Genomic DNA, 103,260 nt, shown 5'->3' with positions numbered 1-103,260 from the left:
GATCTGGCGACAAGTGGCTAATCTTCCTTTGCCATCGTAACTATTGGCCAATGTACAATCGCTTGAAAAAAGTGGATGAACTACAAGCACATATATCCTACCAAAGGGACAATAAAAACGGTTAAATCGTATGTTTCACCGAGACATAGCTGAACGACGACATGACTAACATACAGCTGGCGGGTTATACACTGTATCGGCAGGATAGAACAGCAGCCTCTGGTAAGACAAGGGGTGGCAGGTCTATGTATATTTGTAAAAACAACAGCTGGTTAACAATATCTAAGGAAGTCTCAAGGTTTTGCTAGCCTGAGATAGAGTATCTCATGACAAGCTGTAGACCACACTATCTACCGAGAGAGTTTTCATCAATATTCTTCGTAGCTGTCTATTTACCACCACAAACCGATGCTGGCACTAAGACTGCACTCAATGAGCTGTATACGGCCATAAGCAAAAAGGAAAATGCTAATCCAGAGTTGGCACTCCTAGTGGCCGGGGATTTTAATACAGGGTAACATAAATCCGTTTAACCTAATTTCTACGAGCATGTTAAATGTGCAACCAGAGGGAAAATAAACTCTAGACCACCTTTACTCAACACACAGAGACGCGTGCAAAGCTCTCCCTCGCCCTCCATTTGGCAAATCTGACCATAATTCTATCCTCCTGATTCCTGCTCTCAAGCTAAAATTACAGCAGGAAGCACCAATGACTCTGTCTATAAAAAAGTGGTCAGATGAAGCAGCTAAGCTAGAGGACTGTTTTGCTAGCACAAACTGGAATATGTTTCAGGATTCTTCCGATGGCATTGAGGAGTGTAATATTTGTGTTGTGGAGAAATGACCAGGCAGGAGACGGGAGTACAGTTAGTTTTCGTTTAGTCAAAACCCCTCGTGCTCTACAGTTCCCGGCACCCCAGTGCGCATGTGCATTTCCTATTAGGTGTAGTAACGTAACACTGCCACAATGCATTACTGCTTAGTAACAGCACAGTAACTAATATAAACAGATGTAGATCCCACATACTACAAGGAGTATATCACATCAGTCACTGACTTCATCAATAAGTACATCGATGGCGTCGTCCCCACAATGACTGAACGTACATACCCCAACCAGAAGCCATGGATTATAGGCAACATCGCACTGAGCTAAAGGGTAAAGCTGCCGCTTTCAAGGAGCGGGACTCTGACCCGGAAACTTCTAAGAAATTCCACTATGCCCTCTGACGAACCATCAAACAGCAAAGCGTCAATACAGGACTAAGATTGAATTGTACTACACCGGCAAGGCAGGGCTTGCAGCCAAGAGCTGCCAAGTGACACAAGCCTACCAGACAAGCTAAATTTGAGGCAAGTGACACTGAAACATGCATGAGAGCATCAGCTGTTCCGGACGACTGTGTGATCACACTCTCCGCAGCTGGTGTGAGTAAGACCTTTATACAGCTCAACATTCACAAGGCCGCAGGGCCAGACGGATTACCAGGATGTGTGCTCCAACTGGCAGGTGACCAACTGGCAGGTGTCTTCACTGACATTTTCAATATGTCCCTGAGTCTGTAATACCAACATGTTCCAAGCAGACTGCAATAGTCACTGTGCCCAAGAACACAAAGGTAACCTGCCTAAATGACTACAGACCCGTAGCACTCAGGTCCGTAGCCATGAAGTGCTTTGAACGGCTGGTAATGGCTCACATCAATACCATTATCCCAGAAACCCTAGACACACTCCAATTTGCATACCGCCCAAACAAATCCACACATGATGCAATCTCTATTGCACTCCTCACTGCCCTTTCCCACATGGACAAAATGAACACTCATGTGAGAATGCTATTCATTGACTACAGCTCAGCGTTCAACACCATAGTACCCTCAAAGTTCATTACCAAGCTATGGATCCTGGGACTAAACACCTCCCTCTGCAACTGGATCCTGGACTTCCTGACGGGCCGCCCCCAGGTGGTAAGGGTAGGTAACAACACATCCGCCACGCTGATCCTCAACATGGGGGCCCCTCAGGGGTGTGTGCTTAGTGCCCTCCTGTACTCCCTGTTCACTCATGACTGCACAGCCAGGCACGACTCCAACACGATCATTAAGTTTGCAGATGACACAACAGTGGTAGGCCTGATCACTGACAACAACGAGACAGCCTATAGGACCGTGTGGTGCAAGGACAACAAACTCTCCCTCAACGTGATCAAGACAAAGAAGATGATTGTGGACTACAGGAAAAGGAGGACCGAGCACACCCCCATTCTCATCGACAGGGCTGTAGAGGAGCAGGTTGAGAGCTTCAAGTTCCTTTGCTTTCAAATCACCAACAAACTAACATGGTCCAAGCACACCAAGACAGTCGTGAAGAGGGCACAACAAAACCTAATACCCCTCAGGAGACTTGGCATGGGTCCTCAGATCCTCAAAATGTTCTGCAGCTGCACCATCGAGAGCATCCTTACGGGTTGCATCACTGCCTGGTAAGGCAACTGCTCGTCCTCCGTCCGCAAGGCACTACAAAGGGTAGTGTGTACGGCCCAGTACATGACTGGGCCAAGCTTCCTGCCATCCAGGACGTCTATACCAGGCAGTGTCAGGGGAAGGCCCTAAAAATTGTCATAGACTCCAGCCACTCTAGTCATAGACTGGTCTCTCTGCTACCTCATGGCAAGCTGTACCGGAGCACCAAGTCTAGGTCCAAGACACTTCTTAACAGCTTCTACACCCAAGCTATAAGACTCCTAAACATCGAATCAAATGGCTGCCCAGACTATTTGGATTGCTCTTTTACGCTGCTGCTACTCTCTGTTAATATCTATGCATAGTCACTTTAATAACTCTACATACATGTACATATTACCTCAATTAACTCGACTAATCGGTGCCCCCGCACATTGACTCTGTACCGGTACCCCCTGCATATAGCCTCGCTATTGTTATTTTACTGCTGCTCTTTAATTATTTGTTACTTTTATTTATATATTTTTTTAGGTATTTTTCTTAAAACTGCATTGTTGGTTAAGGGCTTGTAAGTAAGCATTTCACTGTAAGGTCTACCTACACCTATTGTATTCGGCGCATGTGACAAATAAAGTTTGATTTGATTTGATTTGCCTCCATTCAGCCACAAGAGCATTAGTGAGGTCGGGCACTGATGTTGGGCGATTAGGCCTGGCTTGCAGTCGACCATCCAATTCATCCCAAAGGTGTTCGATGGGGTTGAGGTCAGGGTTCTATGCAGGCCAGTCAAGTTCTTCCACACCAATCTTGACAAACCATTTCTGTATGGACCTTGTTTTGTGCACGGGGGCATTGTCATGCTGAAACACGAAAGGCCTTGCACAAAGTAGAAACACAGAATCGTTGAGAATGTCATTGTATGCTGTAGCGTTAAGATTAGTTAGCACGAACCATGAAAAACAGCCCAAGACCATTATTCCTCCCCCAACAAACTTTAAAGTTGGCACTATGCATTGGGGAAGGTAGCGTTCTCCTGGCATCCTCCAAACCCAGACTCGTCCGTCGGACTGCCAGATGGTAAAGAGTGATTCATCACTCCGGAGAAAACATTTCCACTGCTCCAGAGTCCAATGGCGGCGAGCTTTACACCACCAGCAGACACTTTGCATTGCGCATCGTGATCTTAGGCTTTTGTGCTCTGTTCAGCCATGGAAACCCATTTCATGAAGCTCCTGATGAACAGTTCTTGTGCTGATGTTGCTTCCAGTTTGGAACTCGGTAGTGAGTGTTGCAACCAAGGACAGGCGATTTTTACGCGCTACGTGCTTCAGCGCGCTCCCGTTCTGTGAGCTTGTGTGGCCTACCACTTGGCGGCTGAGACGTTATTGCTCCTAGATGTTTCCTCTTCACAATAACAGCACTTACAGGTGACTGGGTCAGCTCTAGCAGGGCAGAAATGTTATGTACTGACTTGTTGGAAAAGTGGCATCCTATGACAGGCCACATTGTAAGTCACTGAGATCTTCAGTACAGGCCATTCTACTGCCAATGTTTGTTGCATTGCTGTGTTCTCAGTTTTTTACACCTGTCAGCAACAGGTGTGGCTGAAAGAGCTGAATCCACTCATTTGAAGAAATATCCACATACTTTTGAACCATGGGATGGCAGCGTAGCCTAGTGGTTAGAGCATTGGACTAGTAACCAGAAGGTTGCAAGTTCAAACCCCCAAGCTGACAAGGTACAAATATGTCATTCTGCCCCTGAACAGGCAGTTAACCCGCTGTTCCTAGGCTGTCATTGAAAAAAAGAATTTGTTCTTAACTGACTTGCCTAGTTAAATAAAGATAAAATAAATGTAGTGTATCTGTCCTCTGACTACTGCATGGTGCTACCTTACAGAGTGTTGTTAGGTCTACTATAGACCTAAACAGTGATTAAATAAATTATTTGGTTTCATGTATATAGTTTTATCAAAAAATTATTACTTTTGTTTCACTATTTTAATTTTTATGAAATTATCTGAGGAGGATGGTCCTCCCCTTTCTCTTCTGAGGAGCCTCCACTGTTTGATAGTTATCAGGCCTTGTTACATAGCTATGAACACCACCATAGTAAGGACTCAGGCCACCAACACTTACAGTATAGGGGCATAAACAGTAAAATGCAGAAAAACACACACTCAGAAGCGAGCAGGTGACCAGCTGGTTTAGCGCCATTCTTTCAGCTGTGTTAATTAAAGACCACCCCACCCGAAACACACACACACAGAGGAGCAAAATAGTCTTTCTGCACATAAGCAGGATGTTGGTGTAAAATAAAGATAGAAAGAAACACAGTAGGGAACAATAGTTCTCACAGTACTGCTACTACCGCTGCTGCTGCTGTTGCAGTCTCAAGCAGTTTGAAATTTGACCCAAGTATGTTATTTGGGAAGAGAGGTGGTCGGTGAGTGACAAGAAGAGTCGATTTTCCCAGGCCCTTTCAAGCACTTCCCATACACACACACACACACACACACACACACACACACACACACACACACACACACACACACACACACACAAACACACACACACACACGTGCACACACACACACACGCACACACACACACACACATGGAAGTGGCAGAAGTAGGAAGTTAACTGCCTCTCCCAGCATTAAAACAGAGCCTGTTTGTCTCAGCTTCCTGACGAAGAGAGGGAGGAAGAGGCGGATGAAGAGTGAAGGAAAGAGAGAAGAGAGAAGGCAAATCAACACTCCTCAAAAGTACCCATACCACAAACTCACCCCTCACCCACACACACTCTTATACAAACAAACATACACACACACACACAGATGCAATTGGCATACCCCACATCAAAAACTTCCCACTTCCAAACACATGCAGCTGCTAATGGGTTAGTGGCACGAACAGGGGTTTTGTGATACACATAAACACACAAACACACATTATTATCATCTATTTATAGAGTATTCAAAACAGGAAGGACTTCCTCTCTATTTAGGAAAAGCAAACAGCTGGGAAAGATTTCTCACACAAACATTCCTGTACACACGCAGACATACACACACATGTAAAGATATGTCTACCAGTGTTGAAACACAGGCACAAATGCCCTCTGTTTATCCCTCATTCTTCTCATCACCCTCTCGTCTCTACTCTACAGTGCATTCGGAAAGTTTTCAGACCTCTTGACTTTTTCCACATTTTGTTATGTTACAGCCTAATTCAAAAATTTATGAAAAGTATTTATTTATCTCATCAATCTGTACACAATACCCAATAATGACAAGCGGAAACATAAGTATTCAGGTCCTTTGCTATGAGACTCAAAATTGAGCTCAGGTGCATCCTGTTTCCATTGATCATCCTTGAGATGTTTCTACAACTTGATTAGGAATCCACTTGTGGTAAATTCAATTGATTGAACATGATCTGAAAAGACACACACCTGTCTATATAAGGTCCCACAGTTCACAGAGCATGTCTGAGCATAAACCAAGCCATGAGGTCGAAGGAATTGTCCGTAGAGCTCCAAGACAGGATTGTGTTGAGGCACAGATCTGAGGAAGGTTACCAAAACATTTCTGCAGCATTGAAGGTCCCCAAGAACACAATGGCGATTTTTAAATGGAAGAAGTTTGGAACCACCAAGACTCTTCCTAGAACTGGCTGCCCGGCCAAACTGAGCAAACGGGGGCAAAAGGCCTTGTTCAGGGAGGTGACCATGAACCCGATGATCACTCTGACAGAGCCCCAGAGTTCTTCTGTGGAGATGGGAGAAACTTCCAGAAGGACAACCATCTCTGCAGCACTCCACCAATCAGGCCTTTATGGTCGAGCGGCCAGACGGAAGACAATCCTCAGTAAAAGGCACATGACAGCCTGCTTGGAGTTTGCTAAAAGGCACCTAAAAGACTCTCAGAACATGAGGAACAAGATTTTCTGGTCTGATGAAACCAAGATGGAACTTTTTGGCCTGAATGTACAGCGTCACGTCTGGAGGAAACCTGGCACCATCCCTACTATGAAGCATGATGGTGGCAGCATCATGCTTTGGGGATGTTTTTCAGTGGCAGAGAGATCCTAGATGAAAACCTGCTCCAGAGCGCTCAGGACCTCAGACTGAGGTCTTCCACCAGGACAACGACTCTAAGCACAAAGCCAAGACAATGAAGGAGTGGCTTCGGGACAAGTCTCTGAATGTCCTTAAGTGGCCCAGCCAGAGCTCGGACTTGAATCTGATAAAACATCTCTGGAAAGACTTGAATATAGCTGTGCAGCGACGCTCCCCATCCAACCGGACAGAGCTTGAGAGGATCTGCAGAGAAGAATGGGAGAAACTCCCCGAATACAGGTATGCCAAGCTTGTAGTGTCAAACCCAAGAAAAATCGAGGCTGTAATCGCTGCCAAAGGTGCGTCAACAAAGTACTGAGAAAAGGGTCTGAATACTTATTTAAATGTGATATTTCAGTTGTTTTTTTATTGATACATTTGTAAAAAAAAAAAAAACTTTTATGGAGTATTGTGTGTATGTAGATTGATGAGGGAAAAAACAATTTAATACATTTTAAATAAGGCTGTAATGTAACAAAATGGGTGTGTGTGTGTGTGTGTGTGTGTGTGTGTGTGTGTGTGTGTGTGTGTGTGTGTGTGTGTGTGTGTGTGTGTGTGTGTGTGTGTGTGTGTGTGTGTGTGTGTGTGTGTGTGTGTGTGTGTGTGTGTGTGGTAGGCTACTGCCTACAGATGGTCTGGTCAAGTCGAGACCGATAGTTTCCTGTTGGTGAGACTGAACAATCGTGGGAAAGTCAGAAAGAAATGGGCTTCATCTTAACAGTATAAAGGGGCTTCCTCTCCTTTATATGCTCTGGTGTGAAAGAACTGAGCAGGTAAAAGCAAACAAGCACCTGGTAAGCATCCACCATATTGCTTATCACCGGTCCGGTGTTTTCAGAACAATGTACGTGAAGGACATGGGAAAAGGTGTACATGACATCCCAATACTCCAAAGGCTGTCTCCTCTCCCTTCAACTGCATCAATGATATGAAAGACCAGGATTGGTGAATGACAGGTAGACATCATCCATATTCGTGTTGGCTACTGCTTATGAAGAAGAGATGAGAGAGGAGGGCACTTGCCAGGGTGAACTGGCAAACTGTGGTCCTTGTCCTTCCTCTGTTAAAACCACAAATTCCCACTTTTTACAAAACCTTATCACTCCAAGAATATGACAATGTTGCACTTGAGAACATGCTCTATCAGTTCAACAGCTACATCCGGTGGAGGAACCTGGAACGTCACCCCACTAACATTCTGGATGTAGCTACCACTAGTACGCTCTTTCATTTTATGGGAAAATACACAAATTTGCTTCTAACACGGTAACGATATTACACTTTATTAACTGTCTAAGGTCAGTTTTGCGCGTTCCACCTTTATACCAGGAGTGGGAAGGGAAGCTGGTCCTAGATCTGTCCACGCAGTCCGCTCGTCACTAGTTACCACACCCACAAAGTCATAATTATGGCTAAACCCCACCTATTTCTACAAGGTAACTCTGATTTTAAACCTAACCCTAACCTTAATCCACAATTTAACCACACAGATAATCTTATCCCTAACCCCAACTTTAAATTAAGACCAAAAAGCACATTTTTGTTTTCATGAATTTTTACGATATAGACCATTTTGATTTTGTGTCTGCGGTAACTAGTAACAACCGCAGACGGTCATAAAGCATACATTTTTCTAGCATGGAAGCCATGGAAGGAGAAAGGTCGATATAAATTTGCATACCAACTTTTGATTGGCTATAATTCTTCAGACGTTTGCATGGTTCAAGATACAACGATGTAATTGGTCGACTATGTCGCGCCAAATGTCACATGGTCCTGGTTTTCGCGCGAAAAATGCACTTTCTTTCCCACAGCGTGCGTTGTACAGTCAAAAGGAGACGGGAGTGACTTTAGAACTATTTCATATATTAATATTTTAGTTTTAATCCAGTGAAAATATGGATCTTGTACAGCCGACTCAGGAGAATGCGGGACAGATGGTGAAGGACGAGTTGGCAGAGAAATGCCAGAAGCTTTTCCAGGCTTTCTTAGAAGAGTAAGTGAAATAATGACATGATGATGTTATTGTTCTTGGTACATTGTTAGCTAGCTAGCTAATAGCTATTGGATAGCTATCAAACTGTAACATATAGCTAAACGTCAATGTTATGGCTGGATTTACTTTATTAATAGTGTGCTAACTAACTATTTTAATCGTATTTTACCAAGTTTTTGGAACTGTTGAAATCTAGCTAGCTGGCTAGCTTACAAGCTAGTTGGAGTTGGCTAACACGATGTGCATGTCTAACATATCCAGTCTAGCTTCATACAAGTCTTCTATAACCACAGTTATACATCAGTTATACACAAAATGGGATGCATACAACTAATAAAAATGTTGTATTTCTGTGTGTGTAGGTACCAGACAGCAGACGGTGAGGTGAAGTATGTCCGTGATGCTGAGGAGCTGATCAGGCCAGAGAGAAACACTCTGCTGGTCTCCTTCACTGATCTGGAAGGATTTAATCAGGAACTGGCAACCACCATCCAGGAGGAGTTCTACAGGTAGCTACAGATCTAGAATCATATTTAAATCCCTCAATCCATCAGAGGGGCACAACACTCCATAAAACTCTTAACAGAACACTTAGAACTGGAGGTCGACCGATTATGATTTTTCAACACGATAACCGATTATTGAAGGACCAAAAAAAGACAAGTATTGCACGATTTTTATATATATATTTGTAATAATGACAATTACAACAATACTGCATGAACACTTTTATTTTATCTTAATATAAAACATAAATAAAATAAAATGTGTCTCAAATAAATAATGAAACATGTTCAATTTGGTTTAAATAATGCAAAAACAGTGTTGGAGAAGAAAGTAAATGTGCAATATGTGCCATGTAAAAAAGCTAATGTTTAAGTTCTTTACTCAGAACATGAGAACATATGAAAGCTGGTGATTCCTTTTAGCATGAGTCTTTAGGTTGTAGTTATTATAGGAATTATAGGACTATTTCTCTATACCATTTGTATTTAATTTACCTTTGACTATTGGATGTTCTTATAGGCACTATAGTATTGCTAGCCTAATCTCGGGAGTTAATAAGCTTGAAGTCATAAACAGCGCTGTGCTTCAAGCATTGCAAGGAGCTGTTGGCAAACGCAGGAAAGTGCGTTTGATGAGCCTGCTGCTGCCTACCACCGCTCAGTCAGACTGCTCTATCAATATCAAATCATAGACTTAACTCTAATATAATAAACACACAGAAATACGAGCCATAGGTCATTAATATGGTCAAATCCAGCAACTATCATTTCAAAAAGAAAACGTTTATTCTCAGTGAAATACGGAAATACGAGCCATAGGTCATTAATATGGTATAAAACGTTTATTCTCTCAGTGAAATACTGAACCGTTACGTATTTTATCGAACAGGTGGCATCCCTAAGTCTAAATATTGCTGTTACATTGCACAACCTTCAATGTTATGTCATAATCATGTAAAATTCTGGCAAATTAAGTACTGTCTTTGTTAGGGAGAAATGGTCTTAACACAGTTCGCAACAAGCCAGGTAGCCCAAACTGCTGCATATACCCTGACTGCTTGCACAGAACACAAGAGAAGTGACACAATTTCCTTTAGTTAATATTGCCTGCTAACATGAATTTATTTTAACTAAATATGCAGGTTTAAGAAAAGATACTTGTGTATTGATTTTAAGAAAGGTATTGATGTTTATGGTTAGGTACATTGGTGCAACGACAGTGCTTTTTTCGCAAGTGCGCTTGTTAAGTCATCACCCGTTTGGCAAAGTAGGCTGTGATTCGATGATAAATTAACAGGCACCGCATTGATTATATGCAACGCAGGACAAGCTAGATAAACTAGTAATGTCATCAACCATGTGTAGTAAACTAGGGATTATGTTATGATTGATTGTTTTTCATACGATAAGCTTAATGCTAGCTAGCAACTTACCTTGGCTCCTTGCTGCACTCGCGTAACAGGTGGTCAGCCTGCCACGCAGTCTCCTCATGGAGTGCAATGTAATCGGCCATAATCGGTGTCCAAAAATGACGATTACCAATTGTTATGAAAACTTGAAATCGGCCCCAATTAATCGACCATGTCGATTTGTCGACTTCTACTTAGAACCTTTGTGTGTTCATGTTATTGATCTTAGCGTTACTATGTCCAGCTAACAAGCTCTCTATTCTTCTTTCTGCTTCTACCTCTCCTCCACTTCAGAGTGTATCCCTTCCTTTGTCGTGCAGTGAGGAACTTTGCTAGGGATCATGGGAATGTCCCAGTGAATAAGGAGTTCTACTTGGCCATTCAGGACCTGCCCACCAGACACAAGTAAGAGACACATACCTGAAGACAAATGTTTCAAGTCACACAAATGGTGTTCTGTTCTCTAAGATGTTTTGTGTGTGACCTGACAGTGTTTGTTTTGTGTTATAGGATCCGTGAGCTGTCCTCCCTGCGTATCGGCTCTCTGGTGCGGATCAGTGCACAGGTAGTGAGGACGCACCCCGTACACCCAGAACTGGTGAGTCACATACCCACAGCTTGTGAGTGAGGCCAAATAATGCTTCCTAAAAACTCTTGAGATGTTTGACATCTGTGTCTGATCCTCTCTGTTTTGCCTCCATCAGGTGAGCGGGACGTTCCTGTGTCTGGACTGCCAGGGGGTGTGTCTGGACGTGCCCCAGCAGTTCAAGTACGCCCCGCCCACCGTCTGCAGGAACCCCATCTGCAGCAACCGCGCTCGCTTCCACCTGGACACACACCGCTCCAAGTTCATCGACTTCCAGAAGGTAGATGTTTACATTTTTGGTCATTTTGTAGATGCTCTTATCCAGAGCGACTTACAGCAATTAGGGTTAAGTGCCATGCTCAAGTGAACAACGGCAGATTTTTCACCTAGTCGGCTCGGAGATTCTGTCAGATATCACCTCAACAACTTGGTCCCTTCAGAATAGTAGGAAGGCACGCGTGTGATTGTTTGTGTGTCAGTAATGTTACGTGTGTGTGTGTCTAAGTCTGAAACTTGTGTGTGTTATGCATGTGTATGTCTAACCTCTGTGTGTGTGTGTAGGTGCGTATCCAGGAGACCCAGGCAGAGCTGCCCAGAGGGTCCATCCCCCGCTCTCTAGAGGTGATTCTGAGGGCTGAGGCTGTGGAGACGGCCCAGGCCGGAGACCGCTGTGATATCACTGGCTCACTGATAGTGGTTCCCGACGTCTCCCAGCTCAGCACCGCAGGTATGTACACACACACACACACACACACTGGTATGACACGTACACAGGTCATACAGACACACAACAAGACTCATTTCCCATCTCTCTAGGTGTGCGAGCAGAGACCAGTTCCCGTGTAGGAGGGAGACAGGGTTATGAGAACGAGGGCCTTCGCGGTCTTAAAGCCCTGGGTGTCAGAGAGCTGTCCTACAGACTGGCCTTCCTCGCCTGCCATGTGGCTCCTACCAACCCCAGGGTACGACACACACACTCACCCAAACATCGAGACACACACACAAACTCTCATACTACTTCAGGCTACAAACTAGTATACATGTAATGCATGCATGTATAACATTTGTTTGAAGGGAGTTGTAATCGTGTGTGTGTGTAGTTTGGAGGGAAGGAGCTGCGTGATGAGGATCAGACAGCAGAGAGCATCAAGAGCCAGATGTCAGTTCAAGAGTGGGAGAAGGTGTTTGAGATGAGCCAAGACAAGAACCTCTACCACAACCTCGGCACCAGTCTGTTCCCAACTATACACGGTCAGTATACACTGTTACTACTACTATACTACTACACCACTACCATATTACTACAACAACCTCAGCACCAGCATGTTCCCAACTATACGCAGTCAGTACTACACTGTTACTACTACTATACTACTACACCACTACCATAGTACTACAACAACCTCAGCACCGGCATGTTCCCAACTATACGCGGTCAGTACTACACTGTTACTACTACTATACTACTACACCACTACCATATTACTACAACAACCTCAGCACCAGCATGTTCCCAACTATACACGGTCAGTACTACACTGTTACTACTACTATACAACTACACCACTACCATATTACTACAACAACCTCAGCACCAGCATGTACTACACTGTTACTACTACTATTCCCAACTATACGCGGTCAGTACTACACTGTTACTACTACTATACAACTACACCACTACCATATTACTACAACAACCTCAGCACCAGCATGTTCCCAACTATACATGGTCAGTACTACACTGTTACTACTACTATACTACTACACCACTACCATATTACTACAACAACCTCAGCACCAGCATGTTCCCAACTATACGCGGTCAGTACTACACTGTTACTACTACTATACAACTACACCACTACCATATTACTACAACAACCTCAGCACCAGCATGTTCCCAACTATACGCGGTCAGTACTACACTGTTACTACTACTATACTACTACACCACTACCATATTACTACAACAACCTCAGCACCAGCCTGTTCCCAACTAAACATGGTCAGTACTACACTGTTACTACTACCATGTTATTACCACAGCCTTTGCATGTGGTATTCTGTGTGTGTGTGCAATGTGTGTATAATGTGTGTTTGTGTAGGTAACGATGAGGTGAAGCGTGGTATCCTGTTGATGTTGTTTGGGGGTGTTCCTAAGACCACCATGGAGGGAACGTCTCTCAGAGGAGATGTCAACGTCTGCATTGTCGGAGATCCCTCTACTGCCAAGAGCCAGTTCCTCAAGTAAGACCTCTACACCCTGCACACTATACACTCCACACTGTCTACCTAAATGTACAGTGCCTTGACTTAGGCTATTCCACATTTTGTCAATTAGTTTAATATTGTGGAGTAACTGCAATGTTGTTGATCCATCCTCAATTTTCTCCTATCACAGCCATTAAACTGTTTTAAAGCCACCATTGGTCTCATGGTGAAATCCCTGAGCGGTTTCTTTCCTCTCCAGCAACTGAGTTAGGAAGGACACCTGTAGTGACTAGGTGTATTAATACACCATCCAAAGTGTAATTAATAACTTCACCATGCTCAAAGAGATATTCAATGCCTGCTTTTTTATTTTGATCCATCTACCAATAGGTGTCCTTCTTTGCGAGGCATTGGAAAACCTCCCTGGTCTTTGTGGCTGAATCTGTGTTGAAATTAAATTCTTGGCTGAGGGACCTTACAGATAATTGTATGTGTGTGGTACAGAGAGGAGGTAGTCATTCAAACGTCATATTAAGCACTAGTTTTGCACTAGTTTTTTGAGTCCATGCAACTTATTATGTGACTTACTCCTGAACTTTGTTTAGTCTTGCCACAGCAAAGGGGTTGAATACTTACTGACTTACTGACTCAAGACATTTTGGGGAAAAACACAATTCCGCTTTGACAGTATGGGTATTGTGTGTAGGCCAGTGACCAAATATCTCAAGTTAAAACATTTCAAATTCAGACTGTAACACAGCAATATGTGTGAATACTTTCTGAAGGCACTGTATGAGACTCCTCTGTCAAAAATCATTCCTCAAGTGAATCCCTCCACCCTTTAGTCTCTGCACTTATGCCTCTACTCACAATACCCATCTACCCTCACAAAACCACCGATACATCCCCATTATATCCACACTACACCCGTGCACTCAGCCTCCTAGCCTTACACACTGTCCCCTATACCCACACTACACCTGTACACTCTCAGCCTCCTAGCCTTACACACTGTCCCCTATACCCACACTACACCTGTACACTCTCAGCCTCCTAGCCTTACACACTGTCCCCTATACCCACACTACACCTGTACACTCTCAGCCTCCTAGCCTTACACCTCCCCCTATACCCACACTACACCTGTCCCCTATACCCACACTACACCTGTACACTCTCAGCCTCCTAGCCTTACACCTCCCCCTATACCCACACTACACCTGTACACTCTCAGCCTCCTAGCCTTACACCTCCCCCTATACCCACACTACACCTGTACACACTGTCCCCTATACCCACACTACACCTGTACACTCTCAGCCTCCTAGCCTTACACACTGTCCCCTATACCCACACTACACTCTCAGCCTCCTAGCCTTACCCACTGTCCCCTATACCCTCACTACACCTGTACACTGTCCCCTATACCCACACTACACCTGTACACTCTCAGCCTCCTAGCCTTACACCTCCCCCTATACCCACACTACACCTGTACACTGTCTCCTAGCCTTACACACTGTCCCTATACCCACACTACACCTGTACACTCTGTCTCAGGCATGTCCCCTATACCCACACTACACCTGGAGGTCCCCTATCCCCACACTACAGTTCAGTCCCAGGGCTGTGTATACCAGTCAGGGAAGGCCAGCAGTGCAGCAGGTTTAACCGGCCTCCAGCTGTGGTTCAGCCTCCTAGCCTTACACACTGTCCCCTATACCCACACTACACCTGTACACTCTCAGCCTCCTAGAGTCACATGAGTTCTGTCCCCTATACCCACATCGAGGCACTGTCCCCTATACCCACACTACACCTGGCCTCCTAGCCTCATATACTCACATACACCTGTACACTCAGCCTCCTCGCTGACAACGTGAGTGTGTCAGCCTCCTAGCCTTACACAGTCCCCTATACCCACACTACACCTGAGGATGATGCGTGTTTGTTTGTTTGTGTGTGTGTTTTGTGCTTAAAGCGGTGTGTATTTCTCTTTATCGTACACTCTCAGCCTCCTAGGGCCTCCTAGTGTGTTGTCACTACACCGATGAGCCTTTGATAAGATGGAGACCAGAGACCAGGTGGCCATCCACGAGGCCATGGAGCAACAGACTATCTCCATCACTAAAGCTGGAGTCAAGGTACACACACACACAACATCACTAAAGCTGGGGTCAAGCTACACACACACAACATCACTAAAGCTGGGGTCAAGGTACACACACACACAACATCACTAAAGCTGGAGTCAAGCCTCCTAGCCTTACACCTCCCCCTATACCCACACACACCTGTACACTCTCAGCCTCCACACACACACACACAACATCACTAAAGCTGGGGTCAAGGTACACACACACACACACACACACACACAACATCACCAAAGCTGGGGTCAAGGTACACACACACACACACAACAACACTAAAGCTGGAGTCAAGGTACACACTGTCCCCTATACCCTCACACAACATCTCAATCACCTAAAGCTGGAGTCAAGTCCCCTATACCCACACACACCATCTCCATCACTAAAGCTGGAGTCAAGGTACACACACACACATCTCCATCACTAAAGCTGGAGTCAAGGTACACACACACATCGAACACACACCATCTCCATCACTAAAGCTGGAGTCAAGGTGGCCATCCACAGGCCATGGACACCATCTCCATCACTAAAGCTGGAGTCAAGGTACACACACACACCATCACTAAAGCTGGAGTCAAGGTACACACACACTAACACACACCATCACTAAAGCTGGAGTCAAGGTACACACACACTAACACACACCATCTCCATCACTAAAGCTGGAGTCAAGGTACACACACACCATCTCCATCACTAAAGCTGGAGTCAAGGTACACACACACCATCTCCATCACTAAAGCTGGAGTCAAGGTACACACACACTAACACACACCATCTCCATCACTAAAGCTAGAGTCAAGGTACACACACACTAACACACACCATCTCCATGACTAAAGTTGGAGTCAAGGTACACACACACTAACACACACCATCTCCATCACTAAAGCTGGAGTCAAGGTACACACACACCATCTCCATCACTAAAGCTGGAGTCAAGGTACACACAACACACCATCTCCATCACTAAAGCTGGAGTCAAGGTATACACACACACACACACAACATCACTAACACACACCATCTCCATCACTAAAGCTGGAGTCAAGGTACACACACACTCAACACACACCATCTCCATCACTAAAGCTGGAGTCAAGGTACACACACACCATCTCCATCACTAAAGCTGGAGTCAAGGTACACACTAACACACACCATCTCCATCACTAAAGCTAGAGTCAAGGTACACACACACTAACACACACCATCTCCATCACTAAAGCTGGAGTCAAGGTACACACACACCATCTCCATCACTAAAGCTGGAGTCAAGGTACACACTAACACACACCATCTCCATCACTAAAGCTAGAGTCAAGGTACACACACACACAACATCACTAAACACTAACACACACCATCTCCATCACTAAAGCTAGAGTCAAGGTACACACTAACACACACCATCTCCATCACACACTAACACACACCATCTCCATCACTAAAGCTGGAGTCAAGGTACACACTAACACACACCATCTCCATCACTAAAGCTAGAGTCAAGGTACACACACACTAACACACACCATCTCCATCACTAAAGTTAAAGCTAGAGTCAAGGTACACACTAACACACACCATTTCCATCACTAAAGCTAGAGTCAAGGTACACACACACATGCAGCGCCATCAGTAAAGCAGAATGGAACACACACTCTAACCCTCCCTCTCCTCCAGGCCACTCTGAATGCCCGTACGTCCATCCTGGCGGCTGCTAACCCAGTCGGTGGTCGCTACGACCGCAGCAAGAGTCTGAAACAGAACGTCAACCTATCAGCTCCCATCATGAGCCGCTTCGACCTCTTCTTCATCCTAGTGGACGACTGCAATGAGGTGAGTGTGTAAGAGAGAAAGAAAATGTGTAAATGAAAGATGCAACAAACTATGCCATAGTGAGGCGTGTAGTGTGTGTGTGTGTGTAATAATGGAATTATATGTGTGTAGGTGACAGACTATGCCATAGTGAGGCGTGTGTGTGTGTGTGTGTGTAATAATGGAATTATATGTGTGTAGGTGACAGACTATGCCATAGTGAGGCGTGTAGTGTGTGTGTGTGTGTAATAATGGAATTATATGTGTGTAGGTGACAGACTATGCCATAGCCAGACGTATTGTGGATCTGCACTCTCGCATTGAGAACTCAGTAGACAGACTCTACTCTCTGGATGAGATCAGAAGATACCTGCTCTTCGCCCGGCAGTTCAAACCCAAGGTCAGAGCTATGTGTGTGTGTGTGTGTTTCAAGGGTTCCGTGTCTTTGTGTTTCTGTGCTGTGCTGTGAGTCCAGTGGACCAGTACTAACATGTCTGTTAATTTGTGTTTGTGCGTAGATCTCTGGTGAGTCAGAGGAGTTCATCGTGGAGCAGTACAAACGGCTGCGTCAGCGCGATGGCTCTGGGGGCGTGGCCACATCTGCCTGGCGAATCACAGTGAGGCAGCTGGAGAGCATGATCCGCCTTTCTGAGGGCATGGCCCGCATGCACTGCTGTGATGAGGTGAGAGGTCAAACAAATTACACACAACTTATACACACACAACTCTATCACAACTGACTCTGCTCCCAAAACGTGTTTGGAGTTTGGCTCTGTCCTGAAGGATTGATCAAATCTGTTGGTCTGTCTTAGATTGTGTGCTGGTGAAGTGTGTAGGATGTTCTGTCATACGGTGTGTGCGACCCTGCAGGTCCAGCCAAAGCATGTCAAGGAGGCATTCCGCCTGCTCAATAAATCCATCATCAGAGTGGAGACACCTGACATCAACCTGGACCAGGACCAGAACCAGGAGATGGAGGCGGAAGAGGAGGGAGAGAACGGTACACACGTGCTGCTATTTCTACTGCTGCTGCTACTACTATTACTGCTGCTACTACTACTGCTGCTGCTACTGCTGCTGCTGCTACTACTGCACCACCACCACCGCCGCTGCTGCCCACCACCACCACCCCACCACCACCACCACCACCACCACCGCCGCCGCCGCCACCACCACCACCGCCGCCCCGCCACCACCACCGCCGCCCCGCCACCACCACCACCACCACCGCCGCCGCCGCCACCACCACTGCACCACTACCGCTGCACCACTACTACCACCACCACTGCTGCTGCTACCACCACACTACTACCACCGCTGCTACCACTACCACCGCCGCCGCCGCTACGCTACAACTGCTACCGCTACCACCGCCGCTGCTACCGCCGCCGCCACCACCGCCGCTGCTACTACCGCCGCTGCTGCTACCGCTACTACGCCGCCTGCTGCTGCCGCTGCTAGCTAGCTGCCGCGCTGCCACTACCGCTACCACCACCACCACCACCGCAGCTGCTAGCCACTACCGCCGCCGCCGCTGCTACTGCTGCTGCTACCGCCGCTGCTGCTACTACTACCGCCGCCGCCGCTGCTACCACTACCACCGCCGCTGCTGCTACCACACCACCACCGCCGCCGCTACCACCGCTGCCACTACCGCCGCTACCACCACCACGCGCCGCCACTGCACTACCACCACCACTACCGCCGCCGCCACCACCACCACCGCGCGCACTACGCACTACTACCACCGCCGCTGCGCGCTGCTGCCACCACCACCACCACCAGCTACTACCACGCTACTACTGCTACTGCTACTACGCTGCACCACTGCTGCTACTACCACCGCTACACTACACGCCGCCGCTACAACAGCCGCTGCAGCTACTACTACCACTGCTGCTACTACTACTACTGCTGCTACTACTGCTGCTACTACTACTGCGCTGCTACTACCACCGCTGCCGCTACTACTACTGCTGCTGCTACTGCTGCTGCTACTACTACTGCTGCTGCTACTACTGCTGCTGCTACTGCTGCTACTACTACTACTGCTGCTGCTACTACTACTGCTGCTGCTGCTGCTGCTGCTACTACTACTGCTGCTGCTGCTACTGCTACTACTACTGCTACTACTACTACTGCTGCTGCTGCTACTACTGCTGCTGCTACTACTGCTGCTGCTACTACTACTACTGCTGCTGCTGCTGCTGCTACTACTGCTGCTGCTGCTACTACTGCTGCTGCTACTACTGCTGCTACTACAGCTTTATTTTAGTTATTTCTATGTCATACAACAGGTGTGGTTCTTTCCTATCTCTTCAGGTCATGACGTTCCCAACGGAGTGAATGACCAGGATAACGGGCAGGTGAACGGCCACACCCACGGAGTTACCAGCCAAACCAACGGTGTGAATGGTCATGCTGACAGCAGCTCCAAGCCCTCGCTGCGTCTCACCTTCCCAGAGTACCGCCGCATCTCCAACCTGCTGGTGCTGCACCTCCGCAGGGCCGAGGAGGGTAAGACACACACACACACACTACACTCTACATGTGCAAAGTGTGTATTGCAGTGGTTAACTGTTGTTTACCTGTGTGTGCAGCTGAAGAGGAGGAGGAGTTGAAGAAGAGTGCAGTGATCAACTGGTATCTGAAGGAGATGGAGTCAGAGATTGACTCAGAAGAGGAACTCATCAACAGAAAGAGCCTCATAGAGAAGGTCCTGCATAGACTAGTGCACTATGTAAGTACACACACTCCATTACACCATTGAGTCGGAGTAATAACACCTTTACAAACCTTACTAACTCTCTCTCGCCATCTCTAGGATCATATCCTGATTGAGCTGTCTCAGGGAGGGCTGAAAGGGTCAGAGACAGAGACACAGGAAGAAGTTCTAGTCGTTAACCCCAACTACACTCTGGAGGACTAGATCTCATCCCTCCTTTCTCCCCTCTAACTCCCTCCTCTTTCTATGGGTTTATGTCAGACTCCAATTCAAGACTCTTGAGGCTGTTTTTATTGAACATTGATCTGTGTAATGACATTTTAAACTTGTGGTAAGGTTTCATTTCATTCCTGCTTTGTAGACTTTTTCACAACTCTAGCCTGTTTAAAAAATGTTTATTTGTATTATTGTAGCCAGGTGAGTGATGTAAATATGTTGCCCTGATTTCTCCAGAGCGTTTGCTGGCTTATGGCTGTTGAAGTTTGTGCGTGTCCTCAGTTAACTTAATGTTAATCCACTGACTGTACCTCCCATGTTACATGTATGCATACAACAAAATACACACAAATGAAAGTCTACCTTTGATGCATATGTTTTATATAAAAATACAAATAAGTGAGAAAACAAAGAGAAGAAAAATAAAATGTTTGATACTGTTAATGCCCTCCCTGTGGCCAGTGGTGTTTCACTGACCTCGTTAGATATGTCTCTGCATCTTAGCTGCTGTGTGAATGGCTGTACTGTGTTTATACTACGCTGGTCTCGTCATTTAATAAAGGACTGTCTTCTCCATGTGATTCACACACACACCTGTCTGTTTCTCAACTGATGTTTACACACACTAAAACAATAAGAACTAAGGGGTCCTTGATAATCTACAGTAAACATTTAACTATATTAACCTGAGTGGAATGAGATCCCATTTATACCAAGTTGGAGTTAATATGATTGACATGAATGAATATAGCCAAACTAGTCATCTGTTATTTTGTTCTAGCTAGTTACTGTGCATTTGTGTTTTTCCCCTTTCTGTTGTTTTCTAAGAATAAAAGGTGTTTTCCGCCACTCGTTTAACGGAAGTTCAGTTTCACAGAGAAAATGTGTGCTGTCTGTGGTCAGAGACTAAAACCAAGCACATCAGCACTTAACTCTTTAGTGAACTGCATTGCTGGCTAAGGGCTTGTAAGTAAACATTTCACAGTAAGCGCATGTGACAAATACAGTTTGATTTGGTTATTCCATTAATACATTGTCTTGTTTTTTGGGGTATCTTTCTCTGTTTCTGTCTTTTGTAGATGTATTTGTGCTTCTTTCTGCTCTCTCCCGTTCTCTGTTTCTTTCCATCTCTATCTTCATCTCTCCACTTCTCTCTCACTCCCTCTCAACTAAACCCAACAGAATACCTCTGGACTCAGATCAGCAGCAGAGACAGGAGGATCATGGTTGTTCCCAAAGTGAGTTCAGCTGATTGGGTGATTCAAAATATGAGCATCATGTAGTAGCCTAAACCTATTGATGTTACATTGAACTGGGTGAATGGAATATGAATGAAAGTCATCCAATATGCTGTAATAGAACTAAGGCCATGCTCATTAAAAAGAAATTGTCCTCCCTCATCTTAAATGGCACCAACCGCCATTGTTGCTGAATCAATTATGGTGTTTCTCCAGCTGCTCTAGTATTTGAGGTCCTCTACAGTCACTAATCTTCCTCACCCTCATCTTCACAACATATGTATGTGTGGGGTTTGTGTTGGTCTCATTGTATGTCACAATACACATATACACACAGCCTCTTAACAAACGGGGCCACCGCTAAACACACACAAGACAGTAAAACTCAGGTATAGTATTACCTGGTTGTTGATCTGTATCTGGTAGAAGAAGCAGCTTGATGCAATAGTGACTCTGGTTCTAGGTCTGGTGGGTGTGTTTATCAGGTCTTTGGGTCTCGTCCCACCTTATAGTAACTGTCCCAGCAGTTACAGTGGCTTGCGAAAGTATTCACCCCCCTTGGCATTTTTCCTATTTTGTTGCCTTACAACCTGAAATTAAAATGGATTTTTGGGGGGTTTGTATCATTTGATTAACACAACATGCCTACCACTTTGAAGATGCAAAAATATATACTATAAAATAGGGTAAACACATGAAAGGAAGGAAGATACACATACAACACACATTCATCACTCACATCTCTCTGGGCTCCCAAGGGCATGCAGTGCCACAGCACAGACCCAGAGCAGTGTGAACACTGGACATAGCACAATGGCAAACCTGTGAGGGAGAGAAACCCAGACGCACACACACACACATAGATATAACACTGTTAATAGAGAAATGACCACTTCAGCAGACTCCCTCAGACCGATGAGTTTATATGGTCATGGACACCTACAGTACATCAGGGATGGGCAACATTACGAGGCACATCAGGACGTCAAAATTCAACAGAGGGCCACACATTTCTTAGTTTGGAGTAGCTGCGTTTCCAGATTTACTGGAAAATGACTTGCCATGGCTAATGATAGAGATTTCTGCGCATGTGTAGGATTCTTTTTAATCTAGCTGCTACCCATTCCACTGCCTACGTAGCTTCTCTGCCACTTCCTCCTCCTTGACATGGAGGGGAAACTTCATGTTGTACACTGAATACCGAAAGGTTGCTGGATCAAATCCCTGAACTAACAAGGTAAAAATCTGTCATTCTACCCCTGAGCAAGGCAGTGAACCCACTGTTCCCCGGTAGGTCATCATTGTAAATATAAATGTGTTCTAAGCTGACTTGCCTAGTTAAACCTAGGTAAAAAATAATAATAATGTAAATACCAATTTTTTATGGTCGACATGTTCAGACTATGCAAACAAAGTAGCAGGTCAAGCGTTCTTTTTCAGGAACACTGGCTAATGCCTATGGTGTGGCAGCAACTATAAAGATTAGCCTACATCATCACACAAAAGAGTGATTGTTTTTGCTCCAATGCAAGTTGTAGGGACTGCGTCCATTACACCAGAGAGAGGTTGTATAACCCAATCACTTGGATATGCACAGCATAGAGTCATTGGGATTGCTCAGCCCACCTCCCGTGGAACCTGCCCTGGCTGAGCACCTCGAAACGAAGGCTTTGAGCTCATCTTCCTTTGCTCCCAAGTTCGCTCATCCCAATGACACTGCGTCTGAGTGTGAGAGGATCTACCAATCTGCAGCTCAGGCAGGGCCCTCTGTAAACGCAGTTTCCCTCCTCTCAGTCTACATGGCGGTGCAGGCTAAGGAGCTGTGCGACTCCCTGGCGAACCGTGGCACTGTTAACTGGGAGAAGTTTATGGAGCTAAGTCTCTTGCCGACCATACCACCTTCAAGTGGAACCGCTGAGACTTCTGGGAGGGTCATGGCGCAAGCGACCGTAGGCCAGAGAGTCCTCTTGTTGAAAAATGCAAAGGTGTCTGAGAGGGTGAAGGGAAATATCCTGAATGGACAGATCAATCCCACCAGACTGTTTGGGGCAGGTCAACACCACTGTTCCCCAAGTTCAGTTCTCAGATAAAAGGTTCCCATCACATCCAGGCCCATGGGCCGAGGGGGATGGTTCAGAATGTCCCTACGCAAAACAATCAACCTTTTTAGGGTATCCTTGTCCGGCCACCAGGCCTGGCAGGCACCCTGTCCCTTCCATGAGACAGATTGCCTACATGCAGTCGCCCCAATGGGACATGCTCCTCATGTCTTAGCAGGATCAGAGGGTGACAGGTGTCCCTGCAGGGTCAGACAGCCAGGGAAGACCAGTCTACGGCACTCAGGTGATTTTTGCAGTATATTATAACAATCAGTGAATGGCTGCAAAGTTCCATCTTGAGTTGATGGGTAGGCTACAGCCTAGATTGGGAATAATGGTAATTTCAATTATTGAACCTTTGATGGTATTCATTGCTAATATAATATATTAATGTACACCATGGTAATTCTTTGTCATGCCTCATCTGAGCAAGATCATATGGTGACAGGGGTCTCATCAGGTTCAGGTAGTCAGGGAAGATCAGTCTGTGTCAGGGAAGATCAGTCTGTGTCAGGGAAGATCAGTCTGTGTCAGGGAAGATCAGTCTGTGTCAGGGAAGATCAGTCTGTGTCAGGGAAAATCAGTCTGTAACAGTGCAGAAGTTAACTTTTGCCAAAAAAACACTTTTCTCTCAGTGCCGGCAACGCTGGACAAACAAGAAACTTCAAATATGTAAACTATTTTAAGGCAGTCTAACAACCTCTAAAGTTGAACTCCAAACTTTATCAAGGGTCGATAGAGGCTTTTCCCAATGACACAAAACATGTAAAACAAAAATGTGATGACGCTATTAATTAATGATGATGAATGGATACAGATATGTTAGAATGCCCAGTCATGTTCATATCATCTCAGACATACTGTAAAAGTACTGCAGTTTAAGACCATCCATAGAAATTCCTATATGCCAGTGAAACTGAATACCATGCACTCGGAAATTGTATTATTCTGCTAGAGTGTGAAAAGCACAAAAGGTGACATGTTTTCATATGTTATGGTCTTGTGAAGGCTGGCTGAATTATGGCAAATAGTATGTTATTTTATCTCAGCATGTCTACAGATTCAACCTTCTCCCTGTTTTTGTTTGCTTGAAAATGTTGATACTGGAGACTGTTATCAGAAGAAACTGTGAAACCAAGCATTTCGAGTGGCTAAGAAATGCTTTGCATTAATTGGAAGGTTGGTTAACCTCCCACAATGTATGGAAGAAATGTCAAGTTATGTACAGTATCACTAGATTTGATTAAGGGTATACTGTGCAACTTTCATAAGGTCTGGATGCCTTATATGGAAAACTGTATGACAAAAGGTGTCTGTATTTAAAACATGCCTACGTCAGGGGAGATACCTATTTAGGCAAGCCCTAGTTGCTAGGCTTCTCAGTCCTGGCCCTGGAGGTCCCCCCCCCCCCCCCCACACACACACACACTGGCCTGCCCCCCCCCCCCCCTATCAAGCACATCTACAACCAGGGGCGGTCAATTACCAGAAATCATCCCTGGCATCACTAACACACTGGCCCATTTTTCCCCTCGAGGCCCCCATTATTATCCAGATCATGATACATTTGTGCAAAACTCCCATGTTAAACAGGCCCACTGGGTTCAAAATGGACCAGCCCATCTGGCCTTGAATCGAGCCCTTTGCTTTCACCTATCCAACCATGTCAGGTCAGTGACATGTGGCTAATTCCAGGAAGGGATGAACAAGGATGCAAAGGGGCCTTAAAGGGGAATTCAGTCAGATATGAACAATGCAGTTAAGTCAGTTAAGAACAAATTCTGATTTACAATGACATCCTACCCCAGACAGGACTGGGCACCACCATATGGGACTTCCAATCACCGCTGGTTGTGATACAGCCTGGAATGTAGTGATGCCTCTGTAGTGCCTTAGACCCCTGCATCACTCAGGAGCCCCAAGTAGGATTATAGGCTTAGTATACAATATACTTGGTTTGGTTATGAAAAACACTGAACATGAGTTGTTCACTCAGTTTTTATACTTCCAAGCAGGCAAAAACTACTTTAGATTGAATTTGCAGTGGTTAAAAAAGAAGTTCCCTGACCGGGAATCGAACCCGGGCCGCGGCGGTGAGAGCGCCGAATCCTAACCACTAGACCACCAGGGAAACCGCTTCTCTATCGAAAAGTGACGCTATTGGTCGTGTGGCGACTTCTTTGAACCTACTCCGATTGGACAGTAACTAGATGAAAGTAAAACTTCATATTTGCGAGGGAGAAGGGGAACGCATAGCGACCACTGAATTATTTCATCAACTTGGCGAGCGAATAAGCTTTTAGTCGTACCGGTAAGTAATTTTGCTATGCTATCAACTCGTCATTTAGTGTCAAGATATCATGATGACCAATTTGGAAAAACATGCTCACTGCTAGTTGAATCTAAAGTAGCTAACGGTAGCTAGCTAGCGAGCTAGGCTGCTACCAAAGACAGTGAAGTATCAAGCTAAAACTGCTTCTCCAATAGAAATCCCCGATCTCACTTTGAGGCTCGCTCAGCTCATGCGTTGTATCACGTCATCGTCGTCTCGCGCCGAACTGCGCATGTGCATGCTGTCAACTCAAAGACACTCCTTCGATATAAAGTTGTTTTTGACGAACATGAAAGCGTGTCAGTTTGTCACTTTCACGAGGTTGAAGTAATGATATGTTCCACTACTTAAGATATTGGCTCGAATCTAGGTTGTGCCTTTTGAGTTCGAGAAAATTAATAACTAAGGAAGAACGTTTCACTTCTGCCATTGACTTCTCTAACCCCTAAACCCTGGCCTGGTCTGTTTTTTCTGTTTCGAAATCGTTCCCGGAAGTCTCGCGATGTTGCGCCTCTGGGTTTAGAAACTCTGTCCTGCTACAGATGCTCGCACGAAGCATTATAGAAGACGGGAAGCTACTGTGAAAATCTAGGCACCAAGCTACCAACTACTTCACATTGGAAGAAGTGACGCTACAGTAAATCTACCCATAACAAAAACTTTAGAAAAAGTAGTTCCCTACATCCAAACTACTTCGTAATAAATTATCAGATCTAAATCTGAGATGTCAACATTCTGTATATGTATGGCCTGATTAATATATTTCAATTGACTGATTTCCTTATGTGAACTGTAATTCAGTAAAATCATTGAAATTGTTGCATGTTGCATTTATCTGTTTGTTCAGTATATTATATGTGCCGAGGTAAAAGTGGGGTTGGTACTCAGTAGGGGCTGTATTTCTTGGGGGACTGAGGAATAAGGAGTGTTGCTGGACTTTTACTCCCCAATGCAATACACTGTATATAAATGACATCATCGCATAGAGAACAAAACAGTATTTGTGCCAAGGTAAAAGTGGGGTTGGAGGGTACTCAGTAATTCCAATAACATATATTTGTTTCTTATTAAAGTCTATTTCTTTAAATATAGCCTACACAATAGTTTTCAACATGCCAGTATTTGTGTAAACGTTCTAAGGTAATGCTTGTATAAATAATAAAATATAAAAAATTAAAGTAGGCCTACATAAAATTATCCACGTATTGTTTACCAAAGTGGTTGCAATTCTTTGAACAGTTGTACTGCACTAGAGTGCAACTTTTTCTTTGATATTCCAAAAACCTAGCATGCCTTTGCAGGGGGATTCTGAAAAGAGAAATCGGTGATTGAGCTGCCAGGCCACAATAATATCCTGCAGCTAGGAGAATGGTAATTCAATCATCCACAAATAGGTTAGCATAACTTGCATCAGTCATTGCATTTTGAACTTAACCCATTCTTGAAATATTGAAAAACATCTTAGGAACATGGCAGTTTTGTTAATTCAGTTACGAAGATGACTCAGGTCACATCAGCATCGTTTGGCTTGGCCATTGACAGGCATCTGTGGCATTATATGTTTTATATCATGAACACACTCTCCCTTTTCTCTTTCGGTCTCTAAGGTCCATCATGCAGATGCTGAGAGAGAAGAAGACTTTGTTAACGGAGATCCTGTCTGCGGACTCCAGCTACATCCTTCAGCATGTGCAGCAGGAGGAAATAGTGACTAATCGTGACTACAACAACCTAAACATCCCCAATCAGTCCGATGAGAAGACTGTCGTCAACCTGCTGGATAAAGTGATGAATAAAGGAGACACAAAAAGCTATGAACTCGTGAACCTGCTGCAGAAACCACATATTATAAAAAACTACCCTAGACTGGAGGAAATATTCAACAACCACACAGAACCCAGTGACCACACCTTCAACCCAGCCCCAACAATCCCAATTCCCTGTACAGGTACCACACACACTGACTACTAGTACTACCAGCTTTGCACCACGACTCTGTCATTGTTTACTGACACAACCACCAGACAACACATATAACACACTACATGACAAGACTCATTTACAGATCAATCAACTGACATCAGTGCTACTGTTCTACTGTATTAGATAGCTGTTATCGGGTATCTAACTGTGTTTTCTGTGTTTTGTAGATAATTCTGACCTGGAAACAGTGGTCACAGGTGGCGATGAGGTGATAACCCCTCTATCTACATTTAAAGTGTTTATTAACTACATATATTAAACCTCATATATTTCAGAGAAAATACACAAGTCAACAATATACAATAATACACAGACACAAAACTTAACCTGTCTTCTCATTGCAACACAACTCTCCTTCAACTTTCCTATTTATTTCCTTATTTTCCTATTTATTTCCTTATTTATTTTTTACACTGTCAGTTTGATGTGAAATATCTTTGTGTATAAATGACCCCTGGTTTCCTCTGTTTCCAGGTCAGTCTGTATGAGATGACCAGTGTACCCCGTGGTCTCTGTTTGATCATCAACAACGAGATATTTGAAAAACTGAGTGAAAGAACAGGATCAAACAAGGATGCTGGTATGTCAACGTTTTATCCTCAAAAACATCTCAAGTCTCATTTCTCTATTACAGCATCTGACCAGCTTGCTCTTTTGCTGATTCGGTTGATTATCATGATGTGACATGATAGAATGAAAAGAGAGAAGTGAGAGGTCTTGTTGTTAAGTGTCTTGTCTTCTCCTACAGTGGATCTGGCCAACATATTCAGCCGGATGAAGTTCAGGGTGGTGATGTGCAAGGACAAGACTGCAGTGGAGATTCCCAGAGTGCTGAAGGTCTTCTCTGAGCTGAAGCAGTTATCTGACCTCCAACAGTACAATGCGAAGGAGTGGGTCGGTGGTCAGTTCACTGATCTAAAGGATCTTCCTAAGCATGGCGATGCCTTCGTCTGCTGCATTCTGAGTCACGGAAAGAAGGAGGGCGTCTGTGGTACAGATGGAACAGTCGTCCCCACCATTGATATCCTCTCACCTTTCAACGGCACAAACTGTAGCATGCTTGTTGAAAAGCCCAAGCTGTTCTTCATCCAAGCCTGTCGAGGGAAGGACGTTCAGAAGGGCGTGCCGGTGAACAAGAAGCCTAAAGTTGAAGGGATGGACATGGAACTGGACACAGACGACGGCCAAGTCCAAGACTACACCCTTCCACTATACTCCGACTACCTGGTTTTCATGGCCAACGTAGATCAGTATATCTCCATCAGGAGCCCAACCTCTGGGTCCTGGTTCATCCAGTCTCTGTGTGGCCAGCTTGAGAAAAGCTGCACCAGGTAACATCAGCTTGGAATTCAATGCACATCATGTTCATGTCCTCAATTAGTTTGTGTTCTCTGTTGAATGGTTGTGTTGACTTGTGTGTTCATCTCAATTTATGGTGTGTCTCCTGTCTCTGCAGAGGGAAAAACATATATGAGATCCTTACAGGGGTCAAAGCTGCGGTGAGCAAGAAAAAAGGTGACCTTCGTATTAAAGATGCTTACGGTGGTTATGGCTACGAGGTGGTCAAGCAATCACCAGATTCTAGAGACACCCTGACCAAGATGCTCATCTTTCCTGCTGAGACCACGCATTCTTCCTGATGATCTCTTGATGTTACCATGGTACCCTTCATCATCAGTGGTCCATATGCTCTTTCAAGTTCAGTTTTTTAATTTTTTTTTAAATTTACCTTTACTTAACCAGGCAAGTCAGTTAAGAACACATTCTTATTTTCAATGACGGCCTGGGAACAGTGGGTTAACTGCCTGTTCAGGGGCAGAACGACAGATTTGTACCTTGTCAGCTCGGGGGTTTGAACTCGCAACCTTCCGGTTGCTAGTACAACGCTCCATCCACTAGGCTAACCTTTGATATGAAAGGTTGAATAGGCCATAATCATGACACTATCAAGTTCCTGTGGTGGCATTCTTATTCTGTTTTACATTTACCTGGTACATTTATTACATTTTTACATTAATTGTTGTTCAATTTTACAGGACTTGGACAAAAATAAATTTTATATTAATGATACAGAATTTCACCAGCTTATATACCAAAAGTCCTGTGGCACTGCTGCAGCTCAACCAAGAGAGCCAGGTGACATTGACTTTTTAACCAAACTATTAGTTTGATATGTGAAGATACTCCGAATCAGCATTCTATGTAAAGTTTCATAGCAAGAACAACTGGTTATTGATATCTTGGCACACTGTTTCAGCTTTACTTTCCTTTTTTTTTAAATGTGATTTCATCTATTTTATTTAGAATCTTTTATACAATCATGTTTTCTTACATGCCTTTCCTGCCATCTTAAAATATGTTATACTTCAAAATAAATATTTTATCAACAGTTGGATTGCGGAAGTGTTTTTACCTCACGCTCCTCAGAATTAGAGTGACATCCTGTTGAATATAAAACGTGAAACATGGCTAATAGAAACAGACCCATTTTACAGACCAGATCTCCAGAACCAGCGGTGGTAAAATACACATTTATAACAGCGCTGTTGCATAGACAAAGTAAACATTCCTCAATTGCTACCATTTAATGGAAAAATACATTAACCTCATGAGCTTGAAACATCTAGGAAAACAGACATTCCAACCAAGGTTACAACACACTCTAATGGGAGATGGACCAAGGTACAGGAAGCTGTGGTAGGGTCTCTGAGAGTGACAGCTTACTTACGTTAAATAAGCAGGCGAGAATTCACTGTTAAATCATAACAGCCTATCTGAAGTTTCTCAGTCCGGATATGGAAGATGTTTCAGAGGTAGGGAAGGAAGAGTTTCTTGGTGAGGATGTGCTTGGGCTCGTTTGGAGTCTCCTGTCATCTGCTGACCTCAAGATTCACACACATCAGCTTCTGATAGAACAGACTGGACGAGCTACAGAGTACACTGGAGGAATGTCAATATGTACATTACCTGTATGCTGCCGGACAGTGTGGGCCAGCTGTGTGTCACACTGCTCCAGTGTCCTCTGTAACTCGTCCAGTCTGTCCTCTGTCAGAAGCCCCTGCCTCCTCAACTCACACAGCACCTCCAGGGCCGGCGGGAGAGAGAGAAAAAGAGAGAGAGATCATGTATGTGTGTGTGTGATATACTTCTTACAGTGACAAGATCCAGTCGTCCTCTGAGGAGTTTGCCGCTCAGCAGAAACTTAATCTTAGTGACATTCTCGAGTTACATCTTCTGAGATCCTATACAGCATCATCTCTCTCACTCTCGCAATTGAATTGAGTTGAATTGAGAGAGAGTGAAAGAAAAAAAGAAAGATGTAAAGCAACCAGGGAATTACCAGAATTACCATCTATTCAGTGTTGCCTCTCTATGTGGTCCATTGTTGTGACAATGCAGTTACACACATACACACACAGCTCTGCTCACCTGTGAGAGAGCGAGGCTTGCATCAGTCTGAGTGTGGTCCATTCACTCCGGCTGCCGTCTCCAGGAGGCGGAGCAGGTCTAGTCGACCAACGATATCGAGGAGCTGGTACAGGAAGTAGTGGTCCTCCAGTAGGCTATATCGTAAAAATTCATTAAAACAAAATGTGCTTTTTGGTGTTCTTTTAAGGTTAGGGTTAGGTATAATGTTAGCAGAGTGGTTAAGGTTAGGGTTAGGTTTTAAGAAGATAAATTGTAGAAATAGGCAAAGTTTATGACTTTGTGGCTGTGTTAACTAGTGGCGACGGCCTTTCCCCTGCAGCCTCAGAAACAAGATACACCCATCCTGCACCTGAAGCCAGACCATTAAGGATTAGACGGGCTGCTTCAGATTCTCTACCCTTTTCCATGGTGAGTGCACTTGCTCATTCCCCCTCACTAATATAAAAGGAATGGACTGATATGCAAATATGTTCCCCTTTGTGCTTTACATCTCCAGCAGAATAATACCATTTCTGAGTGCATGATATTCAGTTTTCCTGGCATATAGTACATTCTATGGATGGTATTCAGTGGTGGAAAAAGTACCCAATTGTCATAATTGATTAAAAGTACAGATACCTTAATAGAAAATGAATCAAGTAAAAGTGAGTCAACCAGTAAAGTACTGCTTGAGTAAAAGTCTAAATGTATTTGGTTTTAAATATACTTAAGTATCTGTAAAAGTGTAAATAATTTAATATTCCTTATATTAAGCAAACCAGCCGCCACAATTCTCTTCTTTTTTTTTTATTGACGGCTAGCCAGGTGCACACTCCAACACAGACATCATTTTTAATAATGTTTAATAATTCCGCCAGATCAGATGCAATAGGGAAGACCAGGAATGTTCTCTTGATAAGTCTGTGAATTTAACCAATTTCCTGTCCTGCTAAGCATTTAAAATGTAATGAGTACTTTAGGATGTCAGAAAAGACTGTAACATAACAAAATGTGGAAAAAGTCAAGGGATCTGAATACTTCCCGAATGTACTGTATCTGTATCCATTTATCATCATCAATAGCGTCTCACAGGTCTTCCTCACATTTTTTAAACATGTTTTGTGTCATCGGGAAAAGCCTCTATTGACCCTTGATAAAGTTTGGAAATCAACTAGAGAGGTCGTCAGACTGCCTTAGAATAGTTTACATCTTTGAAGTTTCTTGTTTGTCCAGCATTGACGGCACAGAGAGAAAAAAAAGTGTTTTCTTGGAAAAAGTTCTGCACTGTCACAGACTGATCTTCCCTGACACAGACTGATCTTCACTGTCACAGACTGATCTTCCCTGACACAGACTGATCTTCCCTGACACAGACTGATCTTCCCTGACACAGACTGATCTTCCCTGACACAGACTGATCTTCACTGACACAGACTGATCTTCCCTGACACAGACTGATCTTCCCTGACACAGACTGATCTTCCCTGACACAGACTGATCTTCCCTGTCACAGACTGATCTTCCCTGACACAGACTGATCTTCCCTGACACAGACTGATCTTCCCTGTTACAGACTGATCTTCCCTGACACAGACTGATCTTCCCTGACACAGACTGATCTTCCCTGACACAGACTGATCTTCCCTGACACAGACTGATCTTCCCTGACTGCCTGAACCTGATGAGAACCCTGTCACCATATGATCTTGCTCAGATGAGGCATGACAAAGAATTACCATGGTGTACATTAATATATTAGCAATGAATACCATCAATGGTTCAATAATTGAAATTACCATTAGTCCCAATCCCAGAATGTAGCCTACTGTCACGATCGTCGTAAGGAGCGGACCAAAATGCAGCGTGGTATGTGTTCATGATGATTTTTTAATTAAAGAAAGCACTGAGCAGCACTGAATACAAACTATACAAACCAATAAACGAATAACGACCGTGACGCTATAATGAGAACTATGCTGACACAAGCAACTACCATAAACAATCACCCACAAACAAACAGTGAAACCCAGGCTACCTAAGTATGATTCTCAATCAGAGACAACTAATGACACCTGCCTCTGATTGAGAACCATACGAGGCCAAACATAGAAATCCCAAAATCATAGAAAAACAAACATAGACTGTCCACCCCAACTCACGCCATGACCATACTAAATAATGACAAAACAAAGGAAATAAAGGTCAGAATGTGACACCTACCCATCAACTCAAGATGGAACTTTGCAGCCATTCACTGATTGTTATAATATACTTCAAAAATCATCTGAGCTTCGTAGTCTGGTCTAGCCTGGCTGTCTGACCCTGCAGGGACACCTGTCACCCTCTGATCCTGCTAAGACATGATGATTATAGTGTTGTGTACTGACTGTGCACCTTGACAGTGAAGCCTGTAGAGCTGTTTATACTGAGTCAGTGTGAAAAGTAGGACATTAGCTAGGGAAACTGACAGATTAATAATTTTACATTACTATACTGACTAATAAAACTAACATTGCACCAAAAACACGTCAGAATATCGATCTTCAATCGCTTGGTTGGTTTCATCATTTGATTCAGGTCTAATGTGATTGAGAAAAAATCATATCTAAAGTTCATGAGCTAGCTTGCTAACATTGACCAACTTTTGACAAGCTGCAGCTAATGATACATCATCAAATTACTTTTGTTTAAGCATGAAAAAACAAAGGCTACAAAACATTTCCATACACAAAGCTGTTTGACAGATAGTTAGAGGCTAGCTAGAGCTGATCTGGCTGTGATAGCTAACTAGCTGTTGGTACAGTAGTTCATTTACTTCAGTCGAGAGGGGTTGAAACATTAGCTAATGTAACATGTCAGTTACCACTAGCTCAGCACTGGGAATACATACAGCAGTTACCTTGCCAGCTAGATCAGTCAACTAAAGAGTAGCCAGTTTCTGCTCTGCTTGCTTTTACAACGCGGAGAAAAAGCACAACACAGACAGCAGCTGCTTCTGTTCGTCTCTCCCGTGCTGATCCTATAAGCCAGCCTTTCAGAAGCTTTGCCTTCACACAGCATGTCAGCACGCTCTGTAGCATCCATGCAGTCCAAAATCTTGCCTGTCCTAAATCCATCTGGCTGAAACCATAAAACCTCCTACCCGACGGCTCTGGGGCGTCTGCATGGTCCTAAAGCACCACGGTGCCCGTTTTGTATTACAGTGCAATTATTGAATGTGGGGGTGTCCCCAGTGAAAGTTGCGCCCCTGTTGCTAATACCTAACCTATCATCCAATACTTCCATACATAAAGGAATGTGTTGGGGGACGTTAGGATTCGATGCTATTAATCTCTTCCATGTGGTCCCTGTCATTTCCTGTTGAGCACGTCTCTGAACAGGAAGCACAGAACAGCCAACTGAAAAGAGACCAACTGATCAAATGAACAGTTAGTTTGAGAGACACCGATACTTGATTCAGTAATTATGTTCGCACCCACAAGAGTTTATTTTAATCAACTCTCCTCAGTCCATGATGAGCACGAGCTCAGCCTCAAGAAGTGATATCTGGCTGGATCACTATAGGGCCCAGTATTTCCTGACCAGACTGATGTATGTCACTGCTTCATTCAACAGATCCCATCTATCCAGATTTTCCAGACTTGTCTGGGGTCTTACCATTTTATGTGTTGATGAAATAGCTTGCCTATCTCTTTAAAAGTCCATGGTAGAATTATAGAGATATACAATTATGTTCTATTTCTATGTGTAGAATTCCCCAGTTAAAATATGCCCCACATGATGTGTACGTTCTGTATATAAAAAACAGTTGTGTCATCCTGGATATTTATAATCTTATCAAATGTGATTTGAACTGTTTTGACTTGCACACAGATTCAATTACACACGTGGCAATAAAATATTTTATTTGATATGAAAATCAATATAGATGTGTCCATATTTTTCTCATTAGCATGCTCCTATAGTCTTTGGCAACTGTCCTCCAAGCTAGCACCAAACATTCCATGGTAATCACATTCTAATTAGTAATCTCAGTGGAAGCAAGTTGGCACCAAAGGTTTCAGACATACATCTCAAAACGAGTCTAGAGATGCCCCTAAACTGTTATAGAATTAGCTCACCACACCCATCAACCACTATAAAATTGACCTTAGATCAGCACTTAGAGGCAGTCTACCTGCACTTCCCTCATTACTCAACTCAAGGGTGTTAGCTAAGTAAGTACACCCTTTGAGGCATGTTCCCTTTTAATTTAGCTCAACAATCAATCATTTAATCTCAATATAAAGTGGCTTCCTTTCTTCTCATCATGTAGAAAAGACCATCAATGTTAATGCTTTGATGTGTACATTTTGGACTGTTCTCAGCAGTCACAGTGGCGATGGTTCCAATCGTTTTTCCCATAGGGGATTTTAGAATCCATACGGGTTGTTTCATGTAGGCTTACCATGGTGTGATGTTTTGATAACCATGTAAATCTCTCTCGGACAAGGTGACTTTTATCAATATATTCATCTTTATTTACTCTCAGATTCGAAAATTCTAATTAGCATCAAAGCAGACCATGTAAAACTACAAATCGCTGTAAGTTCCTGCACGTCATCTCTAGCTGACACCTTTGCTAACAGGTATTGTGTCAATTGAAAAACGTTTACAGAATTGTCCATTTAAAGAAATGTAGCCAATTTATTCATTACAACATTTAGCTAACATTAGATAGTTAATCCAGAGATTCTTACCTTTGCCTTGAATTTGGCAGTTTCGTCCAGATCATCATGGCATTTGTAGTTCTTTATTATAGCCACAATAGCAGCTAATTGTCATTTCATTTTTTTTTTTGTGTGTGTGTGTGTGGGGGGGTAAATACAGGCGAATAAATAAATAAATAGACAAAAGTCACCTTGTCCTAAAGAGATTTACACAAAATGTCATGCCAGGGTAAGCCTACAAGAAACACAGCCCGTAGTAAGAATTTAAGTGTTTCTAAAATCCCCTGTGGGAAAAATGAACGGTGGAAAAATTATTGGAACCATTTCCTTGTTTGACCGCTAGGTTTCATGGGTATTATGACTCATACTGTGGTACTCTATAGCCACGGAAAGTAGGGGTGCTGCACCCCCTGAGGAATCCGAATGTAACAATAGAAATTCTCACCAAAGTAGTCCACTGTGCATTTACTAGTCCTGTATGAGCCGATATAGCAGGTCTGTAGCGCCACTACCCACCTGCCGGTGGAAAAAGCACTGCTCCACGACCCACAAACAGTTTCCTGCGGCTATGGTTCTCAGTGTTCTACTCTAATATTTGGGGTTGGCAGCAGTTTGCCATGTGATCAATTGGAATGTTCTGTTCTGAGGGTTCTAAACACACATTTGAGCCTGGTATGTTCAAACCAGTACATAACAATACAGCTAACAGAATTTCACAATACTATATTAGGTATACTCCTATATGTGTTAACAAGTACATCAGAAACAGACATTGCATTTACATAAAAGCATATCTTAAAGATGGCATCACTATGGCTGCGTTTAGACAGGCAGCCAATTCTGATCTTTTTTCCACTAATCAGATCTTTTTCAGAGCTGATCTGATTGGTCAACAATTAGTGAAAAGAATATTGGGCTGCCTGTCTAAACGCAGCCTAAGGTGACACTCGTTACCAAAAAGTGCATAAAAATCAAGCCAATCAGCACTGAGCTTTCGCTCATGACTACCCAATTACAAATGTAACAATCATAGAAAAGCATCAGACATACAGAGTAAAAAAAATAAAAAATCCTTCCTCTGTGTCTCAGAGGAATACTGATATTGGGGGGTGTATTTATTAGTGCAAACCATAGTTAAACATTTCGCATTGGAAAATGTTTTGCAACAAAAACAAGTTCCTAGTGAACAATTTCAGGAATATTCCTCCCCGTTTGGTTCCTGTTGCTTTTGTTTGCCTCCGTTTGGCTCCTAGTGAATACACCTCAGGGTTGCCTTCAGCAGGCACAAACCTACTGGACAAGTTCAGAAAGTATCTTACTGCTCCCAGCTCATAACACACATTTTTACTTTATGAACAAAAAATATCAAATTAAAAAAATCTTCATATAAAGATAGTTAGATTAAAGTTACAGCTTTGTATTCAGTGTGTCTATCCGTGGTGGAAAAAGTACCCAGTTGTCATACTTTGGTAAAAGTCAAGATCCTGTACCTTAATAGCAAATGACTCAAGTGAAAGTCACCCAGTAAAATACTACTTGATTAAAAGTGTAAAATGCACAAAGCATTTGTGTTTAGTGAGTCCGCCATATCAGAGGCAGTAGGGATGACCACGTGTTCTCTTTATAAGTGTGTGAATTGTAACATTTTCCTGTCCTGCTAAACATTCGAAATGTAACAAGTACTCTTATGTGTCAGGGAAAATGTACGGGAGTAAAACATATATTTTCATTAGGAGTGTAGCGGAGTAAAAGTGAATGTTGTCAAAAATAGAAATAGTAAAGTACAGATACAGATACCCAAAAAACTACTTAGGTAGTACTTCAAAGTATTTTTACTTAGTTATTTTACACTGGTGTCTATACTGATATATTACTACATATGTCTTTGCAAGCAGATGCATTTTAGCAGAAGAGTAGACTCCATGAAAATTGCTAAATATGTGTGTTAGCGAAGTCAAATCCATAGAATTAGAATTAGTAGAAAGAACGTTCCCATTCAAAACAACGTTCTGTGGTAGGTACACCAGTATTTCCATTCTACTCATTCTAATTCTATAGTGAGTGCAGTTGCACTCTGGTGAGCCGAGTCTGCCTGTCCCAGGGGGGGAGGGGATGGGAAGGAACGTTGTTTCCGGGGATTCATCTGTTGGCTGCACCAATAAGCTGCAGCAGGCACAGGAAGATCTGGACGATGTCGATGTAGATGGAGAGCGCTGCGAACACATACTCCTCTGGACTGATAGAGTTCTTCCCCTTGCCGATCAACAACTGTGTGTGGTACGCCAGAAACTACACACAGAAATACACCAGCAAGATATCAGAAAATATATGAGCAATATATCAGTAATGTACCAGCAATAAGTCAATACAGACAAGAAAACAGTACATAGATAACACTAGCAACACAACTACAAAATGTGTCCGAATAACATCACTACAAAGCACAATATATTATACATATATGTTGTAGGAAGAAACTCATTTATACAGTTAAAGTGGTTCTGTCTGTACTACATCTACTTGTGTATTGTACTCACCAGTGTGTAGACTATTGCGCCAACGGCCGCGTACACCATGTGAAGCCAAGGAATCTGGCCAGGAGGAGACAACACCATTAGAAAACACCGAACCATTACTGTAATACAATAGACATGGAAAACAAACAAGACTAGGTATGGCTAACGGTGTGTGTGTGTTAGTGATGCCTGGGTTATATCCGAGGGGCGGACAGGTTTAGGGTAATTAAATATTGTGTGGATGAAGGGCAAGGGGGGTGGCGGGCGGTTGAATAAATACAAAACAATACCTTTAAAAAAATCCATGACTGTATCATTCTTGTGCAATTTATTTCTATTGTCTACAATAAGGTTTTTCATTCATTATTTTAGGCTATCTGGCATTAGTGCATAAGCCTAAGCTTTAGGGTCCAAATGTATGTGCCTACACGCTAATCACCAAATGTATGTGCCTACACGCTAATCACCAAATGTATGTGCCGACACGCTAATCACCAAATGTATGTGCCTACACGCTAATCACCAAATGTATGTGCCTACACGCTAATCACCAAATGTATGTGCCTACACGCTAATCACCAAATATATGTGCCTACACGCTAATCACCAAATGTATGTGCCTACATGCTAATCACCAAATGTATGTGCCTACACGCTAATCACCAAATGTATGTGCCTACACGCTAATCACCAAATATATGTGCCGACACGCTAATCACCAAATGTATGTGCCGACACGCTAATCACCAAATGTATGTGCCAACACGCTAATCACCAAATGTATGTGCCTACACGCTAATCACCAAATATATGTGCCTACACGTTAATCACCAAATATATGTGCCGACACGCTAATCACCAAATATATGTGCCAACACGCTAATCACCAAATATATGTGCCGACACGCTAATCACCAAATGCTTTTGGGAACGGGCACAAAAAGTTCATGTCAATCCACGGAGGCAAAAAGTACAATGCAAGTTTAATTCAATAAGAGAAAAGCTGCAAAAGGACCGTAGAAAATAAAGAAAAGGGAGAGCCAGAAAAGTCATATTTGGGAAAGATTTGAAGTTACTTGCCACTTCAACAAATACTTCCCAAACATTACTTTTCTATGTAATATGTGATGATTCTGAGGTGCTACACAAATCACAAAACGGGGACTTCAAACAGGTCTATGGCACGTCAAGGGAACTGTAGTCCACTGTTCAGATGGGTTAAATGGAAACTGAAATTAGGACACTGACTGTAGGTCTATAACCTCTCACAGTCTTGCAGTAAAATTATACACCAAACTGGCCAGATCTCCATTGAAAAATAAACTCTGGGTCTCAATGGGCTTTTCCTGGTTAAATAAAGGTCAAATAAAAAAAACTGTAGGCAACATTTTGACTTGGGAACAGGAGAAGAAATATGATTTCTTTCTTTCAGCATCTTGAGAGAATGTGAATGCTCAGTTAGATATCATCTGTAGAGTTGCTGTCTTTATCAGCATCATAAAAGCTGATAGTATTTCAAACACACAAAATTTGCATCCAAGCCAAACTGAAAACTTAAGAAACATGTTGGTTCGTTTTCACAGCTTTCTATTTCCTTACATTGGTCAAACTGAAATTTTGCACAGAAAATCATTTTGTTATAGCATTTAATCCCAGTTCCTAAACGTCTTTGCTCCGTGAAAGATGATAAAAGAGAAAACTTGACCTATGTCAACTACATTGAAGCATTCATTCGATCGATTAATGATATTATTCTGTTGAGCAAGGGTTTACTTGTTCAAGGGCAACATATGACAAAAGAGAAGCGGCATGTATCAAATTATAGACAAGTTGACTAACAAATAGCCTTCCAAAGTGTTTTTAATTATAAGCAGAAACATATCTAAAATCAGGCAAAAAAAATGATCCTTTATACCCCCGTCAAAAAATCGTCCTGCCGTCCTTGACTCTAGCCTATAGCGCCGGCTCTATATTTTGGGGCGGCAGGTAGCCTAATGGTTAGAGTGTTGGGCCAGCAACCGAAAGGTTGGTGGATAGAATCCCCGAGCTGACAAGGTAAAAATCTGTCGTTATGCCCCTGAACAAGGCAGTTAACCCACTGTTCCTAGGCCATCATTGTAAATAAGAATTTGTTCTTAACTGACTTGCCTGGTTAAACACAGAAAAAGTATTTGCAGTGTGGGCCCGAGAATTCTAACTTCATCACATATAGTCTGTAGGTTGTGGATGGGTTATGAGCAATTGCGGGCGGGTGCGGGTGAACAAACAGCTGACCCGCGCACAACTAGCGTGTGAGTGTTCGTGTCTGTGTGCGCGCGTGCGTAATATGCCAACTCACATATTTGAAAGAGAGCACAATGGCTGTGATGATGCCTGCCACCATGACAACGATCCCCAGGACACAGAATAGGCCTGGGCATGAGGTGAGGTCCACCTGAAGAGATACATTATGAAGTTTCAAACACTTGCACACACACACACACACACACACACACACACACACGTCAGGTGTCTCTTACCTTGGTCTGGAAGCAGAAGACAGTGGTGATGATACACACAATAACGGTGATGCCCAGAGCCAGAAACACTGCCTTAGTATCATAGTAACTACAGAGCAGAGACACACAGACAGACAGACATTACTACCACGCTCAGGTGTGTGTGTGTTTGTGTGTGTCTCTCTCTCACCTGGATATGGTGCCCGTCATGTAGGACATGGCCAGTGTCTGTAGAACAGAGAATACACAGATCAATATAGACCACTGCAGGCCAGCACCAACCAATAAAGTTCATCATAGAGCAGTATGACAGACTAGTGCAGAGGTTAAAAAAAGAGGTCACGCCTGTGCAGTCACTTTCCCCACAGTCCTGTTAGAGTGATTTCTCCCCTTCTCAGCTGTCTATCACAGCTTCCTGGTTTCCACCAATCAGTGTGCCCGAATGGACATTTCGACTCTGACCCCTCCCACTCCAGGTCAGTGTTTTCAACTTGTAAGATGAAGACGCAAGTTGTGTTTTGTGCGTGCATCCAAGAAGTGAGTTGTGGGGTTTATTGTCAGGAGGGTTAATGATACGTTATGATGATTGACTGCAAGCAATTACATTTAGGCCTAATTACCTTGTTACATCTGTAACTGTAGCTGTATAGTACTGCTGCAGCTTATGTACAGTTTATTTCAGATACTCCATGTGCATGTCATTTACAAGTGTCTGTATTGGGTTTAATGCATGAGTGTTGCGCAGTAGACGTTATTGTCTCAAGATGGTTAATTCCTATAGCCTGTATGCACACTTTACCGCTGCGCTTTTATAGTTTGCGCTACTGTTAAGGCAAGAGATTCTAGAGGTTTCAGAGATTATCGTCAGCGCTCCCGTACAAGCAGTAAGATTTTGTACCGGACACAGATCAGATCTCCACTAGTCCAGAGGGGGCCATAAATCTTGCCTGCCTAAGTAATTCATTCTCGCTCTCTCTCCTGCAAGATGTTTAAACATACACTGCTGTTAATATGTGCTGTTATGTGAATATCCCTGTATAGATGCTATGCCATTCTTTCCTGTGTAGATATTCCTATTGCATAGCTTACAACATTTTATGTTTAAGCAATAAGGCACTATGGCCAATAGATCACAGCTAAAGGCAGTTCTTAGGCATGATGCAACAAGGAGTTCCTGGATACAGCTCTTAGCCGTGGTATATTGGCCATATACCACTAACACCCGAGGTGCCTTATTGCTATTATAAACTGGTTACCAATGTAATTAAAAGAGTAAAAAGAAATGTTCTGTCATACCTGTGGTCTACGGCTTTCAGCATTCAGAGCTCGAACAACCCAGTTTATAATTGTTCTTACATTTCAGGTAAATCACTGAAAAGTCTGTGTGTTCATACTATGTGTGTTGGTGACAAAGATAAATACAACTCTACGTATGGACACATCTGCCTTGTTCTTGCTGGACAGCCTGTAGTGAGTCAGAACCTTAACAATCAGCATTAAGTAGTAGCAAGTGAGGGCATTCACAGCCGACTGCTCTGACGAGCTCCAACCAGACATTTTTTCAACAGATCTGTACAGACTGGTAATAGTTACTTACAAAGATGGCCAGCAGGATGAAATTCCATGGGAATTTCCTCCTAAAGACAGGGGAGTGGCCACATTAGGACAGCACTTCAATACAATAAAACATTGTTGTCAACTATATTGTCATCATTTTCCAAAGGAATTCTTTAAGAAAGAGACTCACCTGGGTCCTTTACAGCAGACCAGCACAATGTGAGTGACGAAATACACAGCGCTGCAAAGACATAGGTCAACACAGCTGTCAATCAAACACGACATGCAGAACATAGGCCAGTACAGCTGTCAATCCAACAGTACTGTAAAACCATAGGTCAGTAGTAAGGGATAGTACTTACAATGATGCCCAGTAGACAGCTGGGTTTGCGATCACAAACTTCTTGACAGAGTCACTGCAAAGAGAAACTCAGTTATACAAACACACATTTGTGCAGGAACACAAAACCACTAATACACAGTCATAGTAACACACACACTCACACAAATGTGAAGACGGACACAATTGCGACAGTGACGAGTAGCTGAGAAGCCAGGATCATATACACCTAAGAGAAAAATGGAGAGTATATTATACACGTCTTGTGTGTTTGTGTGTTAACTGTGTGTGTGCGTGCGCGCTATGTTCTCACCTTTCGTATGAAGGTGTGTCGCACTTTCAGACTGTCAAAGCTGCCTGCCGCAAACCCCTCTCCATCGCCTGTGACATCAGCAGAGATATCATTAGAGTCATATGTCACTTCACATCAGAACACATGCCTGGTAATCAACTACTAAAGTAGAACCTATAGTATCAAGTACAGTGCCTTGCGAAAGTATTCGGCCCCCTTGAACTTTGCGACCTTTTGCCACATTTCAGGCTTCAAACATAAAGATATAAAACTGTATTTTTTTGTGAAGAATCAACAACAAGTGGGACACAATCATGAAGTGGAACGACATTTATTGGATATTTCAAACTTTTTTAACAAATCAAAAACTGAAAAATTGGGCGTGCAAAATTATTCAGCCCCCTTAAGTTAATACTTTGTAGCACCACCTTTTGCTGCGATTACAGCTGTAAGTCGCTTGGGGTATGTCTCTATCAGTTTTGCACATCGATAGACTGAAATCATTTCCCATTCCTCCTTGCAAAACAGCTCGAGCTCAGTGAGGTTGGATGGAGAGCATTTGTGAACAGCAGTTTTCAGTTCTTTCCACAGATTCTCGATTGGATTCAGGTCTGGACTTTGACTTGGCCATTCTAACACCTGGATATGTTTATTTTTGAACCATTCCATTGTAGATTTTGCTTTATGTTTTGGATCATTGTCTTGTTGGAAGACAAATCTCCGTCCCAGTCTCAGGTCTTTTGCAGACTCCATCAGGTTTTCTTCCAGAATGGTCCTGTATTTGGCTCCATCCATCTTCCCATCAATTTTAACCATCTTCCCTGTCCCTGCTGAAGAAAAGCAGGCCCAAACCATGATGCTGCCACCACCATGTTTGACAGTGGGTATGGTGTGTTCAGGGCGATGAGCTGTGTTGCTTTTACGCCAAACATAACGTTTTGCATTGTTGCCAAAAAGTTCAATTTTGGTTTCATCTGACCAGAGCACCTTCTTCCACATGTTTGGTGTGTCTCCCAGGTGGCTTGTGGCAAACTTTAAACAACACTTTTTATGGATATCTTTAAGAAATGGCTTTCTTCTTGCCACTCTTCCATAAAGGCCAGATTTGTGCAATATACGACTGATTGTTGTCCTATGGACAGAGTCTCCCACCTCAGCTGTAGATCTCTGCAGTTCATCCAGAGTGTTCATGGGCCTCTTGGCTGCATCTCTGATCAGTCTTCTCCTTGTATGAGCTGAAAGTTTAGAGGGACGGCCAGGTCTTGGTAGATTTGCAGTGGTCTGATACTCCTTCCATTTCAATAGTATCGCTTGCACAGTGCTCCTTGGGATGTTTAAAGCTTGGGAAATCTTTTTGTATCCAAATCCGGCTTTAAACTTCTTCATCTCGGACCTGCCTGGTGTGTTCCTTGTTCTTCATGATGCTCTCTGCGCTTTTAACAGACCTCTGAGACTATCACAGTGCAGGTGCATTTATACGGAGACTTGATTACACACAGGTGGATTGTATTTATCATCATTAGTCATTTAGGTCAACATTGGATCATTCAGAGATCCTCACTGAACTTCTGGAGAGAGTTTGCTGCACTGAAAATAAAGGGGCTGAATAATTTTGCACGCCCAATTTTTCCGTTTTTGATTTGTTAAAAAAGTTTGAAATATCCAATAAATGTCATTCCACTTCATGATTGTGTCCCACTTATTGTTGATTCTTCACAAAAAAATACAGTTTTATATCTTTATGTTTGAAGCCTGAAATGTGGCAAAAGGCATCAAAGTTCAAGGGGTCCGAATACTTTCGCAAGGCACTGTATGTATTTTAACTGTGTGAAGGAGCTTATTCAGTAGTAACAGAACACTTCAGAGTAAGCCGCAGACAGGTGAGAGGAGGGTTCAGGCTTACCGCTCAGTGCACTGCTAGGCATCATAGGGGGGATTATAGGGGGTATGGGTGGCATCATAGGCTGGTTGTTGTACCCTGGACCCCCGGGGTGAGGCTGGCCTGGGTAGGGCCCAGCAGGGTACCCGGCAGGCTGGCCGGGGTAGGGCCCAGCAGGGTACCCGGCAGGCTGGCCGGGGTAGGGCCCAGCAGGGTACCCGGCAGGCTGGCCGGGGTATGGAGGTCCATGGGGACCAGAGGGGTAGAAGGACGAGGGCTGGCCTGATGGGGGACCTCCATTGGCAGGGAAGCCATAGGCAGGGGGAGGGGGGTAGTTACCACCTTGGGGGCCATAGAGGGGGGAATGAGAGTCATCGTAACCTAGGGGGAAGTCAGACCGAGACATACTGTCTGAGAGAGAGAGAGAGAGACAGAGAGAGAGGATGAGAAAAGAGAGGATGAGTAAAGAGAGAGAGAGAATGAGAAAAGAGAGAGAGGATGAGAAAAGAGAGAGAGAGGAGGGGAGGAGGGAGAGAGGGAGGGAGAGCGAGAAGTAGTTATGGCCCATTCTACCCACCCGAAACAGTTAAGAACAGTATGTGAATATTAATTTTGATCTTTGGCAAGTTTTTTGGGGCTGCTTGTGCACACAAAAAATTCTCGTGGTCAGCCGAAGTTCGGAACACGAAGTCGACGCCCCTTCGTCAGTCATTCGTCAACAGTAGAGATTCTTCAATTAAGTGTTTGTTGTCATTCAACGATAGTTGACTCGTTTTCATGCAAATGTTTTAATTTGAGAAATACGGCGCTAAACAACTTAGATGTCAAATTGCACGACTAAGATCTCCTCGGCAAAAATATCAAAATGAATGACAGATTTATTGAGTTATGATAAATTAATTCAGAAAAATGTGTGGAAGTATTACTGGCTACAGCGTCTCAGGATGGACAAACAGTCCTATAGCCGCTTTTTCTCGTTTTTCAAGCGAAGATCTCTATTAAGGGCACACTATTTTGCTCCTGTAGTCAAGGGCTCTTAGGGGTTTATATTAGTTGTATCTCTAGAGGCAGATTAAGTTGAAGTGGAGTGTTTCCATGTTTCTGCTTACAGTACAAGTCAAAAGTTTGTACACACCTACTCATTCAAGGGTTTTTCTTCATTATTACTATTTTCTACATTGTAGAATAATAGTGAAGACATCAAAACTATGAAATAACACATGGAATCATGTAGTAACCAAAAAAGTGTTACACAAATCAAAATATATTTCATATTTGAGATTCTTCAAAGTAGCCACCCTTTGCCTTGATTAAAGTTTTGTACACTCTTGACATTCTCTCAACCAGCTTCATGAGGTAGTCATCTGGAAAGCAATTCAATTAACTGGTGTGTCTTGTTAAAAGGTCATTTGTGGAATTTATTTTCTTCTTAATGCGTTTGAGCCAATCAGCTGTGTTGTGACAAGGTAGGGGTGGTATACAGAAGATAGCCCTATTTGGTAAAAGACCAAGTCCATATTATGGCAAGTACAGCTTAAATAAGCAAAGAGAAACAACAGTCCATCATTAATTTAAGACATGAAGGTCAGTCAGAATGGAAAATTTGAAGAAGATTAAAAGTTTATTCAAGTGCAGTCGCAAAAACCATCAAGTGCTATGATGAAACTGGCTCTCATGAGGAACGCCACAGGAAAGGAAGACCCAGGGTTACCTTTGCTGCAAAGGATAAGTTCATTAGATTTACCAGCCTCGGAAATTGCAGCCCAAAGAAATGCTTTACAGAGTTCAAGTAACAGACACATCTCAACATCAACTGTTCTGAGGAGACTGTGTGGATCAGGCCTTCATGGTCAAATTGCTGCAAAGAAACCTCTTCTAAAGGACACCAATAATAAGAGACTTGCTTGGGCCAAGAAACACGAGCAATGGACATTAGACCAGTGGAAATCTGTCCCTTGGTCTGATGAATCCAAATTTTACATTTTTGGGTCCAATCGCGTGTCTTTGTGAGAGGCAGAGGTGAACGGATGATATCCGCATGTGTGGTTCCCACCGTGAAGCATGGAGAAGGTGTGGTGGTGCTTTTCTGATGACACTGTCAGTGATTTATTTAGAATTCAAGGCAAACTTAACCAGCATGGCTACAAAAGCATTCTGCAGCGATACGCCATCCAATCTGGTTTGTGCTTAGTGGGACTCTCATTTGTTTTTAAACAGGACAATTACCCAAAACCCACCTCCAGGCTGTGTAAGGGCTATTTGACCAAGAAGGAGAGTGATGGAGTGCTGCATCAGATGACCTGGCCTCTGCAATCCCCCAACCTCAACCCAATTGAGATGGTTTGGGATGAGTTGGACCGCAGAGTGAAGGAAAAGCAGCCAACGAGTGCTTAGCATATGTGGAAACTCCTTCAAGACTGTTGGAAAAGCATTCCAGGTGAAGCTTTCATCAAGGCAAAGGGTGGATACTTTGAAGAATATAAAATATATTTAGATTTGTTTAACACTTTTTTGGTTAATACATGATGCCAAATGTGTTATTGCATAGTTTTGATGTCTTCACTATTATTCTACAATGTAGAAAATAGTCAAAATAAAGAAAAACCCTTTAATGAGTAGGTGTTTAAAAACTTTGGACTGGTACTATCTATCTGTGCTTCACACACACACGGCAGCACAACCACACATCACAACCGTGCTCCTGACAGACATGTTAATTTCTAATAACCACGATCACATACACTGAACACTACAGAGCTTAACGACAGAGAAAGAGAGAGTTTAGAGAGTAGAGTTTATATAGACAATTTAACTTGGGAGTGATCATTATGGGAGTTATTTTGCTCCTTTGCACATCCATTATTTCTCTCTACTTTGCACATTCTTCCACTGCCAATCTACCATTCCAGTGTTTTATTTGCTATATTGTATTTACTTTGCCACCATGGCCTTTTTTTGTTGCCTTTACCTCCCTTATCTCACCTCATTTGCTCACATTGTATACAGACTTATTTTTCTACTGTATTATTGACTGTATGTTTGTTTTACTCCATGTGTAACTATGTGTTGTTGTATGTGTGGAACTGCTTTGCTTTATCTTGGCCAGGTCGCAATTGTACATGAGAACTTTTTTTGAACTTGCCTACCTGGTTAAATAAAGGTGAAATAAATACAAATAAAAAATAATGGCCTATTTATTGCCTTAACTCCCTTAACTTACCTAATTTGCACTCACTGTATATATACTTTTTGTTTTCTTTTGTTCTACTGTTTATTGACTATGTTTTGTTGTTGTATGTGTAGAATTGCTATGCTTTATCTTGGCCAGGTCGCAGTTGCAAATGAGAGAATGTTCTGAACTGGCCTACCTGGTTAAATAATGGTAAAATTAAAATAAATAAAAAACAGGGATAGTTTGGGTGTCGGCCTCCACCTTACAACATGCCATTACATCACATCTCCAGTACTAAGCAACGGTGAAAAAATATCAGCTGGAAAAAATGCTTCAGCTGCTTGCCGCCCATAAAACAGTCCCTGCGTGTGTGTTGGGTGTGTAGGAACACACAGGCTTATGACTAAGCACTGTGTAACTTCTTCAGCCGTAAGTCATGGGAGAGTTTGAAGTGAGAATTTGGTTGTGTAACATTAACTGGTTGGGTAGGTGTCTAACCCAAGTAGTCTGCACGATTCAATACCGCTTTAGCCCACTGACCTAAGGCCCGTGTCCGTACAACCCTACCAAAGTATCCATGTTTGGCCATAGCCAACACACGCAAACACACACACGCGTGTTTAAGTTAAATCCCAGGCAAAAGTTAGAATGGCCAACTCCCCTCGCTCAATGGTGGTTTATACAACCGCCTCACCAGGTAACGTGTACAATAGGCCTATTCAGGTGTAACCCAAGGACTACCAACTTCAGCTCATAGTCAATTCATATGCTTTTTTCTTTAAAACGATCACCGTGAGTGTATAGTGTGCCGGAAGTATAAAAATAGTTTGACTCACCACGCAATGAATCCAGGAAAAACAAGAACGCAAACAATGACAACAAGACAAAAAAACGATAAATGCGACCAGTCTTATAACACGGCTATAACCACCCAATCTCTAAACGACAGATGAACTAATTATTGAAGTTTGAAACTCTAATTCCGTCGAGTTTTGAAACTGTTAGCTTCTCTCTCTCTCTCTCTCTCTCTCTCTATGGTCCCTTTTCTCTCTTTCTGACCCCTCCTTGTTTCCTCCCGCAGCAGGCAGACAGATGTTAGCTCGAGCCGTAGAACATTTCCTGGAATTTTAGAAGAGTTGTTACTTGTTAGTGAGTGGAGTCAATGGAACTCATGGAGGTAAAATAAAGACATAAGTGTGCTACCATGTAAAGTAATATGTGTACATGTAAAATATGAGTTGCACCTGTATAATCAGCTTTATAGTCCCACAAAATATTTTCTAACGTGTCATTTATTTTTAGAATAAATGCAACCACGTAACGTGATGTGTGAATAAATGCAACACTTGCAAACATGTAACTTGATATGTTATTAAACTAAACAAGATTTTCAAGCGGGCAACTCAATTTAAAAATGAATGCAAATCCTTTACCATAGAACAAAGACAGATATTTCACTGTGACGCATCTGGTTGAATAGCAATGGGAGAAGATGGAGCGAGATGGATTTTGTCAGAAATTCTGCAAAATGTCCCATCAAATCATTAAGATCTCAATACAGTTTTCTGTATGCAAATCTAGAATCCGTTATTAACAGAATGGATTTCCTTTTGTAGACTTTACCCTTTGCCAAAGTTTCTAAAAATTGCATTATTGGCGAATTGAGTTATTGCAGACCCGCAATTCACATAGTAGGCGTTCCCTAACGGAAATATGCAAATAAATGCTAGAACGCGTCAATAGGCTCTCGCTAGCTGGTGCTTGGCTCTGCCCACTTCCTTGCTTGTTTTGCCCACTACGATTAATTTGTTCCCATTGGAAACGACAGGCTGTGGTCACAGCCGCTGGAAATAGGGGTGCTGAGGGTGTTGCAGCACCCCCTGAAAAATAGGAATTTAAAAAATGATACATATATACATTGACTTTCTTAGTTAACAAGCTGAGATCTCGGCTAACGTTAGTTAGCTTGCTAATAATGTTTTGAGGAAAACAGATTAGCTACCTGTAGAATCAAGACAAGAGAGGATGGGGAAGAAGATTAGATGTGCAGTTGCTTCATCTGGCTGATGCAATGCCCAGACGAGATGAGCACTAACTGCTAATGTTACAGAGACAAAACATTCAGATATCTCAGATCCTATCTTGATGAGCTAGCTAGCTGTCAATGATGAACTAATGCAGTGATATTCCTTTTATTGACTTGCTATATGAGCTGCTTTTTGTGAAAATATCTGTATGATATAGCTAGCTAGTTGTTCTAGTGCCGCTCTGAAATTGCTCATCAATATATTTATATATTCTTATTCCCTTCCTTTACTTAGATTTGTGTGTATTAGGTATTTGTTGTGAAATTGTTAGATATTACTTGTTAAATATTGCTCCTCTGTCGGAACTAGAAGCACAAGCATTTTGCTACCCTCGCAATAACATCTGCTAAACATGTGTATGTGACCAATACAATTTGATTTGATTTAGTGTCCGTTAAATGTTACAGCCACAACATCATGACCATATAGTCATGCATCTGCAGAACAGCGAGGAGGACAAAAGTCTGCTTTGGGTGAGCTAGCTAGAACAACAATTAGCTAGCTATAATATCAGACATTTTCAGGAAAATAATGGATAAAGCTAGCTATCTGTAGTAACATTATTACTTGAAACCATCACACGCACATTATCTGGATCTGTGTTACATTCCATTTTTAAAATTGATGACCTACAATTACGATTATCCTACCAACGGGACAATAAGAGTTGTAATATCTTGTGTTTCACCTAGTCGTGGCTGAACAACGACACAAATAAGATAGAGCTGGAGGGATATTCAATGCACTGGCAGAACAGAAGCTAGCGTCTGGTAAGACGAGGGGTGGGGGTGTGTGCCTTTTTGTCAATAACAGCTGGTGCGCGTTGTCTAATATTAAAGAAGTATTGAGGTATTACTCACCTAAGGTAGAGTACCTTATGATAAGCTGTAGACCACACTATCTACCAAGAGAGTTCTCACCTATATTATTCGAAGCCGTCTATTTACAACCACAGGCCAACCTGGCACTGACAACAACCACTACGTGGGGGCAGGTAGCCTAGTGATTAGAGCATTGGACTAGTATCCGAAAGGTTGCAAGATCAAATCCCTGAGCCGACAAGGTAAAAATCTGTTGTTCTGCACCTGAACAAGGCAGTTAACCCACTCTTCCTAGGCTGTTTTTGAAAATAAGAATTTGTTCTTAACTGACTTGCCTAGTTCTATAAGGCCATAAGGAAATGCTCATCCAGAAGTGGCGCATCTAGTCTCTGGGGACTTTAATGCAGGCAAACTTAGATATTTTTTTTACCAGCATGTCACGTGCAACCAGAGGAAAATAAACTCTAGACCACATTTACTCCACACACAGAAATGCATACAAAGCTCTCCCTCGCCCTCCATTTGGCAAATCTGACCATAATTCTCTTTTCCTAATTCCTGCTTACAAGCAAAAATTAAAACAGGAAGTACCAGTGACTCGCTCAATACAGAAGTGGTCGGATGATGTGGATGCTACGCTACAGGACTGTTTTGCTAGCACAGACTGGAATATGTTCCGGGATTCATCCAATTGCATTGAGGAGTATACCACCTCAGTCATCGGCTTCATCAGTAAGTGCATCGACGACGCCGTCTCCACAGTAACCGTACGAACATATCCCAACCAGAAGCCATGGATTACAGGCAACATCCGCATCGAGCTAAAGGCTAGAGCTGCCGCTTTGAAGGAGCGGGACACAAATCCGGACGCCTATAAGTAATCCCGCTATGCCCTTAGACGAACCATCAACCAGGCAAAGGATTACAATTGAATCCTACTACACCGGCTCTGACGCTCGTCGGATGTGGCAGGGCTTGAAAACTATTACGGACCACAAAGGGAAACCCAGACGCGTGCTGCCCAGTGACGCAAGCCTACCAGACGAGCTAAATACCTTTTATGCGCGCTTCGAGGCAAGCAACACTGAAGCATGAACGAGAGTACCAGCTGTTCTGGATGACTGTGTGATAACGCTCTCGGTAGCTGATGTGAGCAAGTGTAACAGTATAACTTTAGACCGTCCCCTCGCCCATACCCAGGCGCAAATCAGGGACCCTCTGCACACATCAACAACTGACACCCAAGAAGCATTGTTACCCATCGCTCCACAAAAGCTGCAGCCCTTGCAGAGTAAGGGGAACTACTACTTCAAGGTCTCAGAGCAAGTGACGTCACCGATTGAAACGCTATTTAGCGTGAACTGCTAACTAAGCTAGCCGTTTCACATCCGTTACACAAGACCTTTAAACAGGTCAACATTCACAAAGCCGCGGGGCCAGACAGATTACCAGAACATGTACTCAAAACATGCGCGGACCAACTAGCAAGTATCTTCACTGACATTTTCAACCTCTCCCTGACCAAGTTTGTAATACCTACTTGTTTCAAGCAGACCACCATAGTCCCTTTTCCCAATGAAGCGAAGGTAACCTGCCTAAATGATTACTGCCCCGTAGCACTCACGTCGGTAGCCACGAAGTGCTTTGAAAGGCTGGTCATGGCTCACATCAACAGCATCCTCGCAGATACCCACTCCAATTTACATACAGTCCCAACAGATCCACAGATGATGCAATCTCAATCGCACTCCACACTGCGCTTTCCCACCTGGACAAAAGGAACACCTATGTGAGAATACTGTTCATTGACTACAGCTCAGCGTTCAACACCATAGTGCCCATGAAGCTCATCACTTGGCTAAGGACCCTGGAACTAAACACCTCCCTCTGCAACTGGATCCTGGACTTCCTGACGGGCTGCCCCCAGGAGATAAGGGTAGGCAACAACACGTCTGCCATGCTGATCCTCAACACTAGGGCCCCTCAGGGGTGTGTACCTAGTCCTCTTCTGTACTCCCTGTTCACCCACGACTGTGTGGCCAAACACGACTCGAACGCCATCATTAAGATTGCTGACGACACAATAGTGGTAGGCCTGATCACCGACAATGATGAGGCAGCCAGGACAACAACCTTTCCCTCAATGGGAGCAAGACAAAGGAGCTGATCGTAGACTACATCAACAGGGCTGTAGTGGAGCGGGTCGAGAATTTCAAGTTCCTTGGTGTCCACATCATCAACTATCTATCATGGTCCAAACACACCAAGATAGTTGTGAAGAATGCTAAGCGTCACGTCAGGCTCATCACCTGGCCAATGCCATCCCCAGGGTGAAGCATGGTGGTGGCAGCATTGGGCTCCCGAGTGGGGCAGAGGTCTAAGGCGCATCTCAGTGCAAAAGGTGTCATTACAGTTCCTGGTTCGAATCCAGGCTGAATCACATCTGGGTGTGATTGGGAGTCCCATAGGGCAGTGCACAATTAGCCAAGTGTCGTGTGGGTTTAGCCGGGTAGGCCATGGTTGTAAATAAGAATTTACTGTTAATTGACTTGCCTAGTTAATAAAACAATAGAATCATGCTGTGGGGATGTTTTTCAGCAGCAGGGACTGGGAGTCTAGTCAGGATTGAGGGAAAGATGAACAGAGCAAAGTACAGAGATCCTTGATGAAAACCTGCTCAGGACTTCAGACTAGAGTGAAGGTTCACCTTCCAACAAGACAACGACCCTAAGCACATAGCCAAGACAACACAGGAGTGGGTTCAGGACAAGTCTCTGAATGAGCCAGAGCCAGATCCAGAGCCCGGACTTCAACCCAATTAAACATCTCTGGAAATAGCTGTGCAGCAATGGTCCCCATCCAACCTGACAGAGCTTGAGAGGATCTGCAGAGAAGAATGGGAGAAACTCTCCAAATACAGGTGTGCCAAGCTTGTCGCATCATACCCAAGAAGACTCAAGGCTGTAATTGTTGCCAAAGGTGCTTCAACAAAGTCTGATGTGATTTTGAAGTTTTTAATTTTAAATACATTTTTAAAAACGTCAAAAAAAACAAAACAGTTTTTACTTTGTCATTATGAGTTATTGTGTGTAGATTGATGAGGGGGAAAAAAACTATCACTACATTTTTGAATAAGGCTGTATATAACGTATATAAAAACGTAGAAAAAGTGAAGGGGTCTGAGTACTTTCCGAATGCACTGTACCTGGACCCTTCTTTGCGAGGCATTGGAAAACCTCCCTGGTCTTTGTGGTTGAATCTGTGTTAAATATGTCTCAGAATGTTTCTATATTTATTTTAGAAGATGCAACAATTATTCATGAAGCAAACATTGGATGACTTGGTGAAGGTGTGGTAAAGAGAGGCTGTCTGTTTTCCTCTCTTCATCCATGGTGCTCGTTCAATATAGCATTAGGAGAGTCCTGTGAACATCAACCAGTGAAGGCTGCTGAGGGGAGGACATCTCATAATAATGGCTGGAACGGAGCAAATGGAATGGCATCAAACACAAGGAAACCACGCGTTTGATGTATTTGATACCATTCCAACTATACCGCTCTAGCCGTTACCATGAGCCTGTCCTCCCAAATTAAGGTACCACCAACCTCCTGTGACCTCAACAGTCCAAAACGTGTCATTCTGAACAGCACCATCTTCCTAATTGATAACTTTGACATATTTGCATATTATGAAATCTGACGGGAAACAGCATCACCCCTGAAACCTCCATTAAGTCTGAAGAAATGTTTAAAGATTTTTTTCAGTCAAGCAAGTTCCTATTATGTGTAGAAGCTGTTATTGACTAAATGTAATATTAATCATAAATACATAGAACACGTTGTTGTTCCATGTACAATAGATTTAGGAGGAGTGTTTGTGGTGGTAGATTGGGTGTGGGTGGTAGTCATTAGGTGGTAGTCATTGATAATGATGGATCTTCGTCATCCTAGCGAATACAAATGTAGTCCACTCCAGATCAGCTAAACTTTCACATTTGCAAAATAAGGATATACAGCCCCAACACAACACTCACTGTTCTTGTTGCAAATACATGACTATTGTCTCACATGAATCAACACAGCCCTGGATCAACAGTGACAAAGTACCTAGCACAGTGACTACCTGGGTGAACTTGACCAGCAGGGTTCAGGGACAAGGTAGACTACTGTCTCATATGAATCAGCACAGCCCTGATCAACAGTGACAAAGTACCTAGCACAGTGACTACCTGGGTGAACTTGACCAGCAGGGTTCAGGGACAAGGTAGACTATTGTCTCATATGAATCAGCACAGCCCTGATCAACAGTGACAAAGTACCTAGCACAGTGACTACCTGGGTGAACTTGACCAGCAGGGTTCAGGGACAAGGTAGAACGCCAGCTGCAGCTGCAGTCCTAACGACAGCACGACCAGGGTTTCAGACCAGGGCCCCAGGTACTCTGGGAGTGAAGACTTGTTTTTAAAAACATGTTTCGCCTCATTTCGTAGGCTACCCTGACCTTAGGTATACCATAGCGAAGGCTGGTTCAAGAGCAATGCGTCGTCTTTTTTGCTGGCGATTTTATATCATTACATTTTATATGTATTTACTGTTGTTGAAAAAAACGAACAGATTGCTTGTTTTTCGTATAAAAAATTAGAATGATTAATTGTCCTGGTTTTATGGTGAGAACATAATGCAATTTACAGTAGGCCTAGCCACTAACGTTATATCAGTGCGAACGCTATGTATATATTTTTGATTTTATTTAACCTTTATTTTTTTAACAAGGCAAGTCAGTTAACTTCAACATTTCCATATTGAAGCCATGCAATTACTTAGAATAATGTGGACTGCAAACAGGTTCAAGTTAACATATTTAACAAAGATGGGATAGGTCTACATTTTGTTATTTTGTTTCTGTAAGCTGTTTAACAAACTATAACTTAATAGTTTGATTCCAAGGCAATATATAAAATACCGTAAATACACAACTTGAAGCAACCACCTATTTAGCCATGGAGCACGTTCGACACACCCACAACTTGTTTATTCATCAAAACCAGTATTGTGAAGTCATTAAACATACTTTAAAGTCCAATTTTAGTTGTTTTTTGGGGTAGCTGTACTTAACTTTAATATTAATATTTTTGACAAATTTTACTCTACTACATTCCTAAAGAAAATAATGAACTTTTTACTTCATACATTTTCCCTGACACCAAAAATTACTTTGGGTTGAATGCTTGACAGGACAGGAACATTTTCCAATTCACGCACTTGTCAAGAGAACATCCCTGGTCATCCCTACACAAGAACCATTTTCTGCACGTTTACAAGATCTTTATGGTTCTTCGACTGTCAGGTGTTGTTGCCATGACAACCCATATTGTGAGGTTTTTTATGCTCTTGAGACAGACAGACAGACAGACGGCAACGGCGAAACAAAAAGATTGGTTTAACCTTCTGCCAGACTTCTAGCTAAATAAGGTAACAACATGCGAGCTCACTGAATGATTATATCAACATTTTCTTTATAGAATGATTTGCAATCACATGAACTTCAGCCAGCAAGCTCAGTATTAGTTTGTCAACTCTAGTCTGTGGTGTTGTTGTTAATGCTGTTGTAGTAAACTGCTTTGGCAAACTGGCCATATGAATTATTTCGTGTATCTGAAGCTCCAAACTGAAAGTCTGATATGGAGGAGACTGCTACGACGGAGGAAGCCGTGGAGTTAAAAGCCTCTAGCGAGGCCATCGCCTTTCTGTCCAGCATACGTGAGTTAAGTAGAGCTAGCTGAGTGTTGTCACCTGCACTCTCAAGTTCCTCTTTCATCGTAGCACTGCTATAGCTGTAGCTTGTTTTCAGTGTGTGTGTGTGTGTGTGTGTGAATGTGTGTGTTTAGGGGCTGCGGAGATGCAGCGGTGTCTGTTTGAAGACTCTCTGGTGACAGTGTCCGAGGGGGGCAGAGAGCTGGGAGAGTTTAAGGTGACTGTGGAGAGGACCATTTGCAGGGAGCAGCCTTGCCTGCTGCTGCATGCACACAGCCATGGAGCTATTGACAACACTCCCTGTGGTACAGCCATCACTGGTAAGACAGGGGGAGGAAGAGGGAGGGAGGAGATAGGGAAAGGGAGGCAGGACACAGAGGGGTGGGAAAGTGTGAGATGGGGATAGTGTGAGTGTTGGTCTTTCTCAGTCTGTGATTACTATCTCTGTCTCTGTTTCCAAACAGCCTACCTTTCTTTGAACCTGGAGACCCTGGAGCAAAACCACCACGAGTACGTCAAGGTAAAACTGCCTGAAACCGGTCTACACTGGCTAGACCCATCTAGACCATTTTACAAAACCGTATGAGACTAAAATCTAAAACTCTACAATATAACATTCCCACCAATTCTCTGCTAACCTAACGTGGCAGGCGTAGGAATCAGCCTGAGCAGAGTTCACACTTCAGTTTTTAATGGAAAACAATACAGTATCCCTGAAAACCAGACGTTAGCATTTTCTGGCGACTCCACATAGGCTAATTCTCTGCACTCAGCTTCAGGACCACCGATTGGACAAGAAGTGTCACATGGTCCAGCATGATGGACAGCTGGTGGTGAACAAAATCACCACTGTTGGAGAGGTGAGAGAGAAAAGGGGGAGGAGGTGAATGTATGTGTGAGGTAGGAGGGCAGAGTGTGTGTTTTCCATTGTGCTCTTTGAGAAGGATTTCTATCTGATATTTCTAACCTGTTGTGTGTGTGTGGGTGGGTGTGTGTAGGAGATTAGGAGGCAGACCTTGTCGTACCCTCTGTCCTCTGTGAAGGGGTTAGTGTCCGAGGGCTCTAACCTGCTGCTGCTGAGGGTATTCGCTCTGAGGAAGAATGTCCCGGAAAACATGACCTTCCTCTCCTTCGACCAGGACACACACATATCCACCTCCACATATGTGAGTGTGTCCGTGCATGTGTGTGTGTGAGCCTACTTATACAGTAGAAATGAGTGTCTTCTTTTTGGAAAGTGTGCATGAGTTTGTTTACAGTACTATAGTGAACTAATGACCACAGTTTTTGGTTAATGAGTGGTCTATTTGTGGTCAGAAGGAGCTGGGGTGCAGGCAGCAGACGGTGGGAGAGGAGGTGGTGGAGGTGTTTGGGGTGGAGAGGACGGTCGACTCGGTGGAGGACATCCCAGCCATGTGGCACTGCTACTTCCTGCCTGACGGGTAAGATGACATCACTTCCACCAGACCAACGAGATACAGGGCACCACCCCAAAGATGGTGGATAAATGAAAATAGTTCACTCAGGCCATTTACTATTGAAAAGAATTGTCAGTTCCTGTCTACTTAGGGGAGTGGCTCTCCCATAGACTCCAATGTGATAGCAGCTGGGTCTGGTCTATTTAGTTCATTGACTTCCATTGAAACACAAAAAAAGAGGGAATGGGTTGTGTTGCTTCCTCTTCTGTCTCTGACCTCCTCTCTCATCACTTTCTACTTGTGTGATGTCATATCCTGCACCTGTATAGGCATCTGGCTAGCCGAGTGCAGGTGGGCTCTCCTGTGACCATGAGGCTCTTGCTACTCCCGCTCCAAACACACACAGGTAAATAAACACCAAAACACACATATGCACACATACCAACACAGTATTAGGAGTGTTCCCCTATTTAAATATAATTATTTTTATATTTAAATTGCAACTTTTTTTTATTTATTGCAACAATAATAACACATAATAATACACATCAATACAGGGACATTCCTGTGAATACAATGAAAAAATTAAATAATATAAAACCAGGGCGATTTAAAAAATAATAATAATTCAGGACATAATTTATATGTGACAAGGCAATGAGACATTAACAGACATTCAGATACATGACTTTTAATAATTGCATTTTGTCAAAATTGAATCTTTTGTGCAAGAAATCATTGTTCCCCTATTTACATGTGTTTGTGTATCTGTGTTGTGTCTCAGAGGTGAGGGATGATAAGCCTGTGTTTGAGAAGAGGTCTCTGGTCTGGGAGGAGGACATGCAGATGCACTCCATGTTCCTGGACAGAAAGGTGACATTAGTATTTTCTTACCCCTTATCCCTCACCCCTACTCTCACCCTAGCCCAGCGTTTCCCAGACACGGTCCTGGGGACCCCAAGGGGTGCACATTTAGTTTCCCCCCGTAACACTACACAGCTGATTCAAATTAACTCAGCACCAAGCTTTGATTATTTGAATCAGCTGTGTAGTGCTAGGGCAAAAATCAAAATATGCACCCCTTGGGGTCACCAGGACTGAGCTAGGGAAACACTGCCCAAGCCCCTTATTCTTACACCACTGACCCCTAAGTTTCCAACGTGACCTGACGTGTGTGTGTGTGTGTGTAACAGGAGGAGTTGAAGGCGGAGCATGCCTCGTACCTGCGGCAGCACCCGGAGCTCCGCACTATGATGGCTGACTTCCTGCAGTTTTTGTTACTACGGAAACCGAGCGACGTATTTGTGTTTGCCCGCGAATACTTCTCCCCATTCGCCTCCCTCCAACCCCCGGGGAGCACCTTCAACACCTCCTCACCCTGAGGATGCGTCTCAACAGTATAAATAGCTTCCTCTCCACTGATCTGAGACACGTATGGGATAGGTGAAAGCACTGTGATGTAGGCTTGCCGTGCCTACTAGAGATTTGAATTCACTTGTCCAATTATTTTATGTCAGTTCAGATGGAGGAAAGGGAATGAAGAGAAGAAGCCTCTTTTGAGATTCAGCCCAGTTTTCTTTAATAGGTTCTGTCTTTCATCTTTTTTTCTTTTTTTTTGCCCCTTTTTCTCCCCAATTGGTAGTTGCAGTCTTGTCCCATCTCTGCAACACCTGTACAGACTCGGGAGAGGCGAATGTCGAGAGCCATGTGTCCTCCGAAACACAACCCCGCAAAGCCGTACTGCTTCTTGACACAATGCCCGCTTAACCTGGAAGCCAGCCGCACCAATGTGTCGGTGGAAACCACGTACACCTGGCGACCGCGTCAACATACATGTGCCCGACCCGCCACAGGAGTCACTAAAGTGTGATGGTGACGCGATTGTGCACAGCTTCACGGGTCTCCCGGTCGCAGCCAGGAATCGAACCAGGATCTGTAGTGACACAGCTAGCACTGCAATGCAAAGCCTTAGACCGCTGGGAGGCCCTCCGTCTTTCATCTCTTGAGGGACAACTGAACTATTTATTGGTGGATTTTGCAATAAGGCAGAGCAGTGGTTATGAAGGAAATAAGATGAGGAAAGGGAGCACTTGTAAATTATTGGCACATAGATAAGGAATTCCAGGAGCTCATTTTCAGCTGTGTGTGTGTGTGTGTGTTATTTTAAATTTCAATAAAGCGTAATGTTTTCGTGGCGCATTATAATGACATACTGATACTCCAATCTTCAAACCGAAAGAAAACAGGACAGCCCGTCCAAGGAGTGAGGTGGCAGCGATATTTCGCCCCCCCCAAAATATATAGCCTACATACGGTATATTGCGACAGTTGTGTGAATAGGCTCTGCGGTTTTCTTATTAAGTATGTTCTGTCAGTGTCTCGTCTACTGACTACGTGGTGGTTAGTACATTTGTAGAAATCGAACCAAGGTGAGTTTTGTCCGCTCTTTTAAAACATTATTTTATGTCGCTTCTCATGACAACAGTCAACGGCTGTATTACTGTTTGATTAAACATGCTGTAAACATTCTTTGCGAATTACGATGTTTGTCACTAAAAGTACAGACAGAGAGGAAGAGGCGAAGCGAGAGGTTTCACTCGACAATATATGTTCAAGATAATCCCAATGCGTTTTTAGAGGTTTATTTTGGGCCTAAATATGCCGCCTGCCTTACCGACTTTGGGACAACGACTCACATTTTTAGTGCGGAAATTAGTATTTCGTCATTATATAAATATCTCACAGACACGGTACTTTCCAAGTCTGCGCTTTCCCGGTGCGGTGTTTGTTGCTTATGTCAACATGAAATGTTGCTGCTTTGTTTCTCTGAGAAAGTGGCGGTTGGTGCAGTTTAAGATGAAGGAGGACGAATTTTTTTTTTAATGAGCAAGGCCTTATTTATATTGCAGCATATTGGATGACAGTCAATCATATTCCATTCACCCAGCTCAATGTAAGGATAGGTTTGGGCTACTACATAATACTCAAATGTTCCCTATACTCATCATGAATTTGCTACAACCTAGCCTATGAATGAAAGTTTACACCCTAGGTCGAAAGAAATGTAAGTAATCAAGGTGACAGACATTGACACATTCAATACCGCTTTGCACAATCTTGCCTGCATCTAGCTGAACTATGGTGTAATCAGTCCAACAGCTGCAAACAAGTTTCTGTTGGACAAATTCAGGTATGTTTTCCCCATTTTGTTTCAACAGAATCGGCGGACTGAATACACCCCTGATCATACACAAACACAGTTCACTTTCATAACAGTCACATATAAACATCATGATCCCTTTGATTGATGGATAATTCCTTCTTGCATTTACGCACTCTCCTCCTCTACCCTTTTCCCTTTGCTTGTGGACTTTAGTGCACAACACATCAGCTGTCTGACAAGACGAAAAAACCTTTCCAACCCAAACCTTCATATTGTAACCGCTACATACAGCCTATATTGTTGTCACCATATAAGCTAACTTCAAGTCAACAGAGCTAATACAACTAACGCGTTAGTACATCCGCTACAATCATGCAGTACAGTGTACAGTTAATAAGAAGTTTAGCAGTCACACCGGCGGGCCCAGGTGGCAATAAAAACCAAAAGCTTACCTTGACTTGGAAGAGTTGCAGTGTTGGATAGCCATAGCTAGCTAGGTAGCATAGCATCCCTCTCTGTTTGAGCCGGGTGTTTGAGTAGGCTAAACTAGATATCTGCCTTTACAAAGTAAAAGTTAAAAATATATATAATCTGTGGACTGTGCAGGTTTATCGTCCTGTCATTCAGAAGAGGGTACCTACTTGTCATAGTCCTACAGCCAGTGCTTAATTTGAGTCGGAACCTGCCGGAACAGGATCTGGCACCTCTCAGTTTTGGACTGTTTTGTTCCGGAACCCATTTGCCAGGATCCGGTACCTTTCTTGGCATGACCTTTTTTCTCTCACAGTTTTCTTTTATTAGAATTCTATACATTGCAATCAGAGTTAATTCAAATAGCCTCCTCTGTATTTTTCCAGCCCTCTAAAAGGTTAATGGGAAAACATGCCTGATATTCTACATTAAGAATTGATTAGAGTTGGGCCAGCCCAGGTTTATGGTTTGCGCAACATTGTAGCGCCTATAGACCAATGCATGGCCATTGTTGTGGTGAGAGAGAGAAGTGCGCCTGTATCTCTCACAGAACTAGAATGACATTCACTTTCTATGATCTCGCTCCCTCTCTCTGCTCTGATAGACATGAGTTAATTGAGTCAATTGGAGGTGTACCTGTGGATTTATTTCAAGGCCAACCTTCAAACTCAGTGCCTCTTTGCTTAACATCATAGGAAAATAAATAGAAATCAGCCAAGACCTCAGAAAGAAAATTGTAGACCTCCATATGTCTGGTTCATCCTTGGGAGCAATTTCCAAATGCCTGAAGGTACCACGTCCATCTGTACAAACAATAGTACACAAGTGTAAACACCATGGGACCACGCAGCCGTCATACCGCTCAGGAAGGAGACCTGTTCTGTCTCCTAGAGATGAACGTACTTTGGTTTGAAAAGTGCAAATCAATCCCAGAACAACAGCAAAGGACCCTGTGAGGATACTGGAGGAAACAGGTACAAAAGTATCTATATCCACAGTAAAACGAGTCCTATATCAACATAACCTGAAAGACCACTCAGCAAGGAAGAAGCCACTGCCATAAAAAAGCCAGACTACGGTTTCCAACTGCACATGGGGACAAAGATCGTACTTTTTGGAGAAATGTCCTCTGGTCTGATGAAATGCTTGGACCTTTAAATTAGGGCTATTTCCTGGGAATTGTCTCGGTATTATGTGCCTGATTTTTTGCCCACCGAAATGTGTTTTGTTATTCTTATGAATTGGCTGATGTATTTTATAAATTTGGTGATTTACATGTTACTTTTAAAGTCTTGGACATTTCATAAGTGTGAAGTTGAAAGAGAAGAGAAAGTTTGAAAGTTTGGTTTTATTCTTACGATAGAGGTAAGGCAGAACGTTGTTTGAGTAGGGGCTATATTTGACTGTAAGGGATTCAGGTCTGAATAGTTCAAACTTTTATGATTCGTGATAGTTTCTGATTATTGTTTTTTAATTTTTTTATTGTTTAGGTAACACCAGTGAATTTGAGCAGGAAGTTAATGTATTCTAACATTGTAATCTGTTTCCATTACATAGAACAAAAGCAGATTGACTGAAGGTGCTTTTCCTTAAGGGAACTATACCGTCATCTCTCATGGCGGACCTTGTAGATCTGCTGCCATAAGGTTTGGGTTTTCTGTTTAACAGAAGTACTGAGCATCAGTGTATTGCATTAGATTTTTCCAATTCAGGAGCTCAAACTTTTTGAGAATGTAACAGTGAAGATGGCTATGGGGCTTCCTATCAAGCACTTTGAGAGATTGTTTGCAGACAGACTGAATGGGTTTTAATGTTGTAAAGCAGGCTTGGGCAAAATCAGTCAAGTAATATGTTAATTAGGGGAATTTCATAAATTTGAAGTACAGTATTGTATCCAAGGGTAGCGCATGTTCAATTAAGTACATATAACCATTGAGGAAGTTTAAAACTAATGATTTGAGGGAGTACAACAGAATTATCATTATTATTAGGTTTTGTTTGTAGTCAACGTTTGGGTTTCTGAATCGGTGTAGTATATTGAAATGCTGACCAAGTGGTTGTGGGTTTTTTTCTGGAAAAAGGAGTGCTTCATTGTCTCTCTTTGGAGTGAGATAGAGGCATATTTCCACCAAATTGAAAAGGCCGGGAAATGTTTTGTTTGTTTTTAACCTAGGGGTTGCCCTTTGGTTTGAGGAGATTTCCCTTTTTCCTAGAGCCACGATATCTTAAAGGGGTACACACACACGTGGAATTTTAGAAGTTTTATTTTCTGAGTTTTAATTAAGCACGTGAATTCTTTTTATCAGGGAGTGTTCTGGGAACCTGGGATACAACATGTTGAAAATGTTTGACGTTTTGTCACACCCTGACCATAGTTTGCTTTGTATGTTTATATGTTTTGTTTGGTCAGGGTGTGATCTGAGTGGGCATTCTATGTTGTGTGTCTAGTTTGTCTGTTTCTGTGTTTGGCCTGATATGGTTCTCAATCAGAGGAACGTGTTAGTCATTGTCTCTGATTGGGAACCATATTTAGGTAGCCTGTTTGGTGTTGGGTTTTGGTGGGTGATTGTCCTTATGTCCTTTTTTCTGTCGTGTGTTACTTAGCACCAGTGTTAGGCTGTTTCGGTTTTCGTATTACGTTTTTGTATTTGATTCATGTTCACTTTGTTTTCATTAAACATGGATCTCAATAGCCACGCCACATTTTGGTCTGACTCTCCTTTGCCTATAGAAAACTGTGACACGTTTTAAATTTATTTTGTCTAATATAGTAAGAAACACTTCTTTGAAGGGGTGGTATGACTTTTGAATTCTATCATGGCTTTCCTTTGTGGTCTGATCAGCCTTATGGGAGGGCCATTTGGATAATGAATTTAAGGTCATTTGTGATACTGATTTTAAGGTCTTTTGTGTAAGTGATCATTATGATGGAGTTTATAGTTCTTTGACATATTTGTAATTTGAACCAATAAGAAAAGGGCATAGCCTTTGAATAAGGGTAGACTTCCTTAAGTCTCTCTTTCTATGGCCACAAGGGTACAATAATCTTTCTTTGTGGAGGGTTTTACAGTAGTGATTTTGATCTGATTATGTTATTTGAAACATTTTATATTTTTACCAGTAGTATTTTTTATACAATACTCTCATGAAGAATTATGGGTTAAAAATGGGGCGAAGGTGGGTTTATAAAAAACTGTCATAAGGTTATTTTGAAACTCCCACTATTTTGGCTTAAGTAATGTTTAGTAATCAAGCAAAGTGTTATTTTCCCTTAGGTAGTCAGCTGTTGTTGTATGCAGTGTAATACATTTTACACAACAAGTCTGTGAAAATGATATAATAGTATTATTATAGGTTGTTGTTGAATAAGGTTATAAAGTTAGCAAGAATAAGTTTTAATAATGGTAGACTCTATGTTAAGTATTTAGGACATATTCTAAGCCAACAGGACAGGGATATATGACATCTGTGGGGATTCAGAATCATTGAGAGCATCGAGATAAACTTTATCAACGAGGTAATAATCTTAGAGACTACTACCATAGACATGTTATTTTTCTAAAAATCCATTAATGCAGACAGGGAGACAGTGAGAAATTTAGTCAATATTCGGAAACAGAACCTATATTTGATACTGACTGTTATAAGAAAGAGCGACAGACAGATAGAAGGAAGGGCAGACGGAGAAGCCCTCCCCCGCACTGCTGTGACCTTGATGGTTTGGGAGTAGCATGAGGAGAGAGGATAGAAGGGCAGACGGAGAAGCCCCCCCCCCCCCACTGCTGAGATCTTGATGATTTGGGAGTAGCATGAGGAGAGAGGATAGAAGGGCAGACGGAGAAGCCCTCCCCCACACTGCTGAGACCTTGATGGTTTGGGAGTAGCATGAGGAGAGAGGATAGAAGGGCAGACGGAGAAGCCCTCCCCCACACTGCTGAGACCTTGATGGTTTGGGAGTAGCATGAGGAGAGAGGATAGAAGGGCAGACAGAGAAGCCCTCCCCCACACTGCTGAGACCTTGATGGTTTGGGAGTAGCATGAGGAGAGAGGATAGAAGGACAGACGGAGAAGCCCTCCCCCACACTGCTGAGACCTTGATGGTTTGGGAGTAGCATGAGGAGAGAGGATAGAAGGGCAGACGGAGAAGCCCTCCCCCACACTGCTGAGACCTTGATGGTTTGGGAGTAGCATGAGGAGAGAGGATAGAAGGGCAGACGGAGAAGCCCTCCCCACACTGCTGAGACCTTGATGGTTTGGGAGTAGCATGAGGAGAGAGGATAGAAGGACAGACGGAGAAGCCCTCCCCCACACTGCTGAGACCTTGATGGTTTGGGAGTAGCATGAGGAGAGAGGATAGAAGGGCAGACGGAGAAGCCCTCCCCCGCACTGCTGTGACCTTGATGGTTTGGGAGTAGCATGAGGAGAGAGGATAGAAGTGATACAGAATGGGTATATAACAGTTACTGAGTGGAGACCAGCATAGTTAAATTATAAACAGGATTAGATGGCAGAGTGTAAGGCTCTGGGGAAAATGGGGGACAGAAATAATACCGTGACTGACAGAAAAGAGAGAATAAGAATAAAAGGGGATGTCACGTTCTGACCTTAGTTCTTTTGTTATGTCTTTGTTTTAGTATGGTCAGGGCATGAGTTGGGGGGTTCTCTATGTTCCTTTTTCTATGTGGTGTTTTTGTGTTTGGCCTGGTATGGTTCTCAATCAAAGGCAGGTGTCGTTAGTTGTCTCTGATTGAGAATCATACTTAGGTAGCCTTTTCCCACCTGTGTGGTGGGTGATTGTTTTCTGTTGAGTCTTTGTATCTGCACCAGACAGAACTGTTTTGTTCGTTCACATTGTTGTTTTTGTTCAGTGTTCATTTACTTAAATTAAAAAGACGGACACTTACCACGCTGCGCATTGGTCCTCCGATCCTTCCTACTCTGATCCTTCCTACTAGGAGGAAGACAACCGTTACAGGGGAAGAGAATTTGGTTTGCTTAGCTTTAGGATATTAATTCACGAAGAGACTGTTAGCTCCATCGGTTTTAAAAATATGAAAAGTTAGGAGGGGAGGCAGGTATTTTGGTTTTTATTTTAAGTGGATGGTTAGTAAATTCACTAGGAAGAGATATGATGATTAGGTTGAAAGCAGTTACCCTAACTAAAAGGGGAATGAAAGCTTAGTTGGTTTCAGGAACTAAGGTGTTAGACACTGAACCATTGCCCAGAAATGATTCTGCACAACAGGCCGAAAAAGTAGCTTTGACTAGAGCCTGCGAAATAAGAAAGGAGAGAAAGGTTACTATTTACATAGACACCACACATGCATTTAAAACCATACAATGCAGCACAGATAAATCTTAATGAAGATAAGACACTTGACAGAGAATTGTTACAGGATAGCCAAGAACGAACGCCCCAGGAAAAATTGGACATGTGGAAAATGAAAGGGGCAATCCTACAAGATAATGTCAGACACAAGAATAATTTACTAATCTTAACTAAGTAACTGTTTAGATATACAAAAATATTGACACATTTGGGCAGAGCCATGTGCCAACAGGGAGGAAGGATGGTAGAGCAGGTTAGGAAACACTAAGGATGGTAGAGCAGGTTAGGAAACACTTAATGGCCTAGAGAATAACTACTTTTTTAAAAATTGGTAGAATATCAACTCCATCATTTGGAAATGGACTTCATTGAACTATTCGGAAGTGAGGGAAAGAAGGTGTGTTTAACAATAATAGATAAGTATATTAAATGGGTAGAAGCGTTCCCAACTTACTTGGCGGACACGATTATGGTAGCTAAAATATTAGGTCAAGATATTATCCCTAGAGTTGGTTTACTAGGTTCTATTTCTGTAAATAATGGATGACATTTTAGATAATCAGGTAGAACAAATAGAATGCCAGAGTTAGGGACCAGAACAGGTAGACATAGAAGTTGAAGATATACTAGCAGAACACATGAGAAGACTGTTTGTTAACCAAACCCAAGATGACGTGTCCAACAGGTGAATTACAGGAGACAGTGATTTACTCAGTACAACCAGGAGACTGGGTGTGGATCCAGTCCCTGAGGAGAAAAGACTGGAAGCAGCCCCTTTGGGAAGGCCCATACCAGGTTCTGTTAAACCACCGCTTTTGCCATTAGAATAGCTGAGGAAGTCACTTGGGTCCACGTTACCCACTGCAAAATGGTAAGTACACATACAAGCACTGCTGCTCACACACAGAGTTAGGAGAGGAACCGAGTACCAACAGGGTCCGGGGGTCACCTCCTTAACAAAGATTCCCTATTCCGACCGTTCATCACTGTGTGTGCTCCTAGAGGTGTGAGTATGGGGTGGTACCTAGTAGACCGACTAAGGGTAGGAGAGGGTTGGCGGTTTTTGGGAAGAGTAGGGACTCTGAACTGCATTATCGTCTTGGTAATCTTTCTGATACATCCAGATCCACCACCTTCCGGTACTAAATATATGACGCAGCTGTCATTGATAAGAAGTAAAAGATAAACTATATAATACACTGACAGAATAAGGAGTCAAAGAAGATCAAGATGTAGGATTTAAGGTAAACATTAAACAATTCCCTAAGAAAGCAAATAACTTTACAGGGTTTGGGTTGGCCAGATTGAAGTACTCAGCCAACCCACCTCGGTTCACTTTAACTCCTGATGAGTACCAGTGTTATAGATACAAGAATGGCACCGATAACTTCAATGATTTTAATGGCTGAAAGGTAATCGTTGATGTGACTGACTTAGGTTTGGGAAGTACAGGAGACAATTCTTAACCTCACAGCAGCTGTATCTGATGTAGGGTGGGCTTGTACCAGCAAAGGACGCATACGACAGAAACTAGCTTAGTCATCAGAGGCCAGTTATAGGAGGCTATAAAGTAGGCACAGGAGGAGTTTTGACCAGGATGGGAGTAGCTTTGTCTAGATGGATGCTATTGGCATCCCCAGGGAAGTTCCAGATGAATACAAAGCTATGAATCAAATAGGTGAAGGCTTTACTACTACATTATTTTAGTGGTTGACAGTAAATAAAAATGTGGATTGGATTAATGACATCTATTATAATCAACAGAGATTTGTGAATAATACTGGGGATGCAGTAAAGGGGTTCTCTGACCAATTATCTGCCACCTCCTTATGACCTGGTAAAATAGACTGACTCGATGTGTTATTGGCAGAAAAGGGCAGGGTATGTAGAATGATTGGGGTTAATTGCTGTACGTTTATATAGGTTTTAATAAAGCTTCTTCAGACGGATCAGTGACCATGGCCCTGGCAGGTTTGACCACATTAGCTCATGAGTTAGCAGAGAACTCTGGGGTGGATACTTCCCTGACAGGGTGGTTCGATATTTTGGGCTGCTTTCACATGTATGAGTGTGTTGGTGTTGTGTGGATGCTGTTTGGTCCCATGTGTGAGAGGTTTGATCACCAGAACTCTAGAGAGATCAATGACCAACAGATGGTGAGATATGGACCGATTCCGAGCTCCAACCAGTGGGATGATGAATACAGGCCTCCAGGCCTAGGAGATGGCTCCGTTTCTTTTAACCACAAGGAGCCATTGTTAGATGAGACTATCTTGCAATGTTTCGACAGACTGTTCCTTTAATGAAGATTGTCTTAAAAATCCTAAAAAAAGGGTTATAATTGGATATAGGCCAAGAGCAGTCGATGATAAGTATCTGATGTAAATACATGTATTGGTTTTGTTTGATTTTATGTAACATTTTTGATTCCATATGATGGTGGATGTATCGGTGTGTATTATTTAGTCATTAAGGGTGGATTGATAAGGGAATTATATACTTAATGGTAATGTATAAAATATTTCACCCTGAAACCATATAATTGTATGAAATGTATTAGAATCATAAAACTATAATCTGACGATGTGTGTAGTTTTAGTTTTAGAATTAGAACAAGGACCTTTTGATCCTTTTTAGTATGTAAGCAGGGTGCAAGTGGGAAACAAATGATAAGAGGAGCTATCGACAGACAAGTTGTACTACTGTGTTCCTTACAGGACATTCTGTCTCCACCTGTGGAGTGGAGAAACTGTTAGGCTAGCAGAAACATTATGAAACATGTTGCAGATTAAAGAAACAATGTATCTGTGTAGTGGAAAAACAATGACTGTCTGAGCAAGGCGTAGCTTAAGATTTGAACTTGTTTGTATGTGTTATAAAGACTGCATTTTGGATTTTAGAACGTTCTTGTGAATTAACTGTGCTAACCTTTTGCATAAGCTGAGTCTTTGCCTAATTATTATTAAACCCATGGTCTTACAAAACTTGGGATTGGTCAAAGCTATTGATTGTTAGTTATTATCATTGTGATTGAAAATTCTCATGACAATTACTCTCTCTTTACAGAGGTTCAAGTCTGCTCTGCACATGTCTGAAAGTGACAGAGCCAGCAGCCAAGAGAGTATTTCACAGTATGTCATAAAAAATGTATTACACTTATGAATGTATGTAAAATGCTAATATGTATTTGATCCAGTACAATGGAATAACTAGGACCTGAATTTGAATGCAGCGTGTTCCGATTCCCCCTTCTCTTTCTGTCCAGCAGGGTCAACCAAAAACACTTGGCCTGATGGTTCATGCAGATACTGGGGAAGCAATATAGAAATGTATTGATGCCTTAAGTTATTTTACTATTAAATGACCCATATCACAACCCTCATACCTATTCACAAAAATGTACATATATCAATTTTGGAAAAAGTATTTTACTCACAAAAGACGTAGGAATTTATTTTCCCAGTTAGAAATATCAAATAAAATGTATTTATATAGCCCTTCGTACATCAGCTGATATCTCAAAGTGCTGTACAGAAACCCAGCGTAAAACCCAAAACAACAAGCAATGCAGGTGTAGAAGCACGATGGCTAGGGAAAACTCCCTAGAAAGGCCAAAACCTAGGAAGAAACCTAGAGAGGAACCAGGCTATGAGGGGTGGCCTCTTCTGGCTGTGCCGGGTGGAGATTATAACAGAACATGGCCAAGATGTTCAAATGTTCATAAATGACCAGCATGGTCAAATAATAATAATCACAGTAGTTGTCGAGGGTGCATTAAGTCAGCACCTCAGGAGTAATTGCCAGTTGGCTTTTCATAGCCGATCTTTAACTAAGAGTATTTCGACCACTCCTGCTGTCTCTAGAGATTTGAAAACAGCAGGTCTGGGACAAGTAGCATGTCCGGTGAACAGGTCAGGATTCCATAGCCGCAGGCAGAACAGTTGAAACTGGAGCAGCAGCACGGCCAGGTGGACTGGGGACAGCAAGGAGTCATCATGCCAGGTAGTCCTGAGGCATGGTCCTAGGGCTCAGGTCCTCCGAGAGAGAGAAAGAAAGAGAGAATTAGAGAGAGCATACTTAAATTCCCACAGGACACCGGATAAGACAGGAGAAGTACTCCAGATATAACAAACTGACCCTAGCCCCCCGAGACATAAACTACTGCAGCATAAATAGAGGCTGAGATAGGAGGGGTCAGGAGACGCTGTGGCCCCATCCGATGACATCCCCGTACAGGGCCAAACAGGAAGGATATAACCCCACCCACTTTGCCAAAGCACAGCCCCCACACCACTAGAGGGATATCTTCAACCACCAACTTACCATCCTGAGACAAGGCCGAGTATAGCCCACAAAGATCTCCGCCACGGCACAACCCAACGGGGGGCGCCAACCCAGATAGGAAGATCACATTAGTGACTCAACCCACTCAAGTGACGCACCCCTCCTAGGGACGGCATGAAAAAGCACCAGTAAGCCAGTGACTCAGCCCCTGTAATAGGGTTAGAGGCAGAGAATCCCAGTGGAGAGAGGGGAACCGGCCAGGCAGACAGCAAGGGCGGTTCGTTACTCCAGAGCCTTTCCGTTCACCTTCACACTCCTGGGCCAGACTACACTCAATCATATGACCCACTGAAGAGATTTGTCTTCAGTAAAGACTGAAAGGTTGAGACAGAGTCTGCGTCTCTCACATGGGTAGGCAGACCATTCCATAAAAATGGAGCTCTAAAGGAGAAAACCCTGCCTCCAGCTGTTTGCTTAGAAATTATAGGGACAATTAGGAGGCCTGCTTCTTGTGACCGTAGCGTATGTGTAGGTATGTACGGCAGGACCAAATCAGAGAGATACGTAGGCAAGCCCATTTTATGCTTTATAGCTTAGCAGTAAAACCTTGAAATCAGCCCTTGCCTTAACAGGAAGCCAGTGTAGGGAGGCTAGCACTGGAGTAATATGATCAAATGTTTTGGTTCTAGTCAGGATTCTAGCAGCTGTATTTAGCACGAACTGAAGTTTATTTAGTGCTTTATCCGGGTAGCCAGAAAGTAGAGCATTGCAGTAGTCTAACCTAGAAGTAACAAAAGCATGGATTAATTTTTCTGCATCCTTTTTGGACAGAAAGTTTCTGATTTTTGCAATGTTACGTAGATGGAAAAAAGCTGTCCTTGAAACAGTCTTGATATGTTCGTCAAAAGAGAGATCAGGGTCCAGAGTAACGCTGAGGTCATTCACAGTTTTATTTGAGACGACTGTACAACCATCAAGATTAATTGTCAGATTCAACAGAAGATCTCTTTGTTTCTTGGGACCTAGAACAAGCATCTCTGTTTTGTCCGAGTTTAAAAGAAGAAAGTTTGCAGCCATCCACTTCCTTATGCCTGAAACATAGGCTTCTAGCGAGGGCAATTTTGGGGCTTCACCATGTTTCATTGAAATGTACAGCTGTGTGTCATCCCCATAGCAGTGAAAGTTAACATTATATTTTCCGAATGACATCCCAGAGAGGTAAAATATATAGTGAAAACAATAGTGGTCCTAAAACAGAACCTTGAGGAACACCGAAATTTACAGTTGATTTGTCAGCGGACAAACCATTCACAGAGACAAACTGATATCTTTCTGACAGATAAGATCTAAACCAGGCCAAAACTTGTCCGTGTAGACCAATTTGGGTTTCCAATCTCTCCAAAAGAATGTGGTTATCGATGGTATCAAAAGCAGCACTAAGGTCTAGGAGCACGAAGACAGATGCAGAGCCTCGGTCTGATGCCATTAAAAGGTAATTTACCACCTTCACAAGTGCAGTCTCAGTGCTATGATGGGGTCTAAAACCAGACTGAATCATTCCGTATACATTGTTTGTCTTCACAAAGACCGTGAGTTGCTGCGCAACAGCTTTTTTTTCTGGGTCAAGGTTTGGCTTTTTCAAGAGAGGCTTTATTACTGCCACTTTTAGTGAGTTTGGTACACATCCGGTGGATACAGAGCCGTTTATTTTGTTCAACATAGGAGGGCCAAGCACAGGAAGCAGCTCTTTCAGTAGTTTAGTTGGAATAGGGTCCAATATGCAGCTTGAAGGTTTAGAGGCCATGATTATTTTCATCATTGTGTCAAGAGATATAGTACTAAAACACTTGAGTGTCTCTCTTGATCCTAGGTCCTGGCAGAGTTGTGCAGACTCAGGACAACTGAGCTTTGAAGGAATACGCAGATTTAAAGAGGAGTCCGTAATTTGCTTTCTAATGATCATGATCTTTTCCTCAAAGACGTTCATGAATTTATTACTGGTGAAGTGAAAGCCATCCTCACTTGGGGAATGCTGCTTTTTAGTTAGCTTTGCGACATGATCAAAAATACATTTTGGATTGTTCTTATTTTCCTCAATTAAGTTGGAAAAATAGGATGATCGAGCAGCAGTGAGGGCTCTTTGATACTGCACGGTACTGTCTTTCCAAGCTAGTCGGAACACTTCCAGTTTGGTGTGGCGCCATTTCCATTCCAATTTTCTGGAAGCTTGCTTCAAAGCTCGGATATTTTCTGTATACCAGGGAGCTAGTTTCTTATGAGAAATAGTAGGCCATGCATCAATTAACTATTTTCATCAGAAAAACGAATCCTCAAATGTAATATTGCATTTTGTAAATTGTCTGCAGGTGGCTTGTGAATGCACTCAAATATCAAGACATTATCAGGTTATGTAAACTGCGTTCTAATACAAAACGTAGAAGGATTTGTCTTAATGTACAGTATATGAAAGTGATGCTATGAAAAGGATTATTTCACGTTATCAAGCTCACTGTGACTGACAAATCACTGCCTATTACTGTGATTAAAAAGAGCATATGAAACATTGTTTTTCATGAGGCCTACCTGTGCACCTTCCTTTCAGCACCTCTGTATGAACACCTCTCCTGTCCTTGATCCATCCCACATTTTCAGTGTCCATGTGAAAGATAGTTATTGCGAGGATGGAACATTTGTTGACTTAACATTTTTTTTACTGACAGCCATGTAAAATGAAGGCCTGCAAAGCTTACAGATTTAAGTCTAATAGCATGAGATGAAAGTAGACAAACATCAGAGGGTGTGATATGAAGGTATAGTCAGTGGACATTCTGAACTTGTTTGAGGTCAGTAGGTCACATGACCAAGGAGCTATTGAAAATCTACATTTTGAAAAAATTATGTAAAACCATGTGAAATGAAAATGCACAAACTAAAGGGTGTGCAATATAGAAGGGTAGTCAGTGGACATACTGAACCTTGGTTGGAGTCATTAGGTCACATGACCAAGGAGCTATTGAAATGACATTTTGAAAAATTCATGTAAAAGCATGTGAGATAAAAATGGACAAACAAAAGTGTCAGGATTTGGCCAGGGTTGTTCCGGGTTTTGGTCACTAGATGCCCCCATTGTGCTTTTTGACCTTATGTTTTTTCCCTTGTTCCCCATTATTATTTGCACCTGTGCCTCGTTTCCCCTGATTGTATTTAAACCCTTAGTTTCCCTCAGTTCTGTGCTCTGTGTTTGTATGTTAGCACCCAGCCCTAGTGTTCTGTGTATTCTTGTCGATTCCGGTGGATGCTCTTGTGGAATTCTGTTTTTGTTTTTGAGTATCTCTTAAGGCTTTTTTGTGCTATTCCTACCACCTTTTGGATTTACCATTTTTGTATTGAAGGACTTCTCCTTTTTACTTTATTAAATACACCGTCTTAAGGACTGCTGTGTCTGCCTCATCTTCTGGGTTCTGCTGACTATTCGTGGCTCAGTTGGTTAAGTGACTGTTTCTCACTCCGGAGACCCAGGTTCGTAACCGGGTCCTGACAGAAACACAGAGCCATAAATGAACCCAGAGGCAGCCAGTTCCCAGGACCTTTTTGACATGCTGTCCCACCACCAGGAGACTGTCCAACGCCACGAAGCCGCCCTGGTTCAGCAAGAGGCCTTAATGGCTAGACATTCTCATCTTCTGTCGGAGATGCTGACTTCCATTAAGCAAATATCTGATCGTCTTACCCCGGCAACAGTTCCCGTCCCAGTACCTCAGATTCACGTACCCATGGCAGTTAACCCCCTGGCTGAACCTCGTCTTCCACCTCCCCAACGGTTCTCAGGTGATCCAAGTGCTTGTAAAGGGTTTCTCACCCAATGTTCTCTCTCCTTTGAGCTACAACCCTCGTCGTTTCCCACCGACCGGTCTAAGATCGCTTATATCATCACCCTGCTGTCGGAAAAAGCCCTGGCCTGGGCTACTGCTGTGTGGGATGCCCATAGTTCCTGCTGTGCCAGCTACTCTGCCTTTGCTGAGGAATTCAAACGAGTGTTTCAAGGCCCAAGCAGTGATTCTGACTCAGCCAAACAGCTCCTGACTCTCCACCAAGGTTGGCGCAGCGTGACGGACTATGCCATCCAGTTCCGCACAGTGGCAGCAGCAAGTGGCTGGAACAACGAGGCGCTCACGGTGTGCTTTCTGAAAGGCCTTTCCGACACTATCCAAGATGAACTGGCCACTCGGGAACCACCGGACAATCTCGAGTCCCTGATCAAGTTGGCCTCACGCATTGACCAGCGTCTGAGAGAGAGAGAACTCAACCGTAGACCTCTAGCCCCTCAGTCCCAGCTCCGAGTCCCCACCTTTATCCTCGCTGGCTCCATCGGAACCCATGCAGATTGGACGCATCTCCCAGGCTGAGAGAGAACGCCGGATGAGGGAGCGACGCTGTCTATATTGCGGCAAACCGGGCCATTTCCGTTCCACGTGTCCCGGGCTCCAGGGAAACGCTCTGTCCCGTACAGACCGGGGGGAACTGTAACGGGAAACATAACCTCCTCCCATCCGTCCAACTCCCGTCTGCTCATTCCAGTCACCCTCTCCTGGGACAACCATAAGCTTCACCTTCAAGCCTTGGTAGACTCTGGAGCCGCAGGTAACTTCATGGATGGTGTCTGGGCGAAGGAGAATGGCGTTCCCTCTGAACCTCTAAGTGAAACCATGATCGTCACTACATTGGATGGAAGCCCTTTGGGATCTGGACTTGTCACTCATGTCACTACCTCCTTGCGACTTTCAGTTTCACAACACCAGGAATTGATGAACTTTCATTTGATCTCCTGTTCCGAGTTCCCTCTCGTCCTTGGATACCCCTGGCTTCACAGCCATAACCCTCACATCGACTGGTCTGTGGGCACTATCAAGCAGTGGGGTCCTACGTGCCAAGCTACTTGTATTTTCCAGAATTCCCGAGTTCTACTCCCGAGTCTTTAGAATCCATCGACCTGACCCGAGTTCCCGAGTGTTACCATGACCTCAAACTGGTGTTTAGCAAACAGAGGGCCACCATGCTACCACCCCATAGACCTTACGATTGCCCCATCGACCTGTTTCCGGGCACTTGCCCTCCCAGGGGTCGGATCTTTTCCCTATCTCCACCCGAACGAGCTGCTATGGATACCTACATCAAGGACGCTCTGGAAGCAGGCCTCATGCGTCCATCCACCTCCCCGGCGGGAGCAGGGTTTTTCTTTGTGGCCAAGAAAGACGGTGGATTACGTCCTTGCATCGACTACCGGGGACTCAATGCCATAACCGTCCGTAACCGTTACCCGCTACCCCTTATGGCCACAGCCTTCGAGCTGCTCCAGGAAGCAGTTGTTTTCACTAAGCTTGACCTGCGGAACGCATACCATCTTGTGCGGATCAGACCTGGTGACGAGTGGAAGACCGCTTTCAACACGCCTACTGGTCACTATGAATACTTGGTGATGCCCTTCGGCCTGACCAACGCCCCAGCGGTGTTCCAAGCGCTCATAAACGATGTGCTTAGGGATATGCTTAACATATTTGTGTTCGTTTACTTGGATGACATCCTCATCTTTTCGAGCTCCCTTCAAGAACACACTAAGCATGTCAGACAAGTACTCAAACGCCTCCTGGACAGCCATCTGTACGTTAAGCCGGAAAAATGTGAATTCCATTTATCCCGAGTACAATTCCTGGGATTTGTAGTGGAACCCGGTCGAGTCCAAATGGACCCCAGGAAGGTAGGGGCGGTAGCGGATTGGCCCACCCCCAAATCCGTTAAGGAAGTTCAGCGTTTCCTGGGCTTCACAAACTTTTACCGCAAGTTCATCAAGAACTTCAGCTTGGTGGCAGCCCCTCTCTCAGCTTTAACCAAGGGTGGCAATGCAAGGTTTTTGTGGGTAAGAGAAGCTGAGACGGCCTTCCAAGGACTCAAGCAGCGCGTTCTCTCTGCTCCCATCCTGATACTACCGACTACGGATTAACCATTTGTGGTGGAGGTAGACGCATCAGAGGTTGGTGTTGGAGCTGTCCTGTCTCAGAGGGGTGAAGACAAGAAGCTTCATCCGTGCGCTTTCTTCTCACACCGGCTTACCCCGACTGAGAGGAACTACGATGTGGGGGATCGTGAACTCCTAGCGGTTAAGATGGCATTGAAGGAATGGAGACACTGGCTCGAGGGGGCTTCTCACCCGTTTCAAGTGCTTACGGACCACAAAAATCTGGAGTATATCCAGCAGGCGAAGCGGTTGAACTCTAGACAAGCTAGATGGTCTCTTTTCTTCAATCGATTCCAGTTTATCCTCACCTATCGGCCCGGGTCGAAGAATCTCAAACCGGATGCCCTGTCCCGAGTCTACGCTCCTGCCATTCGAGATGACACGGACATGCCTGTCCTTCCTGCTGCTAAGATTGTGGCTCCGATCTCGTGGCAAGTTGAGGATACCGTGAGACGTGCTCAAGCTAGCGAACCGGACCCGAAAGGAGGTCCTGCCAATCGGTTGTTTGTCCCCAAGGCAGTGAGGACTCAGGTCCTTCTGTGGGGGCACTCCTCTCGCCTCACCTGTCATCCGGGCGTAGGTCGCACCTTGGAGTTCATCCAGCGTAAGTTCTGGTGGCCTACCATAAGAGAAGACGTTGCCACTTTCGTCAATGCCTGTCCCGTGTGCTGCCAGGGCAAATCTTCTCACCTCCGCCCTCAAGGACTCCTTCACCCTTTACCTGTTCCCCACAGACCCTGGTCCCATATCTCATTGGACTTTATTACTGGACTTCCTCCATCCCATGGCAATACTACTATCCTAGTCATAATCGACAGGTTTTCAAAGGCGGCCAGGTTCGTCCCTCTGACTAAGTTACCTTCTGCCAAGGAAACGGCTGAGTTGGTAATTAATCATGTGTTCCGAGTCTTCGGCATTCCTCAAGATATGGTTTCTGACAGAGGTCCCCAGTTCGCCTCAAGGTTTTGGAAGGCCTTCTGCCAACTCATGGGGGCTTCTGCCAGTCTATCTTCAGGGTACCATCCGGAGTCCAACGGCCAAACAGAGAGGATGAATCAAGAGCTGGAAACCACCCTCCGATGTATGACTCGTGACAACCCGTCCACATGGTCATCCTTTATTGTTTGGGCCGAATACGCGCACAACACCTTGCGCTCCTCCTCCACCGGTATGTCCCCGCACGAGTGTCAGTTTGGCTATGCTTCTCCGTTGTTCCCGGACCAGGAGGCAGAAGTCAGAGTGCCTTCAGCCTTGAAGTTCGTCAGACGCTGTCGGCTTATGTGGAGGAAGACCCGTCTTAATCTTATGCGTTCCTCACAGAGGTACCAACAACAAGCCAACAGACGTCGCCGTCCCGGGCCTACCCTGCGCCCCGGCCAGAGAGTCTGGCTCTCCACAAGAGACTTACCTCTACGGGTGGAGTCTCGCAAGCTGTCCCAAAAATACATCGGTCCCTTCAAGGTTGCCAGGAGAGTTAACCCAGTTTCTTATCGCCTACACTTACCCAGATCCCTTAAGATTAATCCCACATTTCACATTTCATTGTTAAAATCTGTTGTTTTTCTCCCCTTGTCCCAGCAGACAGACCTCCCCCTCCGCCTCGTGTCATTGGAGGCCAGCCGGCTTATACCGTCCATCGGATACTGGATTCCCGCCGGGTGCAGCGGTCCTGGCAGTATCTGGTGGACTGGGAAGGCTACGGTCCCGAGGAGCGCTCCTGGGTTCCTGCCAAAGACATCCTGGACCCTGACCTCATTCGTCAGTTCAGGGCCCTCCACCCTGAGAGAGCTGGTAGGAACGTCAGGAGCCGTTCCTAGGGGGGATTCTGTCAGGATTTGGCCAGGGTTGTTCCGGGTTTTGGTCACTAGATGCCCCCATTGTGCTTTTTGACCTTATGTTTTTTCCCTTGTTCCCCATTATTATTTGCACCTGTGCCTCCTTTTTCCCCTGATTGTATTTAAACCCTTAGTTTCCCTCAGTTCTGTGCTCTGTGTTTGTATGTTAGCACCCAGCCCTAGTGTTCTGTGTATTCTTGTCGATTCCGGTGGATGCTCTTGTGGAATTCTGTTTTTGTTTTTGAGTATCTCTTAAGGCTTTTTTGTGCTATTCCTACCACCTTTTGGATTTACCATTTTTGTATTGAAGGACTTCTCCTTTTTACTTTATTAAATACACCGTCTTAAGTACTGCTGTGTCTGCCTCATCTTCTGGGTTCTGCTGACTATTCGTGGCGCAGTTGGTTAAGTGACTGTTTCTCACTCCGGAGACCCAGGTTCGTAACCGGGTCCTGACACAAAAGGGTGTGCAATGTGTAGGCACATTGAGTGGACATTCTGAACTTGTTTGAAGTCACCAGGTCACATGACCAAGGAGCTATTGAAATGCTACATTTTGAAAAATTCATGTAAAATCATGTGAGATGAAAATTGACTAACTACATTTACATTTACATTTAAGTCATTTAGCAGACGCTCTTATCCAGAGCGACTTAAAGGGTGTGCAATGTGTGTCTATGCCATCGGGTTAGCTACAACCAGTTGTGAAAGTGTTAATGGAGTAATGGTTAAAGAGCTATTAAAATTTGATTTGTCACTATGTTGACAGTTCCTAACTGCTGTTGGTGGACGTTAAGAAAACTACAGGCGAATATCTGTTGAATATCCAACCTGAAACTGTCTTTACCTCGGTGAAAGTATTTTAGAAATTGCAGTAACCGCCAGCGAGTCCACAGAAGATATTAGTCAAACTATGTTCAAAGCAAATCCTATATGCAGTATTTTTTATTCCTCTCTCTGTAGACTGTGTCATATCCATTAATTACGAAAAACACAATTTGTTTTACTTTGTCTACATAAATACTATTCCAAACCGAGGAGGTCAGTAAAATATGTGTGTATCTTTTCTATTATGTTTCACATTTTGCTGAATAATTCAGAGGAATATGATATAAAATACTTCTGCAATCCAACTGTTGGTAAAATATAAACCTTTATTTCTAAATGTATAAAATATTTAAATGTGACAGGAAAGGCAGGTAAGAAAACATTATGGTAAAACATTCTGTTATACGTAGATGGGATAACATAAAATCATGGAATAATGTAAGCTTGAAACTATGGTTTGAGATACCAATAAAATGTTATTCTTGCTATGAAACTCCACTTAATTACATAACATGATGATTAGGTGTTCTATCTTCACATTTCAAATACATTGCTATTTTGGTGAAAGTAAATATAGCCTAGTTGTGTTGATTAAGCTGTAGCAATGTCACTGCACTTTTGGTATATCCCTGGTGATATTCTGTGTCAATAAAGAAAATGGCGCATCTTCCCAGCTGCCTTATATACGTTACATGAAACTAAACAATATCAAATATCACATACATGTAAATATAGCAAACTGGTAAATAAATACACCAACAGTAATGGTGGTTCCTGTCTCATCATTTAAATAAAAAGTGATCAAATGAGAATGTCACCATTGGAATGTAGCTAGCGTCATATGATTAGGCCTATTCACAGCCTGTGTGGAAGCACCCTGTCATATCACAACCTTCATCTGAAAGTAGAATTAGCATATGGATGGTTGACATGAAGGGTTTCATTAACAAATCAAAAGTTCATTATGAAGTATAAGTGGTCTTAGCAGGAAAGATGAGCGTCTTGATCAGGGTGTTTCTGGAATCTGGTGATTTCTTAACCTTCTCATAGCCAATACGTTTCCCATCGTTATCCTTAAAAGGAAGTTTGCCGTCCATCTGTCTCACTTCAGCATTGACCAGGGTAATGATCGCATGGATGTCTTTCCCTCTGAGGAGAACAGAAGACAAACACACACAACATAATATAAGTCAACAAACCATTCCACAGACATTTTTAAGATGGTCCCATTTTCAAAGAGCGCCCCTTGTCATATTACCAAAGACACGCGCGCTCCTACAAACTATTAAAACCTCCTATAATGCCACATCAATGGCGGATTTCTTTGAGAATCTGTTACGCACATAGTCAACGATACAATTGACAGGAGCCTAGTAGTTTGTATTGATGTGCGAATGTTATGTGCAGACATCTGGGCCTAGGTGTGCACATAGTGCCATGGAACCATAGAAGCGATTTATGATATAAGGCTTTTGACCCAGTCATATTTATTAGCAATACTATTAGTACAATGTGGACCCCAAACATGTTCAACATATTATTCAAATATGGGGCAGACAATTTAAGAACTAGGCTATAACGGACTAACAGTCAAATTGGAGTTGATAACAACGCAATCCATAAAATATCATAAATACACAAAAGGATGAAACCACAAATTCAGCCATGGAGCGTTTTATGATTGGCCAGCCAGTGACGGGCAAAGCCTCGACACACCCACAACGTATTCATTAAAACCCAGCCCTTTCACGCCACCGACCACAAAGGCACCATAATTGTGGTTGTGAAAATGTCATAAATATTCCTGACACCCCCCGAACCTATAGCGCTACCGCCAGAGTATAGATTGGCCATTGCGTTAGGTTTGTTAAAAGGATCCGCCCCCTTTTATTCTCAATTTTTGCCTAAAACGACATACCCAAATCTAACTGCCTGTAGCTCGGGACCTGAAGCAAGGATATGCATATTCTTGATACCATTTGAAAGGAAACACGTTGAAGTTTATGGAAATGGTAGGAAAATCTAACACATTAGATCCATGCTATTGTTTGAGGAGGGTGCACAGTTATGCACTTGAAAAAAGTGACCCTCCAGTCTAGGGTAGTTTTTTATAATATGTGGTTTCTACAGCAGGTTCACGAGTTCATAGCTTTTTGTGTCTCCTTTATTCATCACTTTATCCAGCAGGTTGACGACAGTCTTCTCATCGGACTGATTGGGGATGTTTAGGTTGTTGTAGTCACGATTAGTCACTATTTCCTCCTCATGCACATGCTGAAGGATGTAGCTGGAGGCCGCAGACGGATGTGGAGTCACACTCAAAATTAAAGTGGAAAACCACACTACAGGCTGATCCAACTTTGATGTAATGTCCTTAAAACAAGTCAAAATGAGGCTCAGTAGTGTGTGTGGCCTCCACATGCCTGTATGAACTCCCTACAACGCCTGGGCATGCTCCTGATGAGGTGGCGGATGGTCTCCTGAGGGATCTCCTCCCAAACCTGGACTAAAGCATCCGCCAACTCCTGGACAGTCTGTGGTGCAACGTTGGTGGATGGAGCGAGACATGATGTCCCAGATGTGCTCAATTGGATTCAGGTCTGGGGAACGGGCGGGCCAGTCCATAGCATCAATGCCTTCCTCTTGCAGGAACTGCTGACACACTCCAGCCACATGAGGTCTAGCATTGTCTTGCATTAGGAGGAACCCAGGGCCAACCACACCAGCATCTGGTCTCACAAGGGGTCTGAGGATCTCATCTCGGTACCTAATGGCAGTCAGGCTACCTCTGGCGAGCACATGGAGGGCTGTGCGGCCCCCCAAACAAATGCCACCCCACACCATGACTGACCCACCACCAAACCGGTCATGATGGAGGATGTTGCTGGCAGCAGAACGTTCTCCATGGCGTCTCCAGACTGTCACATGCGCTCATTGTGAACCTGCTTTCATCTGTGAAGAGTACAGGGCGCCAGTGGCGAATTTGCCAATCTTGGTGTTCTCTGGCAAATGCCAAACGTCCTGCACGGTGTTGGGCTGTAAGCACAACCCCCACCTGTGGACGTCGGGCCCTCATACCACCCTCATGGAGTCTGTTTCTGACCGTTTGAGCAGACACATGCACATTTGTAGCCTGCTGGAGGTCATTTTGCAGGGCTCTGGCAGTGCTCCTCCTGCTCTTCCTTGCACAAAGGCGGAGGTAGCGGTCCTGCTGCTGGGTTGTTGCCCTCCTCCACGTCTCCTGATGTACTGGCCTGTCTCCTGGTAGCGCCTCCATGCTCTGGACACTACGCTGACAGACACAGCAAACCTTCTTGCCACATCTCGCATTGATGTGCCATCCTGGATGAGCTGCACTACCTGAGCCACTTGTGTGGGTTGTAGGCTCCGTTTCATGCTACCACTAGAGTGAAAGCACCGCCAGCATTCAAAAGTGACCAAAACATCAGCCAGGAAGCATAGGAACTGAGAAGTGGTCTGTGGTTACCACCTGCAGAACCACTCCTTTATTGGGGGTGTCTTGCTAAATGCCTATAATTTCCACCTGTTGTCTATTCCATTTGCACAACAGCATGCGGAATGTATTGTCAATCAGTGTTGCTTTCTAAGTGGACAGTTTGATTTCACAGAAGTGTGACTGACTTCGTACAACCACGTACAGTCAAAATTGGCTACATCGTAAAAAATCATGAAAACAAAAATGTGCTTTTTAGTCTTCATTTAAAGTTAAGGTTAGGCATAATGTTAGCAAGGTTAGGCATAATGTTAGCAGTGTGGTTAGGTTTAAAATCACATTTTAAGAATATACAATTTAGAAATAGGCAGGGTTTAGGACTTTGTGGCTGTGGTAAATAGTGACGACCAGGCACAACTCCGAAATAAAGTTTTTTTTTTCTGTTGCAGTGATGTCACGTGTCCTACTTATATCACTACACTCTTAACAGCCTAATCATTACGAAACATATATTCAGTCAAATAAGCCACACGTAGCAAACAAATTTGTTAACCAAATTAGACACTCATCGACCTCCATACAAAAGTCCTCGCTTGGTGAGTGAAAAAAAAATAAACACCTGCTGGAGAAGACAAGATTTTGGGCCCAGTTAATCTTCTCGCTTTGTCTCTTCCGCTCTGTCTGCTTCCAACTGGAGTCTATGCAGCCGGCTATATGCTCGTGTCATACCGGCTCGTACATACACTGAACAAAAATATAAACGCAACATCTAAAGTGTTGGTCCCACGTTTCATGAGCTGATTTAAACAATCCCAGAAATGTTCCATATGCACAAAATCTTATTTCTCTCAAATGTTGTGCACACATTTGTTTACGGCCCTGTTAGTGAGCATCTTCGCCTTTGTCAAGATAATCAATCCAGTTGACAGGTTTTGCATATCAAATCCAATTTTATTTGTCACATACACATGGTTAGCAGATGTTAATGCGAGTGTAGCGAAATGCTTGTGCTTCTAGTTCCGACAATGCAGTAATAACCAACGAGTAATATAACTTAACAATTCCAAAACTAGTACCTTATACACACAAGTGTAAAGGGATAAAGAATATGTACATAAAGATATATGAATGAGTGATGGTACAGAACGACATAGGCAAGAATCTGATTAAACAGCATGATCATTACACAGGTGGCCCTTGTGCTGGGGGCAATAAAAGGCCACTCTAGAATGTGCAGATTTGTCATACAATACAATGCCAGATGTCTCAAGTTTTGAGGTAGTGTGCAATTGACATGATGACTGCAGGAATGTCCACCAGAGCTGTTGACGGGAAATTCAATGTTCATTTCTCTACCATAAGTCACCTCCAACATCGTTTTAGAGAATTTGGCAGTACGTCCAACAGGGCCTCACAACCGCAGACCACGTGTAACCACGCCACCCCAGGACCTCCACATCCGGCTTCTTCACCTTGTCTGAGGGAAGGGGGGGATGGGGTACTGAGGAGTATTTCTGTCTGCAATAAAGCCTCTTGTGGGGAACAACTCATTCCCATTGGGTGGGCCCCTTCCCCAGTGGGTGGGCCTACACCGTCCCAGGCCCACCCATGGTTGCGCTCCTGCCCAGTCATGTGAAATTAATAGATTAGGGCCTAATTTATTTATTTCAATTGACTGATTTCCTTATATGAACTGTAACTCAGCAAAATCTATGAGCTATGCCATTGCAGTCCATGGACTCCGTAGTAGGTGGCATAATAGCGCCATCAGCCGGCCAGTTGGGTTAACCTTAGTCGTATGCACACTTCATAACTGCATTAATAAAACCTGTCCTGTTCCATCGACGTTTTAAAAAATTCCAAGAATGGGAAAAGTTCCAAAGGCAATGACTAATACAGGTTATAGATAGCGTATTTGAGGACGATTGAGATTCTAAGACACTGTACATTCTAGTCTATGGGACGCCATTTGCAATTATTCAGACTCCCCACACTTCATTATGACCTCTCGAATACAATGTCACAAAGAGAAGGCAACACATTGCTAGGTCTCTTTGGTAACAATGTAACAAGCTTTCCTCAAATCCACAGTTCAACAATGACTATCTAGTAAGCTATGTAGCTAACATAACAAAATGAACAATAATAATACGTTTAGATAGCTAACGTTAGTGTAAAACGTACAGTATTAAGTAACGTTAGCGCGTGCAAGCATGAGTAGCAGCCTAGATAGATAACGTTAGCTATTTTCGAAAATTGACACAAGCAAGGTTTGCGGAAGTCAACAAGTAATCTTTACGGTGACGACGTAATAGCGAAGAACGACTTAAAAGCTCGCTGACTGGGTTGGTTATACAATTCACTGGTCGCCGCGCGCTCCTGTCTGTTCCCATCGCAAAAGCCAAATATCAACTTTTTATAGCTCCCCAGAATTTGACATAGAATTGATGACCAACAAAATACGTACTGTAGATTGCATATATAGATTCCCTGGTGGTCTAGTGGTTAGGATTCGGCGCTCTCACCGCCGCGGCCCGGGTTCGATTCCCGGTCAGGGAACATGTTTTTTTCTATTTAATCAACTAGTCTGCGCACAGTATTTGCCTGCATGTAATAATTAAACATCACGAAGGCTTGCATTCCTCAACGTTGGGGAAAGCTGATGGATATGTTTAGAAGGTTTGGTTACACCCCTTTTTTACAAATATTTTTTTCAGTATTTTTCACATGTTATAGCATAGGGTTTACGCTTAGAAAAAAATGGTTAATTGCAGAAGAACAGTTTTTGGAAGAAAGGGTTCTTTGATGATTCTTTGGAAAGCAAGAAGGGTTCTTTAGAAGACAAGAGGGCTGCTACATAGAACCATAGAGTTGAAGTCAGAAGTTTACACACACTTTAGCCAAATATATTTAAACTCTGTTTTTTACAATTCCTGACATTTAATCCTAGTAACAATTCCCTACCTTAGGTCAGTTAGGATCACCACTTTATTTTAAGAATGTGAAATGTCAGAGTAATAGTAGAGAGAATGATTTATTTCAGCTTTCATTTCTTTCATCACATTCCCAGCGGGTCAGAAGTTTACATACACTGAATTAGTACTTGGTAGCATTGCCTTTAAATTGTTTAACTTGGGTCAAATGTTTCGGGTAGCCTTCCACAAGCTTCCCATAATAAGTTGGGTGAATTGTGGCCCATTCCTCCTGACAGAGCTGGTGTAACTGAGTCAGGTTTGTAGGCCTCCTTGCTTGCACACGCTTTTGCAGTTCTGCCCACACATTTTCTATGGGATTGAGGTCAGGGCTTTGTGATGGTCACTCCAATACCTTGACTTTGTTGTCCTTAAGCCATTTTGCCACAACTTTGGAAGTATGCTTGGGGTCATTGTCCATTTGGAAGACCCATTTGCGACCAAGCTTCAACTTCCTGACTGATGTCTTGAGATGTTGCTTCAATATATCCACATAATTTTCATTTTCATGATGCCATCTATTTTGTGAAGTACACCAGTCCCTCCTGCAGCAAAGCACCCCCACAACATGATGCTGCCACCCCTGTGCTTCACGGTTGGGATGGGATGGTGTTCTTCGGCTTGTAAGCCTCCCCCTTTTCCTCCGAACATAACAATGGTCATTATGGCGAAACAGTTCTATTTTTGTTTCATCAGACCAGGGAACATTTCTTCAAAAAGTACAATCTTTGTCCCCATGTGCAGTTGAAAACCATAGTCTGGCTTTTTTATGTAGGTTTTGGAGCAGTGGCTTCTTCCTTACTGAGCGGCCTTTCAGGTTATGTCGATATATGACTCGTTTTTCTGTGGATATAGATACTTTTGTACCTGTTTCCTCCAGCATCTTCACAAGGTCCTTTGCTGTTGTTCTGGGATTGATTTGCACTTTTCGCACCAAAGTACGTTCATCTCTAGGAGACAGAATGAGTCTCTTTCCTGAGCAGTATGACGGACTCATAGTCCCATGGTGTTTATTCTTGCATACTATTGTTTGTACAGATGAACATGGTACCTTCAGGCGTTTGGAAATTGCTCCCAAGGATGAACAAGACTTGTGGAGGTCTCAAAAATTCTGAGTTCTTGGTTGATTTGTTTTGATTTTCCCATGATGTCAAGCAAAGAGGCACTGAGTTTGAAGGTCGGCCTTGAAATACATTTACATTTACATTTACATTTAAGTCATTTAGCAGACGCTCTTATCCAGAGCGACTTACAAATTGGTGAATTCACCTTCTGACATCCAGTGGAACAGCCACTTACAATAGTGCATCTAAATCATTTAAGGGGGGGGGTGAGAAGGATTACTTATCCTATCCTAGGTATTCCTTGAAGAGGTGGGGTTTCAGGTGTCTCCGGAAGGTGGTGATTGATTCTGCTGTCCTGGCGTTGTGAGGGAGTTTGTTCCACCATTGGGGGGCCAGAGCAGCGAACAGTTTTGACTGGGCTGAGCGGGAACTGTACTTCCTCAATGGTAGGGAGGCGAGCAGGCCAGAGGTGGATGAACGCAGTGCCCTTGTTTGGGTGTAGGGCCTGATCAGAGCCTGGAGGTACTGCGGTGCAGTTCCCCTCACAGCTCCGTAGGCAAGCACCATGGTCTTGTAGCGGATGCGAGCTTCAACTGGAAGCCAGTGGAGAGAGCAGAGGAGCGGGGTGACGTGAGAGAACTTGGGAAGGTTGAACACCAGACGGGCTGCGGCGTTCTGGATGAGTTGTAGGGGTTTAATGGCACAGGCAGGGAGCCCAGCCAACAGCGAGTTGCAGTAATCCAGACGGGAGATGACAAGTGCCTGGATTAGGACCTGCGCCACTTCCTGTGTGAGGCAGGGTCGTACTCTGCGGATGTTGTAGAGCATGAACCTACAGGAACGGGCCACCGCCATGATGTTGGTTGAGAACGACAGGGTGTTGTCCAGGATCACGCCAAGGTTCTTAGCACTCTGGGAGGAGGACACAATGGAGTTGTCAACCGTGATGGCGAGATCATGGAACGGGCAGTCCTTCCCCGGGAGGAAGAGCAGCTCCGTCTTGCAGAGGTTCAGCTTGAGGTGGTGATCCGTCATCCACACTGATATGTCTGCCAGACATGCAGAGATGCGATTCGCCACCTGGTCATCAGAAGGGGGAAAGGAGAAGATTAATTGTGTGTCGTCTGCATAGCAATGATAGGAGAGACCATGTGAGGTTATGACAGAGCCAAGTGACTTGGTGTATAGCGAGAATAGAAGAGGGCCTAGAACAGAGCCCTGGGGGACACCAGTGGTGAGCGCGTGGTGAGGAGACAGATTCTCGCCACGCCACCTGGTAGGAGCGACCTGTCAGGTAGGACACAATCCAAGCGTGGGCCGCGCCGGAGATGCCCAACTCGGAGAGGGTGGAGAGGAGGATCTGATGGTTCACAGTATCGAAGGCAGCCGATAGGTCTAGAAGGATTAGAGCAGAGGAGAGAGAGTTAGCTTTAGCAGTGCGGAGCGCCTCCGTGATACAGAGAAGAGTAGTCTCAGTTGAATGACTAGTCTTGAAACCTGACTGATTTGGATCAAGAAGGTCATTCTGAGAGAGATAGCGGGAGAGCTGGCCAAGGACGGCACGTTCAAGAGTTTTGGAGAGAAAAGAAAGAAGGGATACTGGTCTGTAGTTGTTGACATCGGAGGGATCGAGTGTAGGTTTTTCAGAAGGGGTGCAACTCTCGCTCTCTTGAAGACGGAAGGGACGTAGCCAGCGGTCAGGGATGAGTTGATGAGCGAGGTGAGGTAAGGGAGAAGGTCTCCGGAAATGGTCTGGAGAAGAGAGGAGGGGATAGGGTCAAGCGGGCAGGTTGTTGGGTGGCCGGCCGTCACAAGAAGCGAGATTTCATCTGGAGAGAGGGGAGAAAGAGGTCAGAGCACAGGGTAGGGCAGTGTGAGCAGAACCAGCGGTGTCGTTTGACTTAGCAAACGAGGACCGGATGTCGTCGACCTTCTTTTCAAAATGGTTGACGAAGTCATCTGCAGAGAGGGAGGAGGGGGGGGGAGGGGGAGGAGGATTCATGAGGGAGGAGAAGGTGGCAAAGAGCTTCCTAGGGTTAGAGGCAGATGCTTGGAATTTAGAGTGGTAGAAAGTGGCTTTAGCAGCAGAGACAGAGGAGGAAAATGTAGAGAGGAGGGAGTGAAAGGATGCCAGGTCCGCAGGGAGACGAGTTTTCCTCCATTTCCGCTCGGCTGCCCGGAGCTCTGTTCATCCACAGGTACACCCCCAATTGACTCAAATTATGTCAATTAGCCTATCAGAAGCTTCTAAAGCCATGACGTAATTTTTCTGGAATTTGTCAAGCTGTTTAAAGGCACAGTCAACTTAGCATATGTAAACTTCTGACCCACTGGAATTGTGATACAGTGAATTATAAGTGAAATAGTCTGTCTGTAAACACTTGTTGGAAAAATTACTTGTGTCATGAACAAAGTAGATGTCCTAACCGACTTGCCAAAACTATAGTTTGTTAACAAGAAATATGTGGAGTGGTTGAAAAACGATTTTTAATAACTCCAACCTAAGTGTATGTAAACTTCCGACTTCAACTGTGTATCATACAGTATTTCCCAGCATGCTCTACTGCAGGGGGATTTTTAGAATTGTTTTAATATCTGTTTTTGCATGTACATTGATTGGTTGATACATTTTATGCTACACAAAGATAAATAACATATATTTTTTAAACTAACCCAATCTGTTGGTAAATGCACTAATTACTTATTGGACCTGAGATGGTTGTTCTAGTTTAGATCATTGAGGTAGTCTTTGTAGTCGAACTAAAATAACCATGATAAAATGGTTATTGGTAGAACTCTTCACAGCTGATTCTAGGCACAACCTTTCATAGAGGGTCCTTAGGTAAACCATATACAGGAGATAATATTAATTCTAGCATCAAAAAGGGTTCGCCTATGGAGACAAACCAAATGAGTGGGACACTTTCTGCATTTGTGTCATCTGTAAACTCTTTCAACATCTATCCAACATATTAGGCCAACACATGATACATTTCTGAAATCCTCAAGATGATTCTTAATCACACAACAAAAACATTTCATGTTGATATATTACAATCTGCATGACACAACCATTTGTATACAATGAGGCAACAACATATTTTCAATTCGCATTTGGTAGACTGGGACACCATTATTACCGGCTTAATTGTACCCCAATGACAATTAAATTACATTTTGTGTGATTAGGAAACATCTGAGTATTTCAGAAACATTTATCATGTGTTGGGCTAATAAAGTGCATTCGGAAAGTATTCAGACCCTTTGACTTTTTCCACATTTTTCCACATTTCCGCCGTATTCTAAAATTGCTTAAATTCTTCCCCCCATCAATCTACACACAATACCCCATAATGACAAAGCAAAAACAGGTTAATATAAATGTTTGCAAATGTATAAAAAAAAACTGAAATACATGTACATAAGTATTCAGACCCGTTACTCAGCACTTTGTGGAAGCACCTTTGGCAGCGGGTGTGACGCTACATCCTTGGCACACCTGTATTTGGGAGTTTCATCCATTCCTCTCTGCAGATCCTCTCAAGCTCTGTCAGGTTGGATAATGGGGAGCGTTGCTGCACAGCTATTTTCAGTTCTCTCCAAAGATGTTTGATCGGGTTCAAGTCTGGACTCTGGCTGGGCCACTCAAGGACATTCAGACACTTGTCCTGAAGCCACTCCTGCATTGTCTTGGCTGTGTGCTTAGGGTCGTAGCCCTGTTGGAGGTGAACCTTCGCCCCAGTCTGAGGTCCTGAGCGCTCTGGAGCAGGTTTTCATCAAGGATCTCTGTACTTTGTCCGTTCATCTTTGCCTCGATCCTGACTACTCTCACTGTCTCTGCTATTGAAAAACATCCCCACAGCATGATGCTGCCACCACCATGTTTCACCATAGGGTTGGTGCCAGGTTTCCCCCAGACGTGATGCTTGGCATTCAAGCCAAATAGTTCAATCTTGGTTTCATCAGACCAGAGAATCTTGTTTTTCATGGTCTGAGAGTCCTTTAGGTGCCTTTTGGCAAACTCTTGGTCACCTCCCTGACAAAGGCCCTTCTCCCCCAATTTGCTCAGTTTGGCCAGGCAGCCAGCTCTAGGAAGAGTCATGGTGGTTCCAAACCTCTTCCATTTAAGAATGATGGAGGCCAATGCATTCTTGGGGACCTTCAATGCTCCAGACATTTTTGGTACCCTTCCCCAGATCTGTGACTCGAGACAATCCTGTCTCGGAGCTCTACGGACAATTCCTTCGACCTCATGGCGTAGTTTTTATTCTGACATGCACTGTCAACTGTGGTACCTGATATACACTACTGGTCAAAAGTTTTAGAACACCTACTCATTCAAGGGTTTTTCTTTATTTGACTATTTTCTACATTGTAGAATAATAGTGAATATATCAACACTATAAAACAACACACATGGAATCATGTAGTGACAAAACATTTTTTTTTTAAATCAGATTCTTATGGTGTGGGGGTGTTCTGTCTGTGATTTATGTAAATAAGGTCTTTCTGTTTTACATTTTTATTACATTTGCAAAAATGTCTAAAAACCTGTTTCGCTTTGTCAAGTGTGGGGTATGTGTAGATTGCCTGAGAAAAAAAAAATATTTAATTAGTTGTGGAATAAGGCTGTAACATAACAAAATGTGGATAAAGGGAAGGGGTCTGAATACTTTCCGAATGCCCTGTATATTGGATAGATGTCTGTTGAGGATACAGAAGAAAGAAATGCAAAAAGTGTCCCACTTTTTCTGAATTCACTCGAATAAAAGTACTAATAACAGTACTACAAGAAAAAAGGAACAGGATATAGTACTACAAGAACAAGGACTTAGTAACAATAGTTTAGTACCAATAGTTTAGATTTTCTCCTGTCAGCCCAATAAATAGGCACATCACCCTACTTGTGTTGAATTTAAAACAAGCATTGCTATTGATCATATCTGAGATCATATCCACCTGGCTGAATTCCCCTAAGGTCATTTTGCATCATTCTTCCTCCCTTCCTTGAAGAAGCCATTAGCCACTGACCTGATATAGCTGGATAGCTGAAAGCAAAGGGCTACGTAGGCTACATTATGGATCTTGGTGAAAAAAGTCTGAATTCCATAGGTCGAGGGTTGGGTTAAATGCGGAAGACACACTTTGGTTGAATGCATTCAGTTGTGCAACTGACTAGGCATGCCCTACCCCTTTCCTATCATATGAGAGCAGTTAGTAGGCTTGGCCTTCTTCAAGGAGAGGAAGAAAGGCCCTGAGTGGCTGCTGTTGTTTCCTGTGTCAGACTTCCAGTAATGATTAGTGTCACTTTTACCTCCCCATGCCGTCACAGTGTGTGTCAACACGCTTTCTTCTGACACTTAACGGCATCAAGACCAAACCAAGGAGTATATTCAGCGAAACACAAGAGGTATGTTACTTTTATCCTGATATAATGAGACCAAAATGTTTAACCTCTTTCCTACCTCTATTAAAATTTAAGACAAACACATTTTTTTGTGCTTTGAAGTTTTGATGTGTCCAATGTTAAGGGACCAATTTAGTATTTGTGTTTCTCAACTATCTTAAACCCATGAGTATTTAATACAGTTACCCCTAGACACTGATCCAAGATCAGTCTGGTAGGTACCCACCTAATGTATATTGTGAGGATTTGATGTTGTTAAGCTGGTCCTAGATGTATACCTCAGAAAACCTCTACAGCAGCTATAAAGCCCAGGGAATGACATGATTAAAAAAACTACTCCAGGCTACATTAGAATGTCTAAAACCTGATGGAAAGTATGTAGAACAAAAAATACTAAATATGTGGCCCCCTGTTGAATTTTGAAGTCCTAATGTGTCTTGAGTTGTTGCCTATCCGTGATGTAAAAGGACAGTTACATTTTTTTTTCAATTGCTTGGTGCAATTTTCACAATAATGTGATACATTTTCACAACTCTTGGTACAAAATTCAAAACTCTAAGCACATTTTTAATTGACTAAGTACAACACACAAAATCATACATTCACCTTTTCTCCAAAATGAATCAGTGTTTTATCTAGAAATATATTTCACATTGCAATACATATTCATATAAAGTAGTTGCCCTTCACAATGCAACGCTCACATTCATTTTAATATGATTCTTGTCTCATTTGCTACGTACATTTTACTGTTACTTAATCTCACTGCTCTTAATTGATAATCCCTTAACGATTTGTTAAAACTATAGATTTTAAACTGGTTTTCCAACTAAAGATTTTGATAACTACATAATGAAAATGTATGTCTAAAGTAGAAGCATATAAAGTATGATATATACTATAATGTATTATTATGATTATGACTATTATGGCTTTACTTCACAGTAAAATCTAGAAAAATAATAATCTGATATTGAAAATAATATACTGTATGTAACAAATGCATCTCCTATACAGTAAACCTGCATCCAAGAGGAAGTTGCTCTGAGTCTTTTTGACACAATACTGTACTACTGTAGTATGTCCCATTCACATAGCAGACGCTTTTATACAAAGTGACACACATTTTCATATGTGACCCAAGTGGGAATCAAGTTTACAACTCTGGTGTTGCTAGTGCCATGCTCTTATGAACTGAACCACATACAAGACCACTACAATACATACGTACAATATAATACTGTAAAATACAATACAAGATTACAATAAAATACTGTCAAAAACAATACATGGTTACAATACAGGTGAAGATGTATGATTGCCATCCTCATTAGCATGCCGCCCTCCTCCAAAAGTTTTCCACCAGGTGTGTGAATAATGAGGACATTTAATGCAATGTCGATGAGAACCTATGGCCAAAAGCTCAAGATAGGCTTCATGCAAACTACTGCCTGCTAAACATTATGTTTATTTAATTTGATTACAGTATACCTATGATGGAATTATACCTGAACAATACATTTATTTTTTTGCATCAATGATTGTGAAAAATGTCTTCAATAATCACACCTTTGCAAGGATGGAAATGTTATGTTCAGTCAATTGTAATGGGAAGTGCAAGTATATTGTCTAATATGAAAACAGTGTAATGTATTGTCATTTAATGTATTGTAGCATATTGCATTGAAAGGGATATTTTGAAACATGTATCGTTACTTTTTTTGCTATTGGATTAATTGGCTGTTAAAACAAGTACATTGAGAAGATATCATTATGTTGTGCTTTGGTGATTAAATCAATGTTTTCATGGTATTTCACAGTAAACTTATATTTTGGATCAATGTTTGTGTGATGAAAGAGGTCTTCAAAAACAAATGAATGCACAGGAAAAAAATGGAATTTGAGACTTGCTGCGTTACAAGTGTTACCAGTTTGGGGTTTTGCACTATAAGCTGTGAAAATTCACCTCACACTTGTGAAAATAGCACCAAACCAATAAAAAAACGAACTCTATGACCATATAAGCTCATCAGGTCTATGTGAAACTGCTGAAGTGGTCATGTTTTTACCATGGTGTAATATCTGTGTGTTTCTCTCCCAGGTTTGCAATGGTGCAATGTCTGGTGTTCACACTGCTCTGGGTCTGTGCTGTGGCACTGCATTCCCTTGGGGGTACAGAGAGAGGTGAGTGATGAATGTGTGTTTGATCAATATCAATCTTCAATGTGTTTACCCAGCCTAACTGAGTACTGTGTCTGTGTATGACAGTATCTCAAACGACTGAGCCAAGTGTCTCTAGGAACACAAACCCGACGGCTGAGACAGTTACTTTAGGACCAGTTGAGACCCAAAGCCCTGATACACACACAGACGAGAGCATAGAAGAAGAACAAGAACCACTTCCCTCAGACCCCTGTCAGGATGATGAGATGGATAAGGTGAGAGCCTTACGATAATCTGAGGCCTGTCTTAACACAGTTCACATTTACAGATTATCTCCTTTTTCTTTCTTTCTTTCTTTCTTTCTTTCTTTCTTTCTTTCTTTCTTTCTTTCTTTCTTTCTTTCTTTCTTTCTTTCTTTCTTTCTTTCTTTCTTTCTTTCTTTCTTTCTTTCTTTCTTTCTTTCTTTCTTTCTTTCTTTCTTTCTTTCTTTCTTTCTTTCTTTCTTTCTCTCAGAGTGTGTACCAGAGGGATTCTCATGGTGTTATGCAGCTGGTTCAGGGAGAGGAACCCCAAAACACTTGCAACCTATCAGACAGTAAGACACATGCACAAAGACACACTCACACAGGTGCACACATATACACACACACTGAATCCTGTCTGTAGCTCTAGGTGAACAGGCCCACTGTCTTATCTACCCTACCAATCAACTCAACTGCTCCTGGGATTTCCATGGTCTCCCTAACGACAGCCAATCCTACGCCGCCGTCTCGTAAGCCCTTCTAACAATATCCATATAGAAAATAAAAAGTATAAACAATAGTAATAGTACAATCTTGCCAATTCATAGGTTATTACTGTGTAATTACCATTTTACTGTTTAATCTCATTTTAGTACATGACACCAACCCTCTATCAAGGTGTTTGCTTTAAGCGCTGCTGTGTGTGGGTGTGTGTATGTGTATGTTTGAATATCAGTGTGTGTAAGAAAACTGAGAGAATCTCCAGTGTGGACTGTGTCACTGAGGCCATAGGAGGCCAAGGAGCCCAGGGAGGGACTGGAAAGGCTGACCGTGTGGTTGGAAATGTGTCTGCTGGGTGCCAAGGCAGTGTGGACAACAGCGCCACCTCTGTGATCCTGACTTTCAACGTGTCATGCTCTGACGTGTGGGGCATCTACACCCATAAATACCAGACCAAAGATATTGAGGTGCTGCGCCCGCCCCCCGACATCAACCCAGCCTGGGTCAGAGAGGGGGTTCTGCTGGTGCAGTGGGGTCTCCCATCCAGCCGGTCACGCAACAGTTCCAGCTGCTTCCACTACCAGCTACAGATCAATGGCCAGGTAATTCTACCAGAAAAAGAGAGAGAGAGACAGTTGTGTGTGTGTGTGTATTTGTTAAGAGGCTGCGTGTATATGTGTATTTTAAGGTGAGGGACTTTAAGGATGGACTGACATACAATGAGACCAACTTAGACCCCACACATTCATACGATGTGAAGATGAGGGTGAGGAAGAATAGTATATGCAGAGGATCTCAACACTGGAGCAGCTGGAGCAACACCACCAGTGAGTCTGCAGTCATCAATATTGTAATCATATCTGCTTGTCAAACTCAAAGTGCTAACTGAAGCAAAAACAATGCCAGTAACATAGAAAATATCAAAATAATACAATATGTGAGAACCACTGAATGCTTTACAGTGCTAAAAAACACATTTCACCGTCTTTTTCCATCTGCTTGTTATGTTTACACCATTGTGTGTGTGTGTGTGTGTGTGTGTGTGTGTGTGTGTGTCAGAGGTGGCCCCGTTTGAATTTCCCAATCAGCTGAACTCTCTGGTGGTCGTTGGCATCGCTCTGGGAATACCCATGATCCTCCTGTCTCTGCTGCTGCTGATTCGACTCCAGAGGTATTCTGTTGGATTCATAGAATTTTATTCAGACGGAGAGAGAGAGAAATGGAGAGATGAAGAGAGCAGGAACTGGAGAGAGAGAGAGAAAGGGAGAGACCGAAGGTGAAACACTGAGAAATTGACAGAAGGAGTGAGAAAGATACAGAAATTGAGAGAGAAAGTGAGAGATGGAGAGAGAAGGAAATTGAGGGGAGAGAACAGAGAGAAACACAGATACATTTACAAAAGAGAGAGAGAAAAAAAAGAGAGAAACAGACAGACCGAGAGAGAGAGAAACAGACAGACAGACAGACAGACAGACAGACAGACAGACAGACAGACAGACAGACAGACAGACAGACAGACAGATAGACAGACAGAGAGAAACAGACAGACAGAGAGAGAGAGAAACAGACAGACAGACAGACAGACAGACAGACAGACAGACAGACAGACAGATAGACAGATAGACAGACAGAGAGAAACAGACAGACAGAGAAACAGACAGACAGACAGACAGACAGACAGACAGACAGACAGACAGACAGACAGATAGAAACAGACAGACAGAGAAAGATAAGCAAAGAGAAAAGATTAATAGAATAAGTATTTATGGAATAAGTACTGATGTGTTAAGTTTTAGTCTCTGACCACAGACCACACACATTTTCACTCTGAAACTGTACTTCCTTCAAACGAAAGGCGGAAAACACCTTTTATTCTTAGAAAAGGAGAGAAAGGGGAAAACATAAATGATTCAGTGAATGCACAGTAACTGACACAATACCTCCACCCCAAAAAATGACATGTTTAAAATACATATTTTCCGGATGTTGAAAAATACATATTTTCCAGACATTGAAATCAGGTTAATTTTAATTGAAATCAGGTTAATTGGTTCTGAATTAACGTTGAAAATGCTTAATTTCCAGACTTTGAAAATATGTATCTTCCGGATGTTGAAATCAGGTGCATTTTTGGTTCTGAATGAAAGTTGAAAATATGTCATTTATAGACGTCTATGTTTAGGCAAAATCAAGGTTGGTCCAGAACAGACAAAATCTGATTGATTTCAATGTCCATGGACGTTGAAATCAAGGCCTGTCTGGAGCACACCAAATCTGAACCAATCTGAACCGTTGGCGTTGGTCCGTGCTTATTGAGGTGTAGCCTACAGTGTTGCCTGAAATATTATTTTATGAATGCCCATCTATGTGGTAAGCCTACCGTTTGTAAAACACCAAAAAAAGACATCTGGACAGGACCAAAATAAGACATCCAAAAGAATTTGGCTCATGCTTACTGGGGTGTAGCCTACCATATCAGACCAAATGGAATTTTATGAATGCCCATAAATGTGGTAGGCCCACTGTTTGTAAAACAGGCTGTTGCATTGGCTTTATTAGTCCTGATTCCTGTGACTAATCAATTTGGCTATTTAAACTCTGAATATCAGCTACCCAACTTTATCAGAGTTATCGTGAGCCTATTTGCAATGTATTTACACAGCGGGAAATGCAGAAGTGTTTTCTTTTTTCGCTATGATCAGCTTGTCAAAAGTTACGGATACACACTTGAAACCACTGATCATGACACTGGGGTGAAACACCTGGACAACAGTTGTGATTGTCCATTCCATGCTGTCCATTGTACTTTGACCTGTCCTATTTTAAGGATATGTTGTTTGTTAACATGACAGCACATTTCTTTTCTTTGATTGAGTGCCATTTAGGTTATTTTAATCGGAGAAACCTGCATGATGTTAAAAGTGTCCGTCTCATTACATTGTCATACATTTTATCTCCAGCCTGTAGGCTACAGAAAAGGCCACATACTCTTTCTACCATATCCCATATCTGCTCAATTATTTACGTTAGATCATTTTTGTTGACGTTGGTAAAGCCCCGCACCGATTTGTCTCTCCAACAGCACTCTGGAGAGGCACGCTGGGAATGGACAAGCTAAACATTTTGCGTCCCTGTCTTTGACAAAGTGGGCACCGCTTATCACAGGGCAGCATCAGCGCTCACTTAAAAAGCCCATATGCCACTGGTTGAGAGAAATTGTCATTTTCGGGCAGACTTATGTGAGGTTTTAAGTGTTGTTGTTGTGTTTTAGGTGTGTCTTTGTCAGTTTAGCTCCAAAAATGCTGCACTTGTCACCCTGCTGCCATAGGCGGCAACCTAATCCTGCCTGATGAGCGGGCCGGCTGTGGCTATGGTATTAGTGGTGTTATTCCCTGGCTGCTGAGTGACTGTGTGTGTGTGTGTGTGTGTGTGTGTGTGTGTGTGTGTGTGTGTGTGTGTACGACCGTGTCTGTGTTTTCAGGGAACGTCTGTTTCCCCACATCCCTGGTCCCCCACTGAAGATTAAACACCTCTTGGAGGGAGACGACCAGTTTCAGGTGAAAAAAACAAACACACACACAGCGACAAAACATTTGTTATGTTTACTATTATATCATAACTCCTCTCGTGGAGCTAAAACAAAACTTTTCTCCCTTCGGTTTGTACAGTTTGTCCCTCAGGCCCTGCAGTCCAAATTTGTTGAGGAGATCACAGTGGTGGAGGAAGCTAAGGAAACACCTGTGAATTTGGCCAGTTAAACAAGATGGCCTGTTTAAAGCCCAATCATCCTAATCCCCGAGACTGTGGAAGGGCCGATCTGTAAGGAGGATCCCCTTAGCAGATGCAGTCATTACCATTTGTTAATACCTATCCAATCCTTTCAAGAGTGGATGCTACTTATTGACATGCATTGTTCTTACATGCTTATTAGTGTCTACTCAATGAATTGTTCTAATGTGCTCAGCTTCTACCATTGTTGTAGTTCTCAAGACCGAGACCAGTCCAGTCTTGAGACCACATATTGGTCTTGTCTTGGTGTCAGCTACATTCGTACTCGGTCTTGACTCGGTCTCAGACAGTGAGGACTCGTAATTTCTTCTCTAGACCAGCAGAGTAAAAACACTCAAACACATACACTCCTTTCTTGAAACATGATCTTAACAACCTTTATCTATTATAGACATGCTTACGCAGTGGTGAACCTATAGAACTTCAGTGTGTGACAGGTTAGTACAGTGGTGAACCTATAGGACTTCAGTGTGTGACAGGTTAGTACAGTGGTGAACCTATATGACTTCAGTGTGTGACAGGTTAGTACAGTGGTGAACCTATAGGACTTCAGTGTGTGACAGGTTAGTACAGTGGTGAACCTATAGGACTTCAGTGTGTGACAGGTTAGTACAGTGGTGAACCTATAGGACTTCAGTGTGTGACAGGTTAGTACAGTGGTGAACCTATAGGCCTTCAGTGTGTGACAGGTTAGTACAGTGGTGAACCTATAGGACTTCAGTGTGTGACAGGTTAGTACAGTGGCGAACCTATAGGCCTTCAATGTGTGACAGGTTAGTACAGTGGTGAACCTATAGGCCTTCAGTGTGTGACAGGTTAGTACAGTGGTGAAACTATAGGACTTCAGTGTGTGACAGGTTAGTACAGTGGTGAACCTATAGGTCTTCAGTGTGTGACAGGTTAGTACAGTGGTGAACCTATAGGCCTTCAGTGTGTGACAGGTTGGTACAGTGGTGAACCTATAGGTCTTCAGTGTGTGACAGGTTAGTACAGTGGTGAACCTATAGGACTTCAGTGTGTGACAGGTTAGTACAGTGGTGAACCTATATGACTTCAGTGTGTGACAGGTTAGTACAGTGGTGAACCTATAGGACTTCAGTGTGTGACAGGTTAGTACAGTGGTGAACCTATAGGACTTCAGTGTGTGACAGGTTAGTACAGTGGTGAACCTATAGGACTTCAGTGTGTGACAGGTTAGTACAGTGGTGAACCTATAGGCCTTCAGTGTGTGACAGGTTAGTACAGTGGTGAACCTATAGGACTTCAGTGTGTGACAGGTTAGTACAGTGGCGAACCTATAGGCCTTCAATGTGTGACAGGTTAGTACAGTGGTGAACCTATAGGCCTTCAGTGTGTGACAGGTTAGTACAGTGGTGAAACTATAGGACTTCAGTGTGTGACAGGTTAGTACAGTGGTGAACCTATAGGTCTTCAGTGTGTGACAGGTTAGTACAGTGGTGAACCTATAGGCCTTCAGTGTGTGACAGGTTAGTACAGTGGTGAACCTATAGGTCTTCAGTGTGTGACAGGTTAGTACAGTGGTGAACCTATAGGACTTCAGTGTGTAACAGGTTAGTACAGTGGTGAAACTATAGAACTTCAGTGTGTGACAGGTTAGTACAGTGGTGAACCTATAGGACTTCAGTGTGTGACAGGTTAGTACAGTGGTGAACCTATAGGACTTCAGTGTGTGACAGGTTAGTACAGTGGTGAACCTATAGGCCTTCAGTGTGTGACAGGTTGGTACAGTGGTGAACCTATAGGACTTCAGTGTGTGACAGGTTAGTACAGTGGTGAACCTATAGGACTTCAGTGTGTGACAGGTTAGTACAGTGGTGAACCTATAGGACTTCAGTGTGTGACAGGTTAGTACAGTGGTGAACCTATAGGACTTCAGTGTGTGACAGGTTAGTACAGTGGTGAACCTATAGGCCTTCAGTGTGTGACAGGTTGGTACAGTGGTGAACCTATAGGTCTTCAGTGTGTGACAGGTTAGTACAGTGGTGAACCTATAGGCCTTCAGTGTGTGACAGGTTAGTACAGTGGTGAACCTATAGGACTTCAGTGTGTGACAGGTTGGTGATTCTGAAAGGACAGCAACCGTAATACCAGACACTCATGTAGGAGAGTGCACTTTTTGTAAAACACAAAGGGACAGTGGTGTAGTGGAGTATACGCAGGTATTTTTTCAGTGGGCATTGCCTATACTCACTTAATCCTATTGATGCGTATCAAAGTAGTGTAGTGGAGGCAGTGGCGACCCGTCATTAAGGGCAGTTCTTCAGTCCCACCTGTTTTGCATGTTATTTTGTCATTAATGTGTGTCACATATCAGTTTGAAAAAAATTTTGAGTTAATAAAGCTTCATACAAACATGGTATTTCTTTTCTTTCTTGAGTGAGGAAGCTTTTTCTTGAGTGAGGCAGTTTCCACTTAGTTCAGGTCTTTCTGTGGTGGTGGGGCAGCCAGCGGAAAATACAGAGCGTAGGAGTTGGTAAAGTTCTCTTGTTGCGCCTTGAAAGTATGACTCAGTGTTCTGTCACTCATGGGGACACTACGTCACGGAAAAATTCAAGCCCCTTGGGTGCTGCCATAGAGTTACATTAGAAGTGCCCATCCAATAAGGCTCAAGGTCATTGGCCACAGATAAAATGATGTCAAATCATGTTATATCTACCATAGCTTTGATTGGATGGATCATGTCAACATCATACTTTCTAAATCTTAGCTAGGAAGCTAGCAGTCATGATCATGAATCTAGTTAGCAATCTACAGGCAAATCCTTTTCAATCCTTGTCATGGGAAGAGAAATTGTGAAGAGAAATTATCGATAAAACATATATAGTGCTCATCGGTCAAAGTGCTCATCAGTCATTGGACATAAACATTACACAAGAAGTTGTAAATTGTAAAGTGGTTTGAAAGGAATCAGTGGCGAACTGCAAGCATTGCAAAGCAATCACTACCCTGCTATTCAGTGGAGTGGGTTTAAGGGTCGCTTTTCCAAGCTTATTTGGTATTTGTTATTTTATTAGGATCCCCATTAGCTGTTGCAAAAGCAGCAGCTACTCTTCCTGGGGTCCACACTAAACATGAAACATAAAACAGAATGATATACAGTAAGACAGAACAGCATTAGACAAGAACAGCTCAAGAACAGAACTACATTTTTAAAAAGACACACGTACCCTACATATCAATGCATACACACACTATCTAGGTCAAATAGGGGAGAGGCGTTGTGCCGCGAGGTGTCGCTCTATCTGTTTTTGGAAACCAAGTTTGCTGTTTGAGCCATATTAGATGGAAGGAAGTTCAATGCAATAAGGGCTCTATATAATGCTGTAAGTTTTCTTAAATTTGTTCTGGATTTGGGGACCATGAAAAGACCCCTGTTGGCATGTCTGGTGGGATAAGTGTGTGTGTCG

General features: G+C 43.2%; 4 protein-coding genes, 1 long non-coding RNA gene, 2 other non-coding genes and 1 pseudogene across 12 annotated transcripts; 5 read left to right on the top strand and 3 right to left on the bottom strand.

Moving 5' to 3' along the window:
• The first annotated feature begins 8,380 nt into the window (after positions 1 to 8,380).
• Positions 8,381 to 20,806, top strand: LOC135511152 (zygotic DNA replication licensing factor mcm6-B-like; annotated as a pseudogene).
• A 4,805-nt stretch (positions 20,807 to 25,611) lies between these two features.
• trnae-cuc (transfer RNA glutamic acid (anticodon CUC)) lies at positions 25,612 to 25,683 on the bottom strand. The gene has a single exon. It is a non-coding gene; the product is annotated as a tRNA-Glu (tRNA).
• A 60-nt stretch (positions 25,684 to 25,743) lies between these two features.
• On the top strand, positions 25,744 to 30,262 carry LOC135511144 (caspase-8-like). The gene is made up of 6 exons (XM_064932721.1): positions 25,744 to 25,863; positions 27,492 to 27,832; positions 28,035 to 28,075; positions 28,342 to 28,447; positions 28,616 to 29,198; positions 29,324 to 30,262. The coding sequence occupies exons 2-6, from the start codon at positions 27,499 to 27,501 to the stop codon at positions 29,505 to 29,507; spliced, it is 1,248 nt and encodes a 415-aa protein (XP_064788793.1). The 5' UTR covers positions 25,744 to 25,863; positions 27,492 to 27,498; the 3' UTR covers positions 29,508 to 30,262.
• Positions 30,263 to 35,159: 4,897 nt separating this feature from the next.
• On the bottom strand, positions 35,160 to 49,322 carry LOC135511132 (protein lifeguard 3-like). Of its 2 annotated transcripts, none has more exons than XM_064932703.1 (12): positions 49,075 to 49,322; positions 45,091 to 45,477; positions 43,209 to 43,276; positions 43,060 to 43,124; positions 42,918 to 42,971; positions 42,746 to 42,796; positions 42,596 to 42,635; positions 41,189 to 41,226; positions 41,020 to 41,107; positions 40,839 to 40,934; positions 38,522 to 38,575; positions 35,160 to 38,273 (listed from the first exon to the last, which is right to left on the bottom strand). In XM_064932703.1, exons 2-12 carry the CDS (start codon positions 45,470 to 45,472, stop codon positions 38,124 to 38,126), a joined length of 1,086 nt encoding a protein of 361 aa, XP_064788775.1. In that variant the 5' UTR covers positions 45,473 to 45,477; positions 49,075 to 49,322; the 3' UTR covers positions 35,160 to 38,123. The 2 variants fall into 2 exon arrangements, with proteins under 2 accessions (XP_064788775.1, XP_064788782.1); XM_064932710.1 differs by having other exon boundaries at positions 45,091 to 45,473.
• Positions 49,323 to 56,501: 7,179 nt separating this feature from the next.
• On the top strand, positions 56,502 to 64,651 carry catip (ciliogenesis associated TTC17 interacting protein). 3 transcript variants are annotated; one of them, XM_064932681.1, is made up of 10 exons: positions 56,504 to 56,617; positions 56,807 to 56,905; positions 57,034 to 57,219; positions 57,364 to 57,419; positions 57,673 to 57,759; positions 57,898 to 58,065; positions 58,220 to 58,341; positions 58,647 to 58,723; positions 59,102 to 59,190; positions 59,511 to 64,651. In XM_064932681.1, the coding sequence occupies exons 2-10, from the start codon at positions 56,827 to 56,829 to the stop codon at positions 59,697 to 59,699; spliced, it is 1,053 nt and encodes a 350-aa protein (XP_064788753.1). In that variant the 5' UTR covers positions 56,504 to 56,617; positions 56,807 to 56,826; the 3' UTR covers positions 59,700 to 64,651. The 3 variants fall into 3 exon arrangements, with proteins under 3 accessions (XP_064788763.1, XP_064788753.1, XP_064788744.1); XM_064932672.1 differs by having other exon boundaries at positions 56,506 to 56,617; positions 58,217 to 58,341; XM_064932691.1 differs by lacking the exon at positions 57,673 to 57,759 and having other exon boundaries at positions 56,502 to 56,617; positions 58,217 to 58,341.
• A 15,895-nt stretch (positions 64,652 to 80,546) lies between these two features.
• LOC135511114 (uncharacterized) lies at positions 80,547 to 92,929 on the bottom strand. The gene is made up of 2 exons (XR_010451213.1): positions 92,762 to 92,929; positions 80,547 to 81,389 (listed from the first exon to the last, which is right to left on the bottom strand). It is a non-coding gene; the product is annotated as an uncharacterized LOC135511114 (long non-coding RNA).
• trnae-cuc (transfer RNA glutamic acid (anticodon CUC)) lies at positions 86,182 to 86,253 on the top strand. Its single transcript has one exon. It is a non-coding gene; the product is annotated as a tRNA-Glu (tRNA).
• Positions 92,930 to 93,038: 109 nt separating the features above from the next.
• Positions 93,039 to 102,210, top strand: LOC135511093 (uncharacterized). 3 transcript variants are annotated; one of them, XR_010451210.1, is made up of 11 exons: positions 93,039 to 93,140; positions 95,239 to 95,321; positions 95,406 to 95,575; positions 95,814 to 95,895; positions 95,967 to 96,072; positions 96,279 to 96,645; positions 96,732 to 96,870; positions 97,103 to 97,214; positions 99,525 to 99,600; positions 99,712 to 100,563; positions 100,732 to 102,210. XR_010451210.1 is itself a non-coding variant. In XM_064932629.1 (10 exons), the coding sequence occupies exons 2-10, from the start codon at positions 95,246 to 95,248 to the stop codon at positions 99,799 to 99,801; spliced, it is 1,218 nt and encodes a 405-aa protein (XP_064788701.1). In that variant the 5' UTR covers positions 93,039 to 93,140; positions 95,239 to 95,245; the 3' UTR covers positions 99,802 to 102,210. The 3 variants fall into 3 exon arrangements, 1 of the variants encoding a protein (XP_064788701.1); XR_010451211.1 differs by having other exon boundaries at positions 99,712 to 101,109; positions 101,446 to 102,210; XM_064932629.1 differs by having other exon boundaries at positions 99,712 to 102,210.
• The last annotated feature ends 1,050 nt before the right edge of the window (positions 102,211 to 103,260 follow it).

The sequence above is a fragment of the Oncorhynchus masou genome, chromosome 3 (assembly GCF_036934945.1).
Source record: "Oncorhynchus masou masou isolate Uvic2021 chromosome 3, UVic_Omas_1.1, whole genome shotgun sequence".
NCBI classification, from domain to species: Eukaryota; Metazoa; Chordata; class Actinopteri; order Salmoniformes; family Salmonidae; genus Oncorhynchus; species Oncorhynchus masou.
Note: the sequence above shows the minus strand (reverse complement) of the source record. Positions and strands in the feature narration are given on the sequence as shown.

Excerpts from the sequence above, each read along its gene's own strand:
- LOC135511144 (XM_064932721.1), top strand. The coding sequence starts at position 27,499 with ATGCAGATGCTGAGAGAGAAGAAGACTTTGTTAACGGAGATCCTGTCT. Across the intron at positions 27,833-28,034 it reads AATCCCAATTCCCTGTACAG|ATAATTCTGACCTGGAAACA; the intron begins GTACCACACACA and ends TGTGTTTTGTAG. Across the intron at positions 28,448-28,615 it reads AGGATCAAACAAGGATGCTG|TGGATCTGGCCAACATATTC; the intron begins GTATGTCAACGT and ends CTTCTCCTACAG.
- LOC135511132 (XM_064932703.1), bottom strand. The coding sequence starts at position 45,472 with ATGTCTCGGTCTGACTTCCCCCTAGGTTACGATGACTCTCATTCCCCC. Across the intron at positions 42,636-42,745 it reads GTCTGCTGTAAAGGACCCAG|GAGGAAATTCCCATGGAATT; the intron begins GTGAGTCTCTTT and ends CCCTGTCTTTAG. Across the intron at positions 40,935-41,019 it reads TCTTCTGCTTCCAGACCAAG|GTGGACCTCACCTCATGCCC; the intron begins GTAAGAGACACC and ends GTATCTCTTCAG.
- catip (XM_064932672.1), top strand. The coding sequence starts at position 56,827 with ATGGAGGAGACTGCTACGACGGAGGAAGCCGTGGAGTTAAAAGCCTCT. Across the intron at positions 57,220-57,363 it reads CTGTGGTACAGCCATCACTG|CCTACCTTTCTTTGAACCTG; the intron begins GTAAGACAGGGG and ends GTTTCCAAACAG. Across the intron at positions 58,342-58,646 it reads TGCTACTTCCTGCCTGACGG|GCATCTGGCTAGCCGAGTGC; the intron begins GTAAGATGACAT and ends GCACCTGTATAG.
- LOC135511093 (XM_064932629.1), top strand. The coding sequence starts at position 95,246 with ATGGTGCAATGTCTGGTGTTCACACTGCTCTGGGTCTGTGCTGTGGCA. Across the intron at positions 95,896-95,966 it reads CACTTGCAACCTATCAGACA|CTCTAGGTGAACAGGCCCAC; the intron begins GTAAGACACATG and ends TCCTGTCTGTAG. Across the intron at positions 97,215-99,524 it reads CTGCTGATTCGACTCCAGAG|GGAACGTCTGTTTCCCCACA; the intron begins GTATTCTGTTGG and ends CTGTGTTTTCAG.